Source organism: Pempheris klunzingeri, chromosome 8 (assembly GCF_042242105.1).
Source record: "Pempheris klunzingeri isolate RE-2024b chromosome 8, fPemKlu1.hap1, whole genome shotgun sequence".
Lineage (NCBI taxonomy): Eukaryota > Metazoa > Chordata > Actinopteri > Acropomatiformes > Pempheridae > Pempheris > Pempheris klunzingeri.
This window is the reverse complement of record NC_092019.1, coordinates 6,652,122-6,796,300: the sequence shown is the minus strand read 5'-3', so window position 1 is coordinate 6,796,300 and position 144,179 is coordinate 6,652,122. Positions and strand designations below refer to the sequence as shown.

The 144,179-nt window shown below is 41.9% G+C and overlaps 6 protein-coding genes across 7 annotated transcripts; 3 read left to right on the top strand and 3 right to left on the bottom strand.

Moving 5' to 3' along the window:
* Positions 1-3,974: 3,974 nt before the first annotated feature.
* Positions 3,975-24,222, bottom strand: ibtk (inhibitor of Bruton agammaglobulinemia tyrosine kinase). The gene is made up of 29 exons (XM_070835252.1): positions 24,081-24,222; positions 22,357-23,251; positions 22,092-22,188; positions 21,236-21,360; positions 19,631-19,741; positions 19,105-19,275; positions 18,740-18,857; positions 18,168-18,348; positions 17,090-17,213; positions 16,639-16,816; positions 16,354-16,507; positions 15,287-15,671; positions 14,864-15,120; positions 14,690-14,776; positions 14,487-14,569; positions 14,203-14,240; positions 13,969-14,065; positions 13,734-13,835; positions 13,220-13,337; positions 12,830-12,890; positions 12,024-12,151; positions 11,697-11,809; positions 11,335-11,480; positions 10,999-11,117; positions 10,593-10,691; positions 10,167-10,322; positions 8,646-8,846; positions 5,598-5,730; positions 3,975-5,185 (listed from the first exon to the last, which is right to left on the bottom strand). Exons 2-29 carry the CDS (start codon positions 22,678-22,680, stop codon positions 5,060-5,062), a joined length of 4,032 nt encoding a protein of 1,343 aa, XP_070691353.1. The 5' UTR covers positions 22,681-23,251; positions 24,081-24,222; the 3' UTR covers positions 3,975-5,059.
* Positions 24,223-26,778: 2,556 nt separating this feature from the next.
* Positions 26,779-28,931, top strand: tpbg (trophoblast glycoprotein). Its single transcript, XM_070835706.1, has one exon. It carries the CDS (start codon positions 27,224-27,226, stop codon positions 28,358-28,360), a length of 1,137 nt encoding a protein of 378 aa, XP_070691807.1. The 5' UTR covers positions 26,779-27,223; the 3' UTR covers positions 28,361-28,931.
* An 18,190-nt stretch (positions 28,932-47,121) lies between these two features.
* Positions 47,122-64,972, bottom strand: ube3d (ubiquitin protein ligase E3D). The gene is made up of 10 exons (XM_070835723.1): positions 64,699-64,972; positions 62,627-62,838; positions 62,018-62,108; positions 60,459-60,681; positions 59,820-59,892; positions 59,658-59,736; positions 58,840-58,948; positions 57,337-57,503; positions 54,289-54,427; positions 47,122-47,651 (listed from the first exon to the last, which is right to left on the bottom strand). Exons 1-10 carry the CDS (start codon positions 64,788-64,790, stop codon positions 47,631-47,633), a joined length of 1,206 nt encoding a protein of 401 aa, XP_070691824.1. The 5' UTR covers positions 64,791-64,972; the 3' UTR covers positions 47,122-47,630.
* Positions 64,973-66,272: 1,300 nt separating this feature from the next.
* dop1a (DOP1 leucine zipper like protein A) lies at positions 66,273-91,525 on the top strand. Of its 2 annotated transcripts, none has more exons than XM_070834860.1 (37): positions 66,273-66,576; positions 67,808-67,965; positions 68,214-68,395; positions 68,486-68,656; positions 69,908-70,097; positions 70,491-70,589; positions 71,580-71,679; positions 72,504-72,613; positions 73,430-73,544; positions 73,707-73,827; positions 74,201-74,320; positions 74,591-74,708; positions 76,924-77,190; positions 79,277-79,802; positions 80,080-80,363; positions 80,452-80,604; positions 80,699-80,799; positions 80,949-81,214; positions 81,386-83,516; positions 83,805-83,916; positions 84,132-84,314; positions 85,077-85,202; positions 85,340-85,474; positions 85,833-85,888; positions 86,033-86,137; positions 86,386-86,452; positions 86,675-86,819; positions 87,351-87,430; positions 88,085-88,194; positions 88,515-88,664; positions 88,944-89,005; positions 89,428-89,580; positions 89,805-89,941; positions 90,035-90,090; positions 90,169-90,333; positions 90,587-90,716; positions 90,925-91,525. In XM_070834860.1, the coding sequence occupies exons 2-37, from the start codon at positions 67,828-67,830 to the stop codon at positions 91,231-91,233; spliced, it is 7,473 nt and encodes a 2,490-aa protein (XP_070690961.1). In that variant the 5' UTR covers positions 66,273-66,576; positions 67,808-67,827; the 3' UTR covers positions 91,234-91,525. The 2 variants fall into 2 exon arrangements, with proteins under 2 accessions (XP_070690961.1, XP_070690960.1); XM_070834859.1 differs by having other exon boundaries at positions 67,770-67,965.
* Positions 91,526-92,981: 1,456 nt separating this feature from the next.
* Positions 92,982-133,149, top strand: LOC139205035 (clathrin coat assembly protein AP180-like). The gene is made up of 28 exons (XM_070835110.1): positions 92,982-93,111; positions 108,534-108,676; positions 111,683-111,758; positions 113,071-113,173; positions 113,631-113,724; positions 114,182-114,293; positions 114,789-114,895; positions 114,990-115,031; positions 118,324-118,385; positions 119,111-119,123; positions 119,394-119,557; positions 119,665-119,759; positions 120,612-120,626; positions 120,916-121,131; positions 122,530-122,607; positions 124,225-124,467; positions 126,095-126,178; positions 126,475-126,543; positions 126,911-127,030; positions 128,419-128,490; positions 129,133-129,384; positions 131,024-131,206; positions 131,301-131,319; positions 131,556-131,646; positions 131,788-131,883; positions 132,083-132,217; positions 132,403-132,491; positions 132,973-133,149. The coding sequence occupies exons 1-27, from the start codon at positions 92,982-92,984 to the stop codon at positions 132,481-132,483; spliced, it is 2,895 nt and encodes a 964-aa protein (XP_070691211.1). The 3' UTR covers positions 132,484-132,491; positions 132,973-133,149.
* A 2,891-nt stretch (positions 133,150-136,040) lies between these two features.
* prss35 (serine protease 35) lies at positions 136,041-141,921 on the bottom strand. Its single transcript, XM_070835486.1, has 2 exons — positions 141,726-141,921; positions 136,041-138,536 (listed from the first exon to the last, which is right to left on the bottom strand). The coding sequence occupies exon 2, from the start codon at positions 138,515-138,517 to the stop codon at positions 137,243-137,245; it is 1,275 nt and encodes a 424-aa protein (XP_070691587.1). The 5' UTR covers positions 138,518-138,536; positions 141,726-141,921; the 3' UTR covers positions 136,041-137,242.
* Between the last annotated feature and the right edge of the window lie 2,258 nt (positions 141,922-144,179).

The window sequence follows — 144,179 nt, the reverse complement described above, 5'->3', positions numbered from 1 at the left end:
TTTATGGGGGACTATTTCTTGGCCAAGCACGGTAACTAATTGGAGTCTTGTCGCCGTAGGGATGCCAGCAGCAACACCTCATAAAACCACAAATCCAAAACTTGTTTTTACACTGCAGATTTTGTACTGATGAAACAAACTAGATGTAACATATTGATTAATGAGCTCATTATGTGCTGCTTTTGTTGTCTTTGAACTGAGCCTGGCTAGCTGTTTCCCACTCTTCTCAGTCTTTATGCTAAGCTAAGCTAGCTGGCGGCCTCATAGTCACTGTGAAAACATGTCAAAGTTCTCATCTAGAAAGAAAGCGAACAAAGAGTGTTTCCTGAAATGTTGAACTATTACTTACTTATAGTTCAGACTTCAGAAAGAGGAAGAACGAGAAAGAGAAGGGAAAGAAAGAAAGGCAGAACTGGACGATGGTTCTGCTGTAGTCAAATTCAGCATATAGGCCTGACGTTGCATGGCCAACAAAAATAAACAACCACGAACCTCAAACAGCCATTTGTGCAAATATGTTTTGCATGAATTACCAGTAATGGCGAGAGATACAAAAGTTTTAGAAAAAAAAGGTCTGATCGTGATGGTAGATGATTCAGTAAACTCACTCAAATCACTCACATTCACAACAACTGTCTTCACATTCACTGGTTTGGCACATGCTTAGTGTCAAAGCTTTTAAGACGTCACAAGACCACGTTCTTTGCCAGGAGACACGTGGCTCTGGGGCTGTCAAATTGACACCAAGAGGAAGCTGAGAGGATGTGAGCTGAATGACGGCCAAGACCACAGGAAGGCCGGCACGTTCTGGCCACACTCTCAGAGTGAAACACTTCCTGAGGCCCTAATGATCTTTGTAAAGCTGCCAGCAGAGTGACGGCTGTGGAGAGGTCAGGTAATCCTGGGCTAACTGGTTCCATGCCCGCCAAATAGGATTGAATGGGCTAGTCAAACCTTTGCCCCCGACCGACTGAGCCACAGGTCAGCATTCATTCCAAAGAAGAGTATGAATAACTCTTAAGTAACTCTTAAGGTATTATGGAGGCCCGGCCATGCACCAGTCTGCTCCTCAGTGACCCACTGTTTCAACTCTGCATTTCCACTTCTTTTAAATGTGAACTAAAAGTCTGAAAAGTCTTAAATGAAGTTCTTGGGCTCCATACGTCCCACTTTGTCTGACGAGGTCACACATGCACTTTTTTGAATATCATATTGTTCCAGCGTTTCCTTGAAACTATAAAGATGTTTAAGTGTAATATTCAAACCAAAGAAAACTCCAAAGAAATGTGTCTCTTTGGATGGCTGCAAAGCAAATGGAAATATTCTACATGCCTTGTGCATCATTTCAGACACATTTAAACAAAATTCAGCCAGACTTATCTGGTGTCTTTGGAAACTCTGGCACCCCCACCTAAGTTTAAAATAAATTTGCGTGGGTTTAAACAAAGTTTGGCTGCACAGTTTGTAATGACTGACTCCCCTGTTGGCTGCTGCTTGTTAAATTGGTTGTTTAATACTTGCAGAAGATACAGAAAATAATTAGGCCATAGGAATATGTTCCATACTTATGTGTCCTTAAAAACATTTAATAACAGCCACCTTTTTTGTTAATGCTGCATTTACGCCGCTCAGGACTAACTTCTTACTTTACTTTACTACATTCACTACAGAGCAGACAGGAGGTCACACATTTATGCTGCTGTCATGATGTGTGTTATCATTTTCATCAACTTCCTTTATTCGTATCTTGACCAGAACTTCAACTTCCTATATAGGAGGGGGAAAAAAACATGATGTTGATGTGTATATAGTCCCTATAAACAGATATCTGCATCATTGTGATACCATTTGATATTGACTATAAACAAAACCTCCTTTAATCACCAAGAGAAAAACTGCAAGTTGCAACTTGATAACTCACTGTTGTGGAACATGATGAACCCCCCAAAAAATGTTAAACAGGTAATACTACTACTGCTACTAATAATAATGATCATGAAAATAATAATTACAATAATTCAGTATATGCAGCAATTCAAAAAATAGACTTTGAAAATCTGTTCAGTTGCTCTAATGGTGTAACGTTTCCACTCTGTCGTTCTCAGGGATACAGGACGAGTACAGTCGGCACGAAAGAAGTTGGAGAACTATAAAGTCATTTATAATCATTGGACTCTAACAAATGACACAGACAGACTCATGAGTGATGAAATCAGGGTGGATAAATGGGAGTTTTGACTTTGCTCACTTCGTTTTAACCTGGCACTATTCCGTCAAAGCAGGTTGGGAATGTAGGATGTGTTCCATGGAGTGTCTAGAACGTCCCTTTTTCTCCATAAACAAATTAATCCCAAAGTTATCCTCAACGTCTGGAGGATGGCCCTACGACTTTACCATCTGCCTCGCAGGAAGGCTCGACAGCCAGGGCCTATCCTCCACCTTCCCTTCACAGGAAGAGTGCACCTTCCTCAAATATGCTCCACTGCTCTGTCACGCCCTTCTCTGCAAAAATATGTGCTCCACAGCAGTGATTACTACCCAGAGGTACCTGTACCCCAGAGGTACCTCTGCAGCTGCCAAGGGCTGCAGAAAGATTGTGGAATAACTCAAGTGATTTGAACAAACAGAAAGGACATTTTGACTAAAAAATGAGAGCTGTTGAAAGTTAGTTTGCTAAAAGGCTAAATAGTTTACATACATGTATGACAAGTAATGGATTATGGTTCAAATAGTTAGCTTAAAGTAGTGGATGGCATATATACAATTATACAATCAAACGATCAAAATTCTGGACAGGAAGCCGACAAGATCACATCGTCATGTTCTGAAACTCATCTATGAGTGCCTACACAGTCAGACTCCTCAGGTGCTCAGTGATCTTGTGGTTCCACTTAGAGTTTAGAGTTCTGCGTTTTAGCGTAGGGTACAAATGTTTTGTTGAGCTTCTGTTTTGTTTTGTCTCTGGTGCATTTGATGTTGAGTCTTCTGTATTTTAAAAGGCCTATCTTGGGGCAGGCAAACTAGTCGAGGCTATAAATGCTGTGGTGTGAGGCATCAGCGCGCACACAAACTTCCTACACGCTTGTCCCTATACAAATGAATGACATTAAATAAATAAATGGTTGAAACTCACAGCTTCTGCAACAGGTGATAGGTGATAAGCAAACTTGACCAAATCGACCTGAACATTTCAAATGTATGAAAAATATTGAAACAATAGCAATTTTTATATCATTAGTTCATTAATATTCAGTTTTAAGGCAGTTGAAGTGAACATATTTGGACCATGAGAGGTACTGATGATAAAGGGGGAACTTTAATTCATCTGGGAACCCCCTGCTCTACAGATACCACTTGTATGAATATCAACAAGAGAATGTTATGAGGGCCGCTTTTTCATTCTTCATGGTCTAATTTTAAAAATGTGACATGGCACGCAGGCACCAACAAAAACACTACACTTTTATACAGAGCACAGACGCTCAGGATGACCATTCGTCTTCAAAACTGCATTTGTTTCCAAGCCTGTGGTTATCAGCTTGGCTCATTGTGGAGTGACGTAAAGCAGCAGAGTTTTTCTCTAAGGCTTTGATTCATGTGTCTTCTCTGCACCAACTAATAGATCCTAATCTGTAATTAATATTTCCCCCACGAGCCGTCTCTCCCTGACTTCCGATGCGATGCTCTACCTGTAATTACAGCCAATAAAATCCCTAAATCGACACACTCGCTGTTCAGATCAGGGTCATCACAGTTAATCACAGGCTGAGACTTGATAATGGTCCCTTGCTCATGCAGGGCAGCTTAAGTGTCAGGAGCTGGAGATTTTAAATGTTATCTTTATTAGATGCAGCGAGAGCCACATTTTTCAGTGAAAGATCAAGTTTCTGCTACAAAAAAAGACGAGGAAATAATTGAGAAAATTAAATTTGTCCCTCCTTTCATTCTGTCTACTGCAATCTAAACTGAAACAGACAGGAGAGAGGATCATTGCACAGGTAAGATCTTTATTACATGCCATTTTCTCTTCATATCCTCATGTCTTAAACACACACACACACACACACATACACATACGCGCAAATGGCATCTGAAGACAAGATTGCATGGTCCAGATCTGAGGTACCTACCAGACTTACACTAACTCCAGGAGAAAAGCTGGAGAATAAAACGACTTAATAATGAAGAGAAAAATGATATTTTAGCTGCAGTAACTGTGTGCATCTGGTCTCTATTTGATAAAGGCACACCACCTTCCCTAAAACACTAGTGATAACTTCAGTGGCTAGAAAGCTAGTTCCACACAATAAACCCTACTGCGCATGTACCATTCGCTATAACTGCATGAAAGAATGCATTTTAAATATGATAACGTAAATGTCCTTCATATTCAAAATACATGTAAGGTTACCATGTCACTGCAAATCCATGTAAGTATTGAGAAGGAAAAAGGACCATAAAAAGAAACTAAACATAATTCCTTGGTAAACAGCTCAATTTAGTACAGCCAGTGCTCTGCCACAGTCAATAATTGGCACTCATTTACTGTCTTAATTACATGGAGAGCTTCCACTGATTTAACACACACAAGCCCTCAAGGTGATGTAGTTTGGACCCATTCTGTGGCTCGAACATCTCCACTTCTTTTCATTTCTTTGGCAAGTTTAACTTCACATAACCATTTCATTACAATAACAAATAGTTATTTTGAAAACTTGGTTATTTTTTTGTATTACTAGTTTGCCAAGTAGAGATATAACCTCACCAAAAGAAATAAACATGCATAAGTAATTCCAGGCTCAAAATGTCGCTTCGGGGCCACATTCAGTTATGAAAACCACTCGCTCGCTCGCTCGCTCGCTCTTCTCTCCAACACACATACAAACAAAATGTTGAACAACAATAAAATAAAACTTTAAGTTAACACTGCTGAGGCAATCTCAACACAGAGCACATGAAGGGTGAAGCTGCTGCGGGGACGCTGCAAACAGTACAGACTGACAACTGCAGGGGATGTTCTCACTTTGATGGTATCTGGTAGTGGCTGCGCAGTTAAACATCAGTGTTTGTTCCAAGTTGGGGCTGCTATAGGACCTCTGGAAGACCTCTCCACCACTATCAGCTCATCTGGGTTGTCACGCGCCTTATAATGGAGGAGGAGGTCTTGGATTGCCCGCTCTTCAATCTATAATGACAGAAAAAGACAAGAAAAGACGACTGAGCCGGAGGTATTGTGGGCAACTGAACCGAACTTTATTTGAGAGTAAAAGAGAAAACGCTGACACTGAGATCTTAAAGATAATAAAAATGTTTTGCATAATGGCATCCAGAAAGCCACAGGAGGAAAAAAAAAAGTGTTTTGTGAAGGCGCCAACAGAGGCCTGGCAACAGTTAGAGGAGAGCAGAGAGGACTGTCATGGGACAAAACTGGAGGCACCTCGTTTCTAACCCGCACTGTACAGAATGTGATCATTAAAAAACATCTCTGCCAAATCGAAAGGAGACACAAGCACACACAAGCTATACATTCAGCCATAGCAGGTGTGTGTACGTGGGCGAGTGTGTGAGCCCTAACGCTCACAGACAAGCCGGGTTACCTGGATGAGCGCCAGCGGCTTCTCTCGGCTGCGGATCAGCGCGGCTTCCTGCTGCTTCTCCTCCTCCACGATGGAGGCAAAGGTCACCAGGGAGGCGAGGGGAGGGCTGCCCACTGCTCCCAGCACCCAAGGCCTGAGGGAGGCGGGGGAGAGGTAGAGAGCGAGAGAGAGACAGTATCAGTGCCGGTGCTGTGATAGTGAAAGACACAAGAGTCTAAGTGCGTGAACAAAGGATGAGTCAATTACTACTGACAAGCTCTTGTGAGTCCACCTGGCTTTAACAAAACTATCACATAATGACGTGATGAGGACTGAAGTCACAATGTATCTCTATTATACAGTCGGGACTCCACAGTACAGAGACCTTTCTTATTCAGGTTTTAATAAGACTTGAGGAAGACTTTAATCCTTCCTCTTCTTGACCTTGTCTGTTGGTGAGCTCTCATCTGGGGTCCCATATCATCTAATGTCTACATGCTTCCAGTCATTTCATATTAGGTCATATAATAGGTCATATTATTTACAAAAACAATATTTACTATATGATGATACTAATTTACACAGTTCAGCGGTTTAATATCTGTATATCCAGAACATTCTCCAACTCAACATGGACAAAACTGAAATAATTACCATTACAGCTGCTGATTTTACCTCACTGTCAATTAAAGCCTCAAATTAAAGAATCCCTGCATGTCATAAACTCTTTGGCCTTTCATCATTTAAAACCTTCTTGCACATCCAGCAGACACAGAGCATCATCAACATTTGTTTTGTGCCGTGTTTCTGACCACCTGAGGAATGCAAGTCTGACTAGTTGCTAACTCTGACCATCTGCAGTTTGGTGCAGACAACAAACAAACACCAGCTTTTCACGGCATTTTTCTCTGAAAACAGCTGCCTGCTACAACCAAAACAACACTATGAAAGTGGTGGCAGTAAACAAACACTGTTCACAAAAAGACGCCGGCAGGAAAATCAGAACAATGACCTGAGATAAGTTATGAAGATTCATAGAGCTTCATTAATATGACAGAGCCATTTCACATAGTCATTAGATCCATTATTATAAAAACATTGATGGTAGCCAGTTTAATAATATAAAAAGAGAGACGGAATGTCGGCTGATGTGGGAAAAGACTGATACATGCTTTCATAACCAGTAAGTTAGGTCTCTGTAATCTTACATAAAACAGAACACAAAATCTCACTGCTTGTACATGAATCACTAAATGGCTTAGCCCCAAGATATATTGCTGAGGTGCTTGTAATATGAACCAGTCAGACCTCTTAGATCCTCTCCAAAGCATTTGCCTGAGAGTCAGAGCAAAGATCAGAGAAGCTTCTTTCAGTTACTATGTGCACCACTTGTGGAAACAGAGGGCCTAACATTTTCTGCTGTTGTCATTTATGTTTGTTTATTGCTCTTTTTTGCTTTTGTGTTGTTGTCAGTTTCTTTTCTCGACAGCACATTGAAGTTGACTTGTATATGATTTGTTATACACATTTTAAATATATGTATATATTTTAAATATATTTTAGAACATATATTTCAAATTTGCCTTAACACACACTAAAAATAACCCCCCCCCAAAAAAAGAGAAACAGATTGCAGAAGACATTATTTCCTCTCTAAATACATAAATACTCTTTGCCTGTGAAAGTACACAACATATCTTTCATTTTTTCTTTCTTCTTATTCCACAAGGACCTTGAAAATCTATTTGAAATAACACGTAAAATATGACATGACACATACATGGCATGAGCTCCCTGCAGTCTGATTTTTGTGTGCTTGAAATGAAGAAATCATTTATTCACAGCCGCTACATGAGAGATGAAGATACACTGCATTAATAATTTGCTATAAATGCAGCCAAACACATTCCTAATCACCCACTGTGATGCATGTCAAAGCAATACGGAAAGTGGAGTCTGTTTGAGTGTGCATGTGTTGAGACACCTCTGGAAACATTCATGAAAGACATAAGGTAAGAAAATCTGCCAGTCAGTCAAAGATTAGAAAGGCATCTCTATTCACTCTGACTTAGGATGTGGAAACTAAGTCCCATAAGGCAGACAAGAGAATATATGAGGTTGCTGCTGAAATCATCCGTCTCTGTGCTCATCCAAATACCAAGAGGAACCTGAGACCTGCTCCCTGTTCTGTATGATCTGTTGTGACATGAGGGCTGCCCTTATCAATACTGATTAAAATCACCAGCTTCTCTAGAGTGACTCACACAGCTGTTAAATATCTACAAGCCTGCGTTAAAGATCGTAGCATGAAGCGCGGGTCAACATGCAGAAGAGGAAGTATGATATCAGATAACAGAGATGGACTTACAAAAGGCTGGAGAGATGAAATTTACTTTTAAGATCCGAAGTGACTCCTACATGCCTAAATCATAAATAAATACAAGACAACTGTTTATGTGCTCCAACTAGAAATGCATATTAATGGCCTGGGGCTCACGCTGCTGTTTGTGTGTGCTGTGTTTGTCCAGCTGTCTGGTGATGTTGTAAAGGTCAGGGTGACTCAGTGTCTGCGGGCAGGTCACCGCAGCTGTACCAGGTCATTTCGAGCTGTTCACCTCACTCAGACCAGGGCGTCACACCTCGCTCAATCTGTCCAACTAGAGGGGATCCAGTCAGTCAGCACTTACATTTGACAAGTTGCCCTGTCAGACTTACAAGAGAATCAGTCCTAGATAAACACTCAGTGTTACTTCCCTTTTTATTTCTTAATCTCGATGCCAGTGTATGTTTGTTCTGTATTCCTGTATAAAATCGCTATGTGGCCCCACAAAATAAAATAAAAAAAACCTATATAGGAATGTCATTTGAGTTGATGCGGTTAGTAGTAATGTGGGTAATGTCTATCCTGTATCTTGTATATATAGTGTGTGTGAGGGCTGCTGATTTAAAAAAACAAACCAAAAAAACCACAGCATTTATGAAGACACCTCAACAGTGCCACCAAGTGGAAACCAGCAGTACAGAGCAGAAGTAATTGTACTCCTGTATGTTCTATGTATAGATCCTCACCCTGTGGGTCTCTCTGGCTCACTGCCTTCTGTACATTTAAACGTGACCCTCCTGGTTGGAGGAGTGGGAGTGACAGGGGACCCCTGGGCACTTTGACCCCTCTGGGTTCCTGGTTGTCCCACTCTGATCAAGCGGTTCTCCTCCTCCTCCAGCAGAGCCCGAAATGAGCATGAGGAAGGTGGGGACTGGACTGCTGTCGCCCTGCATTTGGAAACAATTGACAGAGAGGAAGAAAGAGCATGTATGACACATTAAGTCACAATGAAAATAAAAGATGGGTGCACTTCTGTTGCTACAGCTCCTAGGCAGAATTTGTCAAGTGCTGTCAATTGCTGGCTAAAACCTTAGGCATGCTTAGCATGAAAAACCTATCTTCACCTAGATATACTGTCTAAATCTCTTCCACATCTAAAATGTAAAGCAGGTGAGTAAGTAGGGAGGATTTACTGTCAAAAGGAGTAATCATTATTCTGTAGCCAGAGCTTGCTTTTTACTTCCCGCAGAAGGGATCATGTTTTATTACTCTCTAGAGTGGATGTGGGGATTTGTCTACCCACAATGGCAGCATCTGACCACACAATGACTACTTTAGTATATGCCAAGCTTTGTCATCAACATAAGCATCATGTACGGACTGAGGATTCCTGTATTTGCAGTTAAACGTGCCTTTTCTGCCATTTGTGTGTGATGTCAAATAATGCTGACTTTATGTTGAGGCTGCTATTATAATTTGAAATAAACTAAAACGTGAATATATTTTACCTGTTTTTCTCTGTTTAACATCAAGCTGCTCCCAACTTACGTACTACACTCCCAGTGTGTTTTTTCACTGTGATTTACTTAATGGTTTTATTTCATGTCATCCAGGCTAAACATGCATGCAATCATTGATTCTGGCTCTTTATCTGCTAAATGCTGCACTATGTTCACCAGCTAGTCGCTAACTTTGTCTGTCTGTCATTTGGTGCTGGGCAGGTAGTGTATAGTGGGACAGAAAAATTTAGCTGATGAATTTGTCAAGTGCTGTCAATTGCTGGCTAACTTATGTACCAACTTATGTACTACACTCTCAGTGTGTTTTTTCACTGTGATTTACTTAATGGTTTTATTTCATGTCATCCAGGCTAAACATGCATGCAATCATTGATTCTGGCTCGTTATCTGCTAAATGCTGCACTATGTTCACCAGCTAGTCGCTAACTTTGTCTGTCTGTCATTTGGTGCTGGGCAGGTAGTGTATAGTGGGACAGAAAAATTTAGCTGATGAAGCTAAAACCCTCTGTAAAGCTGAAGGGAACTGCAGTTGGGTGATAATTCTGTAGGTGTGTCATTTCAAGTGACCCAATCCACAAACACGAAGACATTTATGCGTTGTTAATATAAATAGACTGATTACAGGCGCTTTAAAACTAATGGTCACACCAGCGACAGGCTATAAACCCATTAACAGGAACCAGGAAGTTATTTCTTAACAGTTGTGAGTAGTGGACAGTAGTGTTCTTCATATTTGGGCTCACTCACCAGGCCTTCCCACTGCTTTTGGATGGGGTGACTGTGGGGGCTGGTTTGGATGCAGTGGACTCCACACTACCCTCCTTGCTGGCCATGGCCAACATCTTCCTCTGCTTCTGGGACAGTTTAGTGGGAACAGGGGAGTGCTTAATGCTGGCGCTGACACTGCGAGAAGGAGAGAAATATGTACTGTGAACTGAAATGAGCAACAGCGAAGAGAGTCACTTGTGTGGCAGTACAGCGTTCCTTCAGCCTGGGCAATAGGACAGACTGAAGCATCACATTTCATACATAATGCAACATTACAAATGTAATTCTACGGTTATTAGTCATTACTTGTTCACCATCACTGTGTTCTATCACCTAGTCTAGGTGGTCACTGTAAATCATTTTTGTGTAAATAATCCCAGAATAGATGTAACAGACGTCTCGTACCTTCCAGGGCTTTTAGGAGTTGCTCCGAGAGTCTGCACAGAGTTGGCCTCCATGTCCATGATGGTTCTCAGATCCAGGACTGGGGGTGGACGAGACGGACTGCAAATTGCAATAACACAGTCACAAATACAGCTCAATTTTCAATTCTAATTTATTGACTTGGAATGAAAACATTCCCTTCTTTCTCCAAACCCCCTCCTCCAATATGAGGTGGGAGGATATAAGGTCTGTTGTTAAAGTCAGTGTACTTTATATCAAATATCAAACCTGTATTTCAAAAGTTGTAAAAGTGCTTACTCCATCCTTCTGAATGTTCTATCATCAATGGTTTTGGGAGGAGGAGAAGAGAAAATCAACAAAACTACAAGAAATAAAAAAGATGTTTCAAAATATATGACCATCTTACCAGGAAAGGACCTTGGGGATGGTTTGTGGAGCCGAGTTGGGGGGAGTTAGGAGGCCGTCTTTCAGAGAGGTCGGGGTGCTAGGTGGGGTCTTTAGCCTTTGACTATAAGCCTTCTCATCCTGCAGATGATAAACAATGATATGTTGCATTTTTTTTATAGTATTATATCCACCATTCCACATAATGTAGCCATTTCCCATTAAAAGGAGAACTCCAGTATATTAAAACATGGGTCCCTCGTAAACTTTTTATGACGCAACATAAGCAAAAAAAACATCTGTTATTTTAAGTTGGGAAAATAACTATATGTGACTGTTGTAGTGGTCAGATATTAACCTCAGCTCTGTCATGGAAGACGGGTGACTGCATGTCTCGGGGACTGCCCACTCCCATGTAGCTGCCCTCTGAGTCAGACGTGAGCAGCTCCTGCAGGGAGTCTGTAGAGTTAGCCTTGCCCAACTTCACCAGGGATGAGGAGACCACTGAGAGGAAAGAGAGAGTGTTAGTGAAATTATTACATTTTTCCCCAACAACAACCTGATGCTTTAGAAAGTATGGATGAGATGAAAAAGATGGATGATGGATGGATGTGATGAAAAAAAACCAAAAACAAATGTGGTTTGTTATGATGTGTAGCTGGAAATGATGGTATTTAATGTGAATAAAATTTCCAAAAAATCTTGTGTGTTTAAATATACCTGCAGTAGGGGGGCTTTGAATGATATCAGAGAGTGTGTAGCCCCCTGAGCTGTCAGAGCGTCGCCTGGGTTTCTTTTTAGCCTTAATCTTGGCCTTCTTTATCAGGATTTCCCTAGGGCAGATAATGTGGGACAATCATTAGCAGATATTTATTTAGGGCACCACATTTAAGATGATTAAAGAGGACAATTAACAGTATTGCATATGTTTTCCTTGCTTTTTTTTTTTTTTTTTTTTTTACATAGAGGATCAATACAAAAGTCTGCACTGTTGCCAAACCAAAGAACAAACACGATAAGTGATAATGAACGTTTTTGTTTGTGTACCTGCAGGAGTGATCCAGTTCTGCTTCTGGTTTAGGGCTGAATGCTGAGTCCAGATCCTCATCCTCATACATACTAAGGTCTGGGGCACCAGGATATGGAGTGATGACCCTCTTTTGCATGGCTGGAATCTGAAAATTGAAAAAAAAAAGTCCAATCAGACATCAGCAGACCCCAACTCGTTGAGTGAAGCATCTCCAGCAATACATGTCTGTCATCAGAGCCTGACCCTGAACAAATTTACATCAAGATAAGACGCAAAACTGACTTTAAAAAATGATGCAATCAGTTCAATCAACTCTTCAAACAGAAAAGAAAAGACTCAAGTTCAAACACTGAAATATTCAAACACTGCAATCAGTCATACATTAAAATACATTACAATAAATTTGAATATATAAAATTAACATTCCGCCCTCAGTTACTCTGACACTTTTGATCACATCAATCGACAAATTTTGACACATTTGACAGATTGTCTTTTTTCATTGTTGCATTTTGATTTAGTTTCATGGTGAACTTGTATTTCTGTACATTTCCCAGATGCTGTATAGAATGTGTCAGAAGTTTCTGCTTTCTGTGAGTTGTATAAGAAACAAAAACGACAGAAATAGTTTTTCCCAAGTCATTTCTTTAACTCAAAAAGTGTCTTGTAGATACAGTCTACTGAATCAACTACTGTTGGACAGCATTGTACTTAATTGCCATTTTATTAAAAAACTAAACCAAAAGACAAACAATAAGCAAACATGAAAGGATGATGCAAATAGGGATGTTTCTAGGGGTGGTGGTGGGGGGGGGTGACTCACCATCCTCCTGTAGGCTGCAGAAAGCTCCATAAGCACTTCGTCACTAAGAATATCCAGCGCTCTGAGGGCAACACAAAAACAAAGGGGCAGACAGACAGACACACACATACAGATGAGAAAAGATATTTTTAGTTCTCTCCTGCTGGGGAAAGTATCTGTCCTGCTGTATGTCAGAATCTCATCCACAACTTTACTGAATTCACACTCGAGGTAACCTTGTTTGGACCTTGTATACTTTTTAAGTTGATGAGAACAACGCTGTGTTTACATTGTTCTATGCAGTACATTTGTGAAGCTATAAGTAAGACATTAAAATAAGTCAATGAAATGCTGAAATGCTGTGAAAGATCTCTACAAGTGCACATTGGGGTTATTTGTTCTGATTCTCACTTTGACTCCAGCAGGGCAGCCATGTTGAGCACAATAAACTGGAGACAGGAGAGTTTGAGCTGCTCTGCGTTGTACATAGCAGCAAACTCCAGCAGCTCTGCACCATTCTTCAGAGTCACTGCGAAGAGCAAAGCAAGCAACTTCATTGACGATTCATAGAAAAGCATTTCAAAGAATTGTGTCAGATAATATTTTCCATAACTTCCTTTAGTAAAATTGCACTCCATTCACATCATACATAATTTAGAAATGGCATCTTCCATACTCATATTTAGCTGAAGGACAGACCTCAAGTGCATATTATTTGGAAGTCAAGAGCATTTAATCTGTCAGTGTCAGTGACTAAACATCATAGTCTAGTCACATAACACACATTCATAACATACATTAACAGATGAAATCCATGAAATGCTCATATGACATGAATCTAGCATCATTTCTAGATAAAAGAGGTATGGACAAACATGGCCACAGTAAAAGAAACTGAATACAAGGATAGATAAACAAAACATACAGTTCTCAGTGATGACGACCTCGCACATCTCCTTCAGCCGTGTGATTAGCAGTTGGTCGGCCACAACCAACACGTTGCAAACAAACTCTACATTCAGCGACTCTGTTGAGCAAAGAAAGAGAACAAGAAGTCCTGTTAATATGTACCTTTTACTGTTTTTGCGCAGATTCAGCAAAACAATGTTTAATCACTAAAAATGCAAAATGAACCGTCAACTTAAAACTTGACAAGCTACCTTTAATGGTGGGAGACTCATCCGTGTAAATATACTCAAGGATGACCTGTAGAATCTCTGAGCTGGTAGGCATCTCCAGTGCAGTGCAGGATGTGGCCTGAGGGGGCGCAAGACAGAGTTAAGATCAGTACCGGTATGGTTATTTACACAGAAGGGCATTTAGTGCAAGCATTTAGACCACACACTGTGAAACACTGTGAATAATGCAGTGAGAAATAAAAAAGAAAGACTTACCTCAATCCAGGGGTTTCCAAGCATGCTATTGAAATATTCTGCAGAAAGGATAGACACAAAAGTAAAAATGTTTGTAACATATTTTCTGCAACACCAAAACATCCAACTATCATAAAGGCCCAGTCAAATATTTCCAAGGGATTTAGGACTTCACACCATGAAGCTCACGTGTTAATGTAGGGCGTACACATTCATGCAAAATGACAAGTTCCTTTCTCCATCAGTAGAAATGAAAGAGAACAGGTGCGTATTTGCTTCTTTGTTGATGTGTGGCTCCATTTTACCTAGCCTTGCACAGAGGACACTTTTGTGACACGGAAACTCTCTCCCATCTTCTGATTTCAGAGTAACATCACAAAGATAGGAGCTGTACAGACACAAATAGACAGCAATACGTTATAAAATCTGCATTTTCACTTCAAATTTAATTATATTATTATTTGCAATTTAACCTCTAGCTTCAACTGGTGAACACTGATATACGCACCATTTTTTCTGGTAGAATTTGGGTTTGCTGCCAGTTTTCTTGTTAATAACATTGATCTTTCCGTTTTCATATTTGACTCCATCCAGTCTGTCAAGGAAAAAACGAAGCATGACTACCAAGACATGAAACAAAAACAGATCCCCCTTTGTGGTTGAGTGCACCTCTGTCTCTCACCGTGCAGACAGGCTTCCCAGGCCCATCTTTTTTGCAACACCCTGTAAGGTTTTTACAGGGTTGGCCCCTCCCTCGTTGGCCCCGGCCTTGTCAGCTTTGCCTCCTTTCCCCTTCTTGCCAGTCTTGGCACATTTGCTCTTGGCCTTGTCACCATCTCCTTTGGCAGCAGGGGGAAGGGAACGGTACACTTCCAGGGCTGAGCGACCTCTCAGGCCCAAGTCCTGCAGGCTGCTGATAAGCCTCTCCTGCTCTGAGTCCTGGCCAAGGCAACAGAGACAGTGGAGCACTGAAATGACCCTCAAGTCAACAGTTCTTTAAAGATAATGCAAATATTTTGTATTGACTAAAGCAGTAGTCAGTCCTGAAGAATTGTGTATCAGGATTCTGTTCCTGAGAGTTTAAGCGAGTAACTCTTTTCCTCACCTGGTTTTGTCCCATCAAGGACCCTGAGACTCTTGGCCGTGCCCCGTGCACGAGCAGCTCACAGGAGTCTGTGTAGATGAAGTGCAGGGCGTATTCCAGCATATCCGCTGGGATCTTCTCCAGAATGATTAAATCACAGCCCACAGCATCTTCGCTCTTCCTCACTTCTCCATCAAGCTCCTCGTCAACTCCACAACTCTCGGACATGAACAGTTTCCGGAAGAACTCAGACCTCATGGATAGGATGTACTTGTGGGCTGGGAAGGTGCGATCTCCGGCCTGGAGGGTCACGTCATGGATGCTGTCCATTTCGTCCGCCTCATCCAGAAGGCTCCGAAAGTGTTGGGAGAAGGAGGATGAAGAAATGATGGGGATCTCATACAAGCTGGATTTAAGACACAGGGTGGACATCATTATACAATAATCAATGAAATGATCATTTAGAACAGATCAATAACACAAACACAGAGAGTAGAATCTGAGAGTGATAACTGGACTGGCGGCAACACATCTTTCAAGAGGCTGGGCTACAGCACGTGTCAGCTAAATTTGCTGGCATGAGTAATGCAAAAAGATTATAATCAATAATGATCTGATAATCATAAAACTGAACAATGAGGTTGATTGAGATGAAATAAACTCCATATTTTTCATCAGAGGATCCAGTCTCCATTTGGGGTTATCCAGCCTTCTCCATTCACTGTTTGGGATGATGTCATTGGTGAAGTTTGCATTTCATACCTTCCATGTGTTTCTTAAAAATCACCGTATGATGATTTCATAGATTTATTTACTTCAGTTTATTTGTTAACTCAAGTGCCACTCACTGTAGTTTTAACACCTTATTTACACAGGACGTGTTTAAGCTTCTTTTTTGAGTTACCTGTCTCACATCAGCCTGACAGAACAGATATGCATTTTTATTAGTGTAACTGTCAACACTGGCTGTGAAACAGCTTGGACTTGACGCTTGACACGTATATCTGGTCCCCTTTTAGTCTTCAAGTCTATTTTCAACAGATTTAGTACACACATGCAGCATTTTCTATGGTTGGGAAACATCTTACCATGTTTTGGGGTCAGACTGAAGCGCTCCAAAATTTCGGCCTTTGGAGTCCATAGTGATGCTGACAGCTCTGTGGACGTAGGGGAGCTTCTCCAGACGGATTCGCTCGTACACCGTCCCAGCATCTGAATGGCCACAAACCTCCACACTGACCTCTGTAAGATTAAAATAAGCATATATTTCAGATTTTAAATGAACATTAATCATTTCAAATATCAAATAACAATTGCAAAACAAAGTGGTTGAGTAACTTTGATACTATATACCATGATCCGAAATTCCTCACCTTTCTTCTCCCCGTACTTCTTGTATTCTCCAGCCCACACGCCGCTGAAGCCCTCCCCCTCCTGAGTCACAAACATCATGCTGTTCTTGCTGAGAGCTATGTCCGACATGAAAACCTGACGCCCATACGCCCACCGGCACTGTCTCACCGAGCTGCTGCAGGAGCGCCAGCAAAACACCTGACAGAGAGCGGGGGAGCGGAGGAGGGAGGACATTTAAGGAAAGTTACACAGACACCAGTCATTTTTCTATAGGAACCCATATAGGCTTTGGGATTAACGGTCTAACGGTCTACTTACACCATAGATTAGATAACAACAGAAAAAGCATTTAGAAACTAAAGCAGAAGTGATATTAAACTAAAGTTTTACTGTCCTAAGTTTCATTAAGGCCAAATTAGTAAGTAATGCTTCTGAAGAGCATTTCCTCTTATACTTTCTAAATGCACTTACCCTCCCAGCTTCATCTAATGCCAAGATGGTCACCTTTTCCCCTCCTCCCTCGTTCAGGATCTGTGGAACCACACGGTGGTCCAGACTACCACCGCTGACCAGAACCTTTTTGATGTTCAGCTGCCTGAAAGAGATGAGTATAACATATCATAATAATTCATACGTCTGTGGATCAAGATCAACACCGCATCGTAGAGAATGCTCACTTATTTACCACTGCTAATTTCTTCAACATTCAGGTAAATCAAATGTTGTTGTTATTGCTATTTAACAGACAGACATGCATTTAATCCTGCTACCCTTTCCAACACATATTCGCAGCACTACACTATGCAAATCAGAGAAAATGACAACCGCTTGCAGTTTACTGAATGGTTTACTATCTGCTGTCATTCAAATTAGGTCTGATTAGAATGGGGGAGGTGATGCAGAACGGACAGTGCCTCTGTTTTGCTTGAAAAGGTTGCACATACCAACCAGATGTATGGGCATTAGGGCAGCTTGATTATGCCAAAAATTATACTCACGATTATTTTGGTCAATATTGAAATCACTATTATTTAACAGAACTTTTAATATATTTCAACTAAATAATAATTAACGTCGGCAAGCACAGCCACACATCAAGTCTGCCAGGCCTTTGAAGCAGGCCGCTGGGCACATAGCACAGGTGAGGGAGATAAGGGGGGGCACAGATGTCCGGTCGGACCAGGCCCAGACAGGGTGCTAAAGCACGATGCCCGCAGCTGAAGGGCAACCAGCGACCTGCCCGCCGCCAGTGAAGGACGGCGGACGCGGACAGGCCGAAGAGGGGCCCAGGCAACAACGGACAACGGACGGTGCAAGGCCATCATCAGAGTGGTAGTATCATCTTTGCATTGCTCTGATTAAATTTGGAATCAGGTGTATAGTGATGGATAAGTAATAAGCTTTGGTCAATGTATGCTGTAATAGAGTGACTATCAAAAGTCTTTTAATGAAACCATCCTCTTTATCTTCATCTTTTCAGAAAAGAAAACTCAACACAAGGTCAATTGAATCTTTATGATTGTGTCATAGGTTGTACTGCCCCATTTACCTTGAAGCCATTTTCTTGCACTGGTAGTCAGCCAACAGGTATACGTCCCCCTTCTCAGTCACGACCACTGTTGCTCCATCACTCGCTGCTGCCATAGCTATGGTGACATCTTTGTGGTGCAGGGCTGATACCTGCCGGGGGGCTGTCACACACTTCTCCCCATTAGGATCCAGCAAGTAGCCTGCAGATGGGTACACCATGGAGGACAAAATATACTGTACGTTAACATATGCAGATACTCATATGCAGGGTGTTAAATACCTTAATAATGACCTCTTGCTTAAAGATACTGACAAAAATAAAAATGACACAATAGCCTTTTGTGTCATCCACCTGGATGATGATGGAGGGTCTTCCCTACTCACCATACCTCTGTCCTCCAGAAGTAAATAAACATTTGTACCATTCTACTATTGCAACAAGATCATTATTATAATTATGAATTATTTGCTTTTACTCTGATTTTACTCTGACAAACTTCACATACATATTTACCACAACTGTTCAGTCACATCAAGTATCTAAAAAGCAGTACAGTTTTCTCTTGTGACACTGACTTTGTTTAAACTTACCCAGCTGGCCTCCATTGAGTCCCATTGTATAGACAGCCTCCCTGGTCCACAGCACAGTGTGGAACTTTCCAGCTGCTACTCCAATCACTGTCCTGCCTTTCAGCGTCTTAGAGAACACCTACATGCAAAGCATATTTAAAGGAGTATTGACAATACAGTACACAGAATTTAAGAGATTCTAAACTTAAAATCAGAGATAAGTTCTGGTTGCATAAAACACTAATCTATCAGAAAGAAACATACAGTCTGTGGAACAGAGAGCAGAGTCCTAGTACATTGTCATTTCATTCACCAAAACAACCAAATCTAATTCAGCACAAAAGTTAGCACATATATGTCACTGATGCCTTTCCATTACCGCCTACCTGTTTAGGGACATGTGCTGAGGCGGGAGGAGGAGCCAGACCTAGCTGGTGAAAGGTGTTGAGGCCAAAAGTGTAAACGTAGCCTTCCTCTGTCAGCACCACTGTGTGGTCTTTAGCTGCCGCTATCTGTGAGCAGTGGTGGGACATCAGACCCTCCACCATCCGAGGAACCTGTGGAAAACAGAGAGAAGGACAAGAGGAAAAAACACACTGAGTGTGCAGAAATAAAGACAAGACACACTGCTCAGCATTCAATGTTATCTTTTTGGGTTGGGCCAATAGAAGAAGAGTGCATTTTCACAAAACACTGTACTTGTGTCATAATCCATCTAAAACCATTATACAAAAACTCAACTAAATTTGTGGTTAATGACTTAATTTGTTACAAGTTGGTCATTAATCAGCTTGTGACACTGATAATGAATGTTTCTCTCAGATGATCATGTACTTTTTCTGTTGAGGTTAGATATTTACAATATTCTAAAATACATTGCACATCAAAATAATGCCCCATAACACATCTCACAAGATAAGTCTGCTCATCTCCATGGCCAAGTCGTCCTCCTTGTCCATGCCCACAGGTGAAGACCTGGCCTTTCTGAGACAGGAACACAGAGTGGAACTTACACAGGACCACCTGAAGGGAGAAAAGGCAATTAAACATGAACATTTTGTAATGCTGATTTTTCTGTTTTTGCTTTTAGTTTTAATATACTCCATATCCTATTCTGAGGGAAAAGAAGTATGACGTGTGCGCTGATTAAGCTTCTTGTCATTATAATTTTGACCTCATGGCAGAGGCTGTGATGCATCTCTTTCCATGTCCCTTGGCCAAGCCCTCTTGTAGTGATAGTAAAACACTATACCAATAAAGGCCAGGGCACAAGTGGAAAAGCAAACATCATTACTAATACATTGCTCCCCTCAAGCTTTCAATAGAGCGCAGGGATGTTTCCCAAAGTATCACATTGATGTGGACATTCACACACATGCATACACACCAGTGTAGTTCATTTAATTAAAAACATGTCATTGTGGAATTAATATTTAACCTCTGGCACCTGTTGGATTGGGATAGGAAGACAAAGACTATACGCAGTGCCACTGGGTCATTGTGTGGTCATGAAATCAGATCCATCTGCCCCCCACTAGGTTTTATGAAATTACTCTGCAACTTCTGCAGGGCAGAAAAAAAACTCAAACATCAGCGTTTCGTCTGTAAACACTGGTCCTATAGTGACACAAGGCCGATATTCATCATTTTTTAAATACACAAACCACCAGGTCGTATGAATAGATTAAAAAGACAGCATATCCAACACAGTCATTCTGCATTACTTAATCGACTATAACTAGCGCCTGGTGAGTGCACACACCACTGGGGGCAGTTGCACTGGTGCCAGTAGCTATATTAATCACACTAAGAGCATCCACATGACAAGTACATGAAATTGTAGCCAGGCTGGCACAGTCTGGCAGAATGGTTTACCCGTGCACAGACCAGCTCAACAAAGTCACAAATTAAGACTATACAGGAGGGGACAAAGCTAATCAGTCCACGCTTCACACACCAACTATGCCCTCTAATTGACTCAAACAACACCACTGATGGTTTCTTTTTTACCTGATACCCCCACCTCCCAAATCCACAGTTAACCAAGAACAATAAGAATGGCTTACTACAGCATGCCTAAATATATAATGCACCATGGCTGTACAACTACTAACTTCATAAATGTATCAAAAGTTTAATTTAAAACGCTCAAGCATAGCCAATATTTCTACATCTGTGGTTTCACCTGGAGAACAGCTGAGCCAGTATGAGCCATGTTTAGAGGGAAAAAAAAAAACATTCTTTACAAATGGTGATTTACCCTAAAGAGAGGGTTGTGTAATAAAGGACTCTGGGGAGGGAGTGTTTTTCTGGTTTACCCAGGTGATGTGACTTATCTGTACCCATGTGCACATGTACCCATGGGCTTTTTTTTTTTTATACAACATGTGTTAGCGAAGAGATAAAGCATCAGGCCATTACTGGTTTGACACACGAAAGTCAGGTTTTCAGGGTAGGGAAGCCCTATGCTGCAGGAAAACACTGTCTTATTCCCTGCAGAGCTTGTTGTTAACCTACCTGCTTGATGTAAACTCCAGTCCTGGCAAACACATCTACAAGCTCAGGGTGCTGTCGGCTCTCCTGATTACCATGCCCGAGACTGAAATTAGTATTGTTTCCCCACGTGTATACTTCAGTTGGATCTGTAATGAGGAAAAAAATACAATTACAAGCACAGCCACAACACCTCTTCCACCTGAAGCTGGTCTTTCTTGCCATTAGAAGAGGGCGAGGCAAGTTTTTAGTACAGCAGCTTTAAACAAGCTTTACATAAGACATAAAACAGCACTAAGAAAACAAACACAGAAATATAAAAAGACAATATAAAGAGACACTTAAATGGGATTTACAAGAATAAAATAACATAGAAACTGAAATAAATTGAAACAGAATAACAGAAATAAAGCATAAGGATGTCTGGCTCATCCAAAATGGGTACTACATCCCGACTAATCTTTCAGAAAATCATTTTATTTGTAACGTGAAAAGCACAAATCATACTGTCTAGAAAGACATGCGATATAGCACAGTGGGAATTTAATCTACAGTGGGAATACAACTACAAGGTTGAAATGCATCATTAAACAGAGTGAGTCATGATGTTAAAAGCCTTGTGACTGTTGACAAAAACACAACTACTGTGTAATAGTTTCATCACCAATGTCATATTGATGAACAAAAAGTATTCTTTGTAATGTGTAGTATGATGACTGATGAAGGCCACTGGCCAAAACACACTGGTCTCACAATTAAGTATTTTTTTTATACTTTGATGTTTTTTTGTTTTATGTCTGACACTTTTTCCCCTTCTGCATGCATCTTGGAAGTAGGTGAAGTTCCAGTAATCCCTGCTCACATCATCAGTTTTTCTTACCAGTGTTTTTGAACACAACATGAGCTGGTCGGTCCTTCATTGTAAGGTCCAGTACAGAGAGGCCCTCCTTGTCCTGGGTGAAGAGTAGTCCACCGTGCTGAAACAATGTCAAGAAAAAAAAGACATTTAACGGTGAACTCTTGAAAATTAGCAAATTAGTTGCTTTCTGTATTGTTGCATTATTTGACCAACTAGGTTAATGGGACCATTTAAATAAGAACATGACAAAACTGGACATTTTTGGTGATCTGAATTAAATACTTACTTTGACCAAGGATATGAGACAGTGGATCTGTCCATAGAAAGCGCTGCGATGCAGAGCGTTCCAGCCTGATTCCTTATCCTTCACCATCAAGTCAGCACTCTTGCTCTCCAGCAGCCACTCCAGTAGGGCCTTCTTTCCCAGTGAGGCTGCCAGGTGCAGGGAGGTGCGACCAAAGGCATCCCGCAAGGTGGCCGCGTTGTAGCAGTGTGAAGTCAAGAAAGCTCGCAGTTGTCCCTCAGAGCCACCCGTCAGTGCAGCTACCACCTCATCTGCATGCTGCTGTGAGCGGCATTTGGGGGTGCAGTCTGGCAATGCCAGACTCATCCTGACCTCTACCAAATATTCTCAGTGAAGCCTTCTCCCTTGATTATTACAAGCAGCCCACCACCCACAATTGAAAACAAACTCAAAACAACACAATGTGAGGTAAATGAACCAAAAACTCTGTCACTAAAATTGCATAACGGAGCTGGTCTCCTAAAAGGAAAAAAAAATGTGTGTCAACAAGAGGTCGAGATGGTTTTGGAGCGCTAGAATTGTGCTTGTGTTGAAGTTCCACCGCACCCTAGCGACTCCAGAGTCTTTCCGTGACTTGTTTCAGTCCACCATTTCAACCAAGAGCTGGACACAAACTAAGGTGCTTGCAGCATACGATGGCATCAAGAATTCAATTAATACAAAACTCCTTGTGCGTTTTATACAAAAATGTACATATTAATGTTTGCAAAAATAGTTCTCCTCTATAGACTCTTTAATAATTTACAAAAGGCAACAATTTCAACAACCCTCTGACCTTCTCGCCCAGCAGTCCAACCATCAAACTTGAGGGGAAAGGCCCCCTTTCCCCCCAAAATTCCCACTTTCCTTTTCAAAACTCCATAATTGTAGAGTGCACCTGGGGAAGAAAATTTGAAAGCTATCACTGAAAAACAACAGGCAACATTCACACTGTGTCCTTGCAAAGCGCAAAATGCAAATACAGCTTTGTGTGCAGAATGCAGGGATGAGATGAGATGAGATCCAAAATTACAAGAGCAAAGGTCAGACGCTGTTGGTCCTAAATACAGACTTAAGAAGTGCAGATCAGCTGAGTTGACAGGTTTGCTGGGCAGCTATTAGATAAAGCTAGGCAAATAATACTGCGGCAGTCAGATTACAACTTTGCATAACGTCATAGGTAATGCTTTTGTGAGGAAAGTGCACAGACATTTATGAAGAAGGTTCTTAATGTTGACGAAACAGCAGGATTATGTAACAGGCTAAATAACATGAGCTTCTTAGCGATAGTTTTCCCTCTTGGCTGCACCTCATTCAACCTCTCATTGGGTTCTGCAAAACAGAGCTGGGTTGTTGAAGCCATTATCAATCTATTTCTTTATCAGAGTAAAATTATTTAGATAATATTTCCCACATAAGTTACGTTATGTGACTAACTTGCTAGCAAGCTGTGCAGAAGCATTAGTGTTAGCTAGCTCATATTGCTCAAGCAGGATAAAGTTACACGTCAAGCCACATCATAATTTGCAATGCATTTTAAAATCTGGTAGCTACCTAGACACTTTGTGTGGACGAAATAACTATAAAGGTACTTATAGGTTGGAAACTGTTGGAAATGCAAACGTTAGCTAATTCTACCTTAGCAGCTAGCTTCACTGACACATCATCCAAAGCTAACGCTAGCTAGCAATTTTGTTCAGAAAAATTAACGTCGTATCATTTCTTACCTTCCGCTAGTTAAAGAAAAAAGAGGACATGGGGAAAGTTGCATCAACGACGTAAATCCACTGAGTCATTACTACAAATGAGAGAAGCTAACAGGATGGGTTTTTTTTCCCTGGTGCAAATTTTGACAGGACTGTACGCCTGAAACCCTGCAGGTTAGGTTAAAACCCCCTCTAGTGTCAAGACTTCTGATTGGTCAGGACGTGAGTATGCCACGTTTCTATTGGCTCATTTTTCTGGGCGTCAGCTGTGATCAGACGGTGCTGCTGCTGCTGCTGTATCTATGATGTCATTGGAAATGTAATTTATTTATTTTAAGATAAGATATAAGATATTCTCTTATTATTCCCACGACAGGAAAATTCACAATCTTTATTCTGAGATTGACTTTTTTAAAGGTGATTATATAAAATAAAACAACATGCTTAAATAACCTAGAAGTTAAAAACTGTATTCTAAAAATGCTACACACCATGTACCTTAATTTTAAAACATACATGCAGAGTGATTTAGTGTTACATTTTGAACCACATGAGATATTTGATGAAATGTTGCTGCTATTCACATTTATTATCTGAAAAAAAAAATTATTTAGAGGCAAGTTTGAGAGTTGTTTTAAAAACAATTTCCACCCAAAACATGCCTTTTTCTTTTAAAATACATTGGAATTAGTCTTTTGAGCACCCCAGACCTACAGTAGAGTGGAGATGAAAAGTGAATGTGAAAAAATTCCCACACACGAGCATCATATCAGTTACAATAGTTTCACAGTTGTATATACTGTTTTGCTGATTTCTAATGTTTATGTTTTATATTTTGTATGTTTTTGGGGTTTGGTTATTCATATAAGTCATTACAGTTTTTCAATACACCCTTGCATGTATATTTATATGTCTTTCATGTGTTTTGTATTCATCTGTGTGAACTAAACTAAACTAAACTAAACTAAAACTTAACTAAACTTTAGGTGGAGTGTCACTCTCCACCTCGATCCAGGTTTCATAGACCCACTCAGATGATTGTCACATTGACCCAGGCCAAGAAAAGGAGTGGGTCAAGGGAGGGTAAAGCTAGGGTTACACTGGGATCTACACTGGGGCTTCCAAATATGACATATTGATGAGCATGCCCTCCCTCACCATTCATGCGTGAACACATCCACAGTTTTGCTTCTCAGCAGTATAATCCTGCATAATCCATCAGACAAAGCTTCACTACAAGGTCAACACTCGAGTTATTTCTCAAAAGGAGATGTGGAAATACAGACCCTGTAAAGAAATAGAGGAATCTGTCCATTCCATTGTTTTCTGAAATAATATCATGTTACTGAACCGTTGACGCTGGCAAACGTTATACTTCCTGTTTCATCATCATTTGGTTGAAGAAATCATTTACAGCTACAGTTTTGCAATGCTGCACTTAGAGAAACTAAAAACCTGCATTTCTGTCACACATTAGTGAGATCAAGGAGTTCCTACACTTTTCTTTACACCATTAACACTCACTGGACTTTAGATAAACTAAAGTAATTAGATAAACCCTCGTCCCATCCAAAGGACCATAACCTGAGAAGATTCTAGCGAGTGCAGAGAAGATAGTGGAGAGAGGGTGTTCAAAAATATTAATCTTAATTTATATTTATTTAACAGTAGTTTAATTACTTTACGTGAATACAGTAAGTGAAATTAAGTATTCCTGTTTGTGGTGTGGGCTCATTTAAACCTTTTCCAATAAACCTCTGAGGTCATTGGATCCAAATTTGGAGGACACATATTTAATGACCTCACATTTTTAGAATCAGCTGTGAAATAGCCTAGTATATTCATTTTCCTGATAGAAAAGAAAGAAACAGTTTATTTCACCAAGATGCAGTCTTTCAAATCGCTGTTGGCATAAAGGATGAAGGCCTTTTTTCAAAGGCATCAGAGTATCACAAATCATCTTTTCTTTGCTCTCATTTCTGAGTCTGATGTGGTTCAATGTGCTCTCATCATCCTCAAGGATCCTAAAATGGATTGTTCTACATAAATATCAGTCAGTAATTGGATCAGTGGTGTGACATTATCTGTGGATCAAATGATGAATGTGTTTCTTTTACTGTTTTTCTATTATGACTTTCACTTCCTTTCGGTTTCCCACTGAGATTCTGACTTATCAGATGGCTTTTGTGTTTGACTGGATAAGATATCCAATCTTGTGACAGCCTTTATAGGAATCACAAACTTTGAAAATGCGTCTACCAAACAACATTATGTGAATACATTTTATTCCAAAGAAAGCCATCTGAAAACATGAAACTGCGTAATCATCAGTACTGTTGCGTGACTTTCTCATCAGAAGATGTGCATTTCAGCATGTTAGATAGACCACAGCCTTATCTTTTAGATTCATTGTTTGGGAAGTCAGTGGAGCTTCCTCAGGGACCCCTAGAGGTCCGTGGACCCCGATCCACCGGTCCAGGCCATTTTAGTCTTTTTTTACTGATTTTCAGAAGTAAATGTTTGACAATCAGGCTAATATTTGCACAATAATCATGCGTGCCACCATAATGAGAAGGACATTTTAGATTAAATCTAAATAAACGTGCAACAGTTTTTCTGTTCACCCCTCTTTTCCTGAAAAATGGTATGCTCCCTCCTTCCTCCGGTCTGCACCGTATCTCTCCCTCCAGACTCCCGACGTTTAGGGGAGAGACACCCTGGAAGTACGCATGTTGTACACGGCACCTTTGGGAGACTTGGGGCATTGTCTGTTAGGGAACCAGTAGGCCGAGTGAGTTATTTGGCGATTTTACATTCTGCATTTGTTTTGTCGGGACAAAAAAAAAAACGTGTAGCTTTTTTTTTTTTTTTCTTCATCTAAGCCTGAGGTTTGGAGAAGAAAACGAAGAGGACAGCCTGGAAGTTTGCGAGCTTGGTCCACATCACCATTATCCTCACGGAAGTGTAGCCTCACCGAAATAAGGATGGTTTGGGGGTAGATTTATGGAGTGTGAGTTGGAAGTGGGCGCAGTTTTCGAAAGGAGAAAGACGGGAAACATAGTTGGAAAAACTTTCCCTTGTTCCCCGTGGAAGAACAGGGCGGCGACTGGGTTGTAAAGTAATCTTTACGCACGGTCTGCGCAGACAGATTTGGAAAATCCAAGATGCGCCTGTTGAGCACGTCGTGTGCATATAACCGCGGAGAAACGCGAGGGAGAACACAAGAGTCTGGGATGATGCATTTGCTTTTGCTCCTCGCGGCCGTGCTGTCCTGCCACGGCTGTCCGGACAAATGCGTGTGCTTCTCACAAACTGTGAAATGCCAAAACCAGGACTTGGACGCGATTCCGCATTCTTTACCAGCCAATACCAAATCCCTGTTCGTCACAGGAAACAACATTTCCCGTTTAAGTGTGGACTCTTTCCCAACCCAGCTGGACCTGACAGATCTCTATCTCAGTGGGAATGAGATGGAGTCTGTGGATGCAGAGGTATTTGACAACTTGCCAAACCTTGTGCGGCTGGACCTGAGCAACAACAACATCCAGACTTTCAGTGAAAGCGCTTTCCCTCTTAATAACACACTGCAGGTCTTGAACCTCAGTAGGTCTTTTCACAATCATTCCTTCATTGACGAGGTCCTGAGCGTCCTACGGAGCGGAAACCTCCTTCAGCTGACAGTCTTGGACCTCTCCAACAACAACCTTGTGATTCTCCCAGACGACTTATTCTCCAACCTCTCCAGCTTGGTCAACCTCAGCCTGCAGAACAGCTCCATCATCTCCATCCAGAACGGGACGCTGAAGGTGCCACCGCTGCGTGACCTTGACCTGAGGGACAACAGCCTGAGGGATCTGCCCACTACCACCCTGGCAGAGTTCAGCCTCAAGCCTGGCCTCCGCATCCGGCTGGCGGGCAACCCCTGGCGCTGCGACTGCTTCCTTGACGACATGCTGCTCTGGCTGAAAAACTCCACTCAGATCGTTGACACGCAGAATCTGACCTGTGCAGAGCCCAAGGCCCTGAAACGCCAGCCGCTTCTGCAGGTAGAGCCGTCACAGCTGAAGTGTTTAGGCGACATGGAGGGCGTGCTAGAGACTTCTTATGTTTTTCTGGGGCTGGTGCTGGCCCTGATTGGCGTCATATTCCTGCTGGTGCTTTACCTGAACAGAAAAGGCATCAAGCGGTGGATATACAACATCCGGGATGCCTGTAGGGACCATATGGAAGGGTACCATTACAGGTATGAGATAAACTCTGACCCACGTTTGGCCAACCTGAGCATCAATTCGGATGTGTGAGCGAGGATGGGACATTGTCTTGGACCCGGCAGTGAGATATAAAGTGACTTATACTGTTAAGATTTGCATGAAAGTCTTCCTCCCCGTCTCCCTTTCCCCCTTCGATGCTATTCAGATTTAACATCTGTCATGGCTCCTAATTAACCCTTCTCACGACCTCCATTCAACCACTGCCGCATGTCCTGTACAAGCATCTGGCAGCTGTGATGTCAACTGTGTTTCTTCCGTGTAACATTGCATGGACAATGAATCATGGCAAAGGGGTTTTTTTTGGAGAGTTGCAAAAGAGTGATATGTTCTATTTTTACTTTTCTTAAAGGATACGTGAATGGAGTATACTGACTTAAGTGAAAGAATATCTGTCAAAAACACACTGCTGGTCATTGCTTCTCATTATGCCTCTGCTGCAGAGAAATGCTGTACTGCTTGTTTATGAGTTTGGTATTTTTAATATGTGAATTTGTGATATACAGTATGCCTTTTTGAGCGGTTATAGTGCACATTGCATAGTTTTTGCATTAAGTAGGTGGGTGTAATTGCTCTTTTTTTTTTGTGAAGATATTCAGCTAAATAAAATGCCTCTGGATTGCTGGTATGTGTCTCGTCTAAGGACCTTTTAATCTTAAGACTTAAGAGGAATGTGATCCAAAGGCTTTGACACAGGAGGGACACACATTCCTGAGGCAGTGACACAGCTCACATGAACCATATGACAAACACTACATTTTTACTGTGGCTGTCAATGAGTGCCAACATGTGTGAAACTCTGGTGTAACAGTTTAAGTGCTATTTTCGTTGAACAAGTGAGTTCCAGCAGTGGGAAATAAAATCACGTTTAGAGGCAGAATAGATGACATACTGTCTGAATATAAATGAGCTTCTATCTGTAGGACTATAGGTGATGAGAGTAGCCAACTGTTATCTCCCATCCAATTTGCTTCCTGCTGTGAAACTGATAAAAATCCTTGGCTCTGCAGCAAATTCCCCAAAATAATGTCTGTGAACTGCAGCCAGTGGGCAGGTTTCACATCCAAGGGCCCCTACCAATAGACTCCAGCAGACACTGAAACCCTTTCAATATACTCCAGCTGCAAAATCCGGGAAAAAAAAGTGGTATATGCTGTTTTTTTCGTGGCACATGCTAATGAAGGCAGACAGAACCCGAGGTTCTCATGGGGCACACAGCGGTATTATGGAAATGAGCTCAAGCGGCTTTGCCTTCCATGTTACCCTGTTTTAGGGGAACTGGCACCCTTAGAAAAAGTGTTTTCCATTAATGTTCCTACACAACTGTCAATTGCTATTTTTCATGCCATCCGGTGTAGCATGGATTAATAATGAATGTGCGCTATTCCTTTGAAGAGTATTCCATGCATGTTGTTTTCTAGCAGTCTAAATTAATGAAGATGGTTGTTGTGTCTGCACAAAGGAATGACTGTGAACTTCCTTGGCCTTTGGAAGAGCATCTAGATAGATAATAATTTCCCTCGCCCTCCAGCTCTCACTTTTTCTCACACACACACACACACACAAACACACACACATCTCTAACAACTAGCCTCGTATAGCCCGCAGCTACATGTAATTTGTAGTAGAGCAGCATGACTCGTGCACAGATTTCCCCTCTGTGTATCTAGCAGCAGCATGGCGTGTCATCATGGCGTATCTTTGTATTTCAGCATGAAAAAACATTTTTGCCATCAGCCGCTGCTGTAATTCTGATCGTCTCTGGATGAGTCTGATTACGCCTGTTTGACATGAGGAAGGGAAGCGCTGTGTAACACTATCTGTCTGGTCTGGTGCTCTGGCTGGTGTTAATGCTCTGTAAGTCTCCTGACATGCACAGCAGCCGCTCAACTGTCTGGCCTGAAGACATGTCGTCACACCTTTAGTTTCACACTTCCCGCCCAGGAAATCTCTTTGTCTAGGAGACATGTGTTCACAAACAGCACTGCCAGTGTTGGAGATAAGGAGTTATGTGGCTGTCTGTAATGTGCTGCACATTTTTTTATGGGATTGTCATTCTCTTTGGATTAAAAGCGTGTCTCTCAGTCTTCTCCTCTGAAGAACACATTTTCTGTACAATTGTGATTTTGCAGCATGATTTCTGCCGGTTACTCAATCCCAAGGCCAAAGGCTGTTAGTTACCTGCACCTGTTTCCTCACAACGACTTATAATTGTTGCAGGTTCATTTTGAAAATGGATGCTCTCACTTCACACACACACACACACATACAATTCCCTAAAGTGAGGCTTCCATGCCTCTTTGGCCCAGGAGGGATGTACAGGTGCAGGCTGCTTACAACCTAATGTTTCCACAGAGACCATCAGTGAGTAGTCCTCCTCCTCCTCACACACTCAGCACATTCATATTAACAACTGATTTTGCCCAGCCACGTCTCGAGCTACGCTTGGCAGAGCAGGTGTAATTACAGTTGGAAGAAGGAGAAGAAGAGGAAGCAAAAAAAGAAACAGCAAGGACGAGAGTGAATGGTTGAAAAGGGAGAAGAATGAAACAGATGAGTGTGGGGAGCGCTCTCTGTTCTATTAGCACGGCGACACCTTCTCTGGCTCACTCAGTGGCCCCTTTGTGCTTGTTAACACTAGTCTCCAAACAGCTTTGACGTCTAAATAGCCGGTCATTGACTTATGGTGTCAACTGAAATCCAGAAAGGCAGCGGCGTGTCTCTGGCAGCTCCCTGGACTCTCTCAGCTGTCTGTTAGGGCCTAAAGCTCATTTCCACTCAGCAGCAGGACTAGCTACAGAGGGCAGACTGTTTTATGATTACAGACAGAAACACTATGTTTATTCCACAGCTACCCTTTTGTCTAAACAGTCCCTCACCTTGGCATAGAGCAGATATTCCGATTCATGAACAGCAAGTGTGTAAGGTAGATTTTTTTCTTGTTGTTGAAGCTGTTGCCGCTTGTATGCCCATATTTACATCAGATGGCTGTGCGGTGTAGCCTTCCTTATGCGACTCCAATGTAAGAGGTGGGGAATGAAATCAGGATAAAGTAGAAGAACAAAAGTCCCATCCTTTTCTGTCATTCCATAACCAACTAGCCCTGGGGACACTAAAGGACATTATTTAAGTTAATCACAGCAATCAGTAATTCATTGAATGTAGCCTAGACATTGGCAAGTGAGTATTATATTTAGATAGGCTCAATAAATTGAGAGATTTAGTGGTCCAAGACTTTGACGCAAAGCTAAATTCCAAACTCTAAGCTGAAATCTGTCAGATTGAAACTGTACTGAATAATCACACACCTACAGCTGAAAAACATACTGTCCCCAGCAGTGGAACCCCGTCCCACCCGCCTCTCCTTACCCCATGATACTGCACACACAGCCACTGTTCTCCGCTCACAACCATGTTTATTGAGCTACATTTAATATGCCAGTGCACCTTCCTAGTGTTGAGAGACAGACTGGCAGGTTATCAGATTGCCAGAGTGCCGTAATTACATTCACCGCACCGCACTGGTCTGCTGCTCCACAAACACCTGGCAAGTTGCCACAGCCACTGACCTTTCCGTTAGAAAAAAAAACAGGCTATGTAAATGGCAGTCACACAGTGCGCACTTTGTAGACTCAAATTATGATAAAGATTGTTTCATCTAAGCAAAAGATATTCCCTCAATCTTTCTGATATGCCACCGTTTCTCCCGGATGCATCAGTTATTTAGTTCTACGCTAGGAACTGATGGCCCGGACTACTTGACATCACCCACCACCTCTGTGGCCTCCCTCCACATGAGATGCCTCGGCTGCTCTAATGTAGATTTATGATGCCGCACATGAGCGTGTTGTGGAAGCCTGCCTCCTGTTGAGCCATGTTGGGCTTAATGAACAAGCGGCCTCCTAAACGAAGACGGATCTGAGCTGACAGTGACCGTGGCCTCTCCGCGCGGGCTGTGCAGCATCTGCCACATGTGTATGAGGGACAGATGCAGGGAGATGGGAGAGATCAGGCAAAAGCAGAATTGGGCTAACATATCTGGTGGGTTTTTTTTGCTTGTTGAGTTCATACAAAGACTTAGCTCAACGTCGAACGTGTAAAATGCCAAAATACACACTGAGAATGACCTTTTATTTGTAGAATTGCAGGCACTGAGGGCCAGGTAAGGTTACTAGTTTGTTTTTACTGAATGTTGAGTAACTGCATGATAGTTGAGGGTGTAAAATGTTAATAATATACTGACCTTTCCTGGTGACCTTTTAGTCTTGGAAGGCTTTAGAGAATAGATTTAATCATTTCAAAAAGATGTCATTTTTGTTTTTTTTATGTTCCAAGATTTGCACAGGGTTACTCTCTGAAGAAAAATATATGTCCTGATCATCGACACATCTTAATCATATATATCTTCCCGTGTTACTGGTAGATCACATGTTAGGGTGCGTGCTGCGTGCCGTGGGTAGGCAAGAGGCATCTTCACAGTGAGAAAACGAGAGCACACTGCTGCTCAAAAGCTAAATCAGAGTCAGGCCGTTTGTGGTGGAGACCGCACACCAAAAATAACACAGGTTGCGTCAGAGCTGTTCTGTTAATGCTATTTCATTTCTCTGTTTTGTGAATCTAGAGGTCAGACTGTATGCTAAATCTCCCACGTCCTTTCATATCTCAAAAGAAGCCTTCACTAGACATAGTAGATGTTGAAGTGTTCACTGCAGCTGCACACATGGAGGATTTTTGTGTTGATTTGACAGCAATCAATAGCATAGCTAATCAATAGGCTGGTCTCAAAAGGAGTTGGTGCTTTCCTTCAATACATTTCCTGTGAACTCAAACTTAAAACCCAGCACACCCCTTGTAATGGCTGTAACATTAAGGGACAAGAGCAGCGCTTTTTCTTTGCATTTTAAAACCCACCAGAGAGTGATTAATGTGTGGACGTGTACATCAGAGGCCGGGCTCGACCATCAAACGCTCACCTGTGTTTGCTCTTAAACACAAAGTGAGACGTCCAAGTGTTTTCACACCAATTAGTTTCTTCAATGAGCCGATATCCTGGCAGGCCTGCTGAGAAGATCGCTGGCATTAAGCTTTTACAACCAGTCATCTCTGATTACAAATAACAGCGCCCAAAACAGGTCTGAAAATGCTCCCAGCCAGCTCCGTCTTTGGCGTCAGTGGTTTCATGTGATGTGAGTTCTTGGTCACATTTGACCAATTAATCGGAGTTACAATAAAATAAAAGATCAGAGGACTCACAGGATGGGTGTCTCGTGTTTATCATCCTTATAGGCGATCGTGCAAAGACAGCAATGAGGTAGAAGAAAACGGAAGCTAAATTTGATTTACTGCTTCTGTTTGAATTCAGTGGTTCATTAGTGGAAAGCTGATCTGGACCAGATAACACTTTCAACCCTGAGCTCATGGAAACATGTTACTCTACTGACCAATTACACCATGTTTCTGTTTGTCTTAATCAAATCCACACAGCTACTTACAATGTCTGAACACAGATTACTTAACTTTTATCATTTTTACACTCAAGGTGTGAAGCCAGGATGCATACAGCCCTTCAATTAGCTACACGGTCACTGTCTTAACATGTAATGGGTGTGTTTTTATACAGTGGTCATTTACCGAAATGTAACCATGAGAACATATGGGGAAAGGGATGTGTTTAGCCTACATAGAGTTTCCAGTTTACTACTATTACTGTGTTGAGTTCATTTAAGATCAAAGACACAAGAATACATCAAATCTCCAATTATTCATTACTGCTATTTTTTTGAGCCTCTTTTGTATGTTCGACAATGTGTTCAATGTAATTACATCTACTGGTTCTACATCAACAGTTTTAATCGTTCATTCTTCTAATATGTCTTAACTAAGAACTGTAAAAAATAGTTCATTTCATGTGCACCAGTGTGAAGATTAAAATACATTTGACATTAAATTTTCTAATTTGTTTTTGGATTATTCATCTTTTGGGCTATTGTTACCAAACTATTCTTTACTTTTTGCTGTCTTTGTAAGAGATTACAAATGTGTTTATGATTTTTTGCTCACTTTTTGACTTGAGTTTCAAAGATCGATCTTGGCTTCGGAAGTAGTCGAGAAAATAATCTCACCACAAGGTCCATTTAATAAGAATTTAAAAGAAAAATCATCATTCTAATTAAAAAAGTAATAAAATGAAATAAAGAATAAATGTAAAATAATAATAGATTGGAGCTTTCATTCACATAACATGATCTGCCTTTGCTTCATTATTTCTTAAAAGTGAGTTTGAGTCTGTATAGATGCATATTTATATGGTGAATTTAACAAATGAGAAGATCAATCAATCAATTTCACGGTTACGGCGTGTAATTAACGGGGACAGCAACAGGCGCTTCCACTCTAACATGTTAACATTTCCATGTGGACACACTCCAGCCTAAACATCACTTGAGGTGTGTGTGTCTGTGCATTTCTTCTCCGCTTACTAAGCATTTAAGAAGGAGCCACCACCAAGAGCATGTGTTAACTTTTCCCTCTATCGTGTCCAAATAAAACATGACAGTTTAGTGACAGATTTTCGCCATCTGGTGAAGCCACACTAGAGTGGTTCTTATATAATCTGAGCTGTGTAGCACTGTATTTCTCAGAGAGAGAAATGAAACAGATTTACACAAGAGTGTAACTGTAGGAAAAACCTCTAAGTTGCTTTCTGTTCTTTGTCTTTTTAATTTTGTAGTTTGAAGTGTAAAGAAAAACTGAGATGGAAAAAAAAAACGCATGATATACCGTCACCCAGTATTGTTTGTTTGTCACACTGAGTTCTGAGCACTTTAGTTTGCTTAGTTCTTCAGATACGATGATTGAAATCTAATCAACCAGAGTTTCAAAGATTGAGAGAGTTTTCCTAAAGGCGTACAGCAGAGCAGTGTGAGGGGTTTGCTGAGGGAAGCACTTCAACAATCATAATCACGCATTTAGTACAGCCCACCTGGTAGTCCTGTTGCTGGTTGTTTTGGAGGCCACACAGTCAGCAGGGAATGACATTAAACACTTGATAATATGATGTAGATCAGCGGAGGGTGTCACAGTGAGTAATAACCTCAGCAACTCAACAGCAAGGCGCCGAGAGCAGAGACATCCAGGAGGGGCTCGATCACGCCACCCTGCAATGCTGTACAAGGTCATGTGGCGCAAACCCCCCCTTTAAAAACATGCAGTTTTTTTCCCCTCCACATTAGAAGTCTCAGCAGGCCTTGAAGAAATGCTGTAACAAGGTCCACACAGAATACAAAAGCTGTGGTCCTGCCCTTCATCTGTTGGTACAGGAGGTGTTACAGTGGACATTGGTTCAACTCCTCTGGTGACAGCACTTACAGAGGAAACGGAATTTTTTTATATTGCCTAAGATGATCAGATTTTTATTATTTGTCATTAATTATTTACACATGATCTTACATTATCCAAGGGAAAAGTTGAAGAACCCCATGGTGTCATGGGGCCCCCAACTGAAAAAAAATAATATATATATATATATATATATATAGTATATATATGGTATACAAAATGTTTTAAGACTCCGTGGTTTGACCTTTTCTTTTGACAGTTCATCATTCATCTATTTCCTCTTATCCCATTTTTCTCCAATGTCCACCCATGTGCTGCCTGCTGCTGCAGCGTCGCTCTTTAAACTCTTCAACTGTAGCTGAAGCACTTTAGCCAGCAAGCCAACACTAACAAGCAAACACAACACACAAACACAGGAACTGTTTTATTCAGTTTTTTTTGACATCATGAGAAAGGAGACATTAAATCACACCAATTTACAAAATGTTGACAATAAAAAAGAAGAAAGTATAAAGCTGTTTTTTTCCACAGTTTGATTTAATGATGTATCGAGTTATATTTCTGGATTGTCTGATAACCCTTCACAGAACGTAGCATAACATACATTTTCTCAAGGCTTTATACCTTGTTAACTTTCCATATGTGAGTATAATATCCAAAACCTCAAATAGAGTCCTCTCTCCTGGGAGCTTCGCCGAATGTGAAAATACTTACATTCACATTTCTCCAGTTACAATCTCGGCCCCTAGTTGTCAAGTACGCCGTTCCGCCCCTTTGTGCTCCATCTTGTCATTTTCTATTCTCTGTATGAAATGAGATGAGTCTCCATGCCAGCGAAGCAGTCTGGCAGCAGCGCTGGAGAATAATGAAATAGGCTTCAGATAGGGTACAGGCTCAGACAGCCCCCCGTCAGATGAAATGCAATATTCTTAAAGTGCTGTGTAACATGAGCTTCATATGTAGATATCAGATAGTACTTGACGATACCTCTATTACCGTCCACAAGCCAACGCTTTGGGCAATTAGGATCTCTCCGGTTACCCCCGCTGCACGAGCCAGTCTGAGATGAGAAGGATAAAAACTCAATTAGCTTTTGTAAGGTGCTGCCCACTCGACATACAGGCTCACATCTTCCATATTTCCTTTGTAGGATCAAACACCAGGTCAAGACCAAGTTAAAAATCCACTTTCTCCTGATAAAACCAAATTCTTGCAATTCATTGGGGTATACAAAAAGTGAAGCTCAAGAAGGATTAATCTATCATGCCCTTTCGCAAATCCCTTAAACAATGTGGGGATAAACATGACCAGAAGATTTGATCTGACAGGCGGCCCTGTGGTTATAGTGGTCCATGAGTGGGCAGCCAAAGAAGGGGTCGATTCCACAACCACAAAGATTTGTGGTGAAGTGACTGCATTCTTCGTTTTCAGAACAGATGAACTGAGACAAAATGTGCTATTTCTTCTGGTACTCCCTCCCTTCCCTAATCTCTTTCTGTTTTTTTTTTTTTTTTTTGTCTTCCCTCAGAGACACCGTTTGTCAAAGATTCATTTATTTCAAGTGAATCCTCGTGAATCAAAAATATCTGGATTACAGCCAAAGTAGGGACAGATATGAAGTGATGTCTGCGGGGCATTGTTACTCCACATATATCTCTTGATTTAATGAAAAATATGTAGATTAAAGAAAAGAGGTCGGCTCCATGTTAATGTCCGTTTCTACTCTATTCTATATCAGCCACGTCTCTTTTGGCTTGACCGGACAGTTTGACCCACAGTCATCTGGTAAAGGTGCCTTGGCTGTCTAAAAGTACATGTTGTTACTATACTACCACTTTTACTATTGTGTGTTATCAGCTTCACTAGGATTTCCTTTCATAAAGGCAATTTTTGAAAGAGGTGAGTTTACCAAAAGCATTCATTTAGTCTTTTGATGTAAAATGTATTAAGATGGTGAACTTGAAGTAATAGGACAAAAAACACATGAGCATTGACAGCTGTACACAGAGCTCAAAGATGGCCAGATATTTGCTGGCTGAAAATATATGTCAGCTGTTGTAGTAGGAGTGGTGGGAAGCAAGTATTTTTACTATGAACTATACTTAAGAACCATTTTGAGGTACTTGTATTACACGTTTTTGCAAGTTTAGAATTGTGTCCCACTCCATGACTGCAGATTAAGATATGATTGACGAACTACAACATCAGTGCTGCTTTTGATGTTAATGGATCAGTAATAATGACCCAATAATATAATGGAACGGTCTGAAAGGATCAATTTTGCTGCACAAACTTTTGATCTTATTTTTTTCTTTTTGATTAAATTTTTTCCGTTACTTAATAGTGGCTGAGTAGAGAGGCAGAGAGGGAGTCATGTGGTGGGCAACAAAAGTCCCCAGTCAAAGCCAAACCACGGACACAGTATCATTTTTGTACTTATTGTACAGTTATTAGCCTACAATTTCGAAGCCATGACTTTTATTTCTAATTTGTGAATTGTGGCATTGCTACTTCTATTTAATGCTTTTTCTAAACTGTCTCTTCTTCTAGGATTTTATGACTTTAAAAAAAAAATCAGATCATTACAACTGGTCATCATGACAACTTGGTTAAAAACTCTAACTGTATACAGTTATTACTGTATATCCATTCTTAGTTTCTAGAATACATGTCTTGGCTGAATATATAAAATGTGGTGGATGTGAATGCATAACAATGTAATGATGGTGTGCGACCACGTATTTGGTTGTCTTGAAATCTGCTCTATAAATAAACCTTTTGAAAATGGAGTGCTGCAGATTGGGAGCTAATTTATCTTCACAGACATCACGTAAACTCTAACTTTAATTAGTGAGGGAGAGACTGTAAAGGTGTTTGTGTGTGTGTGTGTGTGTGTGTGTGTGTGTACGTACAAAGTCGAGCAGATAGCTGCTGTGGGAAAATGAACCACTTCTCGCTGTGCCCATTAACAGAGTTTTCAAATATCTTCCCTTCATCAGCAGTGAAGTGATCCTGAACAAGGCTGGCAGGGTTGCAGGCAGGCCAAGGCCACAGGCAATAATGCTGTGGTACACTGATGTTACGGGAGGAGTGTAAAATGTTAATGACAACAGATCGGCTGTGCATGCACACACACTGTAATCACATCATCCTCCCTGCTGACCAGTTAGTCACCCGCCCTTATCAGCAGCTGCGTTGTCATGAGCCTTGATGAGTTTACAGTATATACTGCATCCTATAAGCACCACAACCTCATGACACACAATAACATTAGCGATGTAAGCACAGTCCTCATAGCGTGCTGCTCTCTTCGGCAGCAACTCTGCACAGCGATGATGGCCGTTCAAGTGATAAAGGAGCTTTTGGATAACAAGCAGAGACAGAGGAAGATCAGAGGAAAAAGGCTGCTGTAATAACATCCTCTGCTTGAAATGCCGACAGCCCTGAGAGGCATCATTTAGTGGTATGAAAACAACAGAGAGCCGTAGGGCTCAAAGACAAAAGCAACACATTATGCTTGATTTCAGCTTCTTAAATGTTTTGTGGAATTTAACTCCAAAACTTTTTTCGCTATGAACATATTTTGAAATGTGCACAATGAGGTTTGCTGATCGGCATCCACTGTGGCTCAGAGTAGCAATTATGGGATGAATGTTCATTTTAAAATGTATCGTAGAAGAATTCAACTAGTCATCTAACTGACTCAGTAATGTCAAGTTATAAAACAAAATCTGTCTGAAGTTTGCTAGAATTAGTCACCATAAGCTACTGGTCATACCAGACCAAGTGACTGTGTAGTAGTTACAGTGGCTGTAACAGCAAAACCCCCGAATGTATTAAATCAAACAAGTTTGGATTTTATTGTTTATACTGTGGATTCAGCTTTTCATATGTTATTTCGTCTTTCAAAACGTATATAGTGTCACTTAAACTTAGTTTAATTTAGACGAGTAAACCAACTTTGGTTTTTATTAAGCGACTAAAATGACTTGATTAAAGGGGTATTTCTGCCATTTAGTCAAGCACGTTAGTAAAATTCAGAGAGAGATAATATAGAAATATAGAGAAATATATCTGAATATACAGTATTTGCCATAAGGTAACTTTATGGTTAGTGTAAAGGCCAGTGTCATCCAAACTCTACACTGCCAGTTTGTAAAGTAAAGCTCTCTCTATAACTATATATACTGTATAATATCTCATCGACACTCTTTGCTAATTTCTCTGTACTCAAGAGGGACGATGGTCTGACACTAGAGCTAGCAGGCCGTACTACAACAAGCTAAAAGAGACATAAAACATTTTACATTAGAACAACAACCCCGAAGAAATCAACTTAATTTGACACGTAAAACTGGTGCAGTGCACCTTTAAGGCAGAGAAAGGTTTTGGTCAAAATTAGATGAGTTTGGAAATATAACCTTTACTATACCATTCCCATATGACATTTCTACATCACATACAATATGTCTCTGTGTGTGGGGAAACACATTTCTCCTCCTCTCTGAGTTTGGTGCTATTTGTCAATGTGTTAAAATGATCATTGTACAAAAATGTGCAGAAGCCTCAGTATGGTTCTGCTGAGAGTGACAGTTAAAATGAGTGTATGGTAATTACAAAGACATCACTGGTCCCCGCCAACTCCTGCAGATAATAACATGCACGGCAATTAAAGCAGAAAAAAAAACTGCTTGTCTCTCTCTCCCACTTTCCTCTGCAAAAATTACATTAAAAGCTGGCTATCGTGACCATGATTCATTCTCCACATACAGTACAGCACAGCGCAGCACAGTACAACACATGTAGCCCTCAGCAAACTGAAGTGAATCATTCCTTAACTTTGTTACAGAAGCTATTAAAGTTGACACAATGCGTTCCAAGCTTCGCTGCCGGAGGCATCGTGAGGACTGACTGTCACAGATGAGAGGCAGTGGAGACAAGCAGGTCCAACATTAAGGTTTTAACACCTGAATATCACAGACTTGTGTGCAAATGTTTGGTTAGAATAGCATGGAAGCAATGCAAAGACATTACTTGAGCAGCTGATATAGAAATCAATGAAAGGTAAGGGTGATCATATTAAGAAATTCTCTTCTGAGCTGGCTGCAAGTTTAAAACCATTAAACCATTAATAAAGCCTTTCCAAGAGGGTTAGTTCACTCAAATCACAACTAAACAAACAGTTGTTTCCTTACTTACTCGTCATGGTTTCTAGCTGTTTCACTAGTTGCAGTTTGATTTGTCAAGCTTTTGAAATTTCCGTAATTTGAACTTCTCCCACCACCCAGAGACAGTTAAGGTGAGTTATACAAAAGGTAGATAAGCAAATGCATGTGAAAAATACATTTTAGTCATGTTTTTTTTTCCTTTTAGCTATTTGAAGATATTGCAGCAGGAAAGGGAAGGCACACTTTGACAAGAAAGTAGATGAGATAATGCTCTCAACTTGTTAAAACGTCCTCCCCTCCACCTGTCGCCTCTGTGGGATAGCGAGGGTCTTTGTTCTGACTCAGCGACAAACCCTCCTCTGAATAAAGGCTTCTGTCTAATAGAACAAGCTGCCTGGGAGACCAGCGCGCAGAGGGAACTATAATTTGGGAGCAGCTCTAGGAAATGGGGCTCTCACACCTCAAAACATTAATGCTTCAGAGACTCACAATGTGCACAGTCCTGGAACCATTAAGAAAACTGGACTCAGTCTCATCACGATGAATCCTATCTAAAGATAGACTCATGGAAATATATTGGCTCAGACAAAAGGCCTCTCTTTGGCAAGAGGCAGTGGGTAACACACAAACTGGCACGCAGGCACACAGAAAATGTGGAAACTGTCCTGGTTGGCCAGCGGGAATATGTCTCTGCCTATTATTCGCTTTTGTTCCAGGTTTTCACTTGTCTGTGGTTTATCATGTGAAAGATGTATTGCTGTAGGGTTGTAAAGGTCAGATCTGCTACACAAACAGAGGGTCTCCTTATCCTGGGGGTGCAATCAGCTGAAGCTCCTGGAGAAGAGAGGGGGAGGACAGGAGATACATTTGCAAAGCAATTTTGTGCAGTAATCGCTTTTCTCTGCCTGTTTTTTCTTGTGACGTGCCAAAAAGATGTACGCTCCATTTTTGGGCACTGTTTTGTACATTCGGAGGGGTATAAGTGTGTCCATGAATTGGTCCAGACGGACACTCATTTCACCTCAGGTTGAATTCTAATAGCTGACGTGGTGATCCAGACTTTTCATCTAATACCATCATCAGGTGAAAAGTTTAATGTCTTCAATACTTTGTTCAAATAACTGCAAAACTAATGATATTCCCATAACCCTTAGCTGTACATCGTGCTTACCGCAAATTAGCAAATGTCAGCATGCTCAACCTGAAATATTAAATGTTAGCATGTTAGCATTGTCACTGGGAGCATATTAGCTCAAAGCCCTGCTGGGTTTAAGTTCAGCCTCACAGAGCTGCTAGCATGGCTGCACTCTTTCCATGTGCTCCGACACAACACAAAAGGGAAATCTTAGAGGTGGCATGACTGCATACAAAGCCAACGGAGATGGGAGTGGGCATGAATTTATCCGATGCACAATGTATCTTTGTCAAAATCTACATAACCTCCAACGCTACAACAGAAACATACAGCTGTTGCCTGATATTACCACGGCTATAGATCAAGCCCTTTTTATTCGAAGGTCCAAAACGGCAAGAGCCACACAACAGCTGCAGTGGATACCCCCATGAGGCATGCAAGGAGACATGAGTTCGTGTAGATTGGACCATTTGTCTTAGCCATGAGTGCTGACAGATTGCCCTGTGGTTAACATCCCCCTCTCCATCTCTTCCTGTTCCCAATTCTATCCATCCCTCATTTAGATCCTCCCTGCGGTCCATACAGCCATCATCTCATTCGTGGGACACAGCTGAATGGTCCATCTTTGCTAAATAGTTAGAAGATCTAAATTTTGGAACAAAAGTCTTGTAATCTGCCAAATGTGCTCTGTTGCAAAAGTCAAATTTGATTGTTTCGGCTATTTTTTCTATTTCATGCTCAGCTTCTACCTGTAAGAAGCAACATTTTGTTAATTTCAAATCAGGGTTTTCTGGAATGCAAGCCTGCACACTACGTGTCTCCCCCAGGAATGCGGATTAGCAGCTACAGAAAACTTAACTGCTTATTTTTCCATAATACATGCTGAACATAACCGCTGATAAGCACGTTGCCCCCCTGACAGGGAGGCAAAAGCTCCTCCGTCACCAGCCTCAGAAGCAGCAGCCGATTCATCTTCCCTCGAGCTGGAGGAGATATCAAGCTGCAGCAGCGGCAGAAACGGCATCCACTTCCAGCAGGGCTTCCATCTCCTCCGTCAGCTGTCAGCTCTAAATGTCTCCTGCTTGTCAGACCAGAGCTTTCAACTCAGTCCGTGTCTGTCTGCCCAACTAGTGCCACACTTTCTTTCCAAAGTTAGAAATGAGATTTTACATCATGTCTGAAAAGCAAAAGCTGATGTGTATTCTGCAACCCATAGTACAGAAATATTGCTGATGCATTTGACAAGTTTCATTCTCACATACTGTATTCTCCCACTGGACCAGCCACTCATGACAGTAAGCAGTTTTCTGTCTGCCATTGAGCTGTCACTAGCATTATACATCCCAAAACAGCTTCCTGTGTGTCTGTTTTGAGTTGCTTTTTGCAGCTGTGTCATTCTTCCCCAGGAGCAGTGTGACTCTGTGGCCTGCGTTTTCTTAAAGGCTTGGCATGGCTTTGCTTCAAGGTTGCCACTGAGGCTTGTTGAAACCAATGGACGAACTAATGGGCCCCTGAAGGCCCGGCTGATATGCCCCTTGGCCTTGTTAGAAAGCCAAGATGGGTTTTCCAGAGTGAGAGAAAGGCTGACGTATGGTTGTGGGAGTTGGGGTGGTTGAAGTTATGGGGCATTTAGGTGAAGCTAGAGGGGAATTAAGACAACAGTGAAACAAGACTGAGAGTCTACAGCTTGGAGGCTGTACTTGGGCACAACAGTCTTTTAAGCTAAATGCTAAATGTCTGCATACTAATGTGCTTACAGTGACAACCTAGTACACACATACAGTACAGCTGAGGCTGATGGGAATGTCATTGCTTTGGCAGGCATTGGGTCAGAAGCAAAAGTATTGGTCAAACCAATCTTTTGACCAGATGATAGGGGGATAGGAATATTTGTATCAGATTTCACTGCAATCTTCCCAATAGTTGTTGAGACATTTCACTTAGAACCATAAATGTCAGTGGTGGTGCTAGAGGAAAAGTCAGGGCATCACCACAGCCATAGGATACATTATCTGGGAATGTTTAGACTACATTTTGTGCCAATCCATCAAGTTGATGTTGAGAAATTTCACAGATGAGATTCATCACCTTGGCACCGGGGATATGTCTACCAAATTATATGGCTATGCTTTCATGTTTCAAGGCTTTTTTTTTTTATTTAAAAAAAAAAAAAATAAGAATGCCAACCTCATAGTGACCCTTGAGGAAAAATGTTGGGAATTACCAATATCATTCATCTTCTGGGGATCATTTATGTCCGTAGAAAATTTCAAGGTGATCCATCGAATAATTCTCATACTGGATCAAAGAGCAGAATAAACTTTTAACAGAATAATTCAATATCCTTGAATGGCACTTGTATGTAACAACAACAGTTTTAGTTTTACAACCTGAAGTCTTGCAGGGACATCGCTGAAAGTAGATTTCATTCTCAAACTTAATTCAACTCTTGAATGAAGACATCTGGTGTCTCAAGTGCAAAAGCAATGAACTAAATGGACTAAATACACTAAAGTGACAAATTGGATGATCCAGAGGGCAGAGTAGTGTCATTGTGCAGTATTCTCAAACCCATACATGCAGACCATAGCACTTGTGCAACCCCATGAAAACATAACAAAACTATTACGAATGTAATGTTGTGTTTTGTTTTTACTTTGCTCTTTTCTCTCTTTTTCTGAGTTTCTATGAAGGTGAAAAGATTTTGTGATCCCTCTTTCGCAGGATGAGTCCAAGATTCTCAGGATAGATGACCCATTAGGATTGGGTGACTAAAACGGGAACTCAATCTAATGCCTCATTTCCTCTCAGAGATGAGACAAGCTTTATGGCTTGACCTCTCCCACAAGGATCTTTTTCTTTCTACAGTGGCCACATTGTAATCTCACACATCGCTGTCTCGCTTAATCCGAAAATAATATCAAACGCATTAGCAAAGGCAAAGACCTGGAAAATCCAATTTAGAATTGTACACTTGGTCACTCCATATGTGTGAATTTGGTTTTAATAACATGGTTTTAATGGACATTTATCTCCAATGGGAGAGAAGTCATAGAGGAAGCAGGGATTTCAGGGTGAAGAGACGCTTCCAGTTGGACCGTTTTGTACCAGTCTTTGTACTACTGGACGGAAAGGTTTTTTTTTTAAATTTACTCCATCCTGTGGCAATGTTGGTGGGTCCACCACTTCACTCCAGACTGAACTTTCCCAACAACCATTGATTGGAGTGCCATGAAATTCTACACAGACGTTCATTGTCCTTAACGATGAATGCTACTGACTTTGGTGGTCCCCTGACTTTTCCTCTAGCTAATTATCTTAACTAGACAGATCAGGTCAAAGCAACACTGTGCCTAAGTATAGCCTCACAGAGCCACTAGCATGGCTATGGTGTATTAGTCTTGTTAGAGCAATTAAACAGGCTTTGAGTTAAATTTTGTATTAGAATTTCCTCAAACCATCTTCTGGTCGAATCACTGCCGTTGGAAAGAATTCATCAAAAAAGGAGTGGCCAATAAACCAGTGTTTACTTCTATGTGGATTAGGTTTATCATGTGGACGAACATGACATTGGCGTAGACGTAGCGCTCTCCTACAGAATAATGATTATGCTCAACAGTGCAAGTCTATGGAATTTGGCTGTGTTTGTATATCATTTCCCTTTTTTCTTAATATCTATTGTGGAGATGTAAAAGAAGAGCAACCAAGTAATTACTAAGGCTGAATATGGAGTAGACTTTTGTTCAGACGGATATTTTTATGAGATAACCGCCTGAAAAGGCTAATGGGCTGCACAGTATCAACACACGGCAGTGTCCTGGCCAAAAAAACTTTTAATTTGACACTTTCATTGTCTGCCATCAAGGGGAGAAAAACAGAGTACCTGCAACTCCTCAAGGATTCTGGGTGACTGTGTCTTTTGGTGTATTCAAAACAGCAGCAGCAGTCAGTAATCTGGAGTAGCTCCTTCTGCTCAGCAGGCTTGAAACAAATGGGTTATTTAGAGCCTACTTCATTTGCACTTGTGGAGAAAGGGCAGAAAGGAAATGAGAACCCCTTGACGGTTCAGCATTGGATCTATTTAATTAGCCAATTCACTCTCTGCTTTGCCGCCTCAGTGGGCACAATACTTCTTTGTATTTTTAAAAGTAATTGTCACTTGCCGCATCAGCATTCAGCAGACCCAGGCATGCCGTTAGGAGCAGGAAAAAAAAGTCCCCCCCATCTCTACTAACAGCTTGTAAAAATAGACATGCAGGCACATATTATTTTGCATTGCTGGTCAGAGATAACCTATGGAGACTGAATAGTGTGTTTAAAAGCTGTGAAGCAGAGGTGTGTGCATCATAAGCTCCAATGGTAATCAGTAACAGATCATTTTGCTTTACTCAAGTGACTGAGCTCTGCAGGCAGCTTTGCTTGTCAACACAGTCTTATCGTGATTTCTGCTAAATGCTAACATCTGCATGCTAGCATGCTCATAATGACAACGGCAACATGCGGATATATTGATGCTTCACCATTTAACCATCCTAATTTAGCATGTTTGCCTGCCAACATTTACCAGTTGGCACTATACTGAAAAGCACAGCTGAGGCTGATGGAGATGTCATTAGTTTTGCAGGTATTTGGTCATAAACATAAAGTCAGGGGATCACCAAAATTATGAAAATTCATCCTGAGGGGGGACCATGACTGTATGACATGGCAGTACATTCAATAGTTGTTGAGATATTCTAGTATGAACCACAGTGGTGGACCCCCCCACATTGCTAATGTGCCTATAAAGTACTTTGACACACAGTAAGAACTACTTGACCGGCCCATCATCGTGATTAATATTAGAAGGCGAAGAGAGTATAATGTTTCAAATTAAAAGGCCCATTTCCCAGAGTTTAACCATACACTTTCACAATGACTCTCACTACCACGCATGTTACATAAATGCCATCAATCATTGACACACACTCACACATAAACCCACAACCAGACAAAAATCACCTAGCTCCACAAGCTGTAATTACAGTACACTCAAGTGGAGGATGCACTGCTGTACCCTGGGGCTGAAGTGCCTCTAAAATAAGCTTTCATCAAGAGCCAACTCAAGAACAATGTCCCACATTATCAACGAGCACACAGAAAGGAAGAGGTGATACTTCAAAAAATACCACAGTTTAATCTCTTTTTGTCCAGGATGGTAGAAAAATACAAAACAAGGTTTAGGACTGGACAATGTACACATACAGGCTTTTTAACCATAATGGTGCATCTTGATACAATTATACATTAGTTATTAGTTGATTTTAACCCACTACGACGAGATGTAATTATCTAGTCTGAAATTGTTGCCATTCTTTGCATTTCACTGGCAATGTGTTAACATTTAGAAGTCTGGCAGGAACCTGTTTCAACATGAATCTATTTGTAAGTGATGACAGACTACCAAACATGTTGACAGAAGGTACCAGAAAGCGCAACTTGACTTGCTAAATAAGCTATTCCGAGCTTGCTGCATTTCCTTCTGCAGTTATCTCCGTAAGTGCAGTATGTCACCTTAACGTATAGTGACATGCAGTACTCGAACATGCTTACAAAAGTTCTTCTCTCAGCTGTCCCAGGTCCTCTCTCCCAAGACTGACAAGTGGAGTCTTGACCTCTGACCTCACAGTCTCAGGTACGCCACCTAAAAATAACAGGCAAAAGTTTAGGAAAGGTTAAAATCTATTTGGATACTCATGACTCATGAGGATAAGATAAAAATAGATTAACTTCAGTATTTAGCAAAATTCCAGTTTGTACTGTACAATGAGGATTTTTGTTCCCCAAAGCACAGATGTACTGGATTGCTGATCAGCACGCCACGCATTATCTGCAATTACTGCCATCAAACAACAAAAAACCACAGGTGGTAGAGATTTAATCAACTTCAAAAACACACATGCAGATAAACAAAGCTCAGGAAACAAATCAGCTCAGCCCTGTTCTCTCTTTCTCTCTCTCTCTTCCTCCATCTGCTATTCCTGGGTGTTTGCCTACTGCAGACAACGGTTGCGCTCCACTGAGGGCTCTATATTGGGATGATGGATGAGGGCATTTGCCTCACTCAAGGCCCTGTCTTCTCCATCCCATGCCAATGTCTGCACAGCACTCAAGCGCATCAATGGTAATTCATACAAATGATAAACGGTTGCTAGAGGTAAGCCGCTCTTAACACAACTCAGAGTCCCAGAAAAAGAGGGCAATGTGTGATAAGCAACCAGACCAATGGAAGTAAGGATGGAGGAGAAGCTAGCTTGTGATTGGAGGGCTGCTAGGTTGAAGATGTGCTTCTATCTCGACTGTGTGGGCTCGGTTTGATCAGATTTGATCGACAGAGGCTTTACAACATAAGCAAACAACCCAACAACTGGTGCACATTTTGGTTAAAACTCTGATTGCAGTAAACAAATGTGCCGTCGCCTTTTTGCAACTGAGCCGGGGGAAAAGATTAAAAAAAAATAACGAATTAACTAACTAAAAATATAAATAAAGTAATCTCTCATGTGAAAAAAATTGCATGTGGCATGATCCCTGATTTATGTTAGAACAAAATAGTATTCAGGTTCTTTGAAGCTGCTATAATAAATATTTCTAAATTAACTATAGATCACAACTACTTCTGTGTGAAAGATTTCACTTTTTGTGACAAATTGACAGAATCTTTTTTTACGTGACTGCAGTTCCCCTCAGCTGTGAGCATTTCAGCATCTTTCATCTCATTGTTTTGGTTTTACAGTTTTGATTACATTTTGCTCTCATGAGAGTTATATTTGGTTGTAGCAGGCAGCTGCTTTGAATAAAAAAGGTATAAAAAGTTACAGTGTGCCACCTTCCCTGCACCAAACCGTTGATTGGCAAAGTTAGCACCTTGCTGATGAACAGAGTGGAGCGTTGAGCCACTTGAGAGCCAAATATCTCTCTCAGTGGAGACCAAATCAGAGCCAAAAGGAGAGTGAATATTGCATTTACATTCGCCAGCTGGCCAGAAGCATGTCTCAGATTAATGATGGTAAATGCTGCTTTATAACTGCTGGCATATCAACTTTATATGGTGATGATATTCCAGTGTGGTGTTTACAGTTCGTTTTACCCTCCAAATGACAAAAACTCTTCAAAACCTTCCTGTTATCCTGCCAGGGTGAATATATATAATAAAGCTATAATCTAGGGACCAATCAGTAATAGGAGATATAAAGTCTATAAAGATATCTGCTGGGGCATACCACAGCCAAGGTACTCTGTTAAAAATAATTTCATGATGACCTGCCATGACAGTGTACTTAAATCATGCAAAACATATTACTGTAAAAGTATTCTGTTAAAGAGATCCCATGTATCTTGACGATCCTATTGGACATTTTTTGGATGCTCAGTTCTAAGAAAAGAAGCAAATCCAGCACATATTTCAAGTTCTGTCAGAGGGACTGGCTTCCAAAGTAAATGCTCAAGTCTGGATGCAAAGGTACAATGCCAAGAAAGCCATTTTTGGACTGCAAGTGGTGGTTCCTCCGCAACAGAGCATCTGAAGTATGTCTAAAGCATGAAATGTGAAATCCAAGAGACGTACCACCTGTTTGGCTGAAAGGACAAATCATAGAAAGCAGCAAAGATATCAGAGGATTCACTGCCTTCCACAATCCTGGTACATTTCACATTTTTGGAATTGACTGTTTACATTAAGAGAAGCCACACAAGAAAGGCTCTCAAATAGTTTGTATTTAACAGTATTAAGATAACATGGAGAAGGTCTTAACTTGTAGTGATGCTGACATCAGGTCTGCCCAGAACCCTTGATGGTAATATGCTTAAGGCTGTTACGGTTCTTTGATCTCATTGAAATTCGCTTTAGCTTTTGCATAGTGAAATATAAAAACATCACTGGAAAGCCTTAGGAGTAATATATCTTGCTGTAGCAATATTTTCTATCCCTGTACAACAGCTCTTTAGCTGATGACTTTACAGAACAGGGGTAGGTGCCATAGTATTAAAGGGTTGTGAGACGATGACAAAAAGGCTAGTCTGAGGAAATCTTTCTAGCAAACACACTTTTTGATGCCCTATGTTCTACATGTCAGAAAGGTAAGATCACACATGCAGATACAAGCTAAAAGTGATGGATAAACAGCTGACAGATTAAGTGTCTGCCACTCCAAGTAGCAGTAGAAGGAATGCAAACTTGAGCAAAGTGGTGTCCACTTTTTGTGGTGTTATTTAAGATCCCAGTTGAACATGAGGGGTTGTAGGTGAAGAGTTCATCAAATAGGGATATGGAGGTATGCCAGACAACTGCACTTGTTTTGTACAAATGTCTCAGTAACTTTAGGCTCAAGGCATGCCATACACAACCAATGCGATATTAATCCATCATGCGCTAAAGGTCTAATTTAACAAACTGCATCATTTCCATCACACTAGAAGTAAACAATACTGACTTTTCATTGCATTTTTTTTAATTTTTTTATTTATGAGCTAAATCCAACTCATTTATATTGTCAAGAGGAGGTATCCTGATGTAAACACCCATGAAGTACAGCATCACAGATTCTCTGCTCTCTTGATAAATTCCTCTCCACATTCATTGGCCCACATGCAATGAATCGAGACGTGTGCATCTTGGGGGAAGTAATTTGTTTCGACAAAGTGCAGCCAGTCCTGGTAGCAGTGTGGACTGCAGAAAGACTGAGGCGATGTATGATCGATACTTCTCTTCAGTCCTTCATTGTAAAACGTTGGATCAGTTTTTGTCTAACCTACATGCCGTCTCTGTGGGAGTGAGGAGGAGATTAATGAGGCAGGGGGGGGCGGGGGTGGGGGTGGGAGGTGTTGTCTGTTCCCGGGCTCAAAAGTGACAGTCAGAGCTTGAGCCACTTTACACCCCATTACACTGGCAGGCCCAGGGATGGAGGGCGGGGAAAAACAGCAGCCCAGACAACAGCAGCATTCCACATGCAGCATAATAACAGGCTGGGTTATGGTGCAGGCTTTTTATCTACTCACAGGGTGAAATTAAAAGAAAAAAAAAAACCTCATACAGACACACACACACAACTCAAACAGTTACCTGCAAACTCTGGGTTGTGTTGTAGGTGAATTGGGCAGTTGGTTACAAATTTAATGTAATTAAGTGTAGGACTGTGCAATATGACGATACACTGTATAATATCTACAGATATGTGACAATAGAGAAACGTCTATTCTTTTCATATTATGCTCATTTACTTTGTTACGTCACAAATGACACTTTTTTTTGCAATATTTGTCATCATTTGGATGACACTTTTGTGTTCTTCTGCATGGCACGGATGTAGGCAGGAAATTTGCATGAAGGAAACGCAAAGAAACAGAAAGGAGAGTGAATGTGATGCAGGACCGGGTAAATCCAAACAGGAGAGGGACAAAACCTAAAACAGGGGCTACTTCTGTCGCATGAACCTGGTTTGGGTATGAAAAGTAGGGCTGCACCATCATTATCAATTAATCTGTTAATAATTTACTTCATGAATTGATTATTAATTTGGTCTATAAATGTCTGTTTCAGTTTCAAGGTCTCTAAATGTCTTGTTTTGTTCAATCTACAGTTCAAACCCAAAGATATTCAGAAAAAAAAGAACAGAGAAAAGCAGCAAAGGCTCACATTTAAGGGGCTGGAACCAGACTTTGCATTTCTGCATGAAAAGTAAATCAAACGATTATTCGGTTTTCAAACTAGTTGCCGATTGAATAATTGTCTATTGGCGTCAGCTCTAATGAAGTCTGACCCAGACCAGAAAACTGTGCTGTTCAAATTATGTCTCAGACCAGTCCCCACAACACACTCAAATTAACTAACCGTTTACCACCTATACAAGAATCATGTATAGAATCCATTGAATTAATAGAAAATGTGCTATATTGTGATATGGATTGCTATCTGGATATGAAATGACCTCTATATGACATTTTGGTCATATTGCACAGCCTTACCTGTAGGAGCTATATATTGCAGCTGCTAAAGCTGTAGCAGTCTTTTTAATGACCAATTCTCACATCATAACAGGAAAACACAAGTTCTAGGGTGTTGGTACAAGCCTTTTTCACACTGACTGGTCATAACATGAAAAACACAGGCATTACTAATGATCTTGATGATGGCTCAGTACTATGAAGGGTCCCAGTAAGCCATGCCAGTGAGCCAGCATGCACAATACTAGGACCCAGGAATTGGCTCACCTAAATGGAACACGGTCGTTCTTAATTCAATTACATTTGCGCTTGTACCGCTACGGCATAGCTCCACTTCAACCTGAGAGATCTAATCAGTCAGAATAAATGAGAGCATCTGGTTGGGTGTGCTGCTTTAACGTCCCTCTTCATTTTCTTTTCCAAATACGTGATTCAGAATTGTTGGCTTAAATTTGTCTAATTCTGTCTGATGGTATGACCCGCATCAGCTAAATATACAATATTCCTTTAAATGAGGCAAATTGCTCATGGTAATCATACTTCTCAAGAAGGCTTTTTGCTCACTTAAGCCTTTAAAAGCCAACAGTAGGAAAACAGTATAGCTCATAACACCCACCCATCCTCATCTCCAGCAACTCTTCAGGTCATTAGAAGCTGCCAGACTACCATCCTCGTCTGGTCCCCATCCCCTTCTGGAGTATTTTTCAGACACAAGGACTCTCAGACCATCTCCGGTAACTCTAGATGGCCCTATGATCACATTACCTTCCTGTCCTCTGCTGCCTATAGCACAAGCTTCTACAATCAGGAAGTGTTCAAGTGTGTCAATTTATCACACTCTCTATCCCGCTGTAACCACTTCCACCACCAGATACTATGTCTGGGTCACTCTATCAGTGGCCTTCTCTATTTCAGCGGCACCACTGGCATGTTGTTACCTGAGCAAACAACAATACTGCTCATCATTGAACCACAACATTATGGGGAAAGAACAGCTCTGAATTTTCCGCCGCTGTAGTCAACCAAAGAAACAGCTCGTCGACTGAAATTCAACCTACTTTTCAGCTAATCGGTTGTTGGGTGGGGGGGGATTATTCCACTATGCTAGTCAATTCACTGAAGAACCACAAGAGGTGCACGTAGAACATGAGGGAAGAAGAAAAAAAAAAACAACAACTTTTGGACAGCGTTTGGACAGAACTCCTTCTTCTTGCAGGAGAGACAGATGGACGCGTGCTTTAGCTTCTCATTTCTAACAACTGTCAGTTTTACCACCTGATGTAACACCTGTTGCTGGTGGATGTCATTAGCTACAGCTCACTAATGTTAGCTGCATTATAGTTGGTCTAACGATACAACAGTCTAAACCCCTTAAACACTGAGTACTTCTATCACTACAGTCCCATGCAAACCACTAAATTATACCAATGAAAGGGTTGTGACCACATCTTCTTTGATTCTGTTGCTTTCTCCTGCACAGGGGATGATTGTGTCTTCACCTTAACTGGCTGTGGAAGTCTGTTTTATTTCAATGTGGAATACTAAATGAGTTATTAATGTGAAATCTTTGCACAAATTTTAACATCAAAACATAAAATATATTAGGACAGTTTTTTTTATTTTTATTATTATCACTTCAATGCATCACTCCAGTCCCTTCAAGTGAGCACCCCGTGCTGAGGCGCCCAACAAAAGAGGCTTCACAGGATTTCCTTTTCAAAGCTTTGCCCACCGTATTTTATTCCAGCTCTTGTATTTTTTAGCAGATGGAAAACTTGTTTACGGGTGGGAATCAGTTCCTAAACTTTCTGAGCAGGAAGTGGAGGATAATGGTGCTAATTAACCCATGTAACTATATTTAAAACGGCAAGGAGAACAAGGCAACAGAGTTGTCAGCAAAGTTAACACCTCCTATTTTGTAGTCAAAGGGTTTTCCTCAGCAACTCCAGCTAAATTTACACATTTCGCACAAATACAGGCGTATAGAAGCTGGAATAGGGCTGACTAAAGTAAAACCGTACATTTGACCCACATAATCCCTAAAGCGAAGCTGTTAACGGAAAGCCCTGGATCATGAAATTAATTAAGGCGGCATAAAAATGCTGTCAAGCACAAGTGAATAATGGAAAACAAGGTGCTGTAAGTAAGAAGTGAAATAAGTGATTGCTGTCAGCTAAAAGAGTCCCTGCTGTGTTGCTAATACAGATTTTTAGACTGTCAGCGTCATTACACATTACACAGTATCAGGGTAAGCATTATATATAGCATATATGACTATGATGATGACTAAGATGCCTTAGTCACCATCCCTGAACCATTACAGTGCATAACTGTCTCACCTCATAGGACCTCATGCAACGCATAGACGCAGGAAGTGTAGAGTTGCTGTCATCTATCACTTGCAGCAGCTCCTCACACACCTTCAGCGGCAGCACCACAGGCTGTCCTATGGCATTGACCTCCCAAACGGTTGCAATGCTGAAAAACACACACAGAACAGGAGTGATTTATAGTGACTGCCACAGCACAACACATCCAAGACGATGTCCAAAATAGCTGCTGTAAAACCCACACTGAAGCAATCGCACTGAGGTTTTAATGAAGTGGTTTTAAAGTGTAAACTGAACTAGATAACTAGGGATACATAAAAGTGGATTGATAGTGAGAGTGTGTGTGTTTGTGTGTATCTGAGATGAAAAGATGAGGGGACTGAAAGGAGAAGCGAGAGGAGAAGAGATTGATGCTCTGTCAGTGTGTGGTGTTGATCCAGTTTGTTTGGGTGGCATTTAGCCATCTGTGCAGCTCCTGAGAGGTTAAACCTTCTCAAAGTTTTGACAGTTCTACTTAGGACATCACACTGAAGGAACACTGTTGCTATAGCTGTGTTTACATGTATGGAACATCTGCGATGAGACGCTCAAACAACTAGTGTCTCTGTCAGGCTAAACTGTTCATACAGCAAATCTAATGAAGTTACAATGTCTACATGTGGACACAAAGCAGATTATATTCACAATTCTTTGTGCTTAGAGATGTAGTTTATGTTTGATTGCTCACGTCAGAATGAATTCTATGGAAAAAGAGTCGCCCATAGAATTCCCATTATACTCAATTTCCTTATCTATGAGACCTCAGTCCCATTGTAACACACTGTGATGGTGCCTGCGACTTTCACTCAACTCATAATCAAGTCACTGCCATTAGTGACAAGCATAATCCACTTAGGCATTGGCTCACTGGTTCTCCAGCCAATTATTGGCAGTTTTAACAACACATACCACAACCTCTAGCTGCAGTCGACTGTAACTGACTGTATCCTGAATAAGACGGCCATCGTCCAGGGAATTCAGCTCCCCAAGCATAACATTTAATTTAAAAATGTCAGAGATGAGTGATGAAGGATGAATGGTAAATTATGTAGGGGGGGGTGGAAGCATGAGTAACACCAGCATTTAGGCCCGCAAGACACCAGAGAAAGCCATTAGAAACAGGTCAAAATTCAAAAAGCAGTTGCTCGAATGTGAAGCAGTTAAAATGAAAGACTCTCAGTGTGTTTGGTACAAGCTGAGGAGCTTTAGATTTAAACATCGAAAAGAAAACAACAGATAGAGGCACACTGGCCGATATTTACTTATTGCAGATGCACTGATTTTAACAGTTGTGCCGCCTGATAAGTGACAAGAAATGGCAGTACAGAAATGTTAAAATGTGTTGGAGATCATTTAGAAACAATGTTACCGTTACAGAGAGCAATAAGAAGTTTATTTTCATCTGTAGAATGTCCTGCTCAGCAGATATATTGGTAATGATTCTTTGAAATATAAAATTTGGGGATCTTTATCAAAAACGTATATGTATGCTATGTGTTCATGTGAAAATATTAATCTGGCTGATAATTTGTCTGATTTTTTTAAAAACTAAAAAGTCAACTATCTTAAAATGAAGAAAGTTTTCTCTCCAACGTCGGGTGAGTTTTTTTTTACTCTAAACCTAGTTTAAATTTAATTCTGTTGCACCAAGACTTTGAACTGTAAAATGTGGTTTTAAGCTTTTTAGCCTTTTGGAAATGGACTGAACAAAGTCACGAACACGACAAACTCAATCCCACTGAGTTTTATGAGGCTGCTGATACCGGTTCAGCGGGGAACCTATTATGAAAGTAAACAGGAAAACTGGACCATCTGTCAAACATGGCAGCAAAAGAAATACGGCAGTGGCAGCACTGCTCCACCTCCTCGTGGCCCTGTACCAGCGGATGTTTCCAGAGGGTGGATGGGGACCTTTTTGGTCTACACAACCCCGCTGCCAGTTTTCTCTCCTCTTTTATACTTATTAGGTCCCCACTGCATGCAAATGTATTTATTTTTATTTTATTAGCCAAATCTGTTTATTCTGTTTGCTGATTTTAATTTGGGTAATTAAGCATCTCCATAATAATTTTTTTTTTTACTTTTAAAATCTACCCTTTTCAAATCTGGTTTTGCTAAACTCTGGCTCTCCCAGTCTACAGCCTGAAATGTACTGAAGTTTTTATTTCATTTCTAGCAGGGGGTTAAAATGACCTCTGTTAATTGCTATACAGGCTTGAGAAAAACAGCAGTGCTCCAGTCAAAAGTTGCTGTCAAGGCTTGTTTTGCTTGGGCGACGTCTCTCTTGGTGCCCAGCATGCATCTGAGGTGAAATACTTTCCTGTGCATGACTCAGCTCACACAGTTTATCTTGTCATTTAAAAGCACTTTTACTGCTTTGAATGAGAAGACAAGCCCTTCTCCTTTCATGTGAGTTTTTTCCTCTAATTACCCTTCCTCCATCAGTGAGCCAGTGGGCTTGTCAAGATGGTGAAGACAACAAAACTTGCCTGTTCTGCCTTCACTCTGCGCGGCTGCAGGGAACAGGAGGAAAAGGGGGGGAAGAAAAGGAAAAAAAAAAAAAGCAGAGTGCTGATTCAGTTGAAAATAATGAGGATGGAAGGCTTCTCCAGTGGGGTGCTGCTGTACTGAACATAGAGAGCCACATGCAGCACATCCACCTACACCTCTCTAATGCATCACAGCAAGGTACACAGGGCCTCACTCCAGTCAAAACAACATCCCCCATACTGTATGTGCAACAAACATGAGCGTGGCTTATGCAACTGACAACACTGAGACGATAAACACCTTTGATGGCAATCTCATTCGCAAAATAATAGACAATTACATCCGGGCAGGGATCCTCAGAGCAAAGACCTAAAATCTGCTCACCAACAAAGTAGTCTTTCATCCCTTGCAGTGAGCCGAGACAGGTGGTGATTGAGAGGGTGCTTTGGAAAGATGAAAGGATAAGATTAAGAAGAAAACAAAGATTGAAGGGGGGGGGGGGAGGATGCGGCAAGTGTCCTCGCTTACTCTCTCTGCTGGATGCCTGTGTTAGAGCAGGCGGCGTAGAGGAGTTTCAGGGCTCTGGCAGCTCTGGGTGATGAACTGTGAAGAGCTGGGGAGCCGATAGACCTCTCACCCCCGACACACGTCTGTGGGTCTGACGCTATGATGGAGTCTGTGTTCAGCAGCCACAGCTGCAGGGGGAGCAGACAGGTCACTTAACACTTGAGATGCACATGCCGAATGTCACACAGGCGAAGTAAACACGCTCCGCCACATAAACTCCACGCATCCACTCAAGCACGCCACATTTAGAGCGATTCTTTGAAGAGATAATGTGCTTTTAATGAGCCTCATATTTTGCTTGGGGTCGCTCAATAAACATACTTAACGTTGTTTTATCACTTTTATACTTCATTGCTTTTCCTAATTTCATAAAAAGGAATATCCGCTTCAGAAAATAAAGCATTACTCTCCAACGGTAAAACATGTTGTTTCATATGCTCTATATTTGTGTTTGCTTTTGAATACTTTACATACAGCAACACAAGTAACTTGATAATGTATAATAACATCTTGATTTTTAAGGGACTTTTTGCTGAGCCAAAGGCATATATACTTGTTCATCCATAACATATAAATGACATAATGAAATATATGGTGCAATAACAATGCTTTTTCCCCCTCATTTCTGTATTTTGTCACCTTTATTAAATGTGCAAGATCAGTCTGTGGCTGGTGAAGGGGTTAGCAATTTAACATGCTTCTACAGAATACACTTCTTACACTAAGAAAAAAAAGTTAAGTTGATTTTATGACTATTACTCTCTCCACACACACACACACACACCCCAATGAGGAAGTAAGGCTGTCAAGAAAACATAAGGGCTAAATAGCATGTCATCCTTTTCTGATATGGTGCATGTTATGTGATTTTATATTCATATGGTCCATTTGGGTCCAATTTCCTCACAAGATTAATTATATTGCTTTTGCTTTTCCAGTGAGTAGTTTTAATGTCCTACAGTTTAAAGCCCACAAAGAATCCACTTTGAGGAAAATTTGTTATTTTATATCATGCAAATGTTGAGTCATTTATAACAGCAAACAATAATAATAAACTGTAATAATAAAAACTAAAGACTTCAATGTCACACTTACTGTAAAACTATTACTGTAAAATATGTGCAAAAATACTATTATCATACAATACTGTTTTTTGGAAATTGACAATTCTGGCCCTCAGCATAATGCCCAAAATAAGAGATTCATTGGACAGTTGCAATCTCTTTTTACTGCAGTAATGTCTAGCTGTTGTTTCACAAAGAGCCACTTGTATTCACTTGTAGCTAATTTTAAAGAAGCTAAAAGCTTGGCAGTATGCACAACCACTCTAAAATCACAGTCAATCAGCTTTTCATATCGCATGAAGAACCAGCCATGTCACCCTTTCCCATTTATGAAATAACGGATTAGTCTATTTTTACTGAGATTTCATGCGTTTCTCTGATTATGTTAGATTGGGCTTACTAATAAGAAGGCTTTTCCATCAGGAGTCTGGACAGAGAAGTGGAAGGTGCACAGTGTGTTGGACAGCCCCAACAGCCTGGCTGCTATAGTCCTCTCCAGGAACAGAGATCTGTCCAAGAGAGACAATCGTCATTCATTTACACATTTAGTCTTTATAGAGCACATTAACTCTCGGCCATTTAACCTTCTTGGCCGTGCGCTCACAGTAAAACAGAGTGGATGTGTCAATGGCTTTTGGCGAGATGACCTGGTGTTCACACTTTTCACCAAACGCCTCCAAGACCAAACACCCACTTTTTTTATGGTCGTGTGTATGCCCAGTGCTCACTCTGAAAAGTTAAATAATGCAGCCAATCATTATGCTCGTGTACAGCAGCTTTAAAAAGGATGTTGAAAACCATTTTCTAAACAATCTAACACAGTACAGACTCTGATGCTTAGGCGTAATCTTTAAATTATTCAAACTTTCACTGTGGGGGATGTGGTTATTAAAGTGTTTAATTCAGACCTACAATAGTAACACTGTAATTATTCCTGAAAAAGCCTGAACAAAGTGCTGATGTGCGTCATTCCTCAATGTTTCGGCTAAACCCAATCAGTGGTGTGTCACTCCCATACAAATGAACTAAAAAGTGATTTATAGACTTTGTACTTATTCAGTTGCAACGGTTAACCTACAGTAGAAGGACTGTGTGCGACTTAAATTGCCTCTCCAAATCCCCTGCATTTAAAAGCTATTTTTATTTATCTCCCTCTGAGAGAATGTGCTTTAACTGGTTCTCAATAGTCACCGCTTCAAGCTTTGGATAGAAACCTGCCTGTTAAGTGAAGCCTCTGGCTTTCTGTCTCCCACAGCAGGCTCCACCACCACCTGTGTAGTGTACAGTTTAAGGGTCTCTGAAAGAAACAACAGACAAAGGCTCATACACACCGTTAAAGATTATAATTATTTATGAAAATCTATTCCGAGTGATGCAAACCTGGTGCGACAGCTTCACCCAGCTCTGACGAACAGCTCTTGCAGGAGACGAGTGCTAGTCGATGGCAGCGTTTCTGTACGTAACAAAGGCGAGACCCAGAGAGTCATTCCCCACAGCACACGCCCATCTTTAACTTGGCTGTTTTAAAACCACAATAAATAGCCACTAGAACCACGAGGGAAGACAGGAGAGGAGGAGAGACAGAGAGAGATATACGGCAGGTGGATCGTCATTTGTTCTCCTGCTCTCTCTACCTGCGTCTCTTTCCATTTCTCTCACTTTCACTCATGCAAAGAGTTCCACTCGTGCGGAGAATGACTAATAGAAGAGCGGGGAGATCAATCCTCATATACAGAGCGCCAGAGTCTGACTTCACTGAGGCAGCTGCCTGTGTGAGTGTATACTGTATGATACACCTATAAATCCAGTTTTGGTTTTTATTGATAGAATTCTTTGAATTGATGGCCAAACATAGCAATCATTCCTTCATCCAGACTTACTTGTCTAAAACGAGCACCTTTCAAAAATCCTTGCTTTTAAAGGAATTTCATTACTTTAAAAGTGCTGACTTAAAAGTGCTTTTTCTTCCTGGTAAGAATAAAGGAGCCAACTGGTTGTTTTCCTTTGCACACCCCTCACCTTTGGATCTTGACTGTCCCCTGAGCCAACAGGGTTCACTTCCTCTGTGAGAGTCCCTTCACAGCTGCCATCCCTGGCTAGGAGGAGGAAGGTGTCGCCCACTAAGCAATCCTCCGCTCGGGGCAGCAGCTTCTTGTTGGCAAACGGATCTGGGTGGCAACACCAGTCGTCCACGATAGCGTTCCAGTTGCCATTAGGGAGAGGAAGAACTCGTTTAAACACTCTGAAGAAGAGGGAAAACGAACAAAAAAGAAATTCCATGTAACAAATGTCGTCCTGGGCATTCCAACCGTTCTATGAGATGTCGAGGTTTTTTTCAAATCTTGTATTTCTTCTGAGGCATATTGTTTTTATATATCTTTACATGTTTCAAGAAGCATTCATTGATTTTTTTTTTTGGTCACTTACGGGCAGCGGAACAAGCTGTTAACATGGCATATTATCACCTTATAAAAAGTTATAATGGCTAACAAGTTAGCAAAGTGTCACATTTTCACACATCCAATAATTATGAAGCAAAATTAGCATTCAACTAAAGTCATGTCTCTGACCACGTGTTCAGTGAGAGTCCAGTATTTACCCTCCTTTTAGTTCTGCTTTGGGTTCCACCGACTCCTGAGGGAAATATCTGGAAACATTTAGCTGCTAAATGCTCCACTATGCTCACCAGCTAATCATTAACCTTGTCTGACTGCAGTTTGGTGCTGCGCCCAGCACCATGCAGTGTGTTTTTTTTAAGTTTTTGAGCGAAAAAAAAGAATAATGAGAGCCGTGAGACTTAACCTGAACAGTTAACATTTTGTGCCTTGAAAACAATATGGTGAAAGACGTTAAAAAGCTCAGTATAAGTGAGCAGAACTGCAGAGTTGGGAGATATTTTTGTGTGGAATCATCACTAGTAGTGACCACCTTCACATTACACGCTGACAAATCACTCGTGTTTATTTATTGCAGTAAAGCACTTAGTATGCAATGTTTTAGGAAAGAAAGTGGGTTCAGTGGGTTCTTTCTGATGACTGCAGGTAGAATTAATACCTCTGAGCCGCCGTTAAATGGAACATATAGTTAGAAAACATAATGAGGAATAAAATCCACTCCACTCTGAGCAATTCTCCAGACATTTTTACTTTTCCAGCCCTTCTTGAGAGTAAAATACGTTTCCGGCAACTTTTAGACGGTCATTGCTGGGAAACACAGCCAGAGGCCGAAGGTTTAGGTAAATCACCTACTGCAATTTTCAGCATGTCACACTGCTGAGCAGAGAAAGCTACAAGCTTAAGGCAATAAGAACAATACTACTGTCCAGCTGAACCACCTCAAGGTAAAAACACAATTGTTTTTTAATGGGCAGTGCAGACCTTTACGTCATGCCGACTCAGTAACTCTAACCCAGTCAGCTTGACAACTGTGGACTCCATCCATCAGTTTTCCTTTCCAAGTCTATCACTTCTACCGCTGGGTCACACCATCATTAAACACCCGCTCCTCTTCCTGCGGTGGAGGAGGTAAATAAAAACCCATTTCCACTGGATGCTCTTGCTCGTCCATCTGCTCCTCACCTGTCCTCCAGCAGCCTGGTCATGCAGCCCTGGCAGTGGAAGCAATAAGTCTCTTTGGCCCGGAGTGTCTCCATCACGCTGTCAGGAGCCTCTGCGGAGGGCCGGAGGCAAACAAATAAATGAGCCAGATTGGGTGAAAGGGTGGTAACCTTGTAGTACAGAGCAGAAAATCAATAAAATAATGGGTGGTGAAGGTGGCTTGGGAGCGGGTGATCAATCAGATTTCTATTGGATTTGTCAATGACTGTCCTTAGCTGTAACTTCCTCTTGTGCCAGGAGTGATCTCAGGAAATGCCATGAGATGGAGTTAGTGGATATTATTGCAATGACCCTGGGGTACACTTTTGATGATATGAGATCAGACCAAAAGGAAATATTCTCATGACTGTGATGATCAGTTGCTTGTGGGCCGCCGAGGATCCCAAGAGCAAACTTTACGCCATCACTGTCTCAGATGATCTCAGTGACTAAATCTGATTAATTCAGAATAGACAGCAAGCTCTAAATAGCAGCAAAGACTTTGTTCTTGTCTTGGCACAGAGGAGTCTAGCAAAATAGAGGAAGACTGCATGTGTGCGGATGTGTTTCCACAGTAGTCCTGGACATTACCTTCATTTGGGCAACTTGTGACGCTAATGCGCAGTCTGAAATGCAGCTCTTCCCCCCAAGGCTCCCCCACAGGTGTCGGAACGCAGGATCCCTGCTCGAAGGTGACTCCTGTTGGCAAAGTCATGCTGACGTCGCCCCTGGGAGTCTGGATGTGGAGAGAGGAGTCTCCACCTGTCACGATCACATCTGCGGGACTTTTGGCGACGTCTTTCCTGGAGAGCAGATGTGAGCAAACAGTTTATGCACATGAAATACACTTACTTGTTTCCTGTACTGTACTGCGGGAGGAAGTCGGAGTACGCGGCGAAAACTCACGCAAGCGCGGGGAGAACATGGAAACTCCACACAGAAAGGCCCCAGGCTCAACCTGCAAACCTGCCGCAAGCGGAGTTGAACCTGGAATCTTTTTGCTTCCCTCCACAAAATATATTTTGAAGTATTGCACTGAATCATTTTGTAGTCTTGGTTCTTGATACTTAGTGCATAGTAAGTGAACAATGAGCAAATATCCCCAAAAACTTGGCAACACCAGTAATTAATCAAGGTCTCAATACAGTGACTAATGAGTCAGCCATTAGAGCAGAACATAGACTACATAAATATATGATTAAATGTGGCATTAATAATTTCTAGACTCTATAATAGAGAAAAAAATCTACCGTTTTATCTGTCAAGTACTCTTGGTGGGTGAAACTAAATATATAAATAAGAGTCCAATGGCTGTTCCAATGTTCTCTGCATCACTGGGCCCACTTAAGTAGAGAACTAATATAAATAATACTACTACAGACACAAAGTCCACCTCCACCTCCTGCTGAGTGCTGCTGTCTCAGCTTTAGGAAGTGCTGAATAATGACTGAGCTGCCTGAGAGAAGCACTGTTTTTACTGAGAAACAAACGGGATGCAGAGTGAGCAATTTCTCTGGTTTTAAGGATGTACTTCAAGGGAGTTTATTCCATTTTGAAACTTTTTTTTTTTTCTTTTTTTCATACAGAGTTGATGGTACACAGTCCTACTCCGACTGGTTGGTCGGCGGCTTTAATATCAACACGTCTGGGGAGAAAAACTTTGCCTCTGCTGGTCTTCACAGATGTTTCAGCCCAGAATTAGTTGTGTGTAAAAAGTGGTTTGTTTCTGCTGCTGTGCAGTCATGTACAGACTTACCTCCACACTAAACATCCAGTGCTTTGGGAGTGAGGAGAGGACCAGGGCTCATTTTACTGCCTGTTAAATCTCATTAGCCCCATCTGGTGAAGTTGGAGGTGAACTACACCCATTTACAACAAGCAGAGGTAGAGGTGCCCCCATCAAAGCCTAAGAGGACAAACCACTGTGGCTCTGATCTTTGTCCCTATTGATTACATGTGCAGATAATTATTGGTAGCAATAATCTGAACATTTCTTTATTCATGTAGGATTTAACATAAAAAAGAAAAAATACATTACAGGTATGAACTTATAATACTATTAACTTTGTTTTACTACACTATATGATACTCTACTATACTATACTATACTGAATACTCCTTTATGTGTACTTACTTTTTTTTTTTTTTTAAATGTAGAAGTATCAGCAGCAAAATGTACCCAGTGTGTCAAAAATAAAAGTTCCCATTGTGCAGAGGTTAGTTAGTTGGTCAAGGTGGGATCTTCTCTTCTCTTGTTGTGTAGTTTAATCTACAATAATGCATCTGATTCTATGAAATGATTTGCATGTAAAAGCTAAATCTGAAAAATAACTGTGGCTGTTAAATTAAAAAAAAATGTTGGAGTAAAAAAAATGGGCCACAAAATTCACTTTGAAATGCAGAAGAGTAGAAGTAAACGTTAGCATTTAATGGAAATATAAAATATAAAACAGTGGGGAGATTTAAAAAGCAGTAAGATAAAAGGTGGTTCATATTAAAGCGACATGTGGCTCCAAAGAATCCGCAGCATCAGACCTCATCCATTGGGCTAAGTTAGCTAATGCTATTAGCTAGCTTAGCTTGCATTGTAAACTTGCCAAACAACAGAGTAATAATGTGTCCTAACTGTAGCTGTTTATGTAGTCAGCTATTAAAATACTTACCCGACAATAAGTAGTCCGCTCTGACGCCTTTTTCTCAGCTCCAAAAAGACTCCAACTCCATGTGTTTTGGTTTGCATCTGCGAGTCCGCCATCCAGGCAGCGTGGTACCCAGACAAGAGGAGACAATTAGCTAAATACTGATCCAAACTCGGTGCGGCTGGATGAGCGTTTACAGCATCAAGGCATCCAAAGAGAAACAAACGTAAGAGCACATCTATCTGCTGTGGTAGAAACCAGAGGTTGGTGTCATGTCCGCAGCACGACGCTTCAGATACACCGGTGTCAAGTTCACTATGGTAAGAGGGGAGCATCCGGTCAGACATTTCAAAATAAAACAATATTAAATAATCCTTTGACAGGAAGTGAAATGTTCTGATAAATGTTTGGTGTCTGGGCCCTCCTTAATCAGCACATTATCATCTACTGTGTATGTTAGAGAGTAAACATAAGTGTATGATTTGTTTTAGATTTTACTCAAGCTGTCTTCAAGTGATGGCAGGTATTCTGCACTTTATTTTTTTTGTCATCTATAGAGTGGGATTTGCAAAAAAAAATCTTTTTTCCCCTTAGTATTAGCTACATACGGTGTCCAAATATCTATCTGAGGTTGTACAAATGTTTATGGTTGCTTTCAGTTGTAATGCTGAGAGCTTTCTCAAAGCGTTGTGTTTCTCTGTCATATTCATGTTCTATCAGACAGAGCTACAAGATTAGTTAATAATCCATAACCTGCCTTAGTTAATATTATAACTTTATATTTTATATTTTAGCAAGTATTTCAAATGACCAAAACCAACTGAGATTTAACAAAATGCCTGGTTGGTCATCGAGCTGTGATCATTCCCAGGAGTGACTGACACAAATTTAGTAAAAATCCGTTTTGTTACGGGGGTTTTAAACATTATTTGTCAGTATTATTTTGACTAAAAGTGTGTGAATGAACTGTTCATGAGAATGCACGTTTTGAAAGACTGAAGGCAGGGCGGGGTTTATTAGAGTTTAACAGGTGGACTCTGAGGTAACTTTAATAAGAATATTATAAACAATAACATATACGAAGATGTGAAAATGTTGTAATCAGAGTTATTATAGTTATGTGTTTTCAATTTGCTTTGAATTTTTTAATTTCTTTTTTAATTTCAGTTTTCAGGTCAGGTCAATTTAGTTTATTTTCAGTTTCCAGAGTGGGTTTGGGGTTTCATTTTGTTTTTTATTCGATAAAAGTTTTTTGTTTTAGTTTAGTTTTCATTATGTCCAGAATTAGTTTTTTATTATAGTATGGGGGTATTTGTTAAGTACAGATTTAAGAGGGGTCGAATTGGTATTACAACATACAAACAGAACACTTTGTGAAGGCACTTAACTCACAGTCAAGAAGACATCCCACTTTCAATAAACAGATGCATCATTGCAGCATTTTTTTTTAAAGAAAGCTCTTATTTTGAAGGCTTTGCAGATAACTTCCGGGGCTCGTTGCTGTAACATCACGTGACTTCACAGAGCCGAGAGGCGGAAGACGGCGGCAGTTGGACGCTATGGTTGGACGTACGGCTCGTCTGCAGTGCAGTCTGGGAGCTGTCAGTCGTCTCGCTTTGTATCTGGGAGCCACTGACGCGCTCATCACTGTTTATTTACACGCTAAGAGAAATGAGAATATGTACAATATAAAAAGCTTCTGTATACCTCCGAAGCCTTCTTGTCAAGGGACCTGAGCGGGTGACATCGGTGCCGGGCCCTGCATCTCCATCATTTAAACAACCTGCTACCAACGTTCGCTAGCTAGCTAAGTCAGTCACATCATTGACGCTGTCAGCCGTTTTTTACACGGCCAACTGGGCTCAAGATTGAATGACAGTCGCTGGCCTGTATCCCACAACGGTAAGTTTTTGTATCACGTTGAATATTTGATGTTTTAAAGCGCTACGAAACGCTACGTTAGCTGAAGTCACCTCACCTGGGTTAGCTAGTGACAAGGTAGCTGTTAGCTCCAGCTAGCAATTACAGGAACATTTCCTGTCTCTCTCTCTTCCTCACACACACGAATTATAGCGGCAGTAACGTTTTAATCCCCATAAGACTTTGCGAATATGCCTCAGCTATATCAATCTTCTTTTACCAGTATTTTCCCCACATGACGTTAGCGTAAGCAGCAACTGTTTGGACGTTTAACGTAGCCTGCCCCACAGTTACCGTGTTGTTAACACTTTACATCCACACTCGTGTTTGTTTATGTCAGTGAGAGCAAAACTGACAGCTGTCACACACAAACTTGGCTTTTCCCTGAATTTCCAGCCTCGCCCCTGCCTCACTTCACTATCTGGACTGCTAAATACGATCTCATACGTCCTGGAAAAACATGCCACATGACTCCTTTCACTTTTATGTGCAAGTCTGCCAAGAGATACATAAGGATGTCACAGCAGGGAGAGCACAGGAGTGATCAGTAATATCACTCAGTAAATAGATGCAGTGTGTTTGAGGTTTGCTGATACGGTTTCCAGGGACGTTTAAAGAGTCATCAATAATGTTATCAGTTCCACATTTCCTGCTGTGATAAGGCACAATGGCTACCATGAAGAATTGCCTTCAGGACTGAGTCGCTGAGAGCATGTGGTGTGAGGTGTGTTCGTGTGCTAGTAAAACTCCACATAAAAGAGAACATGTAGCTGCTCGTAACCGCTTGTTTATCAGCCTGAATGACACTGTGTGCCTTCTGTGTGGGAATCTGCTGCCTGGATTGTCATTCCTTTAAGATAAATGCTTTTCTCTCCGAATGATTGCGTTGTAGGAATAACATCAGATTCACTGCGTGACAGTGGATGACTTTATTTTAGGTCATTCTATGATTAGGCACATCGGTATTTTTGCTTCATTTCCAAATATGTAAAACAAAGATAGCTGCAACCGATTTGTGTGACTCAGTGTATTAAAATGGTTCCAGCTACACCCGGCAGATGTTGGATCACATACTGGCTGATGAGCTTTGACTTTTTTTTTTCTTCATGGTCAAGTGTGAAGATGACAACAACTCCTAATGAGTGTGTATTTTTGGATTTTGTCTTTCATTGCAGGTGTGATGTACATATGTGTGCCTGGTGTTTTCCATTAGCGTACTAACCACCCAGGAGGATGAATGCAGAGGAAGTGGAGCTGCTCGGCGACTCCAAGTACAGGAACTATGTGGCAGCAGTGGACAAAGCCCTCAAGAACTTTGAGTACTCCAGTGAGTGGGCAGACCTCATCTCTGCACTGGGTAAACTCAACAAGGTAATGATTTCAGACAGGCCACAGCTTCACACACACACTGCACCAGATTACACACGATGCAGAGAAGGCAGACGGCGTTTTGTTTCAGTGAGCCCCCATATCACGATAAGAGACGCACAAATATCTGAACACGCGTTTCATTTAATCTTGTGCTCTTGTGTGAAGTACACAGATAAACATCCTGCGTACATTGTTTTCTGCGCACGTCTCCATTACTATCATCCATTGTTTTCCACATCCCGTCTCAGGTTTTGCAGAACAATGCAAAATATCAAGTGGTTCCCAAGAAGCTGACAATAGGCAAGCGACTTGCCCAATGCCTCCACCCCGCCCTGCCCAGCGGAGTCCACCGCAAGGCCTTGGAGACCTACGAGATCATCTTCAAGATCATCGGACCCAAGAGGCTGGCCAAAGACCTCTTTCTCTATAGGTGATACTGCAGCACCACTAGCTGTGTACAAGAACCTTTTCAGCTAGATCTTGACATCTTTCATATGTTTTTTTTTTTTCATCACTGCAGCTCTGGGCTCTTCCCTTTACTCTCCAATGCCGCTATGTCTGTGAAGCCTGTGCTGCTGGGACTCTATGAGACCTACTACTTACCCCTGGGAAAGACCCTGAAACCAGGCCTGCAGGGGCTACTGACTGGGGTACTGCCTGGTCTGGAGGAGGGCTCAGAGTATTACGACAGGTGAGAGGAGCAGGAACGGAAAGAAAAACACTTTTAATCCGGACGTTGGAACAGGCCATTAGCAGAAAACATTTTACAGCACAATGTGAAAGGGAATTGATTTTACATTGTATAAATGATACATGAGATACATGAGTCATTGGAAGACTAATGCCAAAGACGTCTGTCTCTAAGACAAAACCTAGTCCGTTGCACACTTGTTTATCGTTTGATGGTTATAGTAGTTTTGTCATATGTAATGCTCTTTTTTTTTTTTTTTTATTGTCATATACTTGATGTAGTTGACAAAAGCTGGGAAGTTATTGTGAGGTACTATAGTTCCCCTCGCAGGCCGCAGAGGGCGCTGAGGTTACAGGTTTAGCCGCGGTGACATCATTGGCCTTGGGTGCTGCCTCATAGGACTTTGTCATGGCAGGCTCTTTAACTTGTTTTGGCAGGAAAAGCACAGATGTGACTGGTGGAATTAACACCAGCACCGTTAGATTTAAGTGTCCCAGTTTGTGATGCCAGATGCAATTAATGTTATTAGCAACACCTGTGCTTTTCCTGGTACCACGTCAAAATGTCTGCTGTGAAAAAGGCCAGTTTGTACACGGCCAACTTGTTTTCCATTTAAGTTTCTACTACATATGTTGTAGTTTTATTACTTGTACTTCAGATATACGTTATTTTACATCCTTCCATCGAGTTTATTTCGCTTCTGTCAAATTGCAGAGGTGAACAGAAGGTTGCATTATTTTCATAACCTCCTGTTGCCGTTTCCTGTTACTGTTTGCTCTCTCAGTTGCTACACAGACGACATTTAAGTTTCTTTTATATGTTAAAGCTAAAGTCTTATCAGCCTAAAACACAATAGTGTCCCGTCTGTTCTGACTGAGATTTCGCAGATTGATTGCATTTACCTAAATGTAGTATTAGTCATAGATACTGGAAACAAATCCTACTCAGGTAATATCAGTTAGTTAATGGCAAATTAAAGCTTCACAGTGAGAGCCAAATGGTCCCTTAAACAGCAGTGAGTCAGTGCTCTGTTCCTAAAAAGCTCACCAGCACTGGATTGTATCTATCTGTCTCCCCAGTGTCTTTTGCTTACTTACTAATTAGATGAGTGTGCTGATAAGTGATGTTACATCATGGAAGGGCAACTCAGCAGCCCTTCCACAGCATTTAGCTGTAGACCAAAGAGCTCTGAAGCCTGTGCATCACTCTGCAATGCTGGTGTGTTCACTCTGTCCTGTCTGTTTTCCATAGAACCAACACCCTGTTGGAGAAAGTGGCTGCAGCCGTGGAGCAGTCGGCCTTCTACAGTGCCTTGTGGGGCAGCATCCTGACCAGCCCTGCTGTGCGTCTCCCTGGGGTGTCCTTTGTTCTGCTGCACCTCAATCGCAAGCTCTCCATGGAGGACCAGCTCTATGTCATGGGCAGTGACATCGAGCTCATGGTACACACGAGTGCACTGCAACATAAACGTCTCTTGTCCAAAACACTAAATGACAGAATGACTTGCCCCTAAACCACAAATGTTACTTACCCCATGAAATTTTATATGGGTCTTTAACTAACACTGCTCAGCAACGTATTTTGCTGAGCAGGTGAAATGTTTGAATGCCAATAACATTTAGTTAAAATCGCAATATTACCAAAACCAAGTAGTGTTTGATGCTCAGAGGGGCCATAAAGCCACGTCGAGTGTCATGTTGTGACCTGTTCAAATCAATTTCCATTGCAGGTTTAACTCTAATCACTGTGTCACTTTAAATAGGCTAACAGTGCAGTGTTGTACATAATATAATGTAATGTACACAGGTAGTGTGTGTGTCTCTGTTCTCACCAGGTGGAGGCAGTGAGCACCTCCGTCCAGGACTCAAGTGTGTTGGTTCAGAGGAGCACGCTGGACCTGATCCTCTTCTGCTTCCCCTTCCACATGAGCCAGGTGAGGAAAGCTGTGTGTCTGAGGTGTGTTAACTGCAGTATGGTAACGATGTGTGTGTCTGTCTCTAACTGGCTGATATTGGTATATCAAGCTATCTGTGTATAAGATAGTATTAGTATTATGCTGGTGACACAGGAGGCTGAAACTTCTTTTCAGCGCCCACGAGGCAAAGCACGACCATATTTTGTTGCTCAACGTGAGCAAATCTGGCCAGAAAACACACAGATAACGTATCATAAATTATGCTTGATTTTCCTTCCGCTCTCCCTCAAATTTTGCTTCCACATAATAAAATTTCAAGATCTACTGATCCACTACATTTATCGTATGTCGTATGACTGCAGATTGTAATTGTGCTTTTTAAATGATATACGTATTCCACATGTACGTCAGCTGTGTCTAAACAGGGGGCGACAGAGACGACACACACACACATGCACACACACAAGAGCAGAATCGCTAGTTGACCAGTGAGGAGAAATGCACCTCTGGTGTGAACAAGCTGCCTACGGCTCACCTGAAAATTGACATATCACAATGCTTCATGGTGCTTCTGCCTCCTCCCAGCGTTAGTATTGTCATTGTTGTTATGTCATTTCAGGATTTTTATTTTTGTGTGTGTGTGTGTGTGTGTGTGTGTGTGTGTGTGTGTGTGTGTGTGTGTGTGTGTGTGTGTGTGTGTGTGTGTGTGTGTGTGTGTGTGTGTGTGTGTGTGTGTGTGTGTGTGTGTGTGTGTGTGTGTGTGTGTGTCCTTTTTGTCTTTTCCTGTGTCTTTGTGTGATGATGATGGGGCCACAGTGGTGATTCATGTTGCTTGCTTGTTAAATCCTTCACCTCAAAACTTGTCTGGACCTGTCAGGGCAGGGACGCAGCTCTTATCCGACTCAGTACTGTGTGTGTGTGTGTTTCTCTGTATTTATGCATCTATGTGTGAAAGGGAGAGAGAAACGGTCACCAATGCTCTGCTCTGGTCTGTTCTGCTGTGTTCAGGCGACTCGCCCTGACATGATCCGGATCCTGTCGGCAGCCTTGCATGTGGTTTTGAGAAGAGACATGTCCCTCAACCGCAGACTCTACGCCTGGCTGCTGGGTGCGAAATACACACAAACACACAACACTGGTATTCAGATGTACCAGGGTTCCCACTCATCGTGTCATGTGTGGAATGGCTTTTTATAGGAGTTATAGACATTTACATGGGAGCCCTTCAAATCTTTGAAGACACAATTGTTCTGTTTTGTGATTTTCGTAGACACTAAGACACTAAGTGTGCGTTGTTGTTTTCCATTTTATTTTTTTCTGTTCTGTGGAACATACACTAGACTTATATTTGCTGTGGTTGTTGTCTTACTGTAATTTCTCTTGTTTGCAACTCACTGTGGATGAACATGCTGGTAAGTGTCTGCATGGCTAAAGACGGCCACTCAGGCTTACACACTTCTCCAAAGCAACTCGCAATGATTGCAACATTAAAGTATGTCAACAAATTACCAGAAATGATAAGGAACAAGAGCGTGGATTAAAGGCAGAGGTCGTCAGCTAGGATAAACACAGCTGTGTGATTCTTACTTCAGTTGTTAGCCAGTGTCTTCGCATCTCAGAGGGTTTCTTTTTCGCAATGAATGTGATATTGAAGATTAACAGGCCCTACCACTCTGAGTCTGGCAAAGCCTCTATAGTGTGAAGCTGTCCAAGACATACTTTACTACACCATGAACTGAAATGTGTGTGATGTTGACAACAGTCATTAGGACTGTACAAAGAAGAAAGAAAAAGAGGAGGATTAACTGGAAGACACGCATCATTTAGCTCAATTTGCTTCATTCTGGATAAGTGCTTTGCTTCTTGTGCTTGAATATGCTGGATGTACATCTGAGTGTCTGTGTGATGATAGATGTCTTTTGTTTTTTGAAGGTTTTGATAACAACGGGGTGAGAATAGGTCCCCGCAGCACTCGGCAGAGCAACCCAGAGGAGCACGCTAGCCACTACTTCAACACCTTCTCTAAAGACATGTTAGTCCAGGTGAGGCTTCAAGCTAAATGCAAATAGGTCACCAATTAAAAGTGGTTCCTATGTGTGAACTTGGCTTCCAAAAAATATCTGAATCAGATGTCTCCTGAGATGAAACGTGTATATGTGTGCAGAGGGGGAATGCGGTGTGTGTGTTGGTTGGGGTTCATCCTCAGTTTGGCAGATCTGGCCCTTATCCACCCCTTTAATCGTTCTCCTGTCACTCCTCCCACATCCTCCCTGAGGTTTGCATTTATGTCCTGCCCCCGTCTCCTATTCCCAGTTGCCTTCCCTTTTGAAGACAGTTCCCAGGTCTCACACACACACACACACACACACACACACATATGCACAGACACACTTGTGTAATCTGTCCTGCCACTCTCAAAACAGCCTTTGTCCTCCTGGCACATGATGAGCTCAAGTGCTCCGGGGGTCGGAACAGGGGGCACACAGAGCAACCAGGAGGAGAAGTTTTGTTTTTGAATTTTTTGTCTTTGTTTTTTCCGTTTTTGTTTTGCTTTTTGTTTTTTGTTTGCTCTTCTGCCATCTGCTCTGAGGTAGTTTTTGGAGCTCCCTCCATTGGGAGAAGTTTGGTACTACTGAGACCGTCTGTTCCTGGCATCAGCCCATTATGTGGCAGACGGAGCGTGAAACATACACAAAAAAAGAAAAAAGAAAATGAAAGGGGACTCAATGCAGATATTTAATTGGTTCTGCCAAATATTATAGAAAATTAAAAAAGCAAACTAAAAAACAAATGAAAGTAGCCTCTGCTGTCTCAAAAGTGGCCCAGAAGTTTACAGATATTTCCTGTTCTGTGTCCAGGCAATGGTGGGGATCTTACAGGGAAAGGCACGTGGCGGTGAAGAGGAAAGCATCCTCATGCACGACCTCAAGCCATTTCGCATCCTCATCAGTCTGCTGGACAAACCAGAGCTTGGTAACTGCTTTATCAATATGTATATATATATATATATATATATATATATAGACAGCAACCACCTAGTTAGTGTTGTAAATGTATTAATAAGGATGCATGTCACACAAGCAGCCCGCCACATGGACTTAATTCAATGCACCCACTGTGCATGTCTTTCTTTAGGTCCAGCAATCTTGGAGGATGTTCTGATCGAGGTGTTTCGGACTCTTCACACACAATGCCGTACAGAGCTGGACCTCCAGAACCAGAGTCCATTCAGTAAAGACCACACACACCTCAGCAGGTCAGTCCAGTCCACCTCTTGCTCATTTGTGCCTTTTAGACATCACACATGATAAAACTGAAATGAAGTCCATAATGAAAGTTTGGTTGTTGCACCATCAAAGAAAAATAATGGAAAATGGGTAAATCTTCAATGTAGAAATAGGAAAATGGATGCAATTAGAGATTAGAAGGGTGTGAAATATACATTCATAAGACATGGAGGGACACTTTACATTTAAGTTAAGTAAATGTTGCCTTGTAAATTGTGAAATGTTTGTAATTTTGCATGATTTAAAAAAAAAAAAAAAAAAAACTTTATGGCATTATTATGGATGTTTATGTTAATTTATAAACCCATACAAACCGTGAATAACATGATGCTAATTTCTCAGTAAACTACGAGAGAACAAGAAGACGGCAGAACTGATTAAAACAGCCAATCTCCTGTTCAACTCGTTTGAGCCGTACTACATGTGGGACTACATCGCTCGCTGGTTTGAGGAGTGCTGCAGGTTTGTATATTCAAATCTGTATGTGCATAAATGCTCAAATGGCCACTTTGACACACACCTCACTAGTAATGGAAACATTGTGAGTCGACGAGTAAATACCAGAGGGTGAATTCTGGAGAAAACCACAGTCATGTTTCTGAATCCTTATCCTACCAAAGGTTTGGTTTTTAGGAAGAGTGGAGGACATGTCACTGGTGTTTTACATCATCAACACTGAAGCTACCTGATAACCATCAAACCTTAATCATGGAGAATATAACTGTGTTGCAGGAGGACACTGAACAGCAGCACACGTGCTCCACGGCATGCTGGGAGCTTAGATCCTCCTGAGCTCTCATTGGTGGAGTTCTGTCAGCTGGTCGATTTCCTGCTGGATATTGTTTCCTTGGTGAGATGCTTTCTGTCTGTCTGTCTGTCTGTCTTTACGTATTTCACTCAATATTTCTTTCTTCCTCTGTTTTCATACTTTTCTTTGTATGCCTTTCTCGTCTGTCTGTCTGTCTTTGTCTTTCTGTATCTTTCTTTGTCTGTCTGTCTGTCTTAATTTATGTATTTCACTCATTCTCATTCTTTCTTTTGTTTTTATACTTTTAGTCTTTTTATGCCTTTCTATGTTTCTTTTTCTTCCTTTCTCTTCTGTCTGTCTGTCTGTGTCTTTCTTTTTTCTTCTGTCCTTGTTTGTATCTTTCTTTCTCCCTTTTGGCTTTGTCTTTCGTTTCTATGTCATCTCTCATTTTCTTTCTTCCGCTTTCTGTCTATGGTCTGACGCCACTATGACTTTCTTTTGTTATGAAACACCTACTTCTTTCATTCATTCTTTTTCCCTTCACACTTTCATGCTGTTTATATAATATTTGTGTATCTTTTTCTCTTCAGTGTTTCTTTTTTGCTAATTTATTTTCTGTTTTTGTCATTCAGTCTTTCTCCCTTTCACTTTTCATGTTTTCTCAAAATGTTCCTCTTCGTTTTTGTATCTTTCTGCTACACTCTTTCTTTTCCTTCTCTTCATTCCCTTCTGTGTTTTGTTCTGTTTTCACTCTCTCTTGGCTCACACACCTCGTTTTTAAATCCACTACGTTCCCAGTATGTTACAAGTGCCCTCTGTGAACATTGACAATTTGGCCTTCAAGTTGTCAGATTTATTGTCCAACTCCATTTTTGAATCCAGTTCTGGGATGTTATGGCCACCAGTAGGGTGTGTGTGTGCGTACCTCCTCTCTCTCCTCTGTCTGTGTGTATGTGTGCAATCTGTACACAGGTTCAAAAATACCTGTGCGTAGCCTCCCTGCCAATAATATTGTTTGCATCCTCTTAGAAATATGCTTGTCTGTACAGCATTTCCAATCTGAATAGTTTGGAAATTTCCCACTCTTTTATGACCCTGTTTAAATGCTTGTTTCTGTGTGTGTTTGAAAGAGTGTGAGAAAGAGAACCTTGTGTTGTGTGTGTGAGAGTGTGTGTGTGTGTGTGTGCGTGTGTGCGTGTGTTTCTGCAAACTGAGTGTTGCGTGGCCTGTGCTCTGCTTGCTCCTGTCTGTTCAAACTATCTGCTCTTTCTCCTTGAAGCCTACTAGAAGCATGAGGGTAATCTGCCAGGTAAAGTACTGCTCTTTCCTGCTTTTTCACCTCACCCTGCTTCACTGAGGCTACGATAACATTTCTGCAATGTCCTGCCAACATCCCTCAGGCCATCTTTGTTCCTGCCCTGCTTTGAGTGACCATTTCAGACTGACTGACTGACTGACTGACTGTCACATTTTCATGCCAAAAGAGATCCAGAGCAAGAGGTGGAAACAGTCATTACATGTGGTGTTTGGTTTGGATCTTGCGAAAATGAGATCTCTGCTCAGTGTGTATGTGCTTTTCTGTTAAGCATGCATGCAGTTATATGCTATTGCAGTGCTCACATATTTGTAAGAAATATGACAAATTTAATTTACCTCATGGTATAATGCTCATTTTATGATTTGGTTGTCATTTTTTGCTGTTTTCTTTTGTTTCATAAAAATGTTTTTTGTTGAGTTAAAAAATAAATCACACCCACGACACAATGCAGAGGCCATTAAGTCAAATATGGAGAAGAGAAGGCTGTGCACATTTATATGCAGTATGTTTAATGATAAAGTTATCATTAAACACTTGAGTTGGATGTAAGTGTGCAGAGTCTTCTTTTTTTGAAGGAAAGGTAAAATTGTATTCTATTTTTTTCTTAACCAACGTACAAAAACAAAAATAGAGGAGGTCAGAGGTCTGTCTTGATAAATGGTCTGCAGCGGATTTTGCACCATAACTTCCATAATTTATATTTTTAGACTGAAACTGACTGTAGGAGATATTGTTTCATCCTATAATTCAACAGGAATTACTTTTTCCCGTTGACAACCAGAGGGAAAAGAGAGGGAAGGGATAATTCTGAATGTAATGTGTATTTTATAACGCTTAAGCAAGCTGGATTACATCAGTCATTTTGAAGACTTTAATAAAAGTCCAACGACAGCTTAGTTAAGCTAACAGTTACCACCAGGTTCACCTCCTTCCACTTACCCACTAATTACACATTAAGTCCTCACCTCCCCTCACTTCTGTTTCTTCCAACATTACCAGGAGACCTACATAGAGATCCAGACAGAGCATCTTCCTCAGCTGCTGTTGCGTATGGTGGCAGCTCTGACTTGCCACCTGCAGGCCCTGGGCCTCGGGGAGCTCACTCACTGCCTTCGTCTCTGCTCCAAGATCCTCAGCAAAGTGCAGCCACCGCTGGTGTCGCCTCTGGCCCTGCCCTCGGGCCCCCAGGCTCAGGGCCTCTCCAGTTCCTGCAACAACCCCTCAAACTCAGCAAGGGATAAAAGCAGAGACAAGGAGGACAAACGGGTGAGGAAAACTATTTAAAACATTCCATATAAAGGACAATACTCCTTTTTATCGAAATAGATATTAATTGGAAAGTGTTAAATATTACGTTCTTCCCACCACTTTAATCAATTATTTAATGTGATCAGAGTAGCTGATTGCCACACTGGTCAGTTAGAAATTAAAATTGTTTACAAGCACCAAAACAGAGTGGCTGTTGCTATGCCAGCCTCTGGCTTTGAAAAGCCAGCTGATAATTCTGTCCCGTTGCTGCCTCAGTCAGAGCAAATCCTTGTTTGACCCACTTGACCCTCTTCCACTACAAAGTTACAGTCCAAAAATGCATCTGTTCAGGCTCTGGTGGTGTGCCCTGGTCCCTGAACAGGGAGCCCTCCGGTTGTTGTTGGCTCCTGCCAGCCTCCTGCCCTGTGCTGCCGTTGGCTGAGTGGTCTCACGACTCACCCTGCCATCCAACACTCCCTCGGCACAAGACATTTGAAGACTTGTACAGAACAAATGCCTCGTTTGGCTGTCCTGGTCCTCCTGGTCCCTGTCCAGCAACCTGGTAGTTTAAGTGTTTGAGAGCTCAGTGAGCCATGATAAAACTTCAGTCAGTCGGTCCCATGCAGGGATAGAAAGGGGCTGTAGAGACTGAGGTAAGCCCACGAGGGCCAGAAGAGAGGACAAGCAGAGAGACAGAAGATGGTTAACCAACAGCTGAGCCCTGTTCGCCTTTTCTCTAGACTAGCCATGGATGTCTCCTGGGTGAGCCATATCCATCAGAGTGGAAAACATTTCACATACATCCACTGAATGCTATAACATCCCCACCCCCCACCCTGAGGGGCATATAGAGAACGTGCTATGTAACGTGCCATCTGAGTCCAGGCTCCACAATGTGCATGCCGCCTCAATCAAAATGCACCCCAGAAAGCCCCAAGGCTCCCACAGACGGACTGTGACAAAGAACTGTGCGAACTTAAGTCTGTCAGTCTGTCTGCAGTAGGATGCTAGCTTGGTCTACAGCTCAGTCACATGTCCCTCAGGTCAAAGCCAACAGCTGTGTATATATACAGCCTCACTGTACGATCACCTGTGTACAAGACACAGAACAGCGCAGCGATGAGGATGATGCACTGAGAGACCTCCACTGCTAACACTAATAATTAGACATGCATTTGCCAAATCATTTACTGAATAGATTACAGATTTTTTACTGAATGAATTATAGATGTGGCATAATTGTACAGGATATGGAAAGTCCTCTGCCATTGTATCTATCTATCTAGTCTGTCTAATCTATCTAATCTTATATTCCAATACATGTTGTAATGAATTGCATTTTCTGGAAATTTAAGAAAGTAAGTGTTTCTAGATTATATTCTAGATATTCCAGATAGGAATTCTGTTTTTGATAGAATTAAATACCTGACAAATTAACGCATGTGCTGGATGCGAAAATACTGCTATAAAGCAGTGCATTGCCTACAATGGCTCTGTATAGTCAGATATTAACGGAAAGGATTTTTCGGTGTAAAGGGTATGGCAAAATACAGTACATATAAATGTAGAATTTAACTGCTAAATCAATAATATGTTTCCCATTTGATCACAACTACATCAGAACACATTAATAAAGGGCACTCAGTGAGTGCAGACTTCCTCCAAGGCCAAAGTCCAGTCTTCTATGATATGGCCCATGCCACAACCTTCCTCCAAGTTTCATGAAGGTGAAAGTTTTCCCATAATCCTTCTGTGAAACAGATATACAATCTGTACCGAAACATAAACTTCTTGGTGGAGGTGATAAGTAGCTCTATTAAAGGACCTGTTCATCAATTTAGGAGTACTGGCAGCTTGTAGTCCTTTGTTTTAGATTTTGTTGGCGTGTGTGGTGTCCTACAACCTACAATTGATTGATGTCTCCCTCACGCTCCTGCTAGTTTTGTTGCACCATTGTTGTTCGTAGAGATTGATGACATCATGTAATTCCTAGTACAGCTCCTCCCAAATTGAACCTGGCTAGAGGTCAACCAGTGTGACCTTTATTTATCATCACTCTTTGCTAACCCTCCTTCATCAACTATCCTCCTCCGTCCTCCTGCAGACTCTGTCCGCTACTCTGGAGCTACGTGGCAGTGGGGAGGTGTTTGAGGATGGGGAAAACCCTCCCAGCAGTCGCTCGTCAGAAAGCGGCTTCACAGACTTCATTCAGTACCAGGGAGATGGCACAGAGGAAACGGAGCGAACCCCTCATCCCCAACCAGCGGTCAAAACTGGCCGTCGCTCCTCTGGCCCACCTCAGACCAAGCCTCTGGACAAACCAGTCATGCAGTGCTGCCTGGAGCACTTCCAGCAGTTTCTCTCCCGACTCATCACCTTGTATATTACCCCTGGGCAGGTGGGCAAAGCTGAGGGTGAAAGAGGCGAGGTCATGCAGTTGGGGCCCCTGGTTTCAGAGGGCTCCCAGCGCAGTAATCACGTGGAGTCATGCTCAGACTCAGGGTTGGTCCAGAGGGAATGTGTTGCTGCCTTCAGTGCTGCCTGCCAGCTCTTCCTGGAATGCTCCAGTTTCCCAGTCTACATCGCAGAGGGCAACCTCAAGTCCTCACCCGCACAGGAAGAGCAGTTTGGTAAGTGCCAGAAGCACTCAGTGATGGAAAATTAAGGGGTCTCTATTTTTTAGTTGGTACATATGGTGTGCAAACTATTGCTCTGCTTAAACTGTAATGAGCACTTCCAAAGCTGAAGACCAACGGGCGGTAATAAAGTGTGATAATGACTCTCTGTTTTGATATGCGTACTGTGGGAGTATATGCACAGAGGGTAAACATCTAAAGCTGTTCTACAGCTTTTAAAGGTTTGATTTATTGCCATTAAATACTTACTATCCACCCTGCTTCAATACAGACAGTGAACAGGTCCGTCTGCCAGTGTGGCTGCAGACCCTGATGGATGCCTGCTGCCTGGCCAGTGACTTCAGCCTGCAGGGCGTGGCCATTTCCCTGCTCATGGACCTCGTGGGACTCACCCAGTCGGTTGCCATGGTGACCGCAGAGAGCGTGGCATCTGGCGGCAGCTCCGAGTCCGCCCAGCCCATGAGCCCCAGCCAGGGTCGAGTAGCTGTTGTCATAAGGCCACCACTCACTCAGGGAATCCTAAAATACATCGCTGACAAGACAGACTTCTTCAAGGTAGAGATCTCATTTTAGGTTACAGTGGAACTATCAGTGGATTTCTTTTCTTTAATGGTCTTGTTTAATTTCCAATCTTTTTCCCCAGAGTGTGGCTCTGATCCTGTGGGACCAGTTGAGTGAGGGAACGCCTCAGCACCATCAGCGCAGTGTGGAGCTCTTCTACCAACTCCACAACCTGGTGCCTTCCTCCAGCATCTGTGAGGACGTCATCAGTCAGCAACTCATGCACAGAGACAAGGTTAGTACAGTAGGAACTTTACATCCCAGGCAACACCCATAAACAAAAGTTGTTTAAAAAAACAAAATAAAGCTCAGACACCGTTTTCTTTCAGAGAATTCGGCTGGAGGCCCATGTGAAGTTCTCCGTGCTGTGGCATTTGACACGAGATTTGAACATGACCAAGTCCTCTCCTTTTAATCGCACATTTGACAGGTTGGTAGGATGGCCTCAGAAATGGTGCCGCATTTATTTGAAGGGATTTTCCATTACCACAGTTGTGTTTTGTATCAAGTGCCTTTCCTGTGATTCTCTGTCCTTTTCATTTTTTCTTCCTCTTCACATGTTTTCACTTTGTCCTTCAGATCTCTTTTCATCATGCTCGACAGTCTGAGTTATTGGGATCCGTGTACTAGCGCTGTTGGTCGGGCTTGGCTGAATCAGGTCCTTCAGAGACATGACATTGCTCGGGTTTTAGAGCCTCTCCTCCTCCTCCTGCTTCACCCTAAGACCCATCGAGTATCCATTCAGAGGGTACAGTCCCAGCGTCACTGGACCCAAGTCTTCCCTGAACCACCTGAACAGGAGCAATCAGAACCAATTTACACCAGGGACTCCGGCTTCTCAGACAGTAATTCTGCTTTTGTAGTGTTTTTCTTTTACTGGTGCTTACTTGGTATTTTCATTTCATTGTAAACTATTTGTTTCCACATTAGCTTTTTATGATAACAGAATCTTGAAGCATTTACCAGTTTATGTAAAATTTACTTCTCCTCTTTCCTCCCTATCTTTCTTTTATAAGACTGCGGTCAGTTCCAAGGGGAGAGGATGGCACATGGGGAGCTCCGAGGCCTGTCACTAGGTGATATGGAGCCGTTCTGTCTGACTGTCAACCCCTTGAGTGACAGCCTTTCCTTGCTGAGCTTGAGCAGTGAGAACTTGCAACTAGCTGGAGAATATCAACCTGCTGACCAACAGGGGGAGCCCCACAGCTCAGAGTCCAGTGGTTCTCATTCATCTACAGTGGAAAATGGGAGCTTTGAGGAACCAGAGGGTGTCAGCGGCACCGTCAATGGCTCAGACCAACAGCCTGGCTCCACAGATGACATGTCTGAAGACTCTATAGCTGAGATTGTTTCCTCTGTTATAAAAGAGCTGATAGACAGGGTTTTGAGTTTAGCAGATGAGGAAACTCTTGAAGCCTCACCTCCACCTGAAAACTGGCCCCAGACAGACACAGACAGCACTTCCTCAGATACCTCCACTGGTCTCCGTCTTGATTCCGGCCCTCCACCCACCTCCAACCACCAGACTCTGCCAGAGATGCTGGCTGGAGGGACATTGGAGTTCCTCTCTGTTACACCAGCTGATATGTCTGCAGAGGAGCAGCACAGAGAGGGCATCACCCGTCATAGTTCATCACCCTCCATTGTCACACTGCCAGACAGCTCCGACCCAGTCACCCCAGACCACAACCTGCGGGTGGACGACCCTCAGGCCCGTAAACGTAGCCATAGCAGCACCCAGCTTAGCCTTAAAGGGAAGATCATGGAGAGGCTGGCGGACAAATCTCCAGGGGCCAAGCCCAAAATCAAGAAGGCCAAGAGGAAAGAGGAGGAGAGGCAGAGAAAGATGGCTAGCCAAGCTGAAAAATTGCGGCCTCCCAGTATTTTCTTTGGTGACAGCCTGGATCTAGAGAACTGGTACAGCTGTGGGGAGGGTGAGGTGTCAGAGATTGAGAGTGATACTGGCTCGCCCAGTGGGGGCTCTGGTGGGACTGTAGGAGGTGTCAGTGTCACAGGACGCAGATCCTCCTCCGCCCCACCTCGTTTTAACATCCATCCTCTCTACCAACATGTCTTGCTCTACCTCCAGCTGTATGACTCCTCCCGGGCCCTCCACGCCCTGTCAGCCATCGCAGCCATGCTAAGAGCTGCTCCGTCAGGGTTTGTAAGTGCCATCTCCACCACCAGCATCAACAACACCTACACTCCACAGCTCTCTCTACTCCAAAACCTCCTAGCCCGTCACAGGGTCTCCGTCATGGGCAAAGATTTCTACTGCCCCATCCCCCAGGACTCCCACTCGCACTCATTCCGCAGCGCCATGTACCTTGAGATCATCATCTCTCTCTGTCTCTACTTCCTAAGAAGCTATTACTCTGCCCACGTGGCAGCAGGCCCTCAGGATTTGGCAGGGAACCGGGCTATGCAGCTGACTAGCGTGGAGGTCTTAACTCTCCTTTTCAGCGAGCTAGGCAAAGTCACAGGAGGGTCAGCAAAGGGCTTTGCCAGTTTCATCAGCGATGTCTTGTCTAAGTGCAAAGTTCAGAAGGTGGTTCTCCATTGCCTGCTCTCCTCCATATTCAGCGCCCAAAAGTGGCATGAGCAGCGGGTTGCAGGGGTGAATGTGGCCACAGTGGAAGAAGGTCTGTCTGAGGACAGTGTTATCAACCTGTCAGAGGACCAGATAGACAGCTGTAGCGCTGTCCAGTCTCAGCTGCTCAGACTGCTGCAGAGCCTGGTTGTACTAGAGCACAGAGTCCTGGTGCCAGCTGATGAAGGAGGAGAAGGAGGACCCGTGGGGGGAGTGGCAGGAGGTGGAGGGACGGGAGGTGGTGCTGGGGCTGGGTTTGAGATCCTTGGCGGGGAAGTGGAGCATGTCAACCCTCAACAGCCAATGACATCACTGCAATACCTCCATGGACAGCCTATCACAGCACAGGGTATGTTCCTGTGTGCAGTGATCAGGGCGCTGCATCAGCACCATGCGTGTAAGATGCATCCTCAGTGGATTGGACTCATCACAGCCACCCTGCCTTACATGGGGAGGGTGCTGAGGAGGGTGGTGGCCTCAGTCACTTTGCAGCTGTGCAGAAACCTGGACAATCTTCTTCAGCAGTACCGCTATGAGACGGGGATAACTGACACCAGGTAATAACATCTACATGGATCACAATGATCAGCTATACTATTATGATAAGCCATTCTCCATCCAGGTATATTTTACAGGCAGTACAATGCAATGGCATGGCTTAGCAAGGGTTTGGCCACCAGATGGCACTCTTAACCACAAGATGCAAAGGCTGTTGTATTCCTCTCCCATCTTTCTGATGTAGCGATTGTGATCAAAATGCTTGACATTCACAAGTTCTCTATAGAAATACATCAATTCAAAAATATATATATTTTTAAATTTGACATACTCCCACTATCTTCTAGACCTCAGTGGATGGCTCTTTGCATCCCTCCTGACCTGATTCTGACAGTGCTGGAGGGGGTGACCGCCATCATCCACTACTGCCTGCTGGATCCCACTTCCCAGTATCACCAGGTGAGGGCGCCTAGCACACTGTATTGTTGCAAATTGCTCTTTCATTTCTCAGTGAATATTTACAACCTCACAGACTCGTTTACATACGTATCAATTCTGAATGCATTAATTTGTTACATACAATAATACGATGATTAAGATGTGCTTGATATTTTCTATTTCTTCGCATAATTTCTGAAAGTACTGACTGTCTTGTTGCATGTTCTGCCTCTCAGTTACAAGTGAGTGTTGACCAGAAGCACCTGGCTGAGGCTCGTTCAGGCATCCTGTCCATCCTCCACACCATCATGTCCTCGGTCACCCTGCTGTGGAGCGTCCTCCATCAGGCTGACAACTCTGACAAGCCAGCTGCTGCCTCGGCTGCCTCGACATCCAACATCAATCTGGGCTCCACTAAGGTAAACCAGGCAGCATGTATTCACAGTTTTTCCTATTAAAAATTCAAAATACACGACTCGAAATTCATGCAGGTCTGGCAAGATGATAACTAGTCTTTGCATTGTCATAATTAAATGCTTGTCTTGACTACAGATTAAGGGCGGTGCTTGACTGAACAAACATGAGAAGAAGTGCCTGACATAATTCTAAACTTTGACTATGCCTCTTCCACCTCGAAAAGATGAAATGGTGGTTATGATGAATGCATTCCCACTCTTCTATATCTCACTTGTGTTGTCTTAAGCCCGGTCCAAGTAGAACAAATTGAAACTAGCTCAATTTTTCAAATTAAATGAAATGTCTCCTGCCGCACTTAACAGAGGTTGGATGTGAAATGGAAAACTATAGTGTCCAGTTTGCACACAAAGTATATAACGGCACACATAACAGTGGGATTAATGGTCTCAACAGCCAGAACACAATCTCATTACAAGCACTGACGGACTTCAGCAATTATATGTTGTATGTTCCTACAGGCTACAGATTATTAGCCATGTCCAGATTATTAGTTTAGCTGGAGGTGGGTTTGTCATTTAATTTTCACTGCGATAGTGGTGATTTATATCCTGTGCAGGAAATGATTAGTAATCATTACAGAGTCTGTGTCCCTATTACTAATAATATGAGCATTACACTCAGGGCAGTGTACACAGAACCTAACAGCAGCTTTGACAATTTATTTTAGATATACCCTAACCTCCTTGTTTGTATCTGTTCTACAGAACCTCAGGCAGCAAATCCTGGAGCTGCTGGGTCCAATCTCCATGAACCATGGTGCTCACTTCATGGCAGCCATTGCTTATGTTTGGAATGAGAGGAAACAGCTTAAGACTCCAGTCAGAAATAAGGTGGGTGCTCTTTTGATGTTTTTAGGTTATGCTCACTAGACTCATTCTCTCACTAGCATTGTGCCCAAAAGAGATGACCAGACTCCAGTATGTGTCTGATTGAGTTTTAATCATTTTATTTTTACCACGTCACTCAGGTGATTCCTCTAGCCAGTGAGGAACAGCTGCTGCTGGTCGAGCTGGTTCGATCGGTGAGCGCCATGCGCACTGAGACAGTCATGCAGACAGTCAAAGAGGTCCTGAAGCAGCCGCCTGCCATAGCAAAGGACAAGGTTGGTGTTTAAATGTTTGTTGCTGAAACTCCATTTGTGTAAATAATTTTATCCTCATCATTTCCCTCAGTGTATTAGACAGTGCAGAGCTGCAAGACTTTCTGCCTGCGTTAAAAAACAAAAAATCACAAATGTAACTGTCCAACCAACAGGAAGTTTTAAAGTTCTGATTCTCAATTAGAAAATTTAGCAAACATATGAGTTATTTAAAAATTTGAGAAGAGTAACAAGGCTTTTTGGCTGAAATATGTTAATTTATGTCATACATTTAGTCAATAAATGGACATATCTTCTTTTAGCTACTCCTTGTCCATAGTCATCCATTACATTAACATTATTTATTTACTGCTCCCTACAGAAGCACCTCTCTTTGGAGGTCTGCATGCTGCAGTTCTTCTATGCCTATGTACAGAGGTGGGTTCACTGCTTCCTAACGACAGTATATTCATGTTTATTCAGTATATCTATTGTTCTTTAATGTAAAGGATGTTTTGCTTTTAACCCTTCTACCCCCTATTTGTTTAACTTCTCACTCCTGATTGTGTGTTTTTTGTCCAGGATCCCGGTGTCCAGTTTAGTTGATAGCTGGCCATCTCTGCTGGCACTGCTGAAGGACTCAGTGCCATTAGGCCTGCCTGCCCCTGGACAGTTTCTTATACTTGGGTTGGTTTCCCCTCCTTCTCCTCTTTTAATTGTCATACAGGTGTCCCTCTGTCCTCACAACACCTGGGGAATAACTTGTACAGTTATACTTACATTTATCAGTTTTGGGGATGTTAATGGGTTTGCTCATGGTTAATGTTCACAGTGTGGATCTTAATTAATCAGGCTGCAGAGGGTACACCTTCTTCCACTTCCACATTATTTTCTTTATTTAATGTGGCTCTCCCTTGTCTGTGTGTTTTCTCCAGAGTTCTGAATGAGTTCATTCTGAAGAATCCCAATCTGGAGAGCAAGAAGGACCAACGGGAGCTGCAGGTAATTGCTGTAGCCACCTTGACTCCTATTCAACTCTCAATTGTTTCTATTAGTTTATATTTCTTTTTTTATTTCAATAAAATCCTGGCTTGCATTTTATTTTTGTTTTACTTTTGTTCGATGTTTTATGGTCATGCAGGATTATACAGTGAACCACAGTCAAAACAGTCTGATTGAATAGGACTTCTTACTGGAGTAACTGAATATCAATTGTGCATTCAGGATGTGACCCACAAGGTGGTGGAAGCCATCGGGACAATTGCAGGTTCCTCTCTGGAGCAAACCACGTGGCTGAGGAGGAACTTGGAGGTGAAGGCCTCTCCTCAGATTATTGTGGATGGAGCCAACCTGGAAGCTGATGTAGAAGGTAGTGCTGCACACACGTGCCAGTGAAGCTTTTATCTGTATCTGTTGTATATTACTGCGGTATATAACAGCTAATTTCTCAATAAACCTACCAAAACTATTCTTAAGTTTTAGGCACTGCATCTACTGTGAGTGTGAGTTGACAATGAGGTCTCTCTTCTGACATATGATTGGTCAGTTTAAGACGTGATCCATAACTGTTGGTTGTGATTTAGTAGAAGTAGAAGTGGATATGGACCTTTTTTGTATTTGTGTTGAGGGCAATCTGTATTTTGTAAAGGGGAAGATCATGCTTGTGTTTATACCAGAGATGTATTTTAATGTCAGGGATTAATGTAATCCAGCTAAATCAAGTGTAAAAAATAATCTGAATGTGAAACACAGAGTGAAGGGTCAAAACTGAGCACTCCAGTTCACATGCACTACAAAAACCATGTAAAATGTGAACATAGTTTGCACAAACAACGCATGGCACTATTAACATTTTTCTGCTTTGTAGCTGCTGCTAATGTTTGCTATGTGTGTTTTGTAGATTTAATGCTCACAGTGATGGAGGCCTCCAGCTTTACTCCATCAGTGTACAGCGTTCACGCCCTCACACTGTTGGCCGAGGTAAAACACTCATGTCTCTGTGATTCAGCTCGACTCTTCCTGCACAACTGTTGTTTCTCAGGCCATCAGTCAGCGGCTCTGCCAGTTATTTCTGTTGTTAGTCTTGATTATGTCTCAAGCTGCTCGCACTCACATTTACCAGCAATGTTTAGGCCTGTTGCTCTCAGGCACAGCCCTACAGTAACACACTCCAACTAAGCTCCTTAGAGCTGATTTACGACCCCCTCTCCACCTCCACTTCAGTCATTATTAGAGAACCAATGAATCAATGTGTTGGATTTAGTGTGGTGCTGTGAATGAGCTGAGCTGGACAATAGAAATCACTGGCCACCTTCTTCCATCCTGGCTGTTTTAGCTCATTGTTGTTCTGATTGAGTAGATTTTGCCTGTGCTTCACTGCTGCAGCATATAGATGAATGTGTTTATTTATGGCAATAAATCAACATAATGCTGCAGTGCACTTTGCTCTACCATTGGCCAGTGCAGTAATATACTGCCTGTGTATAATTTCGCAGCCAAGCAATCAAAGTAGTTAGAGATGCCTTATGCCTGTTTTCAACTGTTATTTTGGAAGAACATCACTTAATGTTGCCATGACTACTGAAAACATATGGGGTAAAACTGACATGAACGAACACTGAATACATTTGTCAGGTGCTGGCTCATCTGTTGGACATGGTGTTCTACAGTGATGAGAAGGAGAGGGTGATCCCACTGCTGGTTAATATCATGCACTACGTAGTGCCCTACCTCCGCAACCACAGGTGTGAAATGACTACTTTTATTTTCTTGCAAACTTTATCGTCACTGAGATTTCCTCTGAATTACTGGTACAAAGTTTAGGAGTTTACTTCTTGAATTTACATCTTAACTGTGGAATGACTTTAGTCTAAAAGGTGTACTCTATGATCGTAGTATGTTAATGCATGTGTTATGTTTTCAAGTGTAAAGGTGAAAGACATGAAATGTCAAGTGGATAAATAGAAGTGCTCTTGCCATGTAAGGAAGGAAGGAAGATGAAGTGTGAAAATAAGTCATAGCTGATCATATGCGTGTTTTATATGTTTCCTGTTACTCCTGGCAGTGCTCACAACGCCCCCAGCTACCGGGCCTGCATCCAACTGTTGAGCAGCCTAAGCGGGTACCAGTACACCCGCCGTGCCTGGAAGAAGGAGGCCTTCGACCTCTTCATGGACCACACCTTCTTCCAGATGGACTCCTCCTGCGTCAGCCAGTGAGTAGGAGAGCAAACTTGATCCTGTGTGGGTGACCGCTTTTACAGCTGGTGTTAACATGCAGCCCAAGTGATTATTACACACAGTATGAAACACATTAAGTGACGGACAGCATTTTAAAGTCAAAGTTTAAATACCTTTTACCAAAATGTTCTATCAGCATAGCTTTGGTACATGGGACATGTTTTGGTCAGATGTAAGGGGTCTGTGTCTGTTAATCTGTCTCAGTGCCTTTGGAGAATAAGTCTAACATCAATATCATCTTCCCCATTTTTCAGCTGGAGAGCCATCATTGACCATTTGATGACTCATGACAAGACCACATTCAGAGACCTCATGAGTAAGCTTCATGGTTCTTTTATTAGTGTAGATATAACCACTGGGTGTGGTCACAGACCATTAACCAGATCATCTTTTTCTTGTTGGCATTTGCAGGGCACTTAGTGCTGTGCCCTTTTCATGTCTCATCTCAGGCAGAATTAAACCTGCATCCTGCAAAGTGTATTGATCAAAACAAGCACTTATTTTCCAATTCAGTTATGTTGGCAGCCCACTCAGCTGCAGAAGTATGTTAATGTGATATTGTTAAAGTCAAACCAGTTTTATTTATCCAACATTTGCCTCAAACGGCTTCACAATCTGTGTGCCTGACCCCCTCTAACCCATTAATAGACTTAGACTGAAGGGTTTTTTGGGAGATTTCTAAGTATATAGACTGGCAGGTAGACTAATTATGACTTGTGTGTGTGTGTTTCCCTGTAGCCCGGGTGGCTGTAGCTCAGAGCAGCTCTCTGAGTCTGTTCACCAACAGAGATGCTGAGCTGGAGCAGAGAGCCATGCTGCTCAAACGCCTGGCTTTCACCATCTACAGCAGTGAAGTGGACCAGTACCAGAAATACCTGCCAGACATACAAGGTAACCAATGCACACGCATAATGTACCTGTATCAGTATTATGCACTTTGTGCTCCAGCAGGTAACAACTTCACTTTGAGAGACCGTTTCCCACAACAAAATAGTAAAAACATGAAGCTTGATGAGCTGCTTGAAAGCAACATTTCAGTGTGTTTGTTTAGTTTATTAACTTACACGTTTTACCACATGTTCAGCAAATACTCAGAAGTTTGTTTGTGCGTTCAGAGCGTCTGGTGGAGAGCCTGCGTCTGCCTCAGGTGCCCATCCTCCATGCTCAGGTGTTCCTGTTCTTCAGAGTGCTGCTGCTGCGCATGTCACCTCAGCATCTCACCTCACTGTGGCCCACCATGATCACTGAGCTGGTGAGAACCAAACGTCACTGACACTGATTCTCTTTCACTCACTGACCTACTCGTATACGATCATACATACACGCTACATCTGTTCCCCTTCAGGTTCAGGTCTTCCTTCTGATGGAGCAGGAGCTAACAGCAGATGAGGACATATCAAGGTACGTTATCTGTTGATATTACAAACTGGGTTGCAGCAGCAAATGGACATTATTGATGACATTTCTGTCCACCTCTAGGACATCAGGGCCGTCTGTGGCTGGGTTGGAGACCACCTATTCTGGTGGGAACGGCTTCTCCACCTCCTACAACAGCCAGCGCTGGCTCAATCTCTATCTGTCTGCCTGCAAGCTCCTGGACCTGGCCTTGGCCCTGCCTCCTGAGAGCCTGCCTCAGTTCCAGATGTCAGTACATATAAGCCTGTGTCATAATAGGCTTTGTGCATAATTAGGTTGGGTTAGAGAATGGGTGAATACAGCTGGGATCATTTGGGATGACAATATTAAATGGAAGAATTGACCAGTCTCAGTATGTGGAGTGCATGTGAATGAGATATTTGGGTATAGCTGCTTTGTAAAGCTCAGGTGACCCATCACTGGTCTGGTGTTAAGTAGATACAAATTGTGTTATTTCTGAGAGCGTGATTTCTCATTACAGGTACCGCTGGGCCTTCATCCCAGAGGCCTCAGACGATTCAGGACTGGAAGTGAGACGTCAGGGGACTCACCAGAGAGAGTTTAAACCTTACGTGGTCCGACTGGCCAAGCTGCTGAGGAAACGAGCCAAGGTATCTCCCCCTCCCTCTGTCCACACATGGTTATTAAATGATTGAGGCAAACGGCTGCCTCAAAGAGTACATTCAGGGAAACGTTCATTAAAGGACCTTTTTTTGAAAGTTGTGGCCCATCATTCATGCTGCATTGTCCCACACCTGCAGGATGGCACATGAATTTTCCTACTAGAGTAAGTTGTTATCCATTTCCCACCTTGCACAGAAAAACCCAGAGGAGGACTGCTCCACCCGAACCCTGTCCTGGGAGCCCGGTCACCTGATGCTGACCCTCTACGTGATCCGCAGCATGGAGCAGCTGCTGCCCTTCTTCAACCTGCTCAGCCAGGTGTTCAACAGCAAGGCCAGCAGCCGCTCAGGTCCCGCCTACACCCACAACCCTGCAGACGCCTCCTTCCCCAGCCACAAGGAGGGCCACAAGCTGGAGAGCCAGAAAGTCTTCTGGAGTCGAGCTCGACAGAACATCGAGGAAATGGTGGAAAAAGACTTTCTAGAGGGCCTCATCAAGACGTGAGAACACAGCAAGGGGAGGGCGGGGGATTAACACAAAACTGATCAACACTAGTGAAAAACCTCAACTTGAACTAAAGAACAAGGGAACAGAAATCGGGGAAAATAGTTTGTACATTTTTTTGTATTTATAATGATTATTTTACTTTTCAAAAGCTATTGTATTTAATTTTAATTATTTGTACATATGGAGCAGCTTTGATGACTGACTTTTAACATTTCATGTGAGTCCTTTTGGACAAAGTGAAGATGCTGTGCCATTCCATATCGATGTGACTTAATAAAGATTTCTAATGGGAGGGTTACATGCACTCTGTCACTGTTGCCATGACATTTAAAATGCATTTATACAACGTCATCGGTGGAATATATCATCCTCAAAACCAAGTTCCAGACCTCTAATTTTGCCTCCCACATTTATGATTTGAGCAGCAATTTAAAATCTTTTTAAGTTAAGCTTTATTTTCTTATACATACAGCTGAATTTAAATTCAGTCTGATTATCACACTGTTCTGAAGTAGGCCCTTAATCACAAGCATTTTCTGCAGAATTTCACATTTGTTACTTTTCTGTATGATGATTTGAATGCAGGACTTTTACCTGTTAATGAAGTAATGTTTACACTGTGGTATTGATCCCCTACTTTAATGATCTGGGTACTTCCACTACTGGCAAATCAGTGAGTACCAGCTCTGTCCGGCACTTCAGATCAGCACCATGGACAGGGACAAAGGCAGAGGCCTCTTCACGTCCTGATTGGCTGCAGTTTTACACTAGTTTAGTGCATCCATGATCCCAGAAAACAGTTATGACCTTCATAGTATGGCAGCAGCATGATGAGAGTCAAGCTTGGCTGTAGAGAAGCTTCATTAACCCTTCACGTCCTTGCACATCCACAACCTCCACCCGCGCTCTCGTCTCCTGCTGGCTCTCGCGATGAAAGAGGCAACAGCAGGGTTGGTAACACTGCGTCACCTGACTCGGAGGAGGAGGCGGGGCGTGGAGAGAAATATAAATAAATTAATAATTTAATAAACAAGAGGATGTAAATCCACCGAGAGCGCCGCCATCCAACGACCCGGGTTGAAGCGCGCATCGCCGGGGTTTGCAGGCTGACGGTGGGCCGCGGAAGAGAAGAAGAGTCCAGCCGGGGAGGTGAAGGAGGAAAACACTGCAGCACTGGATGGTGGGGGGTGATGATGACGATGATGATGATGATGATGCCAGCCAGGGCCTGATGTTCCCCTGCACGCCCCGCTGATACACAGGGACCGTCGGACTGCTGCTGGTGGTGAGGATTAAGCAGGAGGCTGGAGGAAGGAAGACAGGGCGGGGGGGAGGCAGCATCGAGCATCATCCGGAGAGGACCGTTTTGTCAGGGAGGCTGGGAGACTAATAACACGGAACTGTAAGAGATTGATCGAGCGTGAAAGGAAAAGCCCAAAACTAGAACCCGGAGTAGGATTGTAGACTGCTTTTGTCAAAGGATCTGGTCCTCAGGGAAGAAAGTCAGTTCATGATTGTTCCAGAAACGCGTGCGGGTCCAACTGAGTGGGAATCAGCCAAGTCCAGTATTGTTATGCAACTCGGATCAATTGCAATCCAATAGAAAGTGTTTCTTTTGCAGTGCTGTGTTTCTGTGGTGCTTTCGAGGACAGCTGGGATTACTGAGGCCGGTCGTTCTTCTCGGTGTGGGGGGGTAGGACCATATTGGACGCCTGATAGTCGAGGCTGAGCTCCACAGAGAGAAGATGTCGGGTCAGACGCTGACGGACCGCATCGCCGCGGCGCAGTACAGCCTGACGGGATCTGAGGTGGCCCGGGCTGTGTGTAAAGCCACCACACATGAACAGACACCCCCAAAGAAAAAGCACATGGAATGTGAGTAATCTATCTATCTATCTATCTATCTATCTATCTATCTATCTATCTATCTATCTATCTAATTATCTAATCCGTAATGTTCTATCTGTCCTGCTGAACGTGTCCTCTCGACCCTCCATCCATCATCCTCATGCACAACTAGGCCACGCACCAAAGCCATCATGGTTGCCTCCCCCACCGATACATCTCCTCAGTGTGTGTTATTGTGCTTGGAGGGGCTCCTCAGCCACAGCATGCGCTCTCATGCACATGCACACACATGCATAATGCTGCAGGCACCCACTGCTTTAATTTAGTCTTTAATTGAACAAATCGAACCCAATTGCAGCATGGGAGCTCCCCCCCCCCCCCTTATTGCAGAGGAGAACCAGTCAGTGTAGAGCCAGAGGGAAGCCACAAACCACATACTTAAGTCCTAGCGACTGGAGGTTGTCTCCCCCTTGTTGTGCTGGTGAATGCATAATTGAAAAGGTTAAAAGTGGTGTTGTAACTATTGAGCACACAAACCTGGTTTCGTGTCCCATGTGGCACCAAAAAAAGGTGTGTGGCACTGCCAGCATATTGCTCTGATTGGTTTTTTTTTTCCTGGTGTGGTTTGTTGATTTGTTGGCTGAGTGCTTAGTACAAACAAGGGAGGAGAAGGATTGAGGTGGGGTGCCAATTCAATCTCAAACCATAAAGTTTTTGGAAAGGGCTTAATGCAGCCATAGATAGACAGATAGACAGACAGACAGAAATGTGATGCACAAAACCGCAAATTATATGACAGTGGACACATAGACAGTGATGTTTAGGAAGGTGAACAGTGTGAGGGGCCTCCATGGTGTTTGAATGCAACATCTCACTAAATGGAACCACACCTGGGGTTTAGATGTTCTAATAGCTCTTTTGTGTATGAGCACATGTCCTCGGACAACGTTAGAAGTGCAAATTCGCTAAAATCCATGCACAAGCTGGTGAGGACAAACATTATATTGTGGAGAACATAAATATACATAATAACGTGTGAGTCACAATAGGATGGATTTTGATGGTGACATGTTGAAGTGATGCTGAGGAGACTGGGTGAAGGGATGTAATGGTGTGAGGCTTTGTACTTGCACACTGTGTACACACAAGTTTGGAGGTCCCCCCAGTCAGGTAATAACTATATTTGACAGTTTTTGTGTAATGATATTGAGAACAGATTACTGTACAGATGACTCAGCTACACCAGAAAGACAATAGCCATCTGATTGTCACACCGTCATCATTTCTTCAGTGTCAAATCTAAAATAATGGCATCAAGTTCAAGTTGGCAAACTCAAACCCAGTGGGAGGAATACATTTGCCTGTCTGTTCGTGTCCAGACTAAAAAAATCAAACTGAATGATGAACTAGGTTAAATCATAGCCCAACAAAGTGGAAAGCCCTTGCCAGAGTTTGTGTCAGCACTTTGTAGTGATGAGTGAGTGCAGAGGAGGCACAGCCCTCCACACATCGCTTTACCACTCACCTCACAAAGAGAAAAACATGTTCCCTTCTCAAGTAGCAACTCAAGTAAGTCATGTGCTATTTATTATAGGAAATACATACATTTTTCTCCCATTTAAAAGGAGTCTTTCACACTTTGTGTTGCACTTGAAGGGAGAATATGTTGCGTTCATGTACAGAAATAACACCATCATCCTCGTCCTAAAGAAATATTGAGTCCATGAGCAAAAACATCCACTTTTGCTCATTTCCTTACTTTCAGAGGCTTTATGTTTACAGCCTGACTTGGTCTTGATATGGCCAGTAGCTTATGGCGGCTAAAGTTAGCAAAGATTTATGACTGACATTAATGAGTCAGCTTGTTGACCTTTTCGTTTAACAAAGTTATATTTAAGCATGTCACAGGTAAACCAATAAATCAATATGTCTTTAAAGCAAAAGCATTAAGGCAAATTCAGCTTCCTGTTAACCCGTAACTGCCGATAGTGCCCACAGTGACCGCTGCTCTGCAAGCATTATTAGAATCTTGCTCTCAAGCTCAATGCAGAGATTCAAGTCTCACATGTGAAACTGTTAATTTTACCTGTTAAACATATTTAGACATAAATTACTGTACCACACATGCAGTAAATTGTTTCTTCAGAATGCGTTTTTGCTCACATTTTCGTTTTCATGATGAAACTGACAGCAAACAGAGCTCAGTTTAGTTTCACCAAAAAATCTACAGACATCTTGGATCCATTTAGATGGAAAATCCTTCAGTTTAAGCAGAGTCCAGGTTTGTTTGGTTACTTCCTCTTTATGAGTAAAGTGCTAGAGCAAATATGTGAGAGGTGAATTAATGTCACATTGGATAAGCTGCCTTAAGGCTATTATCTGACATTATATTCAGTTTTATCCACAGCTGACATTTGGCCAACGTGCTGCTTGAAGCAACTGAAAAACGTGCAGTAGCCACCAGCAGAAATATTCATGTTCGCTGTCAGTGGAACCTGTTGCCGTAGAACCGTGTCAGGATCCTGCACACAGGGGTGGAGCAGCCATTTTAAAAGTGTGGGGGTTCGAGGGGTGAGACACGAGCACCACAGCACCCCCACCTTTGCCCAGTCTCCACAACATGACAAACCAAAATGAATGAATGAATGAATTTCTACATTTTTTCACCACGAAATGTGAATAATATTGAGTTCAAATGTACATTGTAGCACCACGCCATTCACTCCGAGATACTTTCTTCACTAGCATTCAGTATACCATAATATTAAGTAATGACTTTTTAGCATTTAATTATGTTTTCCTTATTTTTCTTATCTTTTTAGCTTATTTCATCCATTAAACGCTGTAAGAAAAAACAAAAAAATAACACTTTCTAACAGTACGACAGAAAATATCTAGTCTATTTAAAATATAATGTAACTAAGGCCTAACCATGTAGCTAAATAATGTGAGCTGCCAGTAGCTTGTCGGGTGTCATGTTTCTGTGAAATGTGGGTGTCACAACACCCATAATACCCACGGGTGCGACGTGCCTGCCTCCACAGCTGTACTATCCTGTTTCACATACAGCGGCTTCATTCCCTCTTACTCTCACGTACAGTATTCATTACAGCCACCGTAGTAGCTATTAATCTGTTTTGTTCTGAAGCTTTTCATGTTCTATAGTATCCATGTAGATAAAACTGTTTTTAAGGTCCTTTTATTTTCCTTAACCAACTGACATAATCAGTCATCTTCATAATTAGCCTCCTATTCCACTTCAAAGATCTTCCCATCAAGCTAATGTGGTCTGTCACGAATACGGGCACTTTCTGCTGACATACAGTCCCATGGATTCACTATCCTCAGCTCCTGGACAATCCGACTATTACTGAAGTCTTTTACATGTTTTATTGTATTACCATGCCGGAAATATATTATTGATTTCCCCCTTATATAATAAGTTATTTTATAATTCCATATTTTCTGGGCCTCTGGCCGTAATCTGAAGAGAGCCGCTCCTTTCAGTGACTGAAATGTGACAGTAATAGATTCAATTAAGATGGTGAAGATATCTCTTTCCTTTGCGTGTTTGTCATTCTCCACGTGAGCTCCACCAGGCGGATGGACATAAATGAAATAATCTGATCAGCATTATCAAAACAACACCATGCATAAAACCTAAGGTAAACACTAACTGTAACACCACAATACTTAGAGCATCCATGTGTTGTATTGTGTTGTATTGTGTCCATGGTCTAAAAATAATTTCTCATGGATTGTCCCACTAACGGCTAAATGTGTATTGGTCTGCTGCTCGGCTGATGGAGTTCAAGAGACAAACAGAGAGCAGCAGGGTAGTAAGCTCCTCATGCTGTGACCCAAAGCCCCCAGACAGGGAAAAGACAGATAATCAAAAATCAGAGAGCTCTGGTCCTTCTTAAATAGACGATATTAAAAATCAGAGATGCAGGCATTAACAGAGCTGTTGTTTTATACACTTCTCCTAAGGTTAGTTTGTCTTATACCTTACAACCTTTAACTCTCAGGAAAGTGGACTGTGACCTCATGGTTCGTGTCTTCAGACTGCTGACTCTATGGACAAGTAAATCTAAAAGAAAAAGCAATCCCAGATATGTGCCTCTAAAAATGTTTGGCACACATTTATAGACCCGTTTGTCATTTATCTGAAGAGCCTGACAGATGACTGCGATACAGATCGGAAGTCCTCTAAACTCTTAAAAGATTAGAGCTCAGTCAGCAGCACAGATTGCCCGACGCCCCGCGCGGCCCGAGTGTGTCTTGCAGAAGGCTCGTGGTATCTACATGTGTGTAGCATGGTGCTGGCGATATTCCAGAGAAAACTTGATTTGAGACTTGATTGAGGATCCAAAATTGCCCCCCCCTCCCTTTCCTTTTTTTTTTTGTTGAAGATGAGCAGGGTGGTGCAGAGGAGGAGGTGCAGCTGTGAGTCAGCTGCATGAATGGGCTGAAGTTCTCCAGGCATAAGGATGATTACTGTGAACAAAGAAGATTATTGCAGGGAAGAAAATGTGAAAGCCCAATGTGTGTAGTTACACCAGGACCCCTGTGCTGTTTTGTGCCATAGAGTAAAAGCATCTGTGTTATAAATCAAAGGAACCCTGTTGACTTTTTCTGCAATGTTTTTAATGGGAAAATATATCTTAATATAATAAGTAAGAGTCCTTGCACTAACCTTACTGTAGTGGACGTTATGCTGTAGCAGGTCATTTTTCAAAGGTTTATTCGTGCTTGACAGAAATACAATGACCACCCTGAAATGTGGGTTATTCAGGAAAAATACTTTCCTTTTTTTTTAAACTCAAGAGTAGAGTTAGCTGTTGGATGATCTCGATGCACTGTTGTGACCATCTGGCACGCTGGCAGGCACACAACTCAGGGGTTCAAGATGGAGCGAGGAAAGGCACACGCCATGTTCACTGTGACTAAATCATGATATATTGATGTGTGGGATGAGAGTCAGGCAGTAATCCTGACCACTGAATGCTAGTAAAGGTAAATACATCATTTTACTGATGACAGAGTGCCGTCTGGCAAATGCATCAATTAAATTGTCAGTTGAATGTCTGCTTTTTCTACCTCATTCTGCTGCAGGGTAGCGGAGGTCTCTTCTGCTCAATTTCCAACCCAATACGGCAGCTGCCAAATGATTGCTTTCTTCAAATGGCCCATTTTGCTATTACTTCCACCATGAGGCAACTGAATGTGCAACAAGCACCATTTCTGATTTGGCCTGATTCAGAAAAAGGGGCTTACAAAGAATATTTGGAGGCAGCGTTTTTCTGGTTTGGTCAGGATAATAACTGAGCTGCTTCTCAGTGTGAATCCGAGGGCCCAGAGCATGGATCAGAGGACATGCAGGGTGTCTGCAGCTCAGAGGGACACGGCTAGTGAACTACTGTAACAGGGTTTGAATGTCTGCCAAATGAAGATGGCTCTGTTTCCAAAGACAGGCCCCACCACCAGTCCTGCTGCTGCTAATAGCCTCCATCTGTATCTGCTGCTACTCGTATTGCCCTAACCTCTTAATGCTCCTGCTGTTAAGATAGCCAGGACAGGTTTATAGCTGAAAGGTTATGTTTTTGAAAATGTATGGTATCATTTTCCCTCTCTCGCTGTCGATGCTTCTCTCTCCTCTTCACATCCACTCAACATTTAAATCCAGACAATGTTCATCTCAGTAACGTCATTTGTGATCAAGCATCATGGCTCAGATTCTGTCTGTTTGCTGCAATAATTATCACCAGTTCTACTGCAGCTCTAAATCCAGCTACTCCAATTAACAGATTTTTTTAACATCGTGATGCGATTATGCTCTGCTCAGAGCAAATGCAGGATACATGAGCTGCTGGGTGTGTGTGTGTATGTGTGTGTGTGTGTGTTTGGTGAAGTGGGTGGGTTTGGTAGGAGAAACATAAACAGCATGCTGAGTCCCCTTTGGCTCCTAAGGTGCTGTTACCACATGAGTCACCGTCAATGTGTTTGAATACATTTGAGAGGCAATCTTCCTTGTGTGTGTGTGTGGGGAGGGGTCATGATGGTCTGTATCGATCTTCTCATCTAAGTGTTTTTCCCAAAATGTCAAACCAATGAACAATCTAACCCTAAAAACCTGGCTTATAGTTGTCACTGCAAATATCAGCTATCAAAGAACTAACCGATGGCAATCTAGAAATATTAAGGTTCTTAGCATCTCCTTTGTGATCAATTTGTTTTTGCGGTTATGCAGTTTTTGCTTCAGGTATTAAGCAGCCAGATGTGTACAAAGAGCTTCATGTCTCCTGGCAACAGTATCTGAAGCCGTCGTGTCCGTCCAAAAATACCTTGGCAGAGAAGCTTCAACAGGATTTAGACAGCTTGTCTTCACTCCTACAGCAGCATCAATATCGAAAATATTGAAGTTAAAATACATTTTTGACAACAGAAGCAGACGGGTGGCATGACAATGTCAGTAAAACTGATGGAAAGAAACATTTCTTTAAGCACCTCCACTTGCTGACCTAACGCTGTCAGTGTGGATATCTTCACTGAAACTGCTGCTAGTTATCTTATCATGCTGCTTCAGTCTACAAAGGTGCGAGTTAAGACTGGATTCTAGTGTTTTAACTGACAGCAGTGGGACATGGCACCAGTAGTGTCAGTAGTTGTTTTTAGTATGAGTCACTTTTAACACTGCTTGTGTGTATGAGGAGAAATGTTCAGCAGCATCTTCCAGCTTCTCTCATCCTTCAATTGGTCCTCATATATCCAAGGTCCAATTGGTCCTTCTGCCTTTCCCACTGTGTTCATCGCTCATGCTGCTGTGTCTCTCTTCCTTCCATACCACTGTAAGCTCTGGGATGGGTCTGTGCAGCGCTTGACTTTCATTGAACAGAGGAATGTGAAAGGAGGTCGGTAAGAGAGCCCAGCATGTACTGCAGTGCTGATCTCACAGTGGGTATCCTTGCAAGCTCCAGAATGCCTCTGATGTCAAACAGTGTGTGGGAGGTGGACTGTTTTACCAACAGTGTGTGTCCAGATTAATGAGCTGGGACCAGGATCCCCATACAGCTACTATCAGACCATTATCTACTCAAGATCCGGGGAGACTATTTTAAACTGATTTAATGCCGCCTACGTCTTCTCATGCCTTTCAGCCCTTTTTCTGATGTTGTTTGGCGGTCGCCATGTCCTTGAGCTCATTAGTCTGAGGATAAAAACTTGAATGTGTTTATTTATTTAATATATTTATGCAGTCATTTGCTTTTACTTTTAACATTTCAAGAGTTAAAGCTTCAGGATGAGGACTGATGCTTTTGACAAGCCTATCTTGGGTAACACCTGCTGACTCCTCTGAGTGCATTTAAGAGCAGCACAGAGCTGCTAATAGTAGCCAGTGAACTCCAGTAACATGGCTTACATGCTAAGTCACAGCATGAACACACTTCACAGTGGATGTGTTAGACTTCTCCATATGTAACCCCTTAAACTCATGTTTATTGCTGCTGTAGGTAGAAAGCTGCTCAGTCAGACATGCTGACAATCATAGCTTACATTAGACTGCTGAATTCATTCACACTTTTTCTCTTGTGTTTTTTGGTTTTGACTGTGCAGCTCAAGGACTTTATTTCTTTTCTTTTTTGATTTCTTTTGATAGTTTTGAACCATTTCAGTTACCATCAGTTGAACAGATTTCTGTTGAGCATATTTGGCCCAAATTAGACTTGAATGTTAAATGTTAAGTGATAGCTCCAATTTGGCTTTTAATGGACTGAGTTTAATGGAGGGGAAAATGACCTAGTCTGTATACTGCTACATTTCCCAGAAACATATATGGCCAAATTCATTGCTGAAAATATGTATAGAAAACAATCAGTATGGCATGATTGGTTTTAATAGTTCTGTAGGAGCAAATTGTTTGCACCTCTTTATTTCATTCTTAATTTCCCACCTGCCCTCTTCATGCGTCCTCAGCCTTGGACGGACGTCTCATAGGACCCATACAGATACAGACTTTTCTCTGTCAGAAAAAAAGCCCAACAATCCAGAAGAAAATTGTCTGGGGTGCATCATTTGGTCCAGCACACGGGATGGATATCTGTGTCTGCCTCCTTAAATTAAATGAATATTCATTTATTAAATGATGTTCCCATTTATGGGAAACAAAATGATACAGCAGGGTATTCTTTTGGGCAGGACTGTGTTGTGACTAGCCAAATAGCGGTGGAACAAACATCACTTCTAGTTCCAAAAACCAGTGGTGACGGCCATGACATTAAGATGGTGACTCCCGTAAAGCGAAACTCGAGGCTAATAGCTTCCTGCCTGACCCCAAAACGTTTACTTTTCTTAGACTAGCTAGAACAAAGCTCCCTTCATATGAGAGATTGCAAAGATTTATTACAAATCATGTTTCCACAGCTAATCATTTCGCTAACCATGCCACTGTGTTTGAAAAACTGAAATGTATTCTGCAGTTGCACTTGTCAATAAGTTTCTATGCATTCCAGCATAAGTTACAGTATATAACACTAACATCACTTACAACTAAAGTCAGTTTAATGAATGTGCTACTTGATTTTCATGAATGCAATGGCATGCCAGGAAATGGCATGTGAATGGAAATGAATGGAAACCAGTGGCTGCCTGAAAAGGTAGGAAAACCACATCCACAAATCAAGAGCTAAAACTTGCAAACACACTCTTAGAATTCCAATAAAATCAACCTCGACATGGCCCCATTAATTGTTATTGGTACATGTGAAAATCTATCTTAGAAAAATATGAAGAGTTTGCACGTGTGTTGTGCAGGCTTGTGTTTATGCTGTCTTTTATGATTAATGCATTATTGGAGGTTTTCCCTCACTTGTACTCCCACACAGTGGCTTTGATATCCTTTCCTATATTAATGTGTTAGTCCAGTAAAATGAAAATGAAATAATGTCCCTGATATTTACTTAAAAAGTTGTAAATGTTAAGTCTGTTTTTGTTATTTCACAGTGGACACAATACACTTTTCATAGAAACTGAATGAATGTAGGATTTTCCACCCATGAGCTGCATCATAGCAAACAAACGACAATTCCATCGATAGCTGAGTGAAATGTCACTGAAAGCCAAAGCGCCTATGTGAAGGCAGCACAGCTATCTTTGGCCACCAGCAGCAGCAGCAGCAGCAGCATCGTGTGGGATGCCAGCTTATTCCTCAGATGTCACTTCCAGCTTCCACAGTGTCTGGATCTCAATGGCTTCCTGTTTGTTTGACTGCTGCACCACATTGGTGCTATGCTACGCTGGGGACAGAGTGCATTCTGGGTATTTTTTTTTTTTTTCTCCCCTTGTATGTTGCTTGAGGGTGAGAGGAGCTATAAATACACTCTGTGCTTTCACGGTCCGTTCATGTGTAGCTCAACAAAGCATCACTCATGCGCTCATGGCTTGTATTGCGTTCTGCACCACATAGATAAAATGCTTACTGAATGCACCAGTCAGAAACGCTACTACACACTTCTACTCTACCTTACACGCTCTGTATGAAATTTAAGAAAACATACACATTTCTGCTGTATATTAAATAACATAAATTCTCAGATTAGGTTGTTCGTTAAAAGGTATTACTATGTATTCGTGTATGTAAGCTCAGTGTTGAAGGTTTCAGCAGTGGTCAGGCTGGTATGACTCACACACATTTGGCTTTGGCTAGATGACCCCTGTCAGTTTGCTGCCGTGGGAGCTTGCACCTGTGAAGATGATTTCAAAGGAATTTCACTGCATCCTTGATGCCACTGCAAATATGTGAGCCTGTTGCCTAGGAAACCACCTTGGCATGTCCCTTTTGGTGCTCATTGGTACAGTTGTAAAAATCGTCCATGACAAATTTGAGGAGGGCATTGCGTGTGTGTTGTGCAGGCTTACGTATGTAATGAAATATGTCCTGTGGTTCATGCACGCTTGGCAGTTTACCTTCAGTTGAACTCACACAGTGGCTTTGATATCATTTACAGGTATTGACATGTTAAAGGGTGCTATTTTAAATCGGGTGTGGCAGATGCTTCAGGGCATCCTGTTGTGGTATTACGTGACTGTTATGTGACACTGTGCGAGGTCAGTAGAGCTCACTGAGTCCAGAGCATGAGAGTTGAGGATCTCAGTCAATACAAGCCCACTGGGTCACCTGCTAAAGGGAGATGTGGCATTATTCTATTTCACTGTAAAGGGATCCCATAAAAAGACCAAAACCAACAATGCATTAATCAATCAATACTTTCCTTCCCAATTGTGTCTGTGGCTCCCACTTCATTGGTTCTTACAAAAGATTTAAATTAGTTTATTTGTCCTCAAATATGTTGTTTCATTTTAAAAGAGCCCAAATTATGTGAGTGAGCCATAGAGATAGATTGTGTTGCCATTCATGCCCTCCACAGGATGAACCGTACCGTAGTGATCCCCTGAGTTTTCATCAGGTACTTTGTTAAATAACAAATTACCTGCTAAACTAAAGACATTCCTATTAGTCTCAGCTGTAGTTGGTGTTAGTGCTCATTACTGTAACTGTAAGCATAACAGCACAGTAAGTGAAGACGGTGAACAATGTAAACGTACCTGTGGAACATCAGCATTTGAACACTGTCATTGTTAGCTTGTTTGCATTTAGCTGAAAGCTCCACTTAACCAGTGTATTTTATTCATGCAGCTGGGAACAAAGAACCATAGCCCTGATGGAGCGTGCTCAGGGACACAAAGCTGCTCTCCAAAGATTGAAATTGCAGAAGCAGAGTTGTTTTAGATTAGTTTGTTATGAAAGAATATCTCAATGAATGCAATGCTTTTATTTTTTTTTAAATAGTTTTCAGATAACAATAATGTTCTGATAGTCTATAACAAGCTGTGGCCACATTAATTCTGACTTAATTTTGAATTGAATTAATTTTGAGACAGTGATCCTCCGCAGTGTCATCTTGTAGCATGGGACCATTTCAGTTTGTGAAAACTGCAGCCGACATTTCATGCATACATGATGAGGCTGCGTATTGCACATAAATTTTGCTCCTGCCAGACAGAATGCTGATTCATATGTGGTCTCAATCTGAAGCGTTGGCTGTGTGTTTGTTTGTGTTTGTGCAGACGTGAGCCACGCGTTTGCACGTGTGTCTGTTTAGAGTGCCCTGCACCATGACGGCTCAGGTGCCGTGGTTGTAAAATTAGAGCAGGAGAGGGTGTATGTGCAGGCATGTGTGCGTGTATGTTTGCTAGAGTGTGCGTGTGTGTATAATACAATACAATAAACGTGTAGAATGGTGTAGCGGCTCTTGTAATCCTCATGTCACGAATAACCTTGCGTAACAGCTAAAAATCCCCAGGCCCTAAATGAAGGACATGTTCTGTATGCTGTCACCGAGGGACTGAAATTTCATACTAGGACTACAGTACAGGAGCCTTGTATATGGCTGCTACAGCCAGAATAGATTTTGTGATATTACATGTCGTGCAAATGGTGCCACAGGCTCTATTTTTACAGTATTCATGTGCATGTGCGCTGCGGCAGGTCTCCAGTAGTGCTGTTGAACACCTGTCATTCTGTACATCTAAGTGTAAATGTGACTTTCAGCAATCACCAGCTGATGACTGCCTGCTCTTACAGTTGGAAAGACTCACTATGCAATTACTCTAAGTGGATCAGCACCACTTTTTCATGGCAGCGGCCGTTGATTCTACATTCCCATCAGGCTTCTATCAAACCTAGGTGTCATTTGGCTCTTTGAGCACTTGCCCAATAGATCTGTCCGGACTATTTTTTGCCATTGGAGTTCTGATCGCTCCAATCTCAGCGTTTGAGTTCAGTTTCATTTAGTTTCATGCTCTGTGAACATGGCAGACTCCATCGCTATGGTGTAGTATGGGGAATCAAGACTCACTCTAAAGAGCGAGCTTGGGGAGATCAGTGATGAGAGCACAGTGAAGTGTGGACTGTAAAGTTATTCATGTCTCTCTGGTGGATCGTTGGCTTTCAGCTCCATGCGTTTTAGCAAACATTACAGGGTCACAAGACATAAGCTTTATATCAGAAATGAGATAAAAAGACGTAGCAGGTCGAATGCTAATGAAATGAATCAAATGTTAAAGTGAGCTTTTTTTTGGTAGATTTGTAACTCAGAGACATTTGTTGATACTGGATGTGTTTTCTCACCTTAAAGAAGTACTAATGGATTTTTTGGCCACAATGCATCAAGCTGTAAACAAAAATTGACTTATCATCTTGTAATGTTGATGTGACGAATCTTAGTTACTTATTTACACATCAAGCAGACACAGAGCAACATTAGTATTCATTTGAAGTCATGCTGCACCAAAATAGTGAAGTTGCCGGCCGTAAAACCAGAACAATGAGCTGGAAAAAACAAACCCACTGTAGGAGTTGGCAGTTCTCCGTTCTCTGTGGGTTCATCACTACAACCAAATCCTTTCACATTACACGTTGTCATTTGATCAGTCACTGATGGGTGCAGCTTTAAATGGTAATTAACCTTGGCAATATGGAGGTTCGCCCTCTCACTCCACTCCTTCCATCTATACGTGGATGAAATATGTGAATATGGATCCAAGCATGCGTGTAATTGTGTGTCAGCGTGACTATCTGTGTGTGCTAGCGCTCGACGAGGGCCACATATCAAGCTGCGTTGCACTCGTTCTCTTTCTCTCTGTCTCTCTTACTTGCTCACACTCACACATATGAATTATTGAGAGGGAAGGTGGAGGGAGTCGGTGAGTCAGGGGTTCCTGCTGAACTGTTGTTCAGCATCTCAATCACAACGGAGACTGACTGTCTCTGCCTGTTCCTCTGTCTCTCTCTCTGCAGGATTAGTATTCTGTTCTACCACGGGTTTAAATATTTCCAGCACATTTTTAAATAAACCAATGCTAAGCTACGCATTGAAATTCTCCTGTGCGCAGTGTTTATGATGAGCAGCACCGCCAACTGGCCAATAGCCAACTGGTGACAAATAATAATGAAAAGAAACTGCTATAATCTCTTTGACATTCATTTTCTTACTGTACTCTTTTTAGGGCACGATTTACAGTAGATTTTTGTAGTGTTTATGTAGTAGTGCAGTTTGTCTCACAGTCTGACAAAAGCACTGACCATCACAGTAGGAAATACAAAGAGAGAGAGAGAGAGAGAGAGAGAGAGAGAGAGACAGGCTGAGAGTGAGACTGACAGACTGACATAGAGACAGGCAGAGGCCGAGAGATGAAAAGCGTAGGACGATGCAGGCTGCTGACTCATCAGCCCTGTAGGGATTATCCTTCTCTCCCTCCCTTTGTGTGTGTTTGTGCATGTGTGTGCGTGTTTATGTGTGTGTAACTGCTGCATTACTACTGAGGAGTACATGCACAGCAATCATTACTGCATGACCAAAGCAATGATAGAGGAAGCTAAAGTGCCAGCAGACTTGTAGCACGGCTGTTAAAGCAAAGTGACCTTGAGTGTGACTTTTTACAGTTGACTTTCTAACTGCACCTACTGTGGGCCATGGTGAACTTGGTTTATTCATGTAAATAAGATCATAGATTATAAAACAGAGGAAAATAAGTAATAGATAATCATGTAGTCACTGAAATTGTGACCCACAACACTTGTGGTTTTCACTGGAATAGCGGTGCAAACCAGAGACACAGATTTAAGGCGTTGGCCATTTGATGTCTCCATACAGAGTTGCTGAAATCCTAAAAATTTCTATAGACTGAGTCTCACAAATATATATTTTCTTAAATAAAAAACAGCATGGCACCTAGCAGACATTTGTTGAGGAACTATTCAGCCACTTCAGTCATAGTAAAGCACATTTGGTGCTCCATTAAAACTTTTCAGTTCCCAAACTCCCCGCTGCTCATTACTCCGTGTCATTATGACTACTGACAGATTGCTCCATGTGTGAGGTGTAATTAGGTGTGAGGTGCACTTGCATTTAGCCTATATTAAGCCACAGAGGAAAATTCAATAGACACCGCTCAGCTGCCTCCCAGTCTGCTGGCAGTAAATGTGCGGACATGGATATGACACTATTAATGAATCACAGGCCTCAATAGCAGTTGCCCTGCGTCCGCCCTGCTCTGCTGAATCAAGGCTTTTAAAGTGACGCCGGTCGTGTTTTCTCTCGCTTTCCGTCCATCACTCTGCGTACACACCTACTTATCTCATTCCTCAACACTGTGGCTGAAGATGCGCCCTGAGGTTTGCCGTAGAGGTCCGCTCTCTTATCTGCCAGTCAACAGATAGTCTTCACGTAAGCTTTGCTGTTATCTGACAGACGTTGGTAAACAGGAGGAAGGACACACAACTACAGATTGGGCTCATTTATTGGGTGTTAGCAGTGTATGCCGAGCTTTGGTAGACTGTCCTCTGGGTGAACTTACTCATGCTTATATTGTAGTCCTGCCATTGAAATGCTGTCAAGTCTTCTCCCCATGAATATGTAATTATAAATGATATGTGAGCAACAACTTACAGTGCTTAAGTATCTTTTTAGAAGATAATTTAACAACATATTTATATTATGACAATCTGGAATAGGTGGCTTTAGCTGCGCATACTATTTCATCAGAAACATTACATTTATTTTTGGAAAGTTTGGTTTTTCACTCACCATCATCGAACTGTCAACATGGATTTATCAGTAACCTACAGCACAGAAATCTGCTGTGTTGCATTAGGTCAGATCTCTGAACCGCTATATTGACCATGTGGCCCGTCTCAAACCTTGGTGTGTTCTTTTAGTGCTGTCTGTCTGTCTGTTTGTCTGTCTGTCTGTTTGTCTGTAGGGCTGACAGTCAGATTCACATTGCAACCACTTCTTCCCTGCTGGTTTCTCTCTGCTTCTCTGCTGTGGAATATTCCATCCCCCCTCTGCCTGTGCTGGTATTAGCTGCAGAAATGAACAAAGCAGCAGCTAGTGTGACTCATACCAGGCAGTGGTGGCATAACATGATACATTTATCTAAATACATTTCATTAAGATGGAAAATGGAAGCTGTCAGAGGCGGTTCTGTCGATAAAAACTAGCTCCTCTTGCTGTGTCTGCCATTTACTAATTAGGCATCTGATTGACAAAATTGGAAGAATTTGCTGAGCAGTTTGCTGCTATACTAAAAGTTTTATAACAGGTTGATTAACACTGAACACAGTTACAAGAATCTCATTCCATTTGCTGATGTTTTGCGTATTTTAAATTAAACTCTGCTCAGGGGAATGCATATGATAAATCGAAGTGAAATTAGGATGCGAGAGAGTGCAGTAGTCAAATGCAGCAAAGCCCAGACTCAGTACCGCCGCATTTATCATCTGTCTCCGTTCACCATCCTGCAGTGGTTTGCGTTGTCATTACTTGGCACTTAATTCGTTAATGTCTATTATCTGACATCTTGTTCCTCCTCTCTTCACTGCTCCTCAGACCTGATCCAGGCCACCCAAGAGACCAACGTGAACGTCCCCCAGATGGCCGACACGCTGATGGAGAGGGCCGGCAACGCCAGCTGGGTGGTGGTTTTCAAAGCCCTGATCACCACACACCACCTCATGGTGCATGGCAACGAGGTGAGGTTATAACATACTGTTTATACACACTCTGAGTACATACTTGCAGTCTTAGACTCAGGACAAGTATTTATCTTCCCTTGCAAAATGCACTTTCCCGCCGCTGATCCACTGACCACCATAGTGTGCTTGTAGCCCCCAGTAGAGACAGCAGAATACTGATTGTACTGGGAAGCTGTGAGATGTAAAGTAGGCCAATGCTGTGCAAGGGCATCGCCGCTCAGTCAACATTCCACACAAAAACCCAAAGTAGACACACAAATTGCTGCTCAAAAACACACCATAGCAGAAGCACAGATTGACCTTTCATGCATGTAAAGTACAAGCTGTAGTTTTGTCATTCAGTCATGTTATGAGTGGAAATGGGTGGAAATGTATTACCAGCATTCTAATATCACAGTTAAAATGTGCAACACGTATGCTACGTTAGCTAAACACAAGACAAATCAGCAAAATGAATGTTGAGGTAAAACATGCTATATTTCTAACTCCTCCCACTCAGTGAATTCATATTTGAACCTCTTCGAACATTGTTATAAAATGATACACAAGACATCTAGAATATTACCATTTGATGGTATGTTTGCAGCCATCAAAAAGTCATTAGCTTCAATGAGCTTGAACAAGTTGTTACAGAATATAAGTGCAATGCTGTTAGTATGGAATAAGGTGATTTTGCCGACCTTAAAGCTGCATTCATTCATTAATTTGTATGTGAACACTGGGTCAAAAGAAGTGTGATGTGGAAGGCGTCACTTGTAGTGATGAACCCACAGAGAATTATCACCCAACTCTGCAGTTCCTCTCAGGTTTCAGTGACCTCTAGCGTCTTTCAGCTCATTGTTTTGGGCTGAAAGTAAGCTGATGGTAGAGTCATTGTTTTGGTTCAGTCTCAGCTCTCTCACCAGTCTCTGAGGCAGACGTTTTTAGCTAAAAAGTCTTTAAACACCCACTGTATGCTACCTGTCTAGCATCAAACGGAAAACAACAGTCAGCTGTGGCACATTTAGTGTGCAGATATTTCCCGTAGAAGTTGGAAGAGACCAAAACTGAGCTTAAAGGAGTGTCAATATTGGACATACATCCAGATTTTAAGTGAATGTTAATGCTATCCCATGCTAGATGTGTAAATAGGCAACAAACACATAACAACTATATAAGGTGACAATATGCCAATGTTGTGTTTACAGCTTGTCATGCTGCTGTCAAGTGGCAGAAAAGCTACCTCCAGGGTATGAAAGGGGAAAACTGTCTTTTTAGTTGTCCTTTTGTCAGTGACTGTTTGCTGATAGAAAAGGTTATTACATACAGTCACTAACAGAATAGCTAATGATGTATTTTTATAGTTTACCTTATGAATAAATGGCATTACTTCACCCCAAGGTCTTCTCTGCACAACACCCTTTAGTTCTTTACTTTTTGTTTACCATTGTTGTAAATTTTGACCCAAATAGCAGTCATAGTATTTGCAAAGGGACTGGCCTTCTGTTTTATGGTATTTACCCCCTGACCCAGTTTATGTCCACACAGCTGAAGGAAGACAAAGGCTCTGAATGGGCAACAAGGGGCAACTGAGGGAGTTAAACAGATGTTCTTTTACTGGCCATCAAAGTGTCCAAGCTGCCACTGCAATTATATATATAGATATATATATATATATGTATATATAAAGAATAAAGAAGGAGAACTTGTCCTGAGAGACTGGGAGGTGATGGAAAATGATAAGACACAGAGAAATACATTTAGTCATTAATTCACCTTCCATACCCACTATTCCCAATCCAAAATCCAGGAGTAGGGGGCTGCTTTCCCAGCATGCTTTGGATGTAAAGCAGAAAAGATTTAGTGATGTAAGGATAATAGTTTTGACCTTTATAGCTGATACAGCAGGTGCCGGGGGGGAGAAAGGGTAAGTCGTGCTCCCAGAGGCCACACAGTGTGGTGTGCACACACACACACACACACACACACACACACACACACACACACACACATTTCAGTAACAAACTCCGTCTGTTTGTGAATAGTGTGACAAAGTCATTTGTTGTGTTATTATCTGTGTGGTATGGACACAAAAGCTGAAGTGAACAGCGTCATAAATGTGTGTGAACCATGAAATTATGTTTGATCAAGCAATGTACTGTATGATGTACCCTCTGAGACCTGTTTGTGTTTGAGTCCCTAATGATGATCGAGAGAGTACTAACGGGTGAGAGAGAGAGAGAGAGAGAATGAAAGGAGGAGGGGATGTAATGATTAGCTCATCATTTCTCTAGGGAGGAGTTTTCATTCTTAACCTCCCCTCATGTTATTGTGCCCTGTTGCGTGTAAATGGAGCCACTGAATAAGCATCAGCAGTGTGTGTGTGTGTGTGTGTGTGTGAGATGCTTTTATGTCCATGTGTGTCACAGAAGGAGCTGATTTGTCCGTATTATGCTATATTTCCTGCTACTCTTCATGTGTCTAAATGATATTCACACCCTCCTACTCATAAAAGCTGCAGCATTGCTCCTTTAATGCTGCATTTCTCTCTAATCACTAAAGAAAAAGACAAGTATAGAATCACACCTCTCATATTAATTCCACTTTCTGCTACAGGCACTTTCACAGGTTTGGGGTAGAGAGCTGAAAGTGCTGAACAGCCCCTGAGAGATAGCTGTGAGCATTAAACAAGACTTCCTTTCTTCTATTTAAGATGGAGCCATGTGTTTGAAAATGATCTTAAAAATATAACAAGCCATGACTGCTTAGATGTGATGTGTGTAATCGCAACTGTGTGGTGTAATCTGTGCTTATGGCACATTCACTTACCACCATATAATCACCAAAGTCACAGGTTATCGCCAAGTTCCTTTTCGTTGTACACCCTCGTGTTGTATAATGAAGTATCCAACTTAAACTAACTTAAACTTTCTTTGCCTTCACCAACATTAGAGGCATTTCACCATATTTGTCATTCGGTGACTTGCAGAGAGCTAAACCCTGTGTATTTGTCCTCTCCTGCAGAGATTCTTGCAGTTCCTGGCATCAAGAAACACCTTGTTCAACCTCAGCAACTTCCTGGACAAAACAGGCTCCCACGGTGAGGGACATTTCTTTCCTTCCTATCTTTGACTAAACGAGCCCTCCATTATTTTTACCCTGAGTCATCCCTGTATTTCTGATTCTTTTGCCCCTTTATTCTTGTGTTTAACTGTCCTTCTAGCGCTTAGATTGAAATCATGTGTTCTTGGTTTGGTTTTTTTGTTACAACCAACATGGCCATTCTTCATTCCATCCTTTCCCTAATCCCTGCTCCCCTTAATTAAACCCATCTCCATGGAAATTAATGCCGTCTCCCATGGTGATAAACACTGGGTTCACAGTCTGTCATGGACATTTTGTCTACAAGGGTGACCGGAATATCTGCAGAGTTCAGAAAGCCAGATCGTATCCTTTTAGGGATTTTAAAGCCCACATAATCAGAATTACATTTAACACATCAGAAATAATGCTGAGAAAATAAAAGTCTTTTGTAAAGTCCACTTTGTTATCAAAGAATAGTTTGACTTTGTAGGAGGCAAAGCTCGTTCGCTTTCTTGCCAAGAGTTGTATGAGAAGATCAGTACCACCTGTAAAGCTTTATATAATTTTGCCTCTGTCTCCCCCTGCTTCCAGTCGTTCATGTCTCCAGCTTCATATTAGCATGCATGTGGTTCAAGTTGGTAGAGCGGGACATTCACTGATCACAGGGTTAGTGGCTTGATCCCAACTTGGGCAAACCACTGAACCCAAAATTGCTATGGAGGGTCAGCCCAGCACCCTGTGTGATAGCTCGCTGGTATATCTGTGTGTGCTTGTTTGTATATAACAGTGAATGAGCGGCAACAACTTTGTAAAGTGTAAAGTATTGCAGAAATCTTGCCATTGATCATTCAGAGGAGACAGTTCCCTGTTTCCTGTCATCATTTTTACTGTCACTATCCAACGAAGGCAAAAAATGCCAAAAAGTAATATGAAAAGAAATAAGACATAACACTAGGTGCAATTTTTATCCTTGGACATAGTCAGGCCACCTGTTTACCCCTGCTTCCAGTCTTTATGCAAAGCTTATCAGCTCCTGGCTTTAGCTTCATACTTAGCATACAGACATGAGGCTGGTTTAAATCTTCTCTTATAACTTTCACACAGAAAGTAAATTATCATATTTTACAAAATGTTGAGCTCTTCTTTAGAAGACCGTGGTGTAATGTGCAAAGACTCCACTCACAGGTATTTTAGACATTTTTAAAGTTTGTTGTATCTTTTCGTATTTTTTCATATTTTTTGGAAGCCTTTGGAAGCCTATGAATGCCTCATACTGAGTTGACATTGGAGACTGTGCATGTGTTTACGTATGAGTGTGTCTTCCTCAGGCTACGACATGTCGACGTTCATCAGGCGCTACAGCCGCTATCTGAACGAGAAGGCCTTCGCCTACAGACAGATGGCTTTCGACTTTGGCCGAGTGAAGAAAGGGTACCGTTTTCTCATGCCTCACAACACCATCCTGCTGCACGAGTATTTTAGGATTATTATCAACCACAACATGCCCCCATCTTACTTGCCTTGCATGTCCATCAGAATAAAACACATCCCACTGGGGTCCTATTAGTGCGTGGGATGGACTCAGCTACCTCCAGCCAAATGCATGGCTTAACTGTGTGCACTGAGAGCATAGATGAATACAGAGTGGGTTATTACTCATGCTCACAGAGTGGACAGCTCTGTTTAGCTGGCAGACACAAGGTCCCTCTGGCCACGTAAGCTGGCACTGTAAATTCAGACTATATAGAGATCAGAGACATCGGTGGATATGACGGGTACAGAGAGGTGCACCTCTGTTCTGTGTGTTGGCAGATGGAAAGTATCCGAGTCTTTTTGTCCTAGAACCAATGCGTAATTCTCACACTTTATGTTTCTTCCTCCATCGCAGAGCTGAGGGAGTGATGAGGACCATGTCAGTAGAGAAGCTGTTGAAAGGAATGCCCACCCTACAGAGCCAGATCGACGCACTGCTGGATTTTGATGTGAGTGACACTCACTAATAGGGAACAAAGTCACTGTGCAAGGTATCTGAATTTGCTCAGGGATAAACATAGGTGGGAAGAAAGCAGCCAATTGGGTTTAACAAAGCCTAGTGCTGTCGGAGCATCTTCGAAGACTTGTCAATTACAGCCCTTATAACATGCAGGACCATTCTCAGAGGGCTGAGTTTAATCCTTCCTTCTATAACTAGAATAAAGACTGTATGTTAGTGGTGTAGATTTCATATTTCTTATCCCTCAGTGTGTAGTACGAAATATCTCTAATTGGTGTATCTTCATTCGCAGGGCTAAAAGAACCTACTACTGAGACTACACAGACTAACTCCTCTTATATATTACATCAGTATTTCCCTGTGACATTATCTTTTTCAGCTAATACTTCCTGTAAATTTGTCATTTAAAAGCTGCTTTGTATCCTATCTGCACCTCTTGTCTGTAGGTGCATCCACAGGAGCTGAACAACGGCGTGATAAACGCCTGCTTTCTCCTACTTTTCAAGGATCTGATCAAGTTGTATGCCTGCTACAATGACGGCATAATTAACCTGCTAGGTAAAGAATCACTGCTTTGCTTTATATATACATATATTTATACATTTGTTTGTCTCTTAATACTTTCCAATTTCCCTACCCTGTCTCATGCTCTCAGCCCAGAATGGTTTGTTGCTACAGTACTGATGAAGGAAAAAAGTGGGTCACAAATACATAGTTCTATTTTAAGAGAAGTTATTTTCTAAAGCAGCTGAGCACTGTACTTTTAGTAAAAGTTACTCAAATGGGAGTAAATGATGCATTTGTGGGGGACTATTTTTAAGCTGCAGATTTGTGTGGGATCAGTTCAAAATAAACTACAGTGCCGAGGTTCATGGCAATGACGGATATATCAGGCTTTAGAAAAAGAGGCACTACTTGTCAAGTCATCAATAAGGATCAATTCATTGTTGTTTTTGGCCTTTTCATGGAACACGATGACAAAAAGGAAAACAGAGAATATCTTAACTGGGATGAAGATTCACATTTCACAACCTGTTGTGTTGTGTTGCTCAGAAAAATTTTTCCAGATGAAGAGAAGTCAGTGTAAAGACGGGCTGGAGATCTACAAGAGATTCCTGACACGGATGACTCGGGTTTCAGAATTCTTCAAAATCGCTGAGGTAGCGCCAGAGCACATTGTATGACTGAATAACAGCAAAATCTCCTTCTTGTTGGTGGTAAGTGTGACATTTAAATGCCTGTCATCTTTTACAGCAAGTGGGAATAGACAAAAATGACATACCAGAACTCACTCAGGTAAGACTGACTAAGGCTTTTCTTTACCTTTATTTGTTTTCAATGAATTGTTATTGTTGGACCTGTGAGGTTGTTGTAGGCTACATACTAACAGAGCATGTCAGTATTGTGTTTTTTTCTAACTGTACTGCATGCCCTGTGAATGTCTACAGCTCCCACCTATTTTTTCTTCTGCTGTTGACCATAATTGCTCCTCTTCAATAATAATGATCATTCACAGAAAGCCACATTATGATGTAAAAAGGAGGCAAATCTCACTGTACCCCTTGTGCACTCCTCCGTGCAGCCAATGAGCTGCGGCTCTTCGGCGACTGACAGCCCCTGTGGCCCTCCCCTCTCTTTTCACTTTCAGAGATGCAGATTGATCATTCAGGCTGAGAGTGTGAGTAGTAAGCACAGAGCTAGCTTTGGGGAGCAAACAGCTTAGGCAAGGTCGACATTTGAACTCTCTTTGAGCGCACTGAATTGAAGCGCGCTGCACAGCGAGTGCACACCCAGCAGACAGACGTCAGACGCTGTGATGAAGTGGGATGATGAGATTGGAGGAGCCGATTGGATAAGCTGTGATATGCTGAGCGATGCTGCTGACCAGGCGGCTGTTTTCTGCTGCTGGAACTCTGAGCTAAACATAGTGTTAGTTCAACAACCGTATAAATGCATAGCAGATTGTGTTCTTCAGAGTTGTGCTACAGAGTCTCCATAACAGCTATAGAGTCACTTTAAGGATTTTTTTGCCTTTTTTGATTGCTGATTTTTTGGGTCACTGACCAATATAAGTGACTCCCAGGGTGAGAAACCTGATTTCTACTGTCGGATCCTGAATTAGATCCAGGCTTCTAAACTGTTGTGTTGTGGAAACTCTCTCAGACATGGCAGTATGGATGACTTGCATGAAAAGCATGCTGTAATGCTGTCTGACAAAACTCAATCGTGACAGGCCATTAGGAGCTAATGGTAGAAAACAGGTCCACATCATGCTGAATCAAACATACTGTAATGTATGGCTCTTTTATTATAGCGTATTTGAACTGGAGATGGGGTTTTAGACCTCCAGAACCAAATTCATTCATTCATGTCGAGGGATTTTGTCAAAGTCTGTGCAAGGAGAGTTAAATCTAACCACATAATTAACATGTTATATGTCATTGGTTTAATCTGTACAACAACTAAATGTGAAAACAAGTATTTGTGGTTTTGTGGGAAGTTGTGTGCTGGACGACTTCTCAGCTGGTCCACTTAGTTTCAGTCTTAATGCTAAGCTAAGCTAATCGGCTGATAGCACCAGCTTCATATATACCGGACAGATATGAGAGTGGTGATGATCGTCTCATCCAACTCTCAGTGAAAATGCTCAAAATGCTGAAGTGTTGTTTCATAGTTATTTGAGTCTTAATTTTTACATATGTCCATTTTCTTTCAAGCCATAATGTGTTTTCAGTCCCTTCTTCAACAGTGTTCTTGAAAGCAAGCGAACAACAGATACTGCAACCCCCAAAGATTATTTAACCTGGTTGCATTCAGTTGTTTTTATTTATTTCAACAGAGGTTTGCTAACCTGATAAAATGAAACATACACGGTAAATAAACAGAAGGTCAGAGACCCTATTTGAAAGATGTCACCATTTTTCTTAGTATCATCAGTGTGCACCAGATTTTAAAGCAATACTCTGCCATTAATCATCAGGATAACATCATTAATCTTCACAGCCTAACCTGCATATCTTTGAGGCCTCTGTCTTTAAAAATGAGATACTGCAAGGCTGATAAAATTCAATGAATGTATCCAGGAGAGTAAACTATATCAATCTTGCAGATCCCTAAAACTAACGTGGATTAATCTCAGTCAGCAATTTTGTGAATTATATCAACACAAACAAGACAGAATAATATTACCATCTGACTGTCTTTGAAAATGTGTCATTATGTAATCACTCATGCACACTTGTGGCTATTTTTTAGAGCAGTGAGTAGATGTAGGGAGTACTCTGACAGTCAGTCATGGCTGATCATATTCCAAACATATGCCTGGAGGCCTGTTGCTCTCACATCCATTGGAGGATGGTTCAGCAGCTTTTATGCTGGCTTCCTCAGATGAGAACCACTGCTGGATGTGTGTAAACACTTCAGCATTTCAATATTTCAGTATTTCAGTAATGGAGCTGTTATGTTGGTCCTTTGTTTGCAGAACAACCTTCCTTGTTCTTGGGTGTGAGGACAGACACTTTAAAGTCTGCGGATGATAAATGGTCCACCTGTCGCTCTCACTGCCAGGCAAAAAACGAGCCTCTGCCTGGTTGTTCTCTCAAAGTTTTAGGGATAATAGACTAGACAGATTTAAACAGACGGATCCAGGAAATGGGAATTAAGGGAATTAAGGAAAGTGAATTAGTGACTTATTTCACTGACTGAATTAGCTTTGGCCCCTCTTAATACCACTAGATACTGTACTGTCCTCTTTACTGCATGTCGGGAGGTGATAAAGTCCCATTTAGCCTGGTTGAGCATGCAGCTCTGCATTGTGGCCAGCTGGAACATCGTCCTCTCTGTGAGCATGAAGATTAAACCTTTCTGTTATGTTGTTTTTTTTTGTTTTTGCTTTTGTTTTTTTGTTTTATCCTGCTCTCGTTGTTCCATTTTCTGAAACAGGTAGAAAATAGTAACAAATATATAACTTTCAATAAGGTATAATTAATTGATTGAAGTGTTGGCAAATGTTTTATAACTACTGTATTTGCTCTTTTATGCCTAAATACTATATATTTTAGTTCTTGATCATTTTGGGAAGTTGATGCTTTGGACACATTTAGAAAATTCAGAAAATATTGATATCCCGCAGCTCTAGTTTGGGCTTCTGATGATGAATGATTACTTGAATAGAGTGAAGTGTTGTGAGAGTCGTTGCTGTCAAGTCAAATGTTGATTAGATTATTGTAAAAAAGGAGAAGAACACACCCTGTAAAGTGGCAAAATAAGGGCACCCACCTCAGTTGAGTGACATCTATTATCTTTGAGGATGTGCCATTGTAAAATCAACCTGAGCAGACGTCACATGCGATGTCTGTGTGGTAACATGTGGTTAATATACAAACTCTTATCCTACCAGGATGTATAGTCTAAGAAACAGACATTCAACTCAGTTATAATGGGTAGAAGTAACCCAGCTTTTCTGCATTTCTATTTGACTTTGTTCTATCGTGGAGTATCATCAGCACTGTCAGCCTCTCTGACCATAGCCATTGCCTTTATAATGTGTTCATCCTTGTTGCATCACCCTGTCTTTATTATTCTACAGGCCCCAGAAAGTCTTCTGGAGTCCCTGGAGACCCACCTGAACACACTGGAGGGGAAGAAACCGTAAGTAGTTAAATATAACCGCAGCCTGTTTCGCTTTTAAATGGTTTACCAGCAGTAATTCAGAGCCGATATTTCTTCAATAATCAATTAAAGTGACCATTTAATGGCTCTAGTGATTTTAACTGCTCTAATGTCATTTCTTCTGTCTTTACTCAACACAGAGAGGATAAGTAAGTAATCTCTCTAAGTGAGAATATGATTTTACCATCATTTGTAGTGATGAATAAACTAATTAGGTTTTCAGTGATTCTGTAGAAATGACATCTGAACAAGCAGCTGACATTTGTGTAGTCGTGTGCTGGAATTTTGTTCAAGATGCAGCTCTATAGAACACACAGTTTATTACTTGACATAATTTACATCGTCGTTGTCATGAACATAATCTATGACACTATGACACATGCCTTTTAGCTTCAGTACTAACGCATCCGCCTTTGTTGTCATCCCATCAGCCCCAGCTCTTACAAAGCTTTGGACGCATGCCATTCAGAAACATTCAGCTCTTCTTCTGTGTCTGTAATGTTGAACAGCAAAGCTTTGTTGAGGAGGAGCCTCAGCAGTGCAGCGTGGCTCCATTAATTGCAGATGTTTACTACATGGTCTGCCTGAACACATCAAAGTGATACTTAAGCTGTCACTTTGCCTCCCATGTCAGTGTCAACCATTATGTTTCAGCATGTACATCATTAAACTCTTTAACTCATGTGCTATCGTTGTTTTTGCAGGTCGCCCACCAAGGTAAGCCACGTTTCATGATAATCATAATGTAGTGGTGGTAATGATAGTCTTTATTTATATACAGTGCAGTAATTGAGATTTTTACAGAGCTGAGTATGACCAAGTAAAACCTGTAAACGCTTAATTCAAGTTTTAACTTCACCCTTAGCAGTTCCTACTACAGAGAGGCAGTGATTCATTGTGAATTGATGTGTTAAAAAGCTGTTGAATCACATCAGCTTACATAACCGTGTTGGTCACCATGCTAACGAGGGTCTTTCTCTGCGGCAGGATGCGACAGCCAACAACAGCTCGCCGGCTGCCGCTGCTACTGCTGCACCGGCCAAGCCAACGCCCGTGCCCCCTGCTCGCCCCGGGCCGCCTGCCAAACCTCCTCCACCCTCTGTCACCCCCACTGCACCGGCCCCCGCCACAGCCACCTCCACTCCCAGCAAGTAAGAGTCACTGAGCAATATTACAAAATGTTTGAAGTGAGCTGCATCAATATTACATTAGAAATGGATTCCCCATGTCAACTCTCTCTTTCTGTCTTTGTGTTTAGTGCTCTCGATGATGGGTTCCTGTTGGATCTAGACCCCATGTCCTCCTCGGCAGCAGGGGGCGCTGCGGCAACTTCCTCCATGACCGGATGGGGAGGTGAGACCTTAGTTACTGTCGCTACGCCTATTGCTCTTCCTGTTCAGCACGTGTGCAGTTTATAGTGGTAACAGTGGCAGATTTACTGCTTGAAATTATTATTAGTTTTTAACAATGAGTTGATTTAAGACAGAGGGAGATAAATGTAGCTTCTCATTTTTAGCCAGCGACCGTCAGTAAATGATGGAGCGCATTTAATAGACTTAAGTTCCACCAAATTCAAATGGACCATGCTGACGTTTGCAAGTGTCACCCCATTAACTACAAACCTTTTTACTTTACATTATTGTGAACCATTTTCTAAAGCATACAGTCGAGGTCCCTGCAGAGTGATTTTAATAACATAGTAAAATTAATGGAAAACAATCTCTGATTAGAAGAGGTAGGAATTAGGAAATCAGTTTAAAACCTGTGATATGCTTTGGAAAGTTGTTGGCAGTTATATATAAGTATAATGTCCATTCAGACTGACTCCCTATAGTATGATAAAGAAGTAGTACCCTGTTTGATGTTTTCTAATGGACAATGTGATTTAAAGTACAGTGCATTTCCATTATAAATCTGCTGCGGCTCTTTGGCATGCCCTCTGTTTATCTCCACTGGTACCCTGAACTTGGCCGGAGTCCAACTGTAGCCTTTCAAAGCCTAAATAACATTAAGGAGCTATTAGCTCTATTGTGCATTACCATTGGCTCATGTCTGTTCTTTCTGGCTTGTTCTCTATGAGGTTGGCAGCTTGCAAATAAAAGATGCCTAAATTTCATCAGATCATCTCCATAGTTAAAAATCCTCTGCTCACGCTGTTATTCACTCTCTCCCACCTGTGTCTTTCTCTGTCTGTCTGGTGTGCAGATCTCTTGGCTGAGGGTGAGTGTTCTGTTGACAGCACTCTTTTACAAATTGAATGCGAGAAATTCCTGCAGGCACTTGATTTCTCCTTAGGCAACTTGGCTTTCTACCTGAAGTTCTCATTTGTCTTTGTATCAAGCCAGTTTCACCTTTACCGCCCAAATATTTCCTGCTAAGCCTATCTTTTTTCATTTTTCAGTCTCTTTGATACTGCCGTCTTCCTCCTATTTTCTTTTTTCTCCTATCTCTGTCTTTTGGGGGTTGTGACTGGGTTGTGGTGTTTGGATTATGGGGTTTATCCGCGTAGCATCTCCGGCTGCCCCTGAAGAGGCCTCTGAAGCTCTCCTGTCGGAGGGAGAGTCTGCTGATGCAGATGCAGATGCAGATGCTGATGCTGCCCCTGCAGCTTCTGTGCCCACAATCGCTGCTGCTACCACCGCCGCTGCAGCCGCACCGGCACCCGCCTCGCTGCCCGTCTCAGCTCCCGTCACCGCCTCAGCCGCAGATATCGACCTTTTCGGAGGTCAGTCTGGTCTGAGGATAGGATGTAGAGCAGGATACACAGCATGGCAGCCTGCCTGCTTGTCTGCAATGAGCCCTCTCATCTTGATATAGTAATTTACTGACAGGTTCCCGTATCCATAAAGTTGGCATATAGAAGATTGAGATTTGATTGTCACTCCCTAAGCTTTGTGTTGCAACTATTAATATATTCACGAGTATAACTACAGAAAGTCTACGGGCTTTTGTTCCATCAGATTACACATTTATGTGACATATGTATTTAAAGGTCGATGCAACTTAAGTTCTAAGTAGAAACCTGCTAGAAATAAGTATGTAAATATACATTATAACACTTGAGTGAGCAGAATGTATTACCGTTACATTCGAATCACAGAGCTAAACATCCGATTTTCTGAAAAATGATTATAATGATTGTTAAATGTGTTTTTCAAAGCTTGCCAGCTATTTATCGTATCTATAGAAAATCACGTGCTTAGTGCTGTGACTTAAATGTAGCAGTTTCCTATCCTCACATTTTTCTAGTGTTTTTACATCCTGCTGTTGTTGTTGCAACCATGTACACTAACATGCAGACATAATGTCAAGCTTTCACACACTCTGTTTTGCATTGAGCACAGAGCAAAACGGTTATCATTTGTGGCACATCCCAAAAATATGACTCAGTATAGTGGATCTCTTGCTTTTCTATGGGTTTATTCAAAGCTTTGCAATTTCAACAAAACCCTAATGAGTTTTGACACTAATGTGTTTTAAACATTCATCTTTTTGTCATAATCATGTGTGCCTCAATAAACCCACTGCAATGTAATTAATCTGCCATTATGACTTGTATTTTGGGGATTTGCTTTTTTCTATTTTTGTTCGTCACCCTTAATGATTTTCTCCCCAATCGCTTACTAACAATTTCACAAACATGTCAAGATGATGAGTAGCTTGATTTTATTAAAAGCTAGTTTGGTTTTTTAGTATTAACCTCAGCCCTACTGTTGGAGAAGCGTCTGCTGAAAAGAGCCAATTGAGTTTCTTCGTCAAAGAGAGACTTTGCCTCGTCCATCCCTGAACTTGACATTTTTCCCTCTTGTCACAGAGTACAAGTAACTTGTGACAACTTGCCTCATTTCACAAACCTGCACAAGTAGTGCACTCACTGAATGCAGCATTATGCAGCCCTTCCAAACTCACCATGTGACTGCAGTCAGATCATTCACTGCAGTAACCGGGCTGCATATTTCTTGTATTCTCTGCTTTTTCCTGATGCTGACCTCTCATTTTTGTTTCCTGTCCATTCCATGTTTACTCATCTTTTGTTCTTTACATCCATGTGTCTGTCGGTGTGTTGGCCCGGGTGTTATGTTTTGCGTTTGCGTTCCGGCTGTTTTCGTCTGCAATACCCTAGATGCGTTTGCACCTTCCCCAGGAGACGGTCCTGCCGCCGTGGCCGCGGGTCCCGCTGCTGATGCATTTGGTGGATCTGGTGGGTGACAAACCAGCTTTTTGTGCAAGTGTGTGTGTGTGTGTGTGTGTGTGTGTGTACGAATGTGTGTGTGAGTTGCTTTTATTAAATTACAGCAGCTTCTGCTTCCACAGGAGACAGTAGAGCAAACGTGCCCTCAGGGCCTACTGTCTCGCCCCAAATCCTGCTCTAATGCCCCAGTCATGGATCCTCTCCTCCCTCATCTCGACTGTTCTTCTCCTCATAATATTCACAGAGTGAATACTACAGTAAAAAGCGCAGTCCTGCTATTAACCATACTGTAGTCAAAGAATGAATGGTATGAATACTATACCACCACCCTAACAGTGATTCAGCCTGATGACGACGATGATGATGATGATGATACTGGTCATTGTCGTCCTTTTTTCTTTTTCTCTTGTTTTTAAAAGAACTCAATGTAGTTTATTTCTTTGGCCTTGTATATGCAGCAGGACACTAATTGGAGCAATCCATGTGCCAAAATTAGTTTTTTGAAATATGGTGACATCTAATTTGTGCATTCAGTTGCATACCAACCACAGCAATAAGAGAAACAGTTGCAGTTCATTTAACATGCTTCAGCATTAACTTTATTCTGCGCCCACACTTCACCTCCTGTATTGATCGGTGTAAAAAGGACAAACCAGGTTTTGAAATCTTTTCCCAGTGGTCAGTTAGCTGTTCAGTGATGAGACTAAATGTGGGCTCTTAAATGATCCATGTGTCCCCTACATCTCTGCCGAGGAGGAAGCTTATCTCTGCCAAACACATTTGTAAAGACATTCATTGTCACCAGAGGATGAATCCCACTGACTTTAGTGAGTCCCTGACTCCTCATGCATAAACATCACCAGATGAAAATTTCAATTTGTCCAATTATTTGTTTTGTGATGAAATATTTACATAAGTAATAGCATTTCCATCAGCCTCAGGTATACTTTGTGTTTTGTGATAAGTAGCTTATGTTAGCATGCTAATATGTGTAAACTAAAACCTTGTAAACATCAACTTCACAGTCTTGTCTCCAAGTATTCACTCAATGCAGGTAGAGATTTGGCTTTTGATAAGTCATTTTAGTAGACTGAATAAGAAACAGGGTCTTCATAGATTGTCAAACTGGGTATTTCATCACTTTTATTATGTGGAGAATCCTCACTCTTAATAGCATATCATAGTTTTCTCCATTTTATACAAGGCTAGCAGCGTAACGTCACTAAACCTCTCGTGTGCAAACATCATCACTTGACCAACAGCGTACCAGGGACACATGGATGATTTGGGTGTTTTCACAAGTTAAAAGACTAATTGACCACTTGGCCACTCAACCAAAAGCTATTCTACACCAGTCGTTAGTTACTGTCTGCTGTAGTTTGTGGATGCAGTTCTGAAGTTAATGAGTGACCGTGTGCTTGGTTTACTTCCTTTGTAACTAACCCTGATTTGGAGCTTCAGAGGCGTCTTGCCTCTCAAATATGCTTTTTACAGTGTTTGTTGCTTTAACAAACCCCCGATCCCTCCTTCCCCTTCCCTCATCCACCTACCAACCCCTTCCCTTCTTCTCTAATCATAACCTCCCCTAACCCCTCAACACCACCCCCCCTGCTGCTCTTCCTGAAGACCCCTTCGCTACGACGGAAGGGAGTGCGGACATTGCTCCAGAGCTGGACCTGTTTGCTATGAGGCCCACCGACACGGGGGCCACCGCCATCACCCCTCCCACCTCTAGTGAGGCGCCGACCATCGTCGCCCCCATCGCTGTCCCTGCTGCCCCCACCCCTTCTTCCACAACCACCACCACAACCACCACCGACACCACCACCACAGAGTCTGCAGCCGCCCCTACTCTAGATATCTTTGGTGGTAAAGTCCTCTCGCTCTCATTATGCCTCTCACTGCATTGCCCTGCATTATGACGATGATGATGATAATGTAGGTTTTGATAATGACGATGACTGTGTTGCTCTTGCTAGTGATGATGATGATGATGATGATGATGATGACAGTAGTGGCAATGATAATAATCTGCCCAGTCCCTACATTTCAGATTTTTTTCTATTTTCCATGATGCCTTTCCCTCAGATACAGATCATTTAATCAAGTTAATCAAGCATCTTGACCTCCTCTGCAAAATTTTAATATTTAAAAAAAATCCACATTGAAGCCAACTGTGTATGCTAGTCTATAAATAAATCCATTAACTATGTATTGTTTGGGGACCAAAATCAGAGTTAATTTGATCTCTATGTCTCATAAATGGACAGTTATCTTGTTATGTTCCCAGAGGTGGTTCAACTTGTGTTGATGATTAACCTATTACTAACAGACTGCCCAAACTTAGAGGGAAGAAATGGGTTTTCTTCTCATGCTTGTGACTGATGTTTAGATACTGACAGCTGAGAATGCTTTATTGTAGCTTATGCACTTAAGTTAAAAGGGAATATTGCTCATTGTCAGAATTTATATATGCTATGGGTTTCCCTCCTGTTTGCCCCCACAGTCTAAACGACACGCAGTTGAGGTACATTGGTGACTCCAAATTGTCTATAAGAAACTGCGCATGATAAAAAAAAAAAAAGTGTGCATAGAGCTTAACTTGTGGTGGCTACGCAAGTGGTGTGGCTCTAGAGATTGTAACGGAGGGATTGCCATGAAATTTATACAGACAACCGTCATTCCCACAGGATTAATCCTACTTACTGTAGTGATCCACTGACTCCACATTCTTGTGCCAACAGCAGGTCAAAATCTTCCCTCATTCAGTCAAATAGCTTGATTTCTACAAGAGTGATCAGCACAAAATTTTGAACAGATGTTCGTGGTTTCCAAATGATGTATCCTGCTGACTGTGCTGATCCCCCGATTTTTCATCTAGCCCCACCATGTCCTCGTTGACATCTTTGATTCAACATGAAATGTCTGCACAACTATTTGATGTATTGCCAGAAAATTTGTACGGACATTCATGTTCCCCACAGATTGACTCCTCTGACTTTTCACCGTTCCCCCCTCATTAGGTCAAAATTTCAATTTGTCCAGTACTTTTTTGTGTGCCCAAATATCTGTAGAACTAACGGCATTCCCATCAGCCCCATCTGTAGTTTGTGTTAGTGGTAATAAGCACATGTTACCATGCTAACAGGCTAAACTAAAATGGGCCTGGTGAATATTACTCAATAAATATCATTATGTTAGCTCAGTCACTGTGAGCATGCTGGCACGTATCACCGGACAAGTCTACAGTCATTTCTGGTCGTATAATCATAATAATCTGATGCAAACAGGGAAATCGTCATTCTGACATTTGGCAATGTACCCTTTAACTTTTGCACTGTTTCATTTTGCATTGCACTGAGCAGATACACAGCAGCTTAAATAATCTAAATGTCTGCTCTCTCTGCTTTCCCTCATCTCTCTTCTTAACTCATCATTCTGTATGCACTGGACTTGAAATCTGAATGTACATATGATTGTGTGTCCTTGTTCTTAGATATGTTTGATTCTATGCCTGAGCAAAGCCCTACCACAGAATCCAAAGCTGCTACCACTCCTAGCGTAGACCTTTTTGGTTCAGGTACAGGAGTTGATATCCATTTCTCTGTGTGTGGAACCTCTTCATCTCTTCTGGTTTCCATGCGTTCACTTCTCTGTCAACTGTGTTTCTTTTGCCCACACGTCTTGGTTTGTCCCCCATAGTGGTATGAGAACTGTGCATGTAACCCACTCCTCAAGTCTTGGATTGTCCCTGTGGCTGCTTTCTATCTACGCTGTGTCTTTCTACCTGCCACGCTAATTCTTTTCTTTGCTTTCCTGGCCTCCACGGTTTTCTTCTTTCTCGTATTCTGCCACTCGCTTGCGTTGGTAAATTAGACCTTCCTGCTGTTTCACGCGGGCCCTCTCCTTTGCCCGAGCCTGCTCCAGCTGGAGACATCGTGACCGGTGAGTTAAGCTGCAATATCTCTACGGCATCGCTGTTTTCCCTTCCTTCTTTCATGAAGAGTGCAGCCTCAACGTATCAGATTTTTGCATGCTGCCGGTGTCTGCATGCACATGCACACCAGCCATGTACTTCAAATTGGTGCACACTTCAAGGATGTGGATACACAGTTAAGATGCAGGGATGCCTGCTTCCTCCTCCTGCTTCCTCTCTGCATGTCCGCTAGCTGTTAGAGGAAGGCATAATAGCAGTGGATGAACAAAGCATTCTCCCCTTGGTAACGCAGCTGTCACTGATAAGTGTAGTCACTTTGAATTGAGAGTAATTTAATCCCATCCTGCCCCTGTCTCTGCCCGTCTCTCTGTTCAGACTCATTTGCATCTCCAGCTCCTGCTGCTGCTGCTCCTGTCGCTGCTCCCGAGGCAGCTCCCGTCTCAGAGGCCTCCTCTCCACCCAAAGCAGAGCCGGCACCTGTCATTGACCTTCTGGGTACTGTGCCTCAGAACACACACACACCTCTTTTTACAGCGACATATGCTGCATGTAAATTTTAACTGTTCTCTGTGTGTTCTATAATTATACATTTCTTTCTTCTGGGTGTCTTTATCATCCTCATTTCTGTTCGTATCAATGATTGTCTAGAAATACTTGTAGGTTGTAGGTGCATTACTAATTATAATAGTGTCTGGATCAGACTGTGGATACTTCATAGCTACAGAAAAGACAGTAGTAGCCACCATTTAATTTCCATAAATAATTATCACACTGTGTGTTTGTATGTCTCTGTTTATACTGTTTTATACTTTTAATTTTCAATTATAGTTTAAAAGTCAGTTTTATGCCGTGCTGAATACTTCTCCCACCTTCTGTGGTAAAAACAAAAGGTGTTAATCTTTTCTTGCGGTTTTCAGCAATGGTACAGCAACGTCTGTCTGTCTCTCGGTCAGTCGGTCCACCTCTTTGGTCCAGACCAAAATAACTCAACATGAACTAGATGGATGGCAAACTTGGTCCAGACATTCATGGATCCCGGGGGATGAATCCTTAAATCCATCATGAGGATGGCTTTGTTGGCCTTTAGTGCAATATCTTGACAACCACTGGATCACAGTGACATTTGCTACAGATATTCAATCCCGCAGCTCCCTGCACAGGCATTTATCTTGCCTTGTTTTTAATTCATTGATTTGCATTCACTCCTCATGACTTTATATTGGAATTATGTGCAGAAATACTGCTGATATTTCTATATCATTTCAGTGAGATTGTTGGATGGAATTCAGCAATAGATTGATAAATATTCTCTATTGCTATTTCTTTTTCACCTGAAACTTTTTGATCTGTATGCCACATCATATTCTTTGGATGTGATTTTCCTACTAAACCAGTTTACGGATGTAATGCGTTTGTAATCAAGCCATTAAAACCACAGCATTACAGTTATGAACATCATAAACATTATACCTGCTAAACATCAGCATGCTAGCATTGTCATAGTAAGTATATTAGCAAGCTGGCAGCTTCATAAAGCTGCTAGTGGCTGTAGACTCTTAGCTACGTACTCCAGGGCAAATAAAGGAATGTGTAGGAATGAAATGTTTTTTTGCAGTTATTATACTGTTCAATATAAATAGATCTGAGCATATAATATGTCTCCAGGTAAGTAGGTAGGTTCCTAAAAAGGCTTCAACATGATATGACCTTTCTTTTTGTCTTTGTTTAATTTGGCGATTGTTCACGTTCTATCTTCATGTCAGTTATAGTTTTGCTTTATGAAGATAATCTTGTCTCCTACCCCTCGCTGTGTGGTCCAGGGCTGACCTCTCACCCCTTTCTGCCCTCCATGCTGCATTGTGGATAACTGGACGGCCATGCAGACTCCTTCAGCAGTTCCGTGGAGGAGCCGCAGAGCTCTGCTCCTGGAGGGCCTGGAGATGACCTTCTGGGAGGTGAGACTCCTCTGACCGTATCTTTTTGTGATTACCCTCAATAATTTTTATTGAAATTCCAGTCAAATTGGAAAAGCTGAAGTGACAGGATTATCTTTGATAAGACATCTGCAGTCTTCCAAAAAAATTATACTGGCAAAAGGCTGATGGAAATGTTTTATGCTGATTAAGAAATTATGCAGTAAGCAATGATGGAGATGCATTTGTCAAATGAGTAATGACACAGAGTTGGCAGGACTGGCTTAATGTTATTACAGCAGTTCTAAAATGGCTTTGGACTCATTTGGAAATGTCTGTAAAATGTCTGTAAGCCGCAACCTCCTGGCGCCAATTTAATTTCTGTTTCTGTTGTGTGGCCAATAGTTCATGAATAAGGATATCACAGTTTTTAACTCACACAACACACTCATGCATGCAGCTTAGATGCTATAATGCATATCATATACGTCACATATTCTACTTCTCAGTGCTGAGTACTGCCACCAGCTGCTGCAGTGATCCACCTTTCCTACACAGAAAAACAAAATTTCATTTTTCTCTTAAGATGTCTCATGTGCTGTCTGTTGTGTCGGTTATTATATTAAATGTCTGATCATACAACATATGAAATTGCAGTTACAGTCCTCTGTAATCCTCCCCCAGGCCTGATGTCCCCCACCCTGGCTCCCACTGCTGCCCCAACTCTGGCTCCAGCCTTGGCTCCAGCTCTGGCCTCAGCTCCAGTGCAGAACGACCTGCTGGAGTCAGGCTTTGACGCGCTGGGTTCCCTTACTTCTCCAACACCACCTGTACCTGCAGCAGTCGCAGCAGCACCAATAGTACCAGCTACAGGAGCAGCAGGACCAGAAAGTGCAACTACCACAGCGACGCCCTCTGGTGGCTTCGATGCTTCAAGTAAGTGGCTCATAATATGTTGCAGAAGATTTATTTTACAGTTTTGGTTGCGTTTTAGTTGTTTGCCTCATTGTTATGCTTCGTTCAATGTGAAATATTAGAGAATTTTAAAAAAAAGTTCATATTTGCACAGGTCTTCTGCTTGTTGTGCATTAATCTGCTCTGGTTCATTACAACTGAACTATCTATCTGAGTTATCTCTTCCTGCTGAGAGCTTAACTAGTGCATGAACGACACACTGACATGTGCTGCTGTCACTGTCCTCCTTATTTCTGCTGCGTCTCTCGCAATGATTTTCTTTTTCTCAGATCTCCTCTCTTGTACTTCTCACACTTTCACAAATGCTGTGCTTTCTCCACCTCCTCCACCCCCTATGTGCAAACTTTCTTTCTTTCTTTCTTTCTTTCCACCACACTTTCTCCTCTGCTCCATTTTAATGCCCCTTATATACACCCCCTCTACTCTGCTGGGTCATTGCTTGCTTCTTCTAATCTGTAATTGGTGAGTTCCACCTCGCAGTGCAACGCAGCATGTGCAGTTTGGACAAATCTCCCCTTCTGCCTCTTTGCATGTTACAATATGACCCCTGATTGTCTCCTGCATGAGACAAGACCTACTATATTATTGTTTATGTTTGTGTCTTAATTTGCCCTTAGTCTGCATCAGAGTCTGCAGGTTTTCATTCCAATCCTTGAGCACTACAACAGCACCTTTTAAATGACATATTTTTCCACGTGGCCCATTAAATAGCATCACATTGTGCTGAAAACTCGTATTCTTTTGTTACTGCCGAGTTCTCAACCATAAATGATTTACCTTAAATGTGTTTACAGATAGTTAAAGCATGAAACCTGTACATATTTCTACATGTTACACTGTCTGAGGCTTGCTAATTAGGCTCTGTAAAGATCCTCAAAGAACTGATCACATTGGTAAATTATCCATAATCCTATGGCAGTTTTGGAGTTTTGGATACATGATTAAAATAGTTAGTTCAAAATAATGTATTTATGAAAAATGATTGAAATGTCCAGCTTCTGCCAATCCCAGGGGTTGTATAGTGTAATTAATAGTGTTGAATATCATCCAGTTTAAAATCAATTCAAGTTAACACATTTGAAACATGACAAGAGGCATAATGAATGATTATTGATCTTATATTGATCTTATTTGAGGCTGTGAGGATCATCATAAAAAGGTTAGGTTAGGTTAGGTTAGGGGCCAATGCCTTAGTGAAAACACCCTCCGCCAACTCTCAGCAACACAATGCTTCTGTGGTAGTTAGTTGGAATGAAAACCTGTAAACTCTTTGGCCTTGATGGCACCTGGCTCAGTGCTTTAGTCCAAAATCAGCCAGTGCTGAAGTCCCTGAGATATAACTTGCAGAGCTACTAGCCAAGCAAGTGCATTTGCTGTACCTATATCCTTTTGAATGCTCCAATGTATTTACAGTCCAGTCCTACATCGTGCATGTGACGCACAGCTGACTACTGATGCTGTCGCTGCTGGATTGTCCCCTCCACAGTACCGTCCTGTCTCACATCTGCCCTCTGTCCATGTTACAGCCAGATTAGGGATTTGCAGGTTTGTAATCTGTGTTGTTTCTCTGATGTCCCGCCATTCCCACCTTCTCCCCAAGTGTTTGATGGATTAGGCGACTTGCTGATGCCAGCAGTAACGCCCCAGAGCACTGGGGGCAGCACTACTGGAAGCACAGCAGGAAGCATGGGAACTCCCGCCGCAGGCATGGCAGCGGCCACCCCGCCTCCCACCAAAACCATCGGAGGAGACCTGGACTCATCACTGGCCAACCTGATTGGAGGTAGACTGCAGCTTTTTAGTCTGGAGCTCAGTCATTTCTGCTTGTGATAAACACTTAAACAGAGATTTAACTTGTTCTTTTTCCTTCTGCTCAGATCTTGGAGTAAAGAAAAAGTAAGTATGTGTTTCCTAGGAATGCATGATGCTTCTGTAGGCCTGAACATGTTTGCATAGTTCCAAAGGAGCTGGAATGAAAAAGTAAATGAGATCTGAGGAGTTTCTGATATAAAAAAAAATTTAATCATACAATAGAGATAACTTCCTGCAGATGCCACTCCAGGCATTGGCAGTACAATGTCACAAATTGCACAGTAGAGCCTGGGGTTTATCCTGTGTTTGGTCTCCTTCAGGGACCCACAGAGTGAGAAGAAGCTGACAGGAGGTGCCAACTGGATGCCAAAGGTAGCTCCCACAAGCTGGGGTACACCAGGAGCCCCCATGGTGAGGAAACCACTAAAGTACACCCCCCATGAGATCACACAATTTGGCTGAAGACAGCATATAAACATAACAATAGCAAAAATTCCATGTTTTAGGATTTCCACATTTTTCTGATTTTACTGCTTCTTCTCGTCTCTCTAGGCCGGTGCTGCACCTGGAGCTCCTGGGGCACCAGGAGCTGCTCCACCTGGTGCAGCCATGGTGCCACCAATGGCTGCACAGCCTGGCTTTGGCATGGTGAGTTTTATTTAATTCACCGTGAATTTATTTATAGTTTTGCTGTGAATCGTCATGAGCTTTTTAATCAGCAGCTCAGAAAAACGGCATGTATGTAGATTACAAATCTACAATGTCCAGATTATTTCAAAGGCAGATTCTGATTAATCTGCATAGCCTTCAGAAATCCCACTCTGCTGAGTTGACCCTGTCTTTTAAGCCTCCTGCAGGAGGGCCCGGAGCGCCCATGATGCAACCCATGATGGGGCAGCCTATGATGGGACAGCCCATGATGAGACCCACCTTCACTGGGGCAGGTGGAGCTGCACCCGGAGCTGCTGCACCAGGAGCACCGGTAACAAGCCACACATAGAAAAGCCTTCAGTGGCCTATAAGGCCGTTTGCCCATACACTCAGTAAAGCCATTATAGTTTCATTCATCAATATATAATCCATGCCATCCTAAAAAGATTTAGATATGTTTGTCTAATTCCTAATATCTGGTCAACATATGAAGTTCTGTTTTCCCTATTTTCTCAGCTTTCTCCAGGACCTGCAAGCCAGAGCCCCAAGAAGCCCAAGGACCCTTTGGCAGAACTCGACCTCAAGGACTTCTTATAATGCCGCAGGTGGGAGCTGTCGCTGCTTTCTGCAGTTGCGAAATTTATACCATCTGTGCTTGTCTTTCAAATAACTTAAAATAGTGAATAAATGTGAGCTTCCTACTTCTGTATGTAGCTTCTTTTTCAATAGCACAAAAAATATGTTCAGTGATTTTGAGGTAATGATAAAATAAAACAATAGTTTTAGTAACAAGTGCACCTCAGTACACACTCATTACAGTCTCATTTTGGTGGTTCATTAGTTACTCATCAGTGGTATTTAAAGGACTGTTTGGGGTGTGTATAGAGTGGTTGAACCTCTTATTTATCAAAATCATCACTTTGCAATCAAGTGGTCACATTGTTTAAACACAGCATCAGCATTCATGGAAAAAAGGACAAAAACGAAATCACTGTCTTAACTGAGACCTTTTGTATAGTTTTAATCAAGATCCACAAGAACCATGTGAGTCTTATGTTAAACTGCTTTCCGTTTCCTGCCTTCCAGCTGCTTTCTTCTCTGGAGCAGGGCCCTCTCACCTTTTACCTGGTGTCTGTCAACATCTCAGGATGCCAGCGATGTTCAGCTACTCCAACTTATAAGAGCCTTGTTTCTCCACCCCGCCCATCAACATCCCATCCTTCTCCTGTGTGATGTCGTAGCACAAACTGTGAAAGTGAAGCATAGCGGATTCTACATATATATATGAGAAAAAAAAAAAATACAAGCGTGTGCTTATGTAGGTGTACTAATCTTTTGTCTAAACAAAATCACTTTAAAACCCTGACAAAAAAAAAGTCCACAAAACTAAGTGAGAGAAAGTGAAGGCGTATGTGTTTAGATTTATTTCTAGTGTTGAGTTGAATGATGGATGTGCTTTGGTGTCCTAAGCTCCACCCACCCCCATTTGTCCCCGCCTCCTTATAAAGGGGGAGGAGCTCTTCTTTGTCCCTCTCCGATCGGATGGGAGTAAATGGAGCCCCAGTAGATTTTCAGAGAAACATGTTGTGTGTTGTTTACAGAAGGGTCTTCTTTGATGTACATAGATTTCTCTGGCGAAGATTTTGTCTCTTTTCTGTATGTCTGTTGAAGAGAAATATAAATGTGAATCTGACATGAAATTGTAAGAAGTTGTGTGAGTATCCTTCTATTTCCCGTCATCTTTTGAAAGTATTTGGAAACAAATATGAATACCGCTATATGATTACTATACTGTATATTAAGAAAGAACTTCAGTGGGCGTCTGAATAATACCAGACCAGGAAGTGATCCTTTCTGTTTGTATGTTTCTTTTTTTTACTTGTGGATTATTTTTCTATGTTCACTTTTTTGTCTTTTTTTCCAATGTTGTTTACATGTTCTGTTTCTTTAGAATAATCCTCCAGTCTGCTGATGATATTTGCTGGCATTGCTGTTGAAGAACATATCTTGCAACTAACATCCTGAGAAAATGCTTTAGTAATTTGCGACAGAGGTAAACTCAAACCTCCCCTCAATATAACTGTGTAGTGTCTTCCTGTGGTTTTGACACTACCCATGTGTATGTCTGTTGCCTGTGCTTTCATTATAACTATGACCAGGTCAGTATGGTTATTTTTGTATTTAAAGTAAGATGTTCCATTGCCATACAAAACTCAGCAGGAAGGACTGAAGTACTTTAGCTGTCACTAGAAAAATCCCATCACAAAAGTCAGAATCAGGAGCATAATTAAAGACGCCCTGTCAGGTACAATACACCGTTTACATTCACTGTTTCTCACCAAATAAGCTTTGTGTGTATCCTTGAGGCCCAGCAAATGTGTTGATTGCATTTACTTCATAAAACATTCGGAAAGCTGATTTATTTTGAAAACTTTAAAACCTAAATTGTTTACAAACTAAACTTGGGCCCGCTCATCAAAACATTGCTTAATAGTGATGCTAGCTATTTCTAGTCTAAAGCTCAACAGGGTACCTTTAAGTTCCTCGATACTAACCTGCTGCAACCTGCACTGGCTGTTAGACCAAATGCAAGCACTCTTGCTTTGACAAGGTTATTACGATCATTTATTACAGCAAATTAATGAAGGTCATCTGGAAGTGCGGAAACACTGAGATCTGACAGAAAAAAAATCACGTTTGATTGCTGTCTGAATATGAATTTTGTTCAAATTATTCATTCAGTCATTGCTGACCTGTGGCACGTTGTCAGTCGAACTGCACATATTTATTTGTTTATAGTGTGGAAATCCACAGAAGGCTGCTGTCCATGTAGCCAGGATTTTGTTCCCCAAAAGCGTCTTAACACAAAGCTCCTCTAATGCCGCAGACTTACAATGGAATCAATGTGTTGATATGCGTTTGGACAGCTGTTTGTGCCAGAGGCCCCAGTCCTGTGTTGTAAACCAAACTAATGCAAAGCTTACTCTGTGTGTTGTCATTTCAGTGGACTGAATAAGCAATCGGTTGTGAGAATCTGATGTGATTCAGAAAAAATAATGGGAGATTATTAACATTTTTCATGACTGAATTATTAAAATTGTATTTTTGTTTAGTTGTAAATTTCTTTTATTTTTCGATGACCCTCCCCAGTGCATGTAAGCCCTTTGAGGTGCAATAAATTCAATGATGGATTGAACTGCCCATGCGGAATTTGCTTTTCTTCAGAAATGTCAGTTTGAAGGACTATTTGATAAATTAATGTCATACCACATCAATATTATGTTGTTAAAGTGGGCAAATTTCCTGAGAGCCAAACCTTCAGGGGCTACAGAAGCCCCAGGTTCATTGTGTGTCATTTGGTTTTTGCTTATTTTATCAATCAATCAATGCATTTGTTAGGGAATTTGCACCACTACATTACAATATAGACTAATGGAAATTCTGCATGTTTATCTATAGCAGAGCCCTCTTTCAAAATCTGTTCTAACACTTAATTTTACACATGAATAATTCTTGGTTATTAATTCATTGGTAAATAGTCCTTAACACAGTTGTGTTAAATTCAAATTCTCCACTATGTTCACCAGCTAGCTGCTAACTTTGTTACTACTCAGCTTTTTCACTGAAAATGACGTGACACAAACTAAATGAAAATGATGCTGATGAGAATAGAGAAACTCAACCAATGCAGTGAAGATGTGGGCCAGAAAACCAAAACAAGTGCTATAAATCTCCATAGAACTGAGGGGGAACTGCAGAGTTGGGAGATAATTCACTGTGATTCCATATCCATTCCAAATCCATAGTCATTTAATCGATTGTTAATATAGAAATATATTGATAAGTGCAGCTTTAATGGTAATATGGAGGCAAGAGGGTATATACACAACGCACAGCGGTTGGTAGTCAAAAGACAAAAAAACAAAATTTTGCTCTGGGACCACTGAGCAAAATAATCCTGCCATACTGCTCAGAGTTTTGACTTGTGGTGCATTAGTTATGATTGAGATAGTACTTTAAACAACTGATTAAATAGTACAGTAACTGTTACTGGTAGTCGTCTCACAACAATTGTTATCCACAAATCCACGAGTCTTTTCTTTTCAGGATTCTCATCACAAACACACACACACAAGTAGTAATCTTGGTTTAATGGTTGGTAGTCTTCAATCTGCATCATTAATTTCAGGTATTTGGTATTCAAAAAGACACTATTTTTGGAACATAAACAACATGAAAAGTAAAAAATATTGCATCCCAGATTTAAATTCGTTATTATATAACAAATTGCGTTTGTAATCTCATTTAATCCTTAGAATTAGAGAAATCTCAAAAGCTCAAGTAATTTGCTAAATGGTTCAGTCCCATCTTAACAAAACCCAAATATGTAGCCTCTCATTAAATACATAGTTACAGTACTAGGCTATCAAAATATATTCTGAGAAGTACATACCCCCCCCCCAAAAAAAAGTTTACAATTCCATAAATTAGCACCACGTCTTCTGGATAAGCAATGATATGATTATGTGCACAACAATGAAACCATATTTCACTGCGTTGCAAGAACAGAGAAAAGATGGTGAGACAAATCAGAAAAATCTTCTATCCAGGGTCCATAAGGAGCCTTTCTCTATTTAGACAGAAAAATAGTCTTTTTTAAAAGGTAGTTGTAAAAAACAAACTCAAAGTTCTAGATTTACACAATGCAAAACACCTGAACATTCAATTAAAATGCTTATAAAAACAGTTATCTCTATATAGTTCATTTGTAAAACAAAACTTACATTAATTTCTCCTGATTCTTTTGTCAAAGCCAATGCACGCACTCTTCTTTACAGTGGTGGAAAACATTTGAAAAGTCTCTCCATACAAAACCCAATTGGAATATAAGATGAATGTACCAGCGCTTTGCTCACAAGCATCTAAATATACACGCTTTCCAACAATGTATTCAAAAAGACCGAATCTTAAAAAAGAAAAGAGTAAAAATAGAAATCAGAACTTTAGATCTGAATGATCTGTAAATACATACAATACAATTTTTTTTCTCAGTTGTTTTTTTTAACAAATAAATTAGAAAAGCCGAAGAGCCACAGTTCTCTTGATGCGCTGACGAGTTCCTGTTGTTGTCAACACTGAGTATGTATGGCATGTTGTTGTTGTGTGTGTGTGTGTGTGTATGTGTGTGTGTGTGTAGATCAGTGTAGCAGAAGCCACTGGGAGGCACAGGAGGTAACAGGGAAGCAAGAGGAGGAGAGGCAGTCGTCGGGCCCCTGGTTGGTGATGACAGGTGGGGGTGACAGTAGGTAGGGTGTCCCTTGTGTAGAGGTGGCAAAGGGGTGATGGTTGTGTTGTCTTAGGCTACCTGGCACTCACTGGAGTCTCCGTGGACCCAGTAGCAGATCTGGGCATACTTAAGAGGTGTTATCCTCACCGCCACGTTGTAATCCTGCTGCGTCCCGTCCCCGTTTACATCCACCCACTGGTGACCGGAGAAAACCCCAATGATCTTCCTCTTCCACTTCTTCTTGCCAGGCTCTTTAAGGCGGATGTAGATCCCAGAGCCGCTGGAGCCAGGTTTTGCATCGCAGTATTGGTACAACAAATCATTGGACTCCTCAGAGATGGAGCAGAATCGGTAAACCAGGTTGCCAGGGCGGTCGTCATCAAAGCCAGAGAAGTGGATCCTTCCGGCAGGGAGCTTCTTGAGTGAGGGGATGACACCCAGATCCATGTGCTTGACCTTTGGGGCCTTCTTCAATTCCAGAACGGCGTAGTCATAATCCGCAGCCAGTCCATCAGATACACCCTTGAACCAGCCCTTAGGCACCTGGGTCTGCTTGACCCTGGTCCACCTAAATGAAGGCTTCTCCGATTCTGCACTTCGCCGACTCCGGCTCTTTCTACCTTTCCCTTTTCCCTTACGGTCCACTTTCCCACCATTCTCTTCCTTTTCCTCCACTTCCTCTTTACCCTTGTCTCCCTTTCTCCTTTTCCCCTTTCCTCGCCCTCCTTTCCCTTTGCCTCCTCTCCCTCGCCTGGACTTCTCCTTCAGAATACCAACACGCAGCTTCTGCACCCCATCTAGATATTCCTTCCCATCATGGATACAGTGAGCAGCAGTCAGCACATGTTTAGGTGACACGAGAACGCCAGAGCATCCTGTGGAGATCTTCACAGAGGTGGAGAAGGGATATTTGGTAGAGAACTGCTTATCAGAGATGGTGAAGCGGGTATCTGTGCCGTACACCTCTCGTTTGTGGCGGGAGCTAGATGAGATGTTTGCGGACCAGGCAGTCACCTCATTGAGGCCCTGCACAGAAACTGAGGTATACGTACGTGTGCCATTCTCATAAACCGTCTCATAGGACAGGAATTGCTCCAGGTCGTCTAGGGAAGTTGCGGGGAGGCGACGCTGACACTCAATCCCACAGGTCCCACTCAGCTCTGTCTGAGCACGAGCTGAGAAGTCTGGAGTGCTGAGAGGCACAGTGCGTCTTTTCCTTACCAGAGGCACCTTCCACTGTGGCCAGGTATACTCGTCGCCGCCTGCATTCTCCTCAGCAGCTACAGCCACCACCACAGCCAGCACCGTCACCGGGAGAAGGACACACAGGGGTATGGGGCCCATTGTTAAGTTGGGCCTGGCTCTGAAATGTAAAGAGGAAAGAGGAAGACTTACAGACACTTGCAACAACTATTGGATGGATTGCCATTGTACATTCATATTCTCCAGACAATAAATCCTACTAGTTTTCTTATCCCCTGACTTCTCCCTTTAACACCTACATGAGGTTTACATTTTTCCTTCTTTAGTGAGATGTCTGGACAACTATTGAATGGACTGCGATAACATTTGGTACGGACATCCATGGTGTCTAGAGGATGCATCTTATTGTCTTAACCCCTGACTTTCTATCTAGCACCTCCAGTCAAAGTCAAAGTTTTCACTTATCCAGTGAAATATCTCCAAATCTACTGCATGGATTGCCACAAAAATTTGGTACAAAACATGCATGGTTCCCAGAAGATGAACCCTAATAACTTTGGTAATCCTCTGACATTTCCTAAAATGCCAACATGAGGCTGGCATTTGTACAAATAAAATTTCAGTCTGTCCAATGCTTTGGTTTACGACCAAATACCTGCAAAACTAATGCGTCAGCTGTACTTTGAGTTTTGTGCTCATTAGCAAATGTTATGCAAATGAGCAACATTATACTTGTTAAACATCTGCATGTCAGCATTGCTATTGTAAGAATGTTAAGTCGATGACATTACTGAGCAATCACATCACCATTCAAACAGTTTTCATAACATATCATTGTAATATTCTGACGCTGCTTCAGGCTGTTTTCACTTCAGTCTTTGCTTGTTTAAACTCTTTCCTTCTGTTCAGTAAAAGGTTATTAATTCAGCAACCACCTAGATTTTTCATCATTATAACACAGAAAAGCTATTGATTTGGTTTGTGACACTGATGAACATGTGGGACAACACAGATTCCCCAAAACTGAGAGGGTCTTGTGTTGAGGCCAACCGGTCCAGAAAAAAAAAACACAGATCCATTCACAGCCACTGAGAGGCAGTGTAGCCCACAACATCAGACATCCAACTGTTACAGAGCTTTAGAGTATCTCAAGGGGAGCTTAGCAGTCTGTGGCAGTACATCACACTCAGGAAAGTTAATTTAAAAAAAAAACCCAGTTCCTCAAAATGCTTTGCTTGCAGAGGTTTGCAGAAATCGATTGGTGCTATTATGTGTATGAAGAAACAGCACTCAGTATGAAATAGTTTTGAAATATTTTCTTTAGAGTTGATACATTAGCTCTGTGGTTCAGACAAGATTTATGTCCTTTGAGTTGTGCTGGAGGCTGCGGGCAGCGAGCAGCAGAGGATGAACCCTGATCCTCTGAATGGGCTGAGACAGTGGCTTGGAGGTTTGCCACAATGGTTAACCTTCTCCTCCAGTAATGACCATATCTGGTTTCCTTAGCTCCACTCCACTCCTTGTCCATGCATACAGATGACATCAAACACGCAGACTACGCAGGCTGCAGACAGTCTGCTGGTTCATGCTTCTACTGTATGAGCGTGATGTTGCCAATAATCCTGATAACTTTATAAAGAAAATTACAATTTGGGTACATTTTAATAGATTCAGCAGACCATCACTTAACTACGTGGTGGGAGAGCTTCATTTTGTCAGCATGGCTGTGGTGATGAGGTCACACAAGCCAGTCCAAGCACAAGGAGAGAAAATCATTTGGATGCCATTGACTGAGGAGCATTGCAGCATGAGTGCAAATCCAACAGTTAATTTCAAACAGAAGTCCTGAGTGAAAAGCCACAGTGATTGCATTCATTCTGGCTGTTTGAGGGGTGTAAATGGTGTGTGACAGACATGCTGAAATCTGAGGTATACAGCTGGAGGACAGCCTTTTAGGGGAACAGTGTAGATTGGCCAGGGGGCCCATAGACACACATTCCCTTTCAATTAGATGTTAGTGCAGCATGAAAATTAGACGTAGTTTGGCAAAGCTCCCAGGAGACTCAGCTGAGAGGGAGAATGTACAGCATCGCCTGTGGATCATGTCAGTGCTTCATCATCCACTGCAGCCCAAATCCTCCTCCTTTTTTTTAAAGTTGAAACTGCAAAGAATCCCCTTGTCTTTCCAGGTTTGTCAGTAAGTGCATTGTCATCCAACTGCAAAGGAGACTGTTTGGCTTAAGTTAACTACACAGTGTCCAATAAAACATACCCAGTGGCCAACATCTAACCAGCCCCAAACAGACTGTAATAAAATACAAGCCCGCAAGAGCTGTTAAACAGTCTAAATAAATGAGAATACAAAAATGACCCTAAGTTTCTGCTCAACCTCACACTCCCACCACCAGACTCAGACATAACACAAATTCAGAAGAAAGCCTGCAATTATTCAGCATAGAGTGGAAACTGATACGCTGCCATGATGGCTCTTGGTCGTAGAAGGCACTCATTTGAACTATTTTCCACTGCAGTCAGCTGAACAAGGAGCTGTGCCCTCTCCATCCCTCAGTGGTGGGAGTCACTGGGGCTGCTAGAGGCCCCCAGGAGACAAAGTGACCAAAGGATGGCGCTATGGCGCAGCTGTCCAGAGAGCCTCCCTCCACCTATTGTCTGGTTCAACACCAAGTTTTATTAAAGGGGGTGATTTCATTCATTTTGACCTATTTTCACAACTTCACACACACACAACAGTGTTACACAGAACAAACAGACAAATATACACTAACAATGACAAAATGTCTTATTTAGGTCCACTTCAAATGCTTTACTAAAAGTCTAAACAGTGTCTATTTTCTCAATCAAAAATAACAAATAACTGTTCCTGTAGTATTGTAATGCAAAGAAACACCCATTTGAATTAAATATTCAATGAAATGTAAAGCACATCTGTAATTCCACATCTGTTACAGCATAGCGACTGTATGTGGAGAGAAGAGAGACAATGTGCGTATTTATTCTAAAACAAACTATGAAAGTGTCTAAAAATATTTCCGATGTAACGTCATTGTAATAATACAAAAGTAATAATAGTCACAGTGCGTTATGATATAGAAAGAATGAGGAATATTGTGCAAAACTCTACAAAATCCGATTAAATCCATTAGGAAAAAAAAAAAACGCACCCACAATGGACAGAAGAAACAATCGAAACATAAAGAAATCGATTACAAAATGAAAACATGAATATATGAAATGAACTATTCAAAAAACAAACAAAGAAAGAACATATTAGCGCCCTGGTCCCATCAAGAGGTCCCAATAACTTTGCGAAATGCCAAAGGCTTCCTACCTGCTTGCATCCGATTGATGGATATGCCAAATCCGCAATGTATTGTTTGTTTTCCCGAGAAATACACAAATATGATCCCACTAGAAAACAAGCGGAGTGTTACTGCATCCCAACGCGTCCTGGTATCAGCAGGGCGACGGATCCCTTCTCCTCATTGCTTCTTCAAAGAGGCTGAGAGAAAGTCGCAGCCGGGACGCTGCGCTCAGGCTGCACTTGATGCTGAGGAGGGAGGAAGGGAGGGAGGGAGAGAGAGGAGAGAGAGGAGAGGGAGGGAGGGAGGGAGAAAAAGTCCTTTTTTTCCACTTGTGACAAAAGCTGTTCACATATGGGCGGGACCAGACCAAGCGATCTAACTAAAGGCTGAATTGGGTGAAGTCAGGGGTCTATTCAGCAGCGGAGCAGTCGGGAGGTGTGCTGGTGTGCAGCAGGCTGCAGCCCGGCCTCACTCAATGGGACTCTATGCGCTCTGTGAAGGAATTAGTTCCGCTGCTCTCTACAATAGTGTTTTATGCGTTTCCATTTGGAGCCATGCGAGGATCAACATCTGCAGCACCTTTATTCTCCAAGTCCAGTGAAGTGGGAACACTGGGGATGTAGCTGCACTCACATGTGGAGTAAATGCACTCAAATTCAATCAATCCTGCCACATGGCGATTATAATGCTTCTGTTCAACAAAACGTCCTCTTTACAGATGTGCAGTAAACACACTGCAGTGTATTGGAACCTCCAAAGTGGGGGCTGATCAGATGTGGGTCAAACAGGATGTGGGTCTGTTCTTTAGTTTCTTTACACTTCAAGAAGTATTCAGATCAAACAATTGGAGAAGTTTAAGGGGGAAATCAGTGTTGGCTGCAGTGGTGCATCATTTATCCTTCACTCAAAAGTACTGACACCACACTATAACAATACACAGTTATATGTGCAGATCTTGCGTTGTAATTTTGCTGAAAAGAGCACTCCAGCAGTATAGTTGGAGATATTGAAGAGATATTGTCTCTTGTCAAAACCTGGTGCCTCCATTACCCACAATACAACATGATAACAGACAGTTTGCTCAGAGATTTGGGTGTGTTATGCTAGCTGCTGCTAATGTAACCCTCACTTCTTACTAACATGACACCATCAGATTTTTTCAGTTTCATTTGTAATCTTCAGCCCCAACCAACGGCTGACTCAAGTGACATCACTTAAGGCTTAATTTATCAGATTTTGGAGATACAACAGCAGCACAGCTCCCAGACACCTGTGAACAGACTGGGATGAATTCTTTTGTAAGGGAAATTATTACCTGCAAAATATACTTAAAGTATTAAAAGTGAAAGTACTCATATGCAGAATGACCCCTTACAGAGTGTGTTATTATCATAAACATTACTAAGCCCAGCTACTGAATAAATGTCATGGAGTAACAAGTACAAACTTTCCCTATGAAATGTAGTTTAACATTAAGTATTAAATTACATAACAGAAAATAGAATTACTGAAGTCAAGCACAAGTACATCAGAAGTGTTTTCTATTTAGGTGCAACGCTTTGTTTCCTGAGAGACTGGCTAAAATCATTTTTGTTTCTAGTCTTTGCATTATGCAAGTTCAAGACCAAAGGGAAGAAAGCAGTGCCTCCGGCCGACAGAGGCAGAATGCCGTGGTGACGATTTGAAGTCTCAATGAGCCAAGAAAAGACATGGAAAATATGTGTGTAATGAGGGAGAGAAAGAGGGAGAAAGGGGAGGGCGTGTGATGATACACATCTGGCTCACTGGGGAATAAGGAGTGCAGGTCCTGTGCAGTCAGTAGGATGTGAAACTAATGATTTCTGTCAGTTTTTGACTTGCAGCAGGCTTCACACCAGATCTACTGATTTCAGCAAACTGGTTATAAAATTACACCTGTTCCCGAGTATGTGTGTGTGTGTGTGTGTGTGTGTGTGAGAGAGAGAGAGAGAGAGAGAGAGAGAGGGAAGACCTGGGTGGCCTGCACACCTGACCAGCATGTTAAGCATCATGATGGATGCTCCTCCATGTGGGTGGTGATCACACACATGCCTTCACTGCACACACAATTACAAAGCTTGATGTTTTCTAAGCAGTACGGGTGAGAGTGACGGCTACTCTTTCTCTCCCCCTCCTGCTCTCTCTGGATGTGGTCCTGGTTCTTTCTTCAGGCTCAGCATGTTAATGAAATATGCCTACATTTTGGAAGATTGGCCCACTGGCCAATGAAAACATATTGTAGAGACATAAAAAGACACTGAGGGAGCAGAGGTGGGATGAGTACTTTGCAGCCACCATAGTTGAGTATGATGAACCATTTTGAATTGAGTAAACACGCCCCCATTGAGACCCTAAGATTTTGTTGAACAAAATCATTTCTTTCCTGATGTCCTCTTGGGGCCAACATTTAGTGTCCATTAGAGAAACTGCAGCTTCAGACACTTAAAGGTATCCTGGGGAGT

Excerpts from the sequence above, each read along its gene's own strand:
- ibtk (XM_070835252.1), bottom strand. The coding sequence starts at position 22,680 with ATGAGTCTGGCATTGCCAGACTGCACCCCCAAATGCCGCTCACAGCAG. Across the intron at positions 22,189-22,356 it reads GTCTCATATCCTTGGTCAAA|CACGGTGGACTACTCTTCAC; the intron begins GTAAGTATTTAA and ends ACATTGTTTCAG. Across the intron at positions 14,777-14,863 it reads CTGGGAAGCCTGTCTGCACG|ACTGGATGGAGTCAAATATG; the intron begins GTGAGAGACAGA and ends TTTCCTTGACAG.
- dop1a (XM_070834860.1), top strand. The coding sequence starts at position 67,828 with ATGAATGCAGAGGAAGTGGAGCTGCTCGGCGACTCCAAGTACAGGAAC. Across the intron at positions 68,396-68,485 it reads AAAGACCTCTTTCTCTATAG|CTCTGGGCTCTTCCCTTTAC; the intron begins GTGATACTGCAG and ends TCATCACTGCAG. Across the intron at positions 86,453-86,674 it reads AGGACCAACGGGAGCTGCAG|GATGTGACCCACAAGGTGGT; the intron begins GTAATTGCTGTA and ends TTGTGCATTCAG.
- LOC139205035 (XM_070835110.1), top strand. The coding sequence starts at position 92,982 with ATGTCGGGTCAGACGCTGACGGACCGCATCGCCGCGGCGCAGTACAGC. Across the intron at positions 113,174-113,630 it reads TTTGGCCGAGTGAAGAAAGG|AGCTGAGGGAGTGATGAGGA; the intron begins GTACCGTTTTCT and ends CCTCCATCGCAG. Across the intron at positions 131,647-131,787 it reads GTACACCAGGAGCCCCCATG|GCCGGTGCTGCACCTGGAGC; the intron begins GTGAGGAAACCA and ends TCGTCTCTCTAG.
- prss35 (XM_070835486.1), bottom strand. The coding sequence starts at position 138,517 with ATGGGCCCCATACCCCTGTGTGTCCTTCTCCCGGTGACGGTGCTGGCT.
- ube3d (XM_070835723.1), bottom strand. The coding sequence starts at position 64,790 with ATGGCGGACTCGCAGATGCAAACCAAAACACATGGAGTTGGAGTCTTT. Across the intron at positions 57,504-58,839 it reads ATGGAAAAGCCTTCTTATTA|CTGTGGCTGCTGAACACAGA; the intron begins GTAAGCCCAATC and ends CTCCCCCTGCAG. Across the intron at positions 47,652-54,288 it reads GTTGCATGAGGTCCTATGAG|GTGGCGTACCTGAGACTGTG; the intron begins GTGAGACAGTTA and ends TGTTATTTTTAG.
- tpbg (XM_070835706.1), top strand. The coding sequence starts at position 27,224 with ATGCGCCTGTTGAGCACGTCGTGTGCATATAACCGCGGAGAAACGCGA.